The sequence below is a fragment of the Hyperolius riggenbachi genome, chromosome 10 (genome assembly GCF_040937935.1).
Source record: "Hyperolius riggenbachi isolate aHypRig1 chromosome 10, aHypRig1.pri, whole genome shotgun sequence".
Taxonomy (NCBI): domain Eukaryota; kingdom Metazoa; phylum Chordata; class Amphibia; order Anura; family Hyperoliidae; genus Hyperolius; species Hyperolius riggenbachi.
In genome coordinates, this window is record NC_090655.1 from 203,794,878 (window position 1) to 203,939,056 (window position 144,179).

The 144,179-nt window shown below is 45.8% G+C and overlaps 1 protein-coding gene across 3 annotated transcripts; it reads right to left on the minus strand.

Moving 5' to 3' along the window:
- Window positions 1-41,211: 41,211 nt before the first annotated feature.
- LOC137534254 (membrane-spanning 4-domains subfamily A member 15-like) lies at window positions 41,212-108,589 on the minus strand. 3 transcript variants are annotated; one of them, XM_068255664.1, is made up of 7 exons: window positions 108,454-108,589; window positions 99,739-100,227; window positions 82,486-82,605; window positions 80,213-80,269; window positions 76,751-76,888; window positions 52,902-53,023; window positions 41,212-44,378 (listed from the first exon to the last, which is right to left on the minus strand). In XM_068255664.1, exons 2-6 carry the CDS (start codon window positions 100,213-100,215, stop codon window positions 52,913-52,915), a joined length of 903 nt encoding a protein of 300 aa, XP_068111765.1. In that variant the 5' UTR covers window positions 100,216-100,227; window positions 108,454-108,589; the 3' UTR covers window positions 41,212-44,378; window positions 52,902-52,912. The 3 variants fall into 3 exon arrangements, with proteins under 3 accessions (XP_068111765.1, XP_068111766.1, XP_068111767.1); XM_068255665.1 differs by lacking the exon at window positions 108,454-108,589 and adding an exon at window positions 104,974-105,057; XM_068255666.1 differs by lacking the exon at window positions 76,751-76,888.
- Between the last annotated feature and the right edge of the window lie 35,590 nt (window positions 108,590-144,179).

Genomic DNA, 144,179 nt, shown 5'->3' on the forward strand with positions numbered 1-144,179 from the left:
CAGGCATGCACGCCCGCCCGCCCCGAGGTAGTGACCAAAAATAACAATACAGGAGGAGGACTTTCGAGGCCCTGCTGTGTATTTGAAATGAATGTACTTTAAATCCTTTAACGAGAACCAGTTATGGCGGGCAAAGATGACACCACATTCCTTTCACGAGAATCATATGGAGGCGGGCAAGTCTGTCATTTGTGACCCCGGGTAATGGCCAGGGAATGAGGGATGGAATCCGGTGTGGAGCCTGAGAAACGGCTACCACTACACATCCAAGGAGGGCAGCAGGTAGGCATGCACGCCCGCCCCGAGGTAGTGACCAAAAATACCAATACAGGAGGCGGACTTTCGAGGCCCTGCTGTGTATTTGAAATGAATGTACTTTAAATCCTTTAACGAGAACCAGTTATGGCGGGCAAAGATGACACCACATTCCTTTCACGAGAATCATATGGAGGCGGGCAAGTCTGTCATTTGTGACCTCGGGTAATGGCCGGGGAATGAGGGATGGAATCCGGTGTGGAGCCTGAGAAACGGCTACCACTACACATCCAAGGAGGGCAGCAGGTAGGCATGCACGCCCGCCCCGAGGTAGTGACCAAAAATAACAATACAGGAGGCGGACTTTCGAGGCCCTGCTGTGTATTTGAAATGAATTAACTTTAAATCCTTTAACGGGAATCCGTTATGGAGGGCAAGTCTGCCATTGTCACCGCGGGGAATGAAGGTTGGATTGCGGCCCTAAGTGGGAGCCTGCTGAGACCCATGCTGTAGCTGCCCTGACTGTGCTTTGCAGACCAGGCATCTGTGGTCAGATGGACCCTTGAGCCAGCAGAAGACAAACCAAGTCGAAAGCATTTGCCAAGAATGTTTTACGGAGGGCAAGTTTTTTTGCCCTTTTTTTAAATTTTTTGAAAATGATAGATGGTTGTATTTTTAAATTGTTTGAAAGTTTAGATGGTTGTATTTTTAAATTGTTTGAAAGTTTAGATGGTTGTATTTTTAAATTGTTTAAAAGTTTAGATGGTTGTATTTTTAAATTGTTTAAAAGTGTATCTATTCTTCCTCCCCCCAGCCACGAACAATACCATGGGAACGTGGAGCAGCAGAAGCCCCCTGTGACGGCTGCCACGGTTGTTCTCCGCTGCTTGTCTTTTGAGGGGTGCTTCTTTTCCTCAGGTGTTCTTGCCATAGCTGTTTGTGCCTTCTCTCCAGGTGCCTTCGTAAAGCACTTGTCCCTACGTGACAGTTGGCCTTTCCACGGCTTAATTTTTGCTGGCAGAGACAACAGATGGCTTTGCTCCGATCTGAGACACACACGTGAAAAAATTTCCAAACCGCTGAGCCCCCCTGGGCTGATGGCGCTACGGTGGCATCAGCAGCTGACGTTGAAGGGCATGTTGGCTGTCTGGCCATAGCTGGCGATACATGGCACCAGACACTGCCCCCAGCTGATTCTGAGGACGAGCTCCCTCTTGTATTGCGTTCCGGAGTTGGAGCCTGATCAACGTCTACCACCACACATCCAGGCAAGGAGGGAAGCAGGCAGGCATGCACGCCCGCCCCGAGGTAGTGACCAAAAATAACAATACAGGACTCAGGAGGACCTTTTGCAGCCCTAATTGAAATGAACTAACTTTAAATCCTTTAACGGGAATTCGCTATGGAGGGCAAGTCTGCCATTGTCACCGTGGGGAATGAAGGTTGGATTCCGGCCCGAAGTGGGAGCCTGCTGAGACCCATGCTGTAGCTGCCCTGACCGTGCTTTGCCGACCAGGCATCTGTGGTCAGATGGACCCTTGAGCCAGCGGAAGACAAACCAAGTCGAAAGCATTTGCCAAGAATGTTTTACAGAGGGCAAGTCTTTTTGCCCTTTTTTTAAATTTTTTGAAAATGATAGATGGTTGTATTTTTAAATTGTTTGAAAGTTTAGATGGTTGTATTTTTAAATTGTTTGAAAGTTTAGATGGTTGTATTTTTAAATTGTTTGAAAGTGTATCCATTCAAGTGCAAGTTATGCACTGACTGCCAGATATAATGTGCAGTCACAGATGCAGTAAAAGGTATGCAGTGACTGCAAACAGCCGTTTGTGTAGTGACGGCCATGCTGGACTGGTGCGCACCGTGACGAGAGTGCAGGTGATGGTGGCTTTTCAGCCCATATGCTTGCCCGGCTGATGTAGCTGAATGACAGAACAGTGACTTTCCAGCTGATCAAATTTGGTCTGACCACAATGAAGCAATGACCTTAATATCTTTTGTGTGCCACCCCCACCCGAGACACTCAAATAGCCGGCGGTCATTGCTTCATTGTGATGCGCAAGCCCCTTCACCGCGGCAAGGTAATGATCACGAAGGGGGATGGGCACATGTACACGCACCAGAAAAATTAGTGTAGCGGCCGCTGCTAGCAGCGGCCTTAAAAATTCAGGAATCCGCCTAGAGTCCTGGACCCTGTTGGTAGTGGCGGAGAAGGCAGTCAAGCGGCCTGCAGGCAGAGATGCTGTGTGTGGGGAGTGGACTGACTTAGTCTTCGGTCGTGCAGTAGCCCTCCGTGATCCATTCCTCATTCATTTTGATAAAGGTCAGGTACTGAATACTGTCGTGACTTAGGCGACTTCTCTTCTCAGTAACTATGCCTCCAGCTGCACTGAAGGTCCTTTCTGACAGGACGCTTGCGGCAGGGCAAGAGAGAAGTTGTATGGCAAATTAGGACAGCTCTGGCCACAGGTCAAGACTGTGCAACCAGTAGTCCAAGGGTTCATCGTCGCTTTTCGCAGAGTCTACATCCACACTCAAGGCCAGGTAGTCGGCTACCTGCCGGTCCAGGCATTGGTGGAGGGTGGATCCGGAAGGACTATGGCGAGGAGTTGGACTAAAGAACGTCCGCATGTCCGACATCACCCTGAGATCGCTGGAGCGTCCTGTTCTTGCCTGCGTGGACTTGGGAGGAGGAGGGTTACTGCCAGTGGTACCTTGATTGCATTGTGCAGCCACATCACCCTTAAACGCATTGTAAAGCATCATCGACAGCTTGTTCTGCAAGTGCTGCATCCTTTCCGCCTTTTGTTGAGTTGGTAAGAGGTCCGCCACTTTGTGCCTGTACCGAGGGTCTAGTAGCGTGGCCACCCAGTACAGGTCATTCGTCTTGAGTTTTTTGATACGGGGGTCCCTCAACAGGCTGGACAACATGAAAGAGAACATCTGCACAAAGCTGGATGCAGAGGTACTCTCCATCTCCTCTTGCTCTTCCTCAGTGACGGGACGCAACTCCTCTTCCTCCCCCCAGCCACGAACAATACCACGGGAACGTGGAGCAGCAGAAGCCCGATGGCTGCCGCGGTTGTTCTCCTTCCGCCGCCTCTTCCTCCTCCACAGAAACACCTTCCTCATCATCACCATCATCAGAGTCTGCCTCCTCTCCTTCCCCACACGACTCCTCTTCTTCCTCCTCCTCCCCCCTCTGTGCTGCCGCCGGTGTTGTGGAAACATCGGGTTCGTGTGTAAATGGCTCCAATGAATCCTGCTGCCCTAACTTTTCTTGTTCACGCTCCTCCACAGCTGTATCCACCACTCTACGCACGGCACGCTCCAGGAAGTAGGCGTAGGGGATCAAGTCGCTGATGGTGCCCTCATCACGACTCACCAGTTTGGTCACCTCCTCAAAGGGCTCCATGACCCTGCATGCATTTCGCATCAGTGTCCAGTTGTTGGGCCACAACATCCCCATCCTCCCAGATTGTGTCCTTGTACTGTAATGATACAGGTAGTGGGTGACGGCTTTCTCCTGGTCTAGCAGGCGAGAGAACATCAGCAGGGTGGCATTCCAGCGAGTCGGGCTATCGCAAATCAGGCGTCTCACCGGCAAGTTGTTTCTACGCTAAATCTCTGCAAAGCGTGCCATGGCCTTGTAAGAGCGCCTAAAATGCCCACACAACTTCCTGGCCTGCTTCAGGACATCCTCTAAGCCTGGGTACTTGGACACAAATCTTTGCACGACCAGATTAAGCACATGTGCCATGCAGGGTATGTGTGTCAGCTTTCCCAAATTCAACGCAGCAATGAGATTGCTGCCGTTGTCACACACCACGTTGCCGATCTCAAGCTTGTGCGGGGTCAGCCATTGCTCCACCTGTTTGTTAAGAGCAGCCAGGAGAGCTGCTCCAGTGTGACTCTCCGCTTTCAGGCAAGACATGTCTAACACTGCATGACACCGTCGCACCTGGCATGCAGCATAGGCCCTGGGGTGCTGGGGCTGTGTAGCTGGGGAGGAGATGGCAGCACCAGCCAAGGAGGAGGAGGAGGAGGATGACGACAGCGAAGCGGTGATAGCAGGTGGAGAGGAGGTGGCTGGAGGCCTGCCTGCAAGCCGTGGAGGTGTGACAAGTCGGTCCTCTGCGCAGCCACGTACTCCCTGCTTGCTGCCTCCGGTCACCAGGTTGACCCAATGGGCTGTGTATGTAATGTAGTGGCCCTGCCCGTGCTTGGCAGACCAGGCATCCGTGGTCAGGTGGACCCTTGACCCAACGCTGTGTGCCAGAGATGACACCACTTGCCTCTCAATTGCACGGTACAGTTTGGGTATGGCCTTTTGAGAAAAATAATTGCGGCCTGGTATCTTCCACTGCGGTGTACCAATGGCCACAAACTTACGGAAAGCCTCCGACTCCACCAGCTTGTATGGTAATAGCTGGCGAGCTAATAGTTCCGCCACGCCAGCTGTCAGACGCCGGGCAAGAGGGTGACTGGCAGACATTTGCTTCTTCCGCTCAAATACTTCCTTCACGGACAGCTGGGTACTGCTGTGGGCAGAGGAGAAGGAACCGCTCAAGGGAAGAGGCGGTGTGGAGGAGGGTGGCTGTGAAGGTGCAAGGGAGAAAGTGGATGAAGACGATGCACCTGAAGGAGGAAGAGGAGAAGGAGTTTGGCTTGTCTTTTGAGGAGTGCTGCTTTTACTCAGGTGTTCTTGCCATAGCTGTTTGTGCCTTCTCTCCAGGTGCCTTCGTAAGGCACTTGTCCCTACGTGAGAGTTGGCCTTTCCACGGCTCAATTTTTGCTGGCAGAGACAACAGATGGCTTTGCTCCGATCTGAGACACACACGTGAAAAAATTTCCAAACCGCTGAGCCCCCTTGGGGTGATGGCGCTACGGTGGCATCAGCAGCAGCTGACGTTGAAGGGCATGTGTGCTCCCTGGCCATAGCTGGCGATACATGGCACCGGACACTGCCCCCAGCTGTTTCTGAGGACGAGCTCCCTCTGCTTCTATCATGGAGTCGTCTCCTCCTACTCCTCTCTGACTCCTCCTCTGAACTGTCCCCCTGGTCATCTCCTCTACCGGGAACATATGTGGTATCCGTATAATCGTCATCATAATCCTCCTGGCCAGCTGCGCTTTCCTCAGACACCTCCTCAAGTGCACCAACTTCAGGTGGTCCACCATCATCCCCATCCACACACGTTACGTCCATACTATCGCCACCTAACTCAGACTTATGAGGTGGTGTACCTGCACCTTCTTGTTGTTGTTGCAGTAGTGGCTGGGAATCAGTGATTTCACCACCACCACCAAATAACTCCTGCGAAGTGTCAAATGCAGCGGATCTGGTGCTTGTTGTAGCGCTGGTGGCTGCGGGAGATGAGGTGTTCTGTGTTAAATACTCAATCACCTCCTCACGATTTTGGGAAGTGATGGCATGTGCCTTCTTCTGAGCACTGTATTTTGGGGCAGGTCCGCATGAAATCACAGCAACACCACCTCGCACAGCCACAGACCTGCCGGTGCCTGGTGGCCTTCCTCTGGGTCTGCCTCTACCTCTTCCTCTTCCTGGTTTGTCCATTTTGTCCATCTCGGGGGTATGCTAGCTATATGCAGTGAGGTGGGTTCTCACTCAACACAACAGGTAGTTAGATGCAGTGAGGTGGCCAGGTGGGTTCACACTCAACACAACAGGTAGTTAGATGCAGTGAGCTGGGTTCACTCAACAGTAAAGGTAATGAAGATGCAGTGAGGTGGGTTCTCACTCAACACAACAGGTAGTTAGATGCAGTGAGGTGGCCAGGTGGGTTCACACTCAACACAACAGGTAGTTAGATGCAGTGAGCTGGGTTCACTCAACAGTAAAGGTACTTAAGATGCAGTGAGGTGGGTTCTCACTCAACACAACAGGTAGTTAGATGCAGTGAGGTGGCCAGGTGGGTTCACACTCAACACAACAGGTAATTAGATGCAGTGAGCTGGGTTCACTCAACAGTAAAGGTACTTAAGATGCAGTGAGGTGGGTTCTCACTCAACACAACAGGTAGTTAGATGCAGTGAGGTGGCCAGGTGGGTGCACACTCAACACAACAGGTAATTAGATGCAGTGAGCTGGGTTCACTCAACACAAGGCTAGGTATATGCAGTGATGAGGTGGGTTAAGTAAACACAACAGGTACTGGGTAGTTAGATGCAGTGAGCTGGGTTCACTCAACAGTAAATGTACTTAAGAGGCAGTGAGGTGGGTTCTCACTCAACACAACAGGTAGTTAGATGCAGTGAGGTGGCCAGGTGGGTTCACACTCAACACAACAGGTAGTTAGATGCAGTGAGCTGGGTTCACTCAACAGTAAAGGTACTTAAGATGCAGTGAGGTGGGTTCTCACTCAACACAACAGGTAGTTAGATGCAGTGAGGTGGCCAGGTGCGTTCACACTCAACACAACAGGTAGTTAGATGCAGTGAGCTGGGTTCACTCAACACAAGGCTAGGTATATGCAGTGATGAGGTGGGTTAAGTAAACACAACAGGTACTGGGTAGTTAGATGCAGTGAGCTGGGTTCACTCAACAGTAAAGGTACTTAAGATGCAGTGAGGTGGGTTCTCACTCAACACAACAGGTAGTTAGATGCAGTGAGGTGGCCAGGTGGGTTCACACTCAACACAACAGGTAGTTAGATGCAGTGAGCTGGGTTCACTCAACACAAGGCTAGGTATATGCAGTGATGAGGTGGGTTAAGTAATCACAACAGGTACTGGGTAGTTAGATGCAGTGAGCTGGGTTCACTCAACAGTAAAGGTACTTAAGATGCAGTGAGGTGGGTTCTCACTCAACACAACAGGTAGTTAGATGCAGTGAGGTGGCCAGGTGGGTTCACACTCAACACAACAGGTAGTTAGATGCAGTGAGCTGGGTTCACTCAACACAAGGCTAGGTATATGCAGTGATGAGGTGGGTTAAGTAAACACAACAGGTACTGGGTAGTTAGATGCAGTGAGCTGGGTTCACTCAACAGTAAAGGTACTTAAGATGCAGTGAGGTGGGTTCTCACTCAACACAACAGGTAGTTAGATGCAGTGAGGTGGCCAGGTGGGTTCACACTCAACACAACAGGTAGTTAGATGCAGTGAGCTGGGTTCACTCAACAGTAAAGGTACTTAAGATGCAGTGAGGTGGGTTCTCACTCAACACAACAGGTAGTTAGATGCAGTGAGGTGGCCAGGTGGGTTCACACTCAACACAACAGGTAGTTAGATGCAGTGAGCTGGGTTCACTCAACAGTAAAGGTACTTAAGATGCAGTGAGGTGGGTTCTCACTCAACACAACAGGTAGTTAGATGCTGTGAGGTGGCCAGGTGGGTTCACACTCAACACAACAGGTAGTTAGATGCAGTGAGCTGGGTTCACTCAACACCACGCTAGGTATATGCAGTGATGATGTGGGTTAAGTAAACACAACAGGTACTGGGTAGTTAGATGCAGTGAGCTGGGTTCACTGAACAGTATACAGTAAAGGTACTTAAGATGCAGTGAGGTAGGTTCTCACTCAACACAACAGGTAGTTAGACTTAGATGCAGTGAGCTGGGTTCACTCAACACAACGCTAGGTATATGCAGTGATGAGGTGGGTTAAGTAAACACAACAGGAACTGGGTAGTTAGATGCAGTGAGCTGGGTTCACTCAACACAAAGCTAGGTATAAGCAGTGATGAGGTGGGTTAAGTAAACACAACAGGTACTGGGGTATATGCAGTACTGGGTAGTACAATGTGCAGCTCCCTGTCACACACACAGGCAGTCAGTCACTGAATGTGCTGGGCTGCTGGCAGTGGCACACACACTATCAATTAGCAAGGCTGTGCATGCAACAAAAGTGTCAGAAAAAAAAAATGTACAGGTTGAGCTCTAAAAAGAGCTGTTGCTGGGTGCTTTAAAAGCAATATTAATCAGTCAGGAACAAGCAAAGCAGCCTAGAACCTAACTAATCTGTCCCTAAGAGAAAAAGTCTGCAGCAGCTGTCCCTTTCCTCTCTCTAGCAGGCACACGAGTGACTGTAATGGCCGCCGGAGGCTGCCTTATATAAGGGGGGGTGGGGCTCCAGGGCTTACTGTAGCCTGAATGGCTACAATGTGCCTGCTGACTGTGATGCAGAGGGTCAAAGTTGACCCTCATAGTGCATTATGGGGCATATCAAACTTCCGGAAAAGTTCGCCTGGCGCAGGCGAACGCGAACCCCCAATGTTCGCCTGGAACCGTTCGCCGGCGAACCGTTCGGTACACCTCTACTGTATTGTTGTATCTATGGTCTGTTACCTGTATTGTTCTGTCAACCCTGTTATCATTGTCTGTAATCCTATTTATTGTACAGCGCTGCGTAATATGTTGGCGCTATATAAATCTAATAAATAATAATAATAATAACCCTTCCTGCTAACCTAAAGCTTACTTGTGGCTTACAACACATTGGCTTAAGACTTTACCAAATCCAATGCTCCAATATAGGGAAGTTCTCTATTTACTGTTTTTTTTTTTTTATTGTGATGTCACAGTTCACACATCTCTTCAACTACAAGAAAGGCCCAGGAGTAGTCTTAGCTAGAGAGAGAGAGGGTGATTTCTCTAAAAAAAAAAAAAAAAAAAAAAACACCCAAATTCGCGGACTTGAATTTAGTTACTGAACCCGAATCGAATTCGGTGGTTGCAATCGAATTTGAACCCGAATTTGCCCCGGACCCGAATTCAAATGTACTCGAATCGAATTTGGGTACATTCGAGCATCCGCACCGCTATAGCCAGTAATTTAATTAAGATCTTAGATGGCACCCAAAAAAACTATCACACTTCTGCATTTCTTTATCTACACATGACCATCGGCTGGCCATTTTGAAACAGGGGGTAACTTCAACAAAATAAGACTGCACCTCAGCATCCAATAAAATAGGAATACATCAGCATTGCAGCATATACTGTAGAGGTATACATATTTCAGGGCATGCATCGGGAATACATCAGGGAACCAGCATAGAACCATCGATAGAAATGAAACCTGAAATTTGAATTTCCACTTAGCGATTAATGTTGTTGTTTTTTTTTTTTGTTCATAAAATTAATTAATTGTAAAAAAAAAAACGGATTTTCGATTGGCAACTGCAATTAACTTCTTCTGCATTCTCTGATTGTCCCAATCCTTCTAAAGTCTATCTGAGCACTAGATGATGCTGTAATAACAGAAAAAACTGACTCAAAGGGAAGTGGAGAAATTATGTTTGACCTCATATGGCCCAAGCAGCTGTGTTTCATCTTTCCTTTCAGATCCCTTCAATTATGTAATTCACTATCCAGTAAATGTGAACTATTGTTTACTTGTTAACTGTAACCTAGCACTATCACAGATAAGCTGACCTGTTATAGCCTATTCTAAAACAGAGCAGGAAGAGCTGGAAAATAGAGTCCTTCTGGATGTTAGTACAAATAATATAGTAGATGTGAGGAACAGTCTGTGATGATAAGGAAGGCTTGTGGAAAGGACAAGAGAACATGACCTGTGTGTAAAGGAAAAAAACATTTTTGCCACCTATTCAGGAAGTGTTTTTTATCCGAGAGTGGTTAAAATGTGAAACATATTACCACAAGCAATAATTGTGGAAAACTCTATATCTGCACATAAAGGAGGCTTGGATGCTTGCCTTGCATTGAAGGACATCCATGGCTATAATTACTAGATGGTGCAGTTCCCGATAAAACTTGATTAGTGAAACCGGTCGAGCGTGGCGTTTACTGTTTGGTTGAACAGCGCCCTGTATATTGTGAAACGCTGTTAATACATCTGGGTCCCTGTCAAAAGGGCCCGCATGTGAGCACGTTTTAAATTTTTACATGCTGTATGGAGAAATAAATCTACTTTTTGAAGATAGATACGCTTAGATTTTTATATTTTATTTTCTACTCGCACACCCTTGGGGAATCTACTCTCTTGAGTGACGGTGGATACATTGTGATGGGAGGGAGGCCAGCAGGAAGAAGACCAGCTGCAGGCCCATATAAGCCATATATAGACCCTGTAATTAAGGTCTATGGACTTCTGGTAAGCGCATATTTGATATGAGTGGTGATGATGGAGGATCTCAAGAGTCAGCGCTGAAGTATTTTGATTGACATTTTTAGAAGGATTACTGGAGCAGTGCTGGGCCGAAATTACGCATTAGCGTAATTACGCATCGTAATTCACTACAAATGCACCGTAAGCGTTACGTGTAAGGTTACGGTATTACACGTAATTAATTACGCATAGACCGTAAGGTACGTTATTACGCGTAACAAATTACGCGTAAGACCGTAAACTCCTATTGAAATTACACAGTCTGCCGTAATCGCGTAATACTCCCGTATAATATAAAAAAGCTGCCGACTTTAAGGGTTAATAGCAAAGCCCCCTTAAATGCTAAGAGCCTCAAATTTGGAGAATATATTAAGGAGATCAGAAGGAATAAGAGGAAAAAAATTTTTTTTCAAAAAGACCTTATAGTTTTTCAGAAAATCAATTTTAAAGTTTCAAAGGAAAAATGTATACATTTAAAAACCCGCCGACTTTAACGGTTAATAGCAAAGCCTGCTTAAAATTTAGGAACACCAAATTCCCAGGGTATATTAAGGGGATCAGTGGGAATAAGAGGAAAACATTTTTTTCAAAAAGACCTTATAGTTTTTGAGAAAATCGATTTTTAAGTTTCAAGGGGAAAAATGTCTTTTAAATGCGGAAAATGTCAGTTTTTTTTGCGCAGGTAACAATAGTGTATTATTTTCATAGATTCCCCCAAGTGGGAAGAGTTTTACTTACTTCGTTCTGATTGTGGGAAATATTTAAAAAAAAACGATGTGGGGTCCCCCCTCTCAGACCTCTTTAACCCCTTGTCCCCCATGCAGGCTGGTATAGCCAGAATGCGGAGCACCGGCCGTGTGGGGCTCCGCACCCTGACTATACCAACCCGCATGGTCCATGGATTGGGGGGTCTCGGAAGGGGAGGGGCAGCCAAGCTTTCCCCTCCCCCCGAGCCCTTGTCCAATCCAAGGACAAGGGGCTCTTCTCCACCTCCGATGGGCGGTGGAGGTGGAGGCCGCGATTTCCTGGGGGGGGGTTCATGGTGGCATCTGGGAGTCCCCTTTAAAAAGGGGTCCCCCAGATGCCCACCCCCCCCTCCGAGGAGAAATGAGTATAGGGGTACTTGTACCCCTTACCCATTTCCTTTAAGAGTTAAAAGTAAATAAACACACAAACACTTAGAAAAAGTATTTTAATTGAACAAAAAACATAACCACGAAAAAAGTCCTTTAATATTCTTAATTAACCATTAATACTTACCTGTCCCTTTAAATAAATGATCCCTCGCAATAGCCTCGGAAATGTTCTATCAGTTACAATGTAACAAAGTTATTACAATGTAACAACTTTGTTACATTGTAACTACGCCGCACCCGACGTCACTCGCCGCTCAGCCGCCGCATACACTTACGCGTCACCATACCGTAACAACCCGCATTACGGTATTCTTACGCGTAAATGCGTAAGGACCATGCGTAATGCGTAATTACAGACATGAACCGTAAATAAATGTCTACGCCGTAACCGTAATTCCGTAATGCGTAATAGCGTAAAATTACGCGTAATGATCCCTAAGCGTAGTTTTTTCCATTACGCCCAGCACTGTACTGGAGTACTGGACTTTAGCAACTGCTTTTTATTTGAGTCTCAGCTTGTGTTGTAATGTTTGTTGGATTGCTGATATATTTTTAGATATTTTTTGACCCCATGAGAGGGGAGCAGCAGGTACACACAGCCGAGGGAAGGGCTCCCCCATCCCTCACCTTGGGTTCCCCTTCAGTGCTCCCCTTTTTAGAAATTTGAGCAGCGAGCAGGTAGTGGCTGGATAGTATAATGGTTAAGGGCTCCGCCTCTGACACAGGAGAACTGGGTTCAAATCTCGGCTCTGCCTGTTCAGTAAGACTGCACCTATTCAGTAAGGAGTTCTTTGGGCAAAACTCCTTAACACTTCTACTGCCTACTGAGTGCCTACTGTCTAGTGGCTGCCTCACAAGTGCTTTGAGTCTGACAAGAGAGAAGCGCTATACAAAAAAAAGGAAAAAAGGAATTAAAACATGACCTCACCTCTTCACGGCTCTGTGCAATGATAGAGCTTCATTTGTCATGAACAGAACAAATGACTGGTTCTCGACCTGGATTTATGCAATTATAGCTTAATTTATTAGTAGCATAGCCACTAGAGCTTCATTGGTCGCCAGTCTTCCCTATCTCCAATGCCGCTCACTCTTCTGCCGCTAATCAGGAAGTAGAGTGGTAATTCTCTCTGAATTATGTTGTGCTCCCAATGCTCTGAAACCAAAAACTGATTCTGTTTTTATCAAAATCATGGGAACATTAGCCGATTCCTATACGTTCGACCAATATTTTTCATCCTTCTCGATTGAATACATTTGTCAATTCAGGCCAATATCAGTCAATTTCCCTTGATCAAGCAGAATGGAATATAATTGATTTTCTGCCAATCTGATAAAATAATTGAATTGAACGGTTGATTGATCAGGAAAATCGAGTAAGGTATGGGTGCCTATGCAAATGACAGGTCACATTGGAGTTAAAACCAAACAAATAAGGTTCTTTTATATCTAGGACATTGTGGGCCACTCCCACACAACTTATTATCAAAGCCGCCGAGTTCACGAACACCACGGTCTTGACCTGCAGGAAGGAAGGATAAATGAATTAAATACAAATCAATAGAATCAGCATCTGGTGCCGTTACACAAATGGTTATTTATAGTTAGATTATAAAAGCAGATACCAGATAGATGCCATATGACTAAGCAAAAGTGATGGGAAGATAATAGCTGTTTGTTTTCATTTTCTTAAAGGTCTGGTGACGATTGTTTTTCTCTTAACCTTCCTGGTGGTAACCCCTGCTGGGCCGATTTGTGCAATTTTTTTTTTGCTGCAGGCAGCTAGCACTTTGCTAGCTGCGTGAGCACACCGATCGCCGCTGCCCCGCGCCAACTCGCCACTATCCGCTGCGCCGCAGAGCCCCCCCCCCCCTAGACCCCGTGCGCTGCCTGGCCTATCAGCGCCAGGCAGTGCTGAGGGGTGGATCGGGACTCCCTTAGACGTCACAACGTCCATGGCGTCGGTGACGTCATCCCGCCCCGTCGGCATGGCGACAGGGGAAGCCCTCCAGGAAATCCCGTTCTATGACCGGGATTTCCTGATCTCCGATCGCCGGAGGCGATCAAAGAGGGTAGGGGGATGCCGCTGCACAGCGGCTATCATGTAGCAAGCCCTAGGCTCGCTACATGATTTAAAAAAAAAAAACGGCTGCGCTGCCCCCTTGCGGTTTTTAATAGACCGCCAGGTGGGTTAAAGGGCCACTATCGCGAAAATTGGAAAATTTAAAATACACGTAAACTCATACACATAAGAACTACATTTCTTCCAGAGTGAAATGAGCTGTAAATAACTTTTCTTCTATGTTGCTGTCACTTACAGTAGGTAGCAGAATTCTGACAGAACCAACAGGTTTTGGACTAGCCCATCTCTTCATGGGAGATTCTCAGGGTTTTGTTTAGTTTCAAAAGCACTTAGTGAATGGCAGTTTCTCTGTCCAACTGCCCCAAAAAGTTTGCAGCAAGCAGGGAGGATGGCCAACATCACTGTATAAATCCTTTTCAGATAATATCTATATAAAGAAAAGCCTTGATGAGAATCCCCCATGAAGAGATGGACTAGTTCAGTTCTCTCAGATTTAGTGATAGCAACAATGGAGAAAAGTATTTTATGGCTCATTTTACTCTGGGAGAAACATGCTTCTTATTTGTATATATTTACATGTATTTTAAATTTTAAAATGTAAAATTTTTCGCGATAGTCGTCCTTTAAAGGAAAAACAATCATCGCCAAGCCAACTTTATATTTTATATAGTAAGATTTTAATAAACATTTTCTGAGATATTTCACTTGTTTTTGTGCACATGCCAGCAGAAATAATTGCAGTATCTTACCAAAGGGAAATTATATATCAGCATTTAAAGCGGTTTAAAACTCTGACAAAATATTCAACAAAAATGTGTTTTCCTACTTTTAATAACCCATACAATTATCATATTTGCTTTTGTGCACAAGTATTATAATTCATTTAGAAATTATAACTTCCCAAAGTTCAGTTTATTTACTTTGAAAGCTGCTGGTGCGTTTTATTCATAACTGTTGTAATTCTGTTGTAAATGCAGCCATCAGTGATTTCTGACCTGTGTTTCACTCCACGACTCATTAGCATAAGTTTCTGCACAGCCAAAGAATGTTTACTTAATTGTATCAAGTAAAGAATGTATACAGAAGATAAGCTAATCACCAGTTTGGATGCAGGCTGCCCCTGCAGGAGAAAAAGTCAGTCCTGTGATGTAACCTTTTAAATGCTGTTTTACAAAAAAAAAAAACCCAAAAAAACATTGTGTTAGTATATTATATGCTGTAAATAATATTTTAGAGCAAAGAAGAAATACTGGGTTATATTCCACTTTAACATTGGGCATCTTTTAGCTACATCAGATCCATGATCTGATTGCCACCCGCAAAGCTTTAGACTTACATAGGTCAACAACACCATATAAATCTGTAAATGTAATATATGAAATATCATATATGATACAGCGCAACAGGCCAATAAGGATACTGTATTGCCACTAGAGAAAGAACAGACCAATGGCCGCACCAGGATATTATATATAAATGAACATCCTCTATTAATCAAATAGGGACAGTTACAAACAAAAGAAAGAGGGGCGGGGTCACTCACAATGCAATCTGCATGATGTGTGTATAAGGGTTTCCAGTGCAATAATATATAACAATTTAACAATATTCATACCACAGAAAACAGTAATGACCAATTACATATTAATCTATAAAAATCTCTGTGTATGTGTAATATATCTCTATGCAATGGAAGAGTCAGGTCCAATTCTCACATGAAGCAAGGATAAACATTTGCATCAGGCCCAGAGATAACAGGGGTGGCAATTTGATCTGTGTTTACACTAACAGTATGCAGTCAGAGTAGAAGGAGAAGTGAGAGGAGAGCGAGGTGAAGAGTTCATCATTGGGGAAAATCAGCTTGTTGTGCTGTGTAAGGAGTCTGACAGTGAGTGAGGAGGGGGGGGGGGCAGGAGAGCAGCAGTGCTTCATTTGACTTGCACAGCAGAAGGGAGGAGGTGGTACTGCTGTCCTGACTGAGGACAAATGGAGTGGCTGAGGGTGAGCAGTTTGTTTGTCACAGACTCACTGCCAACCAGTGTGATGTTGTGTTGAACTGCAGCAGCAGGAACTTGAAATGTACATAAACAGTGTTGAGGTGCATGTACTGTTCAGCTGCCACTGCAGTAAACCATTGCATTCAGATGTATTACGCATGCAGAGATGTTTTTATAAATTCATATGTACCGTATTTTTCGGACTTTTCAGACTTTAAGACACATTTATTCTCCCCCAAAAGTGAGGATAAAAGTTTATATTTTATATTTCGTCTTGTAGTCCGAATGTGGCAGTCCTACCTACCTTGGTGCTTGTTTCTTCCGTGCAGTAAATGATGAAGTGAACAGTAGGGCGGCAGCAGCAGCGCGATCCACAGTGTTTCCAAGCGGCATAGGAGCAGCCACTGTAATGATCCGCAATGATCTGTAAAGATCTTCTTTTATCATGCCTGGCATCAGTGCGATCCTGGCTGACAAGTATTTCTTCAGCCGTTATAACGGCAGAGTCCTCAGAGGCTTCCATACTGCCTTGTATACTTGCATCATCCGCAGCATTGTGGATAATTACAGCTGCTGCTCCGATACCACTTGGAACCACTGTGGGTCATGCTGCTTCTGATGCCCTACTATGGACCACATTGAGACCATTTACAGCCTGGACACCCAGACTGGACACAGCTAGTTTCTGAAGAAGAAACTGCCACCCACACTGGCGAGATCTCCTGCAAAGTAATTGTAGTGGTTGAGGAGCAGGTGGGGGAGCAGGGTTTGTGTAGTGTAGCTGGGGGGAGCAGGGGTTTGTGTAATGTAATGTAGTGCAGTGTAGGTGTGGGTTGCTGGTCTTGCAACCTATTCTTGTGAGTATTGAGTGTCCCATACCCTCAACGTGCTACACTATTAGGGGCTCCTGGTGTCCCTGTCTCGTTTTTTGTCTCCTTTGGAAGGTCCTCGGACTCCATTCGTACCACACCTTCTCAGAGTCTGAAGAAGGCTTTTTGGCAAAAAGCTTAGTCTTTTTCTTTTAAGTTAGCCAATAAATTGTATCATCCTGATTCAAAACGTCTTGCTTTTACTAATTGCTAACACGGTACAATACTCCACTGCTTCCAAAAAACCATGACGTACCATTCTACATCACCAGAAAATACCAGGAGCCTAATGATTGATGATGCTTGGCAGCTATTATAAGAGAATTACTATTATTTATGGTACATAACCAGCTGTTCCACGTCAGCAGCCTACAGCACACTTTTTTTGTATATAATTTTTTTCCCTTATTTGACCCGCCGTGTTTATTTCCAGTGCAGGAAGTATGCGCTCTGACATAAACTTGCGTATTCCTCTGATCAGAGTCAGAGAAGCAATGCCAAAGACAGAAACATAGTAGGTTGACACAAGATAAAATTCCCAGTCATTTTCAAATGTCATGAACAAAAGTAGGAGTGCTTTGCTGCTAAATCAAAGATTTCTTCTTCTTAAGCACTGTAACTTTTAAAATACATGTAAAGAAACATATAAGAAGTAATTTTTTCTAAGAGTAATATGTGAATTTAGTTTTGTTTTGCTTTTCCTATGTTTCTTTTACTTACAGTCAGTAGTAACAGCTGACAGATCTGACAGGTTTTGGACCAGTCCATCTCCATATGGGAGATTCTCAGAATTTCCTTTATTCTTCTTCTTATTCTTCTTATTTAGTATTTCTATAGCTTCGGCATCTTTCACAGCACTGTACAGAGTATATTGTCTTGTCACTTAACTGTCCTTCAGAGGGACTCACAATCTAATCTTTACAAAAGCACTCTGTGGAAAGGATAGACTTTACATGAAAATGCCACCTAGCTTCCCTACTAGTTTGCACACTATTTTGGCTGTTGGACTGAGCAACTGCTGTTCAGTAAACATAAAGAAAACCCTCAATATCTCTTATTAGGAGATGGACTAGTCCAAAACCTGTCAGATCTGTCAGAGTTTTACTACCTACAGTAAGTGATCGTAACATAGGGAAAATAAATATTAATAGTTTATATGTTATAATGTTTATACTATGCGTACACCTGTATTTTACATTGTACGCTTTTGTTGTGGTAGTTGATCCTTTAATGAACGAGGAAAAGATGTCAATGGTCCAAAAGGGTCACACAATTGTATTGTGAGAAGCTGAGGAGAAATGGTAAAAAGTCTTAAGGACCTCTTATTTAATTGACAAGGTGTAGGTTCACTCTGGATCTTACTCTGGATCTGCACTAATAATAATAATAATATTAATAATAACAATAATACATATATTTAAATTTGTATTTTAAGGACTAGCCTACTTCACAGTAAGTAGATTTCATTCCTGCAAATAAGTGCTATTAAAATAACATATAGGATATTAGATGCAATAAATGTACCATATTCTTGGGAACATAAGGCACACTTTTTCTTCCCCAATAATGTATTTCTAAGGTGTTTTAAAACTCTGGCACTTGTCATGTAAAAGTTAGGAAGGGTGAAACATGAAATGGTATAGGTCAGTGATCTGCAAACTTGGCTCCCCAGCTGTTAAGGAACTACAAGTCCCACAATGCATTTATCTTTATGAATCATGACTGTGGCTGTCAGATTCCCACAATGCATTGTGGGACTTGTAATTCACTAACAACTGGAGAGCCAAGTTTGCAGATCGCTGGTATAGGTTATGAAAAGTTATTGCAATATCAAAAGCGACACAGCTGATATGCCAAAATTGTCAGGTACCTTAAGATGTAAAAACCCCGGAATCTGAAGTGGTTAAAAATAGAGAAACCAAACTAAAAAAAAACAAACAAAACCCTTGATTATATTGCACCTGCAAAATTATAAATAGTACAACAGTACTATCTAGCTTCTACACCACCATTGTTTAAAATTGTTGATAAGTGGGTCGCTGCATTAAATTTGACCTAAAACCACCTTTAAAGAGACTCTGAAGCGAGAATAAATCTCGCTTCAGAGCTCATAGTTAGCAAGGGCATGTGTGCCCCTACTAAACCACCGCTATTGCGCCGCTAAACGGGGGTCCCTTACCCCCCAAAATCCCCTCCGTGCAGCCGGGGATCTCTTCCTGATTGAGGCAGGGCTAACCGCCGCAGCCCTGCCCCACGCGCGTCTGTCAGCGCGTATCTCCGCCTCTCCCCCGCCCCTCTCAGTCTTCCTTCACTGAGAGGGGTGGGGGAGAGCCGGCGATGCGCCGCTGATAGACGCGCTGAGAGGCAGGGCTGCAGCCGTTAGCCCTGCCTCTAGGAGCAGCAAAATCTACGACCAATTTGGGGGGGGGTTGGGGGTGAAGGGACCCCCGTTTAGCCTTGGGATAGCGGCGTTTTAGCAGGGGCACACGTGCCCTTGCTAAGTATGAGCTCTGAAGCGAGAATTATTCTTGCTTCAGTGTCTCTTTAAAAATGCAAAACACACAAAGGGCTTGATTCACTAACCGGTGCTAAGCCGGTTAGTGTGCCTTATCTGAGGTTAGTGTGCCTTATCTGAGGTTAGTGTGCCTTATCTGAGTTAGTGTGCCTTATCTGAGGTTAGTGTGCCTTATCTGAGTTAGTGTGCCTTATCTGAGGTTAGTGTGCCTTATCTGAGGTTAGTGTGCCTTATCTGAGGTTAGTGTGCCTTATCTGAGTTAGTGTGCCTTACCTGAGGTAAGTGTGTCTTATCTGAGGTTAGTGTGCCTTATCTGAGTTAGTGTGCCTTATCTGAGTTAGTGTGCCTTACCTGAATTAGTGTGCCTTATCTGAGTTAGTGTGCCTTATCGTGCAGTGCGCGATGTAGCTTTGTGCATCTCTTAGTGTGCACAAAGCTACTTAAGGCACACTGACCTCAGATAAGGCACACTAACCTCACATAAGGCACACTAACCTCAGTTAAGGCACACTAACTCAGATAAGGCACACTAACCTCAGATAAGGCACACTAACCTCAGATAAGGCACATTAACCTCAGATAAGGTTAGAGCTGTAGTTTGTGCCCACTAAGTGATAAGGCACACTAACCGGCGTAGCACCGGTTAGTGAATCAAGGCCCATGTCCCTTACTCAACTTGCTCTTTAAAGAGGAACTCCAGGGAAAATAATGTCATAAAAAAAGTGCTTCATTTTTACAATAATTATGTATAAATGATTTAGTCAGTGTTTGCCAATTAAAAAAATCTTTCCTCTCCCTGATTTGCATTCTGACATTTATCACATGGTAACTTTTTTACTGCTGCCGGTGATGTCACTGGAAGGAGCTGCTGCTTGCATTTTTGGCAGTTTGAAACAGCTGTTATTTCCCACAATGCAACAAGGTTCCCACAGTGTGATGTCAGTACCTCAGTGCTGTGAGGCGCTGACATCACACTGTGGGAGGGGTTTCACCACAAAATCAGCCATAAAGAGCAACCTGATGATCCAATGAGAAAAGTAAAAGGTTTCTCATGGGAAAGGAGGTATCAGCTACTGATTGTGATGAAGTTCAATTCTTGGCTATGTTTTCTCTTTAAGCCACCAGCAAGCAACAAAATACTTAAAGAAATGTTGACAGTAACTCTTCACCTACTTTTTGGTACTTTTTATTTGCAGAATGCTGAAAAGTAATTTTTAACCAAAGATAAGAAAATATCTCCTAGTAAAAAACTTAGGAGAAAAGGTGAATTGAATAAGGGCCCATGGCTATGGACACAAAGCAAACTTTAATTCAAACGTTTTACCTCTTTTTATCACTAGTGTTTATTTACCAACATAATAATAATTTTTGTTTGTATATTACTCTTCAGGAAAACCAGCTGCATTCCACTTGCTGTTGGACTTTTTCATTTGCATTCAAAAAAACACTACTCTTTTAATTCTGTGAATCCAAAAATATAAAAAAGAGACACAGTCACAGTCATGCGCTAGATAGGCTTTAAGGGAGTCTGAAGCGAAAATTAAAAATAAAAGATATTTAAAGAGACTCTGAAGCGAGAATAAATCTCACTTCAGAGCTCATAGTTAGCAGGGGCATGTGTGCCACTGCTAAACCGCCGCTATCGCACCGCTAAATGGGGGTCCCTTCACCCCCAAACCCACCCCCGCAATAGTTGGTCGTAGACTTGGTCGTTCGTGGAGGCAGGGCTAACGGCTGCAGCCCTGCCTCCAGTCGCGTCTATCAGCGGCGCATCGCCGCCTCTCCCCGCCCCTCTCAGTGAAGGAAGACTGAGAGGGGCGGGGGAGAGGCGGAGATACGCGCTGACAGACGCGCGTTGGGCAGGGCTGCGGCGGTTAGCCCTGCCCCAACCAGGAAGCGCTCCCCCGCTGCACAGAGGGGATTTGGGGGTGAAGGGACCCCCGTTAAGCCGCGGGATAGCTGCGTTTTAGCAGGGACACACATGCCCCTGCTATCTATGAGGTCTGAAGCGAGATTTATTCTCGCTTCAGACTCTCTTTAACTAACAAAAGTGAAGGCTCTGGATTCTGTAGAGCCTTCCGGTTCCTCTCATGGTCCCCTTGTTCCTTGTTGTCCACTGACTCCTCCATTCGAATCTCCTGCTGTGGGAGGCTTCGGAAGTCTTCAGGCGCCCGAGTGCTCCCAAATACGGCAGCTCCTTATTGCGCATGCATGCAAGAGTGTGTTGTGCATGCGCAATATGGAGTTTCTTCGGGAGCACTCAGGCTCCCGAAGCCTTCCAAAGCCTACCGCACTTACAGAGAGCAGTCTCCGACCCATGAGTTGGGTATAGCCGCAGTATAGTATTTCCTACAGACAAGGGGCAATCACCTACAGGCACACAATCGCCTTCTGATCAATCTTCTCGAGTTCATTTTAACACACAATGTATTCATGTTTGCAGGCACACCAGCTCAGGGGCAGCACAATGGGTACGGCTTGTGCGCCCTACTATGGAAATCTGTTCTTGGGCTGGTGGGGAGACAAAATTGTGTTTGTCAATTGTTGGTTACTGCGTGACTGGGATTAATATTCAGGAAATTGGGTAGAACAGCCTATCAAAATTCACTTATTTATTTTCAAGTGGAATAGTTAAATTGCTGCCATTCTTACATTGTTAATGGCAAACCTGCTACAGTCGGTCATTCAGTGACTGGGGTCCAAATTCAGCCACAAACAGCCAATGGGATTTGTTTAATTGATTTCAATGGAAACATTTGAACTACTTCCATTCTCACAATATTGATGCCAAGGACCCTAAAGCTCTCAAACTAGTAATTGTGTGACTGTGTGTCAAGGTTACAAAAAGTAGGCGGAGCCAGCAACAACCAAATAAGTACCTGAGCAAGGCCGGGTTCTCAGCTAGTATATAATAAATGAATAATTGGTAGCATACAGACTAACTTTTATGTGCTATTTAAAACTTTTAAATTAGCTCCTAAACGCTCCGGCAGTCACCCAAGGGTTAAGATGTTGACAGTTTCCCTGTGACATGTTACCATATCAGGAGCTTCACATCATCAAAGTTTGCATTTGCTTCCATGATCTACAAGTACAGGTATTTTGGGGTACTGATGAGGCTTCAAGACGTCGCTGACACTTTATTCGAGATAAGACTGCTTAGAAGTTAGAAGACAGCTTTACACGTGTTTTTAATTTTCGGCCCCGATTTTGATCATCTGTTTAACCACTTGAGGACCCACCCTTTACCCCCCCTTAAGGACCAGCGTTATTTTTTGTGATCTGTGCTTGGTGGGCTCTGCAGCCCCCAGCACAGATCAGCTGGCACACAGAGCGATCAGATCGCCCCCCTTTTTTCCCCCCTATGGGGATGATGTGCAGGGGGGGTCTGATCGCTCCTCCTGTCTGGCATGTTGCGGGGGGGGGGTCTCAAAGCCCCCCTCCGCGGCGAAATTCCCACCTCCCTCTCCTATCTGCTCATCCCCGGTGATCGGGGCTGCACAGGACGCTATCCGTCCTGTGCAGCCAGTGACAGGCTGTCCCCTGTCTCATGGCGGCGATCCCCGGCCGCTAATTGGCCGGGGATCGCCGATCTGACTTATGGCGCTGCTGCGCAGCAGCGCCGTACAATGTAAACAAAGCGGATTATTTCCGCTTGTGTTTACATTTAGCCTGCGAGCCGCGATTCACGGAGCCCCCCGCTGTGAATTGACAGGAAGCAGCCGCTCGCGCGAGCGGCTGCTTCCTGATTAATCAGCCTGCAGCTGGCGACGCAATACTGCGTCGCTGGTCCTGCAGCTGCCACTTTGCCGACGCGCGGTATGAGTGCGCGGTCGGCAAGTGGTTAAGTGTCATTATTCAACTAGGTAACATAAGATAAAATAAGAGAATTTATAAGCAGATGGTGTGTACTAAATTAACATTAAATCAGGTATAAAAAGAGAGAGTCCTACTGGTGTGGTACATGTGGAAAGTGACGACCCTCCTCTCTTCTGGCTCAGACCAGCTTTGCTCTGCCGCTCAGCCACTGGAGTGTCGGCTGCTCCAGCCTGTCTCAACTTGCCAATCTTTATTCCACAATGGTGAGAAGCTTTCTGGACTATGACCTGCTGTTGAACTTCGAGGATTGGTAACCCTCTGACTTGGTTCTTGTCTGCTACAAAGTATTTGCTAACTTGCTTATGCTGTTTACGCTGCTTTGCTCCAACTGACTGTGGTTGGCGAACTCTGTTCAGCAAGCCGGACATTTTGCAATTGTGTTTAGCTGCTCATTGGCCTTGCTGTCACTGCTCAGGCTACTGCTTGCTTGACAGTCTGTTCTTTGAACCGCTGATGACAGGCTGGCTTGTGAATCAAGCAGCAAGCTGATTCTGTGATCTACTGAATGCATTGCTTATCTCTATTCCATAAGTGACTACCATACTGTGCCTCATTATGAATTGTCTTCTGGTCATCTTGGTCCCTCATACGAAATATATATTACATCAACCATACGTGCACGTCATCTGTGTGGCCATCTATTTGAACTATTGTTCTAGTTCGTTTAATATTGGAGCAATATTTTTAGCAGACATATCAAGTGCTTCTGGTCACATTCTGAGTCACATTATTTAATCATTCATGTTGCGTGGCTGTGTGTGTCCTGAGGATGCTGAGGAGGCAGAAGGTTTCAGGCGATGGGTTGTCCATTCTGTTTTTAGATGGGATAACTGTAAAGGATAGCGGAGATGCCGCCGCATGGGCAAGCGGCACGGTGGCCATATCCGCGTTCCAGCTGGCGGCTTCTGCCGCACAGCTACATGCTGCTGGTTCGCCTGGTCCTTCTAGTGCACACAGTTTAAGAGCTACGCGCGCGCGTGCCAGGCGACAGGACCTTTATGCAAGTAAAAGGGGAGTCAGCTGACCAAGCCGGTCAGCTGACTCCAGCTATGCTCCGGATTGGTGACTAAGGCGGCGCTGCGGAGTGCTCTGGTTATTTATAGGGCTTGCCTGTCAGTTGCGAGTTGTCTGCTGAATGCTTACGTGTGCGCACACAGACCCTAGTCAGATCTTACAGTGTGTTAGAACCAGCCGGAGCTGGGAATTCACACTTAGTCAGATTCCGTTGATAGCTTTAAGTACTATTGTATTGTAAGACTTGTGTACATCTGTTAGTCTAGTTCCCAGGTGTTGAAACCAAGGACTTCACACCTAGACTAGGATATTGCTATATTACTACTGTTTATCTGTTATGATCTCTCGCTTTCCTGACTACTCTCTTGCTTGCTGATTCGGTACTTCTGCCTATCTAATAACTGTTGCCGACACTGCCTGTACCTTGATACCGAATCAGTCTTCCGCCTCTGTACTGTATCTGTCCGTTCGTTGCTGACCTTGCTTGTCTGACCTTTCTGTCCTCACTAGTGGGTCTTGCCACTAGTGAGGGAAATCTTTAGCGCTGTCACCTAACCCTTAGGTGATCAGCCTTGCTGTACTAGGCGCAGGGCAGCTGCCGACATCACCTAGTGTTCCTGGCCCCGCTAGCGCTACCGGACTTCCGGATTCCCACGACTACTGGCCATAGAGTGGAGGCGATTCAGCAGGAGATACCATCCCTTGGGCACGGTGATATACACCTTGTGTGTTATAAGCTATATTGTCATTTTACATTGTGAGTTTTATATTTTTATCTTGCGAAAGAGGCATGATTAAAAAGGTTAATGCGCCAGAGAGCGCTCCTCCTCTCTTTTGTGTTTTTGTTTCCAATCAGCTTTAATACTTTGGTCCCAGAGTATTTTTGGAGCAGCACCTGGTGGACACCTTGTGTCGTTGTGTCATTCCACTTAATTGAGCGCAGCGGAAAGGTGTTTGTGAGCCTTGCTGTACTGACTGTGACACTTGTTCCTCAGGTGTCTGTTAGCTGCAAGCAGTGTCTGTTGATCACCTGCTCCTCAGGAGATCATCTTGCAGCACAGTCAGTGGTCCCTGCTCCTCAGGGGTCCACTGGCTGCAGTACAGTCTGATTCCCTGCTCCTCAGGGAATCCTTGGCTGTAGTACAGTCATATTTACTCATTCCACCTGTGACTACCCTTGCAGCACAGTCAGTGGTCCCTGCTCCTCAGGTGTCCACTGGCTGCTGTACTATCTGAATTCCCTGCTACTCAGGGAATTCTTGGCTGCAGTACATTCTGTATTCCCTACTCCTCAGGGGATCCTAGGCTATAGCTTAGTCTTGATCACCTACCCTTCAGGTGATCATACTCTCTAACACCGTCAGTAGTCCCTGCTTCTCAGGCGTCCACTGGCTGCAGTGCAGTCTGAATCCCCTACCCCTCAGGGGATCCTTGGCTGCAATACTGTCTGTATCTCCCGCTCCTCGGGAGATAATTTCTCTGATTACTGTTGCACCAAACACTACCACATTAGGTGTCCTGTATCTAGCTATACCAGTATTATTGGTGATTCTGCAGATCACCACATAATCAGGTATAGCATCTGTATTATTGGTGATACTGCAGATCACCAATAATCAGAAAAAATCTGTGTTGACACCAATCGTTACAATAACTGTTTTTTTATTTGGTTTATCATATTAATAGAGGTGCTTTGTACATTTTCACTCGATAGTGTTTGTGATCTGTTGGGACATCCGCCTCCTTTTTTATATCTCATCGTTTGTGATTTTATAAAAAGAGAGTACCGGTGCACAGGGGATGGAAGTATGACCATCCTCTAATATGGTAGAAATCCAAAAAATACTTAAAGTGGACCCAAATTAAAAATACAAGATTTCAGAAATAAAACCTATTTTCTAAATTATAATAATAAATAGCAGCCTTTTTTCAGCTGCATGATGACAAATATAAAATATTTTACATTTATTGGAGGAACCCCTCCCTTCTTTTCAAATTGCCAGGATTTTTCCAGCAAACTGGTGGAGTAGATGGTGTCCAGCAATGGAGGAATTGCTAATGGCTGCCTCCAGTATAACCCTAGATATAAAAAGAGAAGGGTGAAAAGCATGCACTGAAATTATCATAGGTTTGAAGGAGTGTTATTTATCTTTGTATGTGTCAGAGTGGTGCAACTAAATATTTTTAATAAAAAAAAATGTTTGGTTTGAGTCCACTTTAAATCCTCTCCATGTTACTTACAGCACTTCTTTGTTTGACCCAAGAACATATTGCAAACGTGATACTGAACACTATCTTCTATGTTACAATATCAAGGACAGTGGTTCTCAATTGCAAAACCGTGGTCTCCTAAAGTTGCTAGAATACTTTATGTCCAGTAAATTATGACCTATATTCAGCTACAGGTATAGTTTATGCAACTGGATAGGACATGTTGTGAACTAAAAATGGTAATATATGTCTACTAACGTAGAGGATGACATCTGTAAATTCTTGTTTAATTAGTTGACGTCGTTTCATGTGGAATACCTTGGCTGCCTTCCATTGTTTTATGACCTGCTTATGTTAAGACGTGTTAGGTGAGGACCGATTAATTACCATTGACCTCCATTGAGACATGCATCAAAGCAGTCATGGCTTCATCCATTACACGGAAACTTTTGCCCATTCGATGAAAAAAAAAACAGTCTCATCATGAATGTAAACTTTTACGTACTTTTGTATACGGTTATAATAACTCCAAGTCCAACCTTGTTCAACTATAAAAACAATCTGTTTTACCCATCCTAAAGTAATTGAATGCATTTTGCATATAATCCATAAAGTCCTCTATTTATATATTTTTATTATATATGTATGCAGTATATTTTGTATATACTGGAAGTGGGTGGTCCTATACTTCAGCTTTTTGTGTATAGGAGGAGAGAGCATAGTGAGGACTTCCTCGCTGTACTGTTATCATTCACAGGCCAATCAGCAATCTGAGATGAGGCTGTGCACTACCCGTGTTTCCCCGAAAATAGGACAGTGTTTTATACTATTTTTTGCTCCCAAAGATGTGTTAGTGCTTATTTTTAGGGAATGTATTATATTTCAGTAAAGTGTCTCTGAGCAGAACATTTCCTGTTCCTTTGTGCTGTGCTGTTCCTGTGCTGTGTCTTCCTGCCTTCCCCACTGTGCAACCTCTTCCTCTGCTGTATCTGGTGGTATGCTACTGTACTGATCATGTCCCTGCCCTGTCATCCCTGCACACAGCTGATAACTTTGCTGTGCTCTGGAATGACAGGCCTAGTGCATGGGCTGCACTGCACCGCTGTGTCCCTGCTTGCTTGCCACCTCTTCTTCCACTTTAACTACCTCTAGGGCTTATTTTTGGGGTACGGCTTATTTTTGGGGAAACTTGGTAAATTCAATCTAAGAATGTGTGTCCTGGTTATTGAATGTGCTGCTTGATTGGGCTGTCTGGAGTTTTCTGATTCATGTGGTTCGCTTTTATCAGCAAACAGAGCAGGCATACATGTAAATGGTGGATTGTATTTTTTAGAATAGGACAGTCAGTAATATAAAAAAAAAAAAAAAAAAAAAAAATCTTCCCTAACTCTATCTTAAAACATTTAGTCAATACAAGGCATCCAGAAATAAATAAATAGACAAAGGATACTAACATGACTGAAACCAGCTTAACAGGAAGCAAAACTGTAACTTTACCCTCCAGAAGATCACACTGATTTTGAACCAAAATTATTTTGTTTCTGCTGTAGCACTATCCAGGGCAGTTTTTAGCTCATAAAGCTCCCAGAGTGAGGGTGTATACATGTTAGACACCCCCCGCCCCCACCCCACAGATTTGGGTACACTATTATGATGCAGTAGCCAGAGGTGTTCCCAGTATTAGGTAGCTCCCAAAATAGCTAGCCAGAAGCCCTCAGTATTAGGTAGACACACATAATTATTGTAGTTCCTGCCAGTGTATCAGATCCCAGTCCCGACATCATATTTCAGGAGCAGTGGTGTAGCTAAGGAGCTATGGGCCTCATTGCAAGTTTTACATTGTCCCCCCCCCCCCCCCCCCCAAGCACTCTATACATAACAATTGATACGGCGCACCAACACCTGCCAAGGACAACCAAAGTGCCAGAAGTGCAAGAATGGGATGGGAAACAGCTTGTTAATGATTACTACCATTCAAAACATCTATAGAAGTGATTATTACTAGAGATGGCCCAAACGGTTCGACCGCAAACGTATTCACGCGAACATCACTGGTTCGCGTTCGCATCAAAACATGAACTTTATGGTGAGTTCGGCCAGTTCATTGCCCGCAGCCCCGCTCCAGCCTCCTTAGTCTTCCGGTGTTCCGACACCGGCAGGCGAGCAGGGCTATGGCGAGATGGCTGCCGAGAGACTATAAAATAATACCAGTTGCCTGAATCGCCTGCTGATCCTGTGTCTCTAATACTTTTAGCCACAGCCCCTGAACAAGCATGCAGATCAGGTGCTCTGACTGAAGTCAGACTGGATTAGCTGCATGCTTGTTTCAGGGTGTGATTCAGCCACTATTGCAGTCACAAAGATCAGCTGGACTGCCAGGCAACTGGTATTGTTTACAGGAAACATCCATATAACTCTCAGTTAAGGTTTCCTGTAAGCAAGCTGTTTCTATTGCATTGAGCATAAATGGTAATTTTTAGGCCAGCTTCAGTTGGTACAGTGGTTAGGGTGCATGCCCACCACACAGTGAGACCCAGGTTCAAATCCCAGCCAATGTGAGTTGGCTTTGATGCTACAAATCCTTAAAGGGAACCTAAACGGAGAAGGATATGGATTTTATCTTTTAAAATAATACCAGTTGCCTGAATCGCCTGCTGATCCTGCTGATCCTGTGTCTCTAATACTTTTAGCCACAGCCCCTGAACAAGCATGCAGATCAGGTGCTCTGACTGAAGTCAGACTGGATTAGCTGCATGCTTGTTTCAGGGTGTGATTCAGCCACTATTGCAGTCACAAAGATCAGCTGGACTGCCAGGCAACTGGTATTGTTTAGAGAAAACATCCATATCACTCTCAGTTAAGGTTCCCTGTAAGCAACCTGTTTCTATTGCATTGAGCATAAATGGTAATTTTTAGGCCAGCTTCACTTACTACTGTAGTGGTACAGTGGTTAGGGTGACTTGCCCACCACACAGTGAGAGCTGGGTTCGATTCCCAGCCATGGTATGATGTATACTGGTTTTTAAAATAGTATAATTCCCTGGCAGAAGAGACCCTCCTCCCTCCGGTAGGAGGGAGAAGGGGAGGAGGGAGGTGGAGACACACAAGAGTCTAATTAAAATCTCCCTAGCAGAGTGTGTAGCAGCTGTCCCATAACTAATTAGTGTAGGCACACAACTGATTCAAATGGTATAAAGGACCTTGCTTGGAGGAGGGAGAGAGGGTGGGCGGGTCCTCCTGCAGTGATGTGTATTTCACTCAATCAGGTGTGCCTCCAGGTATTAGAGCTCTTGAAACATGTTTTCTATCATTTTTCTAGCCAGTAGAATTTTTTTAAATTTTCAAAGTTCGCCTCCCCATTGAAGTCTATTGAGGTTCGTGAACTGAAAATCGGAGGTTCGCGACATCTCTAGTTGCCCACAATGTGTTTATTTTGTGCTGACATGTTGCCCATTGCATTTATTTTGTGCTGACATTTTTGCCCACATTGCGTTTATTTTGTGCTGACATGTTTGCCCATATTGCGTTTATTTTGTGCTGACGTGTTTGCCCACATTGCGTTTATTTTGTGCTGACATATTTGCCCACATTGTGTTTATTTTGTGCTGACATGTTTGCCCACATTGCGTTTATTTTGTACTGACGTGTGTAAGAGAACGCGGAAAAGCCGCCGTGTCTGCTATTGAGGAGGCGGCTGTTTCCGCGTCCAATGCGGCGGTTTGCACGCGGAAGCGTGCGTCTGGTGGCAGGGCAGAACGCGGAAAAGCCGCCGTATGTGACAACAGCAAGGAGGCTGGTTCCGCGTCCAGCACGGCGGTTTGCACACAGCAGCGTGGGTCTGGTGTGGCTGGGTCTGTTAGTGCACACAGGCTTAGGAATACACACGCGCGCGCTGAGAGGCAGAACTCTTATACTTATCACACCGATCAGCTGACACCAGAGCAAGATTCTATTGGTTGACCAATTAGGGGTGGTGCTGGAGAGCACTGCTCCATATATACTTGCTGCTGGTCAGTCTCAAGTTGTCTGCCGTTGCGATCACAATGTCAAAGCACTCAGACCTTAGTCAGATCCTACAGTGTGCTTGAACCAGGAGGACCTGGGAATTCACACTGAGCCAGAAATATTTGTATTATTGTTCTGTTTATGCTTAGACTAGTTCCAGGGTGTAGAGACCACGGACCTCACACCCAGATTAGGGAACTGTATTGTCGTCTGTGTTATACTCCAGACTAGTTCCAGGGTGCTGAGACCACGGACCTCGCACCCAAGACTAGGGAACTTGTGCAATCATTCTGTTATACTTCAGACTAGTTCCAGGGTGTAGAGACCAAGGACCTCACCTCACACCCAGACTAGGCATTGTTTGATATCTGTTATGATTTATTGCTTTTCTGACTACTCCTCTGTCCTCTGATTCGGTACCTCGCATATCTGATACTCTGTTGCCAAACCCTGCTAGCCTTGGATACCGAATCAGCCTTCTGTCTATGTACTTTATCTGACCGTGTGTTGCCGACCTGGCTTGCCCGACCTCGAGAGCTATCTCCCTCATTAAGAGATAGTCTCCAGATCAGATAGTGACATCCACCTTCAGGTGTTACTCTCCTTCTGGTCCTTCCTACCTCCAGCCTGACTCCACCCCTTGGAGAGTCTCAGGCTGCTGGAAGGTTTCCGTGTTCTTCAGAGCAGTATTCCCTTAGGGCCCTTTTCCATGCGCTGGCTGAATCGCAAAACCGCTAGCGATTTTACAATCGCTACGGTTTGCTTTTTAACATAGGAATCGCGGTAGGTCATTTCCACTACCGCGATTCGCTTTTGTCGGGAACGCGAACGCGCGGCGGAGCGATAATTGCCGCGATTTTGCTATGCAGTGCATAGCATAGCAAAATCGCGTCCGCAAACGTCGGGGGAATCGCCGGTTTTGCGATTCAGCAATCGCTAGCGTTCAGCATGAACGCTAGCGATTGCAGGTGGAAAAGGGCCCTTACTGCTTATGTTCATCTGCTCAGCAGGTGCATTACTCAAAGTACTACTGTTACACCAAACACTCACATACCTTAGGTGTCCAGAGGTTAGTAATATATCTGTATTATCCGTGATTCTGCAGATCATCAATAATCAGGTATATATCTGTATTCTTGGTGATACTGCAGATCACCAATAATCAGATTCTCTCTGTGTGCTGACACCAATCGTTACAACGTGTTGCCCACATTGCGTTTATTTTGTACTGACATGTTGCTCACATTGCAGTTTATCTTGTACTGACATGTTTGCCCACATTGCGTTTATTTTGTGCTGACGTGTTTGCCCACAATGCGTTTATTTTGTGCTGACGTGTTTGCCCACATTGCGTTTATTTTGTACTGACGTTGCTCACATTGCAGTTTATTTTGTGCTGACATGTATGCCCACATTGCGTTTATTTTGTGCTGACATGTTTGTCCACATTGCGTTTATTTTGTGCTGACATGTTTGCCCACATTGCGTTTATTTTGTGCTGACGTGTTTGCCCACATTGCGTTTATTTTGTGCTGACATGTTTGCCCACATTGCGTTTATTTTTTGCTGACATGTTTGCCCACATTGCGTTTATTTTGTACTGACATGTTGCCCACATTGCGTTTATTTTGTACTGACATGTTGCCCACATTGCGTTTATTTTGTGCTGACATTTTTGCCCACATTGCATTTATTTTGTGCTGACGTGTTTGCCCACATTGCGTTTATTTTGTGCTGACATGTTTGCCCAAATTGCATTTATTTTGTGCTGACGTGTTTGCCCACATTGCGTTTATTTTGTACTGACATGTTGCCCACATTGCGTTTATTTTGTACTGACATGTTGCCCACATTGCGTTTATTTTGTACTGACATGTTGCCCACAACGCCTTTATTTTGTGCTGACATGTTTGCCCACATTGCGTTTATTTTGTGCTGACATGTTTGCCCACATTGCTTTTATTTTGTGCTGACGTGTTTGCCCACATTGCGTTTATTTTGTGCCGACATGTTTGGCCACATTGCGTTTATTTTGTGCTGACGTGTGTAAGAGATCGCGGAAAAGCCGCCGCGTCTGCTATTGAGGAGGCGGCTTTTTCCGCGTCCAATGCGGCGGTTTGCACACGGAAGCGTGCGTCTGGTGGCAGGGCAGAACACGGAAAAGCCGCCACATGTGACAAAAGTAAGGAGGCTGGTTCCGCGTCCAGCGCGGAGGTTTGCACACAGCAGCGTGGGTCTGGTGTGGCTGGGTCTGTTAGTGCACACAGGCTTAGGAATACACGTGCGCGCGCTGAGAGGCAGAACTCTTATACTTATCACACCGATCAGCTGACACCAGAGCAAGATTCTATTGGTTGATCAATTAGGGGTGGTGCTGGAGAGCACTGCTCCATATATACTTGCTGCTGGTTAGTCTCAAGTTGTCTGCCGTTGCGATCACAACGTCGAAGCACTCAGACCTTAGTCAGATCCTACAGTGTGCTTGAACCAGGAGGACCTGGGAATTCACACTGAGCCAGAAATATTTGTATTATTGTTCTGTTTATGCTTAGACTAGTTCCAGGGTGTAGAGACCACGGACCTCACACCCAGATTAGGGAACTGTATTGTCATCTGTGTTATACTCCAGACTAGTTCCAGGGTGCTGAGACCACGGACCTCACACCCAAGACTAGGGAACTTGTGCAATCATTCTGTTATACTTCAGACTAGTTGCAGGGTGTAGAGACCAAGGACCTCACACCCAGACTAGGCATTGTTTGATATCTGTTATGACTTATTGCTTTTCTGACTACTCCTCTGTCCTCTGATTCGGTACCTCGCATATCTGATACTCTGTTGCCAAACCCTGCTAGCCTTGGATACCGAATCAGCCTTCTGTCTATGTACTTTATCTGACCGTGTGTTGCCGACCTGGCTTGCCCGACCTCGAGAGCTATCTCCCTCATTAAGAGATAGTCTCCAGATCAGATAGTGACATCCACCTTCAGGTGTTACTCTCCTTCTGGTCCTTCCTACCTCCAGCCTGACTCCACCCCTTAAAGAGTCTCAGGCTGCTGGAAGGTTTCCGTGTTCTTCAGAGCAGTATTCCCTTACTGCTTATGTTCATCTGCTCAGCAGGTGCATTACTCAAAGTACTACTGTTACACCAAACACTCACATACCTTAGGTGTCCAGAGGTTAGTAATATATCTGTATTATCCGTGATTCTGCAGATCATCAATAATCAGGTATATATCTGTATTCTTGGTGATACTGCAGATCACCAATAATCAGATTCTCTCTGCGTGCTGACACCAATCGTTACAACGTGTTGCCCACATTGCGTTTATTTTGTACTGACATGTTGCTCACATTGCAGTTTATTTTGTACTGACATGTTTGCCCACATTGCGTTTATTTTGTGCTGACGTGTTTGCCCACATTGCGTTTATTTTGTGCTGACGTGTTTGCCCTCATTGCGTTTATTTTGTACTGACGTTGCTCACATTGCAGTTTATTTTGTGCTGACATGTTTGCCCACATTGCGTTTATTTTGTGCTGACGTGTTTGCCCACATTGCGTTTATTTTGTGCTGACATGTTTGACAACATTGCGTTTATTTTTTGCTGACATGTTTGCCCACATTGCGTTTATTTTGTACTGACATGTTGCCCACATTGCGTTTATTTTGTACTGACATGTTGCCCACATTGCGTTTATTTTGTACTGACATGTTGCCCACAACGCCTTTATTTTGTGCTGACATGTTGCCCACATTGCGTTTATTTTGTTCTGACATGTTGCACACAATGCGTTTATTTTGTGCTGACGTCTTGCCCATTGTGTTTATTTTGTGCCGACATGTTGCCCACAATGTGTTTAGTTTGTGCTGACATGTGGCCCATTGCATTTATTTTGTGCTGACATCTTGCCCATTGCGTTTATTTTGTGCTGACATGTTGCCCATTGCGTTTATTTTGTGCTGACATGTTGCCCACAATGCGTTTATTTTGTGCTGACATGTTGCCCATTGCATTTATTTTGTGCTGACATGTTTGCCCACATTGCGTTTATTTTTGTGCTGACATGTTTGCCCACATTGTGTTTATTTTGTGCTGACTTGTTTGCCCACATTGCGTTTATTTTGTGCTGACATGTTTGCCCACATTGCGTTTATTTTCTGGTGTCTGGGGTAACTGTTGCTGCATTTATTGTTTAATGGTCATAGTTGGCTATGTTTGCTACTTTGGGGTTACGGTATACTATTAAATAGCATCACACAGTTTCTGCACACCCATGATGCAAAACCTCGTTTGACCACATCATGGCGTAAACACTGCTTTCTTATGCCTCGCTGTTACATCATTATGTTAGCTCCGCCCATACAATGTCATGGCCACGCCCGCATCCCACTTGCATATACAGCCCTGTCAGTCAGTCGCAGCTGGCCCTTGCTTAATTTCTATACTATGCAAGTTCCAGCACATTCAGTGTCTACCTTTTCACTGCATGTGTGTGACAGCTGCACATTTGTAATACCAGTCCGACTGTGTATACCTGTTCATGGTACCTGTGCGTGTGACAGGCAGCTGCACATTGTATTGATACCAGTCACTGCATACCTGTTCAGTGCACCTGCGTGACAGCACGCAGTGTTATATTATATAGCAGTCACTGCATACCTGTTCACGGTACCTGTGTGTGTGACTGTTGCACATTTGTAATACTAGTCACTGCATACCTGTTCACAGTACCTGTGTGACTGCACATTTTATTAGACAGGTCAGTGCATACCTTTCACTTCATCCCCCCCAATATGGGCAAAACAGGCAGAGGCAGAGGCAGGCCACCCGGCAGGTCTGTTCGAGGTCGTGCTGTTGTGATTTCGTGCGGCCCTGGACCAAAGTACAGTGTTCAGAAGGCACATGCCATCAACCCCCAAAATTGTCAGGACGTAGTTGACTATTTAACACAGAACACCTCATCTTCCTCAGCTTCTGCATGGAACCGTGACATATCTTCCTCCTCCTGCTCTGATTCTGGCACCCAACTTAACACTCAGTCGGCCGCCAACACCAAAGTGCCATCATCCCAGGGCTCAGCGGTGTGGACATGTTTTTGTGTGTCTGCCTCAGATGAAAACAATGCCATCTGTACTCTCTGCCACCGAAAATTGAGCCGTGGAAAGATCAAGACCCGCGTAGGGACAACCTCCTTACGAAGGCACATGATGACAAAACACAAACTGCAATGGGATGACCACCTGAGGAAAAGCAGCACACAAAAGCAAAGCCACACACCACGGTGGAAGATACCAGGCCGCAATTATTTCTCAAAAAAGGCGATACCCAAACTGTACCATGATGTTGAAAGGCAAGTGGTGTCATCTCTGGCACACAGCATTGGGTCAAGGGTCCATCTGACCACGTGGTCTGCAAAGCACGGTCAGGCCTGCCCGAAGACTAAGTCAGTCCCCACACACAGCATCTCTGCCTGCACGCCATTTTACTGCCTGCCCCAAGACTAAGTCCGTCCCCACACAGCATCTCTGCCTGCAGGCCGCTTGACTGCCTTCTTTGCCACCACCAACAGGTTCCAGGACTCCAGGTGGATTCCTGAATTTTTAAGGCTGCTGCTAGCAGCGGCTGCTATCATAATTTTTCTGGTGTGTGTACATGCCTGCCTAATTTTTCTGGCTGCACTGCGGCTGCAACAACAAAACAAAAGGCATGTACATGTGTCAATTCCCCTTTCTTGATCGTTACCTTGCCGTAGTGAAGGGGCTTGCGTATCACAATGAAGCAATGACCGCCGGCTATATTAGTTTGTCGGGGGGGGGGGGCACACCCAAGATAATAAGGTCGTTGCTTCATTGTGGACAGACCAAATTCAATCAGCTGGACAGTCACTGTTGTTCTATCATTGAGCTACCACAGCCCGGCGACCATATGGGCTTGAAAACTGACATGACCTGCACTCTCGCCATGGTGCACACCAGTCTAGCAAGGCTGTCACTACGCAAACAGCTGTTTGCAGTGCGTTACACAGTGAGTTTGGTGTGTCAGTGTGAAGCAGTACACTAATTACACTACCTGATTGATGTATACACATGCAAGATGTTTTAAAAGCTTTGGGCATGTATCCCACTCCGCCATGCCCCCCTCCAGGTGTTAGACCCCTTGAAACATCTTTTCCATCACTTGTGTGGCCAGCATAAATGTTTGTAGTTTTCAAAGTTCACCTTCCCATTGAAGTCTATTGCATTTGGCGAAGTTTGCGTTTGAGTTTCGCGAACCTAAAATCGGAGGTTTAAGCCATCTCTAATTATTTCCAGCACAGGGCCAATAGAGAGCTAATGCTGCAGTTGAGGGAGGGCCCTATGGGTCCCCTTTGGCCCAAGGGCCCCGATGTAGTCGAGACCTCTGCAACCTCTATTGCTACGCCCCTTCAGGGGGCCACTGGTTCCATTGCCTATTACTGGGATACATTTTGAGAGAATTGCTATGGAATTAGTTGTCTGTGGATTTAATTTTGAGACACTACCAGACATTTTTTCTGCTTAGTTGAATGATGTAGTCATACACAGTTCAGATTGGGAGCACCATTTTCAGAAAACTAGTTTTACTGCCAATCCAAAGGATTATAGTGCTAGAATAGATTATGCACCTCAATCAAGAAACAGGTCCATGCCTTTTTGGGCATAGAAGCTTGATGATGATGTATTCCTCATTCTCCTACAGTTGCGGCCTCTTTGACGGAGCTGAACAAAGGAAAATGAAAATCTGAGAAAGAACAATCATTCCACACACAAGATTGCTGTGCTCAGCCAGTGCGACTTCTCCAAGAGGTTTGTAATGAAGACTGATGCTTGAGATGTGGGTCTGAGTGAAGTATTCTCACAGTGCAGGTGCACAACGGGAAGGAGCACCCAGTAATGTACATTAGCTGCACACTAAGCAACTACACCAAATGTATGCTGTAGTTGAAAAAGAAGTGTTTGGCTATCAAGTGAGCTCTTGAGTTAAAGGACCATCCGAGGTGAAAATAAATAATAAGATAAACAATTGTATCTGTCCTCCTCCTTCTAAAAATGATGGTTTTTTTAGCCATTCCACAGTTTTATTTTATATTTAAATCTACTTTTTAAGGTTTTTGTTTTTTTTACTGTTTCATGGCCTTTTCTCAATGACACATTTGTTGAAGTATGCCAGAGCTAAAATCTATGAACTTTTTATCTCTTTCCTGCTCTCAGAAGCTATTTACTGCCAGGAAAGTGTTTATGGCTGCAATTCCTTATCAATAAGGGTCACGCTATAGTCTGACTTGGTCACAACCAAGACAGAAACTGTCCCTTGCATACCTGATTTTTAACACTTTCAGGCAAAGAAAGAAAAAAAGGAACCCAGCATAGTTATTTAAGTGCTTGGAACTGTACATACACATGTCTATCTCATCAGGTCATATGTCACCTTGGATGTCCTTTAAGGCATTACAGTAGTTGCTTAGTCTAAGTGACGACCTAGCAAGTACTGTAACTAAGTTGTCACTTAGACTAAGCAACTGACCACCAAGTAAATTAGATGATGGAGAATAAGGAGACCAGGTGATAGGCCAATAGGTGGTTCCTGACCCTGCAAAGGCCAGCTACTCAGTGCAGCATTGTCAATTGTAATATGCCTCTGCGAGAGAAAGATGTGAACTAGAATTGTTATGCCTCTTCTTAATGAAACATTTAGAACAAAAAAAAATCAATTTTTTGGAGCTGGTAGTAGATGGAAGAGGCTGGCTGATAACAGGTACAGATGATCGTAATCTGCTAATTACAAATTACAAGTTTGCATAACTTTTCACAATAATGGCCATACCCAATTACGACTTGAACATTCAACTGACTTGGTGTAATCCATTTGAAATTTCATGTAATTTTGTGCCGACTTTAGTGGTTAATAGCAAAACCCCTATACATGCTATCTGCCCCAAATTTCTGTGTATGTTAAGGGGAGTAGTGAAAACAAGTCAATATTTTTTTTTCAAAAAGACCTTGTAGTTTTTGAGAAATTGATTTTAGAAATTCAAAGAAAATATATCTTTTAAACTCAGAGAAATGACAGTTTAAAACCCATTTATCCTTTGCCATTTCAAATTGATTATCTAAAAACTACAAGGTCTTTTTGACTTGCTCCCGCTATTCCCCTCACACATGTAACAATTTTGGAAATGATAGCATGTATGGGGGCTTTGCTATTAACCTCTAAATTAGGCAGGAATTTATGCGAGTTTGCAAAATGTATGTTCCTGATTATGTTTACGTTCTAAATTAAGATTTTTCCTGAAATTTCACCTTATGATTTCACATTATAACTGCAAAATTATGATTGTGTTAATCATTCATCACTAATGACAGAACTACAGGGCTTTATCCATTCGCTGCACTGCAGTCCTGCCCTGGTGCGTATGCATCCTATCATTCTACCAGCTAGCATCTGCCTGTGCCTTTCTCCGCAAATTCATTTTTTTAACCTCCCTAGCGTTCAATTTCTGCAGGATTTCTGTGCAAAAAGTGGTTCAATTAATTTTCGTGAAATGTTTGCTTGCAACTTACTAAAATCCGTCAAGCAAGGGTCTAGTCTAGTAGTATCCATTTTGAGTATAATAAAAGTTTCAATACAAAATCATGTCGAAAAATTAAATGAAAATTTCTAAAATAAACTTTTTAATCACAAATAGAAAAATCCTCCTCAAATATGGATGAAGAAATAAATGTACAGATGCAGAAATAAATACTGTCCAGTGTTTACCTAAAACATCTCTCTTGTGTGGTACAACAACTAAGGGTTGTTCACACGCACCCTTGCACGTCATTTACCACCATTCAGTGGCGGAGCAATAGGGGGTGCAGAGGTTGCGACCACATCAGGCCCTTGGACCAAAAGGGGCCCAGAGGGGCCCTCCCTCAACCACAGTATTAGCTTTCTATTGGTCCTGTGCTGGTAATAATCACTTCTATGGATGTTCTATGTAGTGGTAATCATTATCAAACTCTTCCCCATCCCCTTCTTGCACCTCCGACACTGTGGTTGTCCTTGGCAGGTTTTGGTGCACCTTATCAATTGTTAGGTATAGAGTGCTTGGAGGCCCCAATGTAAAACTTGCACCGGGGCCCCTAGCTCCTTAGCTACGTCACTGCTGCCATTTATGCAAAAGCAGCATTTTGATCTTTATTTTTTCCACTGTCTGGAAGCAGCAGGGTCTGGTCGTTCTGGGGTCCATTAGTGCCGCACTCCTGTGTCCCCCTGCGGGGTGAAAAATGACGATCGCTGGGAATCCCCGCTTCAAGTCGACAAATGCTTTTCTGCACGTTTGCCGAAAAGCATTTGGACAAAACTCTAGGCAGGTGATTGAGACATCCGCCTGAACCAGCCCTAAAGGTTCATACACACGCTGGTCTGATTCTGAACTCTGAGTGGTGCACCATAATGACTGCCAAGTTGGAGGTGGTTATTTCAATCAGACCAGCGTGTCTACATAAGGCGCACAATGATTGCATGAACATCCAGCGTGTTAGATTTTAAGCAATGCCTGAGCACAGCACACTAGCATTGTTCTCGCTGCTCCCACCACCAGAAACCTTTCCATTACACGCGCTCATCGTTTCTCCACTCTCCCCTGCATAGCAAAAGATGCATAGTGTGCAAAGGCTGATGACACTTCTGTACAGTGTTGTTCGTGCACTGTTACCTTTGGCTGATGACGCCTCTGTTGCGATGCGCAGGGGTTGAAGGGACAACAAGGCCATCTGACTTAGCGGCTTCCAGCAGGTGGGGTGGTGCCAAGAGCAATGCAATTGGGTCATGCTTGGGCATAGATAAAGGTCCGAAATGCCAGATCTTTAGGGATAGTCACTGGGCCACTGTACACACTCTGGTCTGCTGCACAACTCTTAGCCATGAAGGTCAACTCATTATAGTCCGTCACGGCCGAGTTCAGACCAGTGTGGCAATAAGTGTCATTCTCTGTTCGTGGCAAGTTTTTTAACAACGAGTCAGCCTTGTCCTTACCACCAGGGAGGCTACAGCAATGCCTCTGTTTACCAATGAAGACCTGCTTTAATTGCTACATCTACTGGCCCCACACCCCAGCAGCAATTTAATGCTCCTCATCAGATGGTATACGTTGTATTAACTACTTCTGGACCTTGCTAATTGAAACCTACAATCTGTTTGAGACCTGTTATCTGTACCAAGGCACAGATTTCAATTAACCCACTGCCTGCCGCCCCTGATAATCATGCCGCTCTCCAGCTGCTTCAGCCCACTCGCTCTGCTGTCGGTATGACAGCAGAGCCCTGTGAATTGGAATAACAGCGCAGGAGATTTGGGCGCAGCAGGCGCCACCATAGACCTTAATTGGAATATATATAGTGGAGAACAGTGAGTAACTTCAGCACCGTCAGAAGACGAAGCTGAAGTTACTTTTAAAACACTGTAATTCGCCCTCTAGCAATAGCTGGAAGCCGAATTACATCTTTCCACGTGGACCTGGAGGGGGTATAGTAATTAACATCACTGGGACTTGAGCAGCAGCAGGATAAGCCATATATCGGCTGTATCCTGCGCCCAAGTCTTCCGGCGGTGATTTCATACATATGCCCTGACCCTGTGATCACTGTGATTGGCTGTGATTAGAGACCTCAGTGTCAGGAGCCGATGAAATCAGCTCCTGATTGGCTCATGGAGCTCTGCTGTCATACTGACTGATTGGTCTTCAGCATCAGGAGAGCAGAACCAACGGCAAAAGAGATGGATACGTACGGCGTGACGTTGGCGAGCCCTGTTTTGGACCAGCAGTCTCTGGTCCTTATGGGGCCAGAGACTGCTGGTCCAAAAGTGGTTAAAATAGCTAATGCTGGGTACACACAATCCAATGTTTTCCGCCCGATCGACGGGTGATTGGACGGGAAGTTGCATGTTGAGTACATGCCCAAAGTGCACCTGATCAATAAAGCAATCAATTTTCCAATAAAAAGTCTGCAAAATCTATCACTTTATCGATTGGAAGCCTATCGGACATATCAGAAATAATGGCTCAGTTTGGGCAGAAATTGCATCATGTGTATTAGGCATAAAGTCTCTTTTCTATTAATGAAACAATACATAAGAAAAAAAAGACAGTTTGGAAATAAAATAATTTATTTCAACATCACAAAAGAAATAACTATAAATAGGTTGCATTAAAAATCACTCTGCTTTAAAAACATATACATTTTTCTTATATTTCAAAAAATGATATTCATGTACACCCAACATTTTCAGTTATATGATCACAGTGATAACAGTTTTGTGTGTAATAATGGGAGAGAAATGTCTAAACTGAAAGGAACTTTTGCCAATTTTAGTGGATAAAAGTTCCTGCAAATAGTAGCCTTTCTTTTGTCTGATGAATGATGTGTTTCAGGCTGTGCCTGACCCGAAGTGTCTGATCTGTATTAGGGATACCAGCTAGAAACCGGGCCAGTTCTACAATGGTGCCCTGGAGCAAAAGTAACTTGGGAGGCCCCCCTGACCCCCTCCTTCCAACCAAATCACCCCCAGGGCCCATGTGCCAGCTACCAGCTCTGATCTAATCCTCCCATCACACAATACCATGAGTTGTGCATCACATGTCCCCTAAAAAGCATTTTTGGGGTTCCCATTATACACCTCCTTTTCCTATACAGAGTAAACACACCATCCCAGCTCTCATTGGTCACCGTAGCTGGAGGGGAGGAGGGGCACCTTGGGGGGGGCTCCCAGGCCAGGATTTACATCACGGTAACCTATAGGCACAGATGTCCTGGCACCCTAGACTTCGCCCTCCATGAACCTACAAACACCGCAAGCGTGTTGGATGGCCCAGCTGCCACTTCCTTACTTCCCTTGCCTGTCATAGGTAGCTACAGGAGCCCCTTAGTATTAGGTAGCCAGTAGTACGCTCAATATTAAGTAGCTAGAGGTGCCCCAGACTGAAGGGAGATCTGGTCAGTGGAATGCCAAGAGCAGAGTGAGTAACCTTTCATTTAGACTCTCATCGGGACTCTGCATAGGGAAGGAGGGAGGCACTTGGGGAGGGGAATTAGCCGCTTTTCCATCATCAGGCGCCTGTAGGCACGTGCCTACAGTGCCTTGTGGTAAATCCAGCCCTGGGGGCCCCCACAGGCCACTGCCTCCCTTCTCTGCTGCTTCAAGTTGCCCTATTGCTGAGAGACCATTGATAACAGAGTATATCTCTGAAATGCCGACGTCTGGGTAATATAGAGGGGGACAGCATCTCCCTGACTTTGGCTGTTTGCTGTATGTGACTTCACTGCCAGGTGGCTTTTTTCCCAAGGCTGGATTTGGAGGATGTTCCTCCATTGTATGGACACTGACCATTACATTTCACTGTGTGTTTATCCACTAATAGTATCAGAAGTTCCACTGCTATTGTATCTTGCTGCTATATTATACTATGTCTGAAGTGCTGAACCACAGTGAATCTCTGTTCATGTAAACACATTCCTCTGCAGCTCAGCTACCTCTGTATATATGTATTTACTGTTTTGTATATTTTTCACAGAATTGGCATTGATGTATCAGGCCAATATCTCTCTGTTTCTGTATCTGTATTTCTATGAGAATACAGTCTTACATGCATCCACATGCCTGGTGTGTGTCATCCCATATATATGCACCTTGGAGAGCGGGGGGGGGGGGGGGGGGGGTTATGTAAGTGGCTCCCTCAGTCCTGACCTGACAGGAAGTGACCACAGTGTGACCCTCACTGATAAGAAATTCCAACTATAAAACTCTTTCCTAGCAGGAAATAGCTTCTGAGAGCAGGAAAGAGATAAAGAGGGTCAATAGTTCCTAGATTTTAGCTCTGGCATACTTCAATTAATGGGTAATTGAGCAAAAACAATAAGACAGTTAAAACTTAAAAAGTAGATTTAAACATAAAATAAAACTGTGGAATATCTTAAAAAGTAATTTTTAGGAGAAGGACGATAGATACAATCATTTATGTCATTTGTTTAGTTTCGCTTCGGGTGTCCTTTAAGATAAAGAATAAAAATCACCTTGGCTAAGAATCTAGCATTCATCTAGAGTGTGCTGCCCAATGCACTAGAGCTTTAGTGATCTCCAACACCAAAGCCACCCCAATTGTATTGTTCTCTCCACTGTCCCCTCCCACCCCTAGCTGCTCCATTGTGTGCTGCATGTCGTGTCTCCACCCCCCTCTGTATCATTAGTTGTGTGATGTGTCTATACAGCATCAGGCCTCATGCTGTCATCTGAGGGATTATTATTATTATTATTATTGATTTATAAAGCGCCAACATATTCTGTGGTGCTGTACAAAGTAAGAAAGAGACATGGGGTACATATTAATACAGACAACGAATATGGACACTGGTACAAAATACAGAAATGGTGATTACAATGACAGATGTAACATAATGAATAAAATGTATAACGGAGTGCAAGCTATCTATGAAATGAATATCAAATTCCAAGGCACAAAAGGGTGAGAGAGCCGTGCCCTCGCGAGCTTATCGCTGCCAGTGTGTACACTACAAAGCTTAGCTTGAAGACAACGGCCCATATGCAATTACCTTTTTCTCCTGAGTTTACTCCTGGGAGATATTTTTTTCATCTTCAATTTAAATTAATTTTTTAGCAATTTGCAATGGAAAAATTACCAAAAAATGGTTGAAAAAGTACTGTCATAATTATTCTGAGTATCTGTCTGCTTGCTGGGGGTGCATTTTGTTTACAAGTTGTGAAAATATCACCGAGGAGAAAACTCAGGTGAAAAAGTGAATTGCATATGGACCACTACTATATTCAGGACTGGTGTGAGAGAGCTGTTTGTTATCATTCTGATGATCCAACTGGAAATGTTGGTTCTAGTAACAGCTTTATTTAAAATGTTTACAGTGGTTACAGTGGTATCACAGACAGTACTAAAGCATGATCTGTAAGTACTCCCACATCTGTAATTTCAGCTCTCAACTGTTTCAGCACAGAAATTCAGCAGTCCTCGGCGGACAAAGCTAATATGTAAACACAGGATGTTAAACCTTTGTATGCTTCCATGAAAGCTGGAAGCAGACATACTGCAGATGTATTGCAGGAGTTCTATGAGCTGTAGCAAAATAAATTCCACAGTCATGAGATTTCCAGTGGTACTATATTGTGCCACACTGTCCCCTGGTGTGTAAATAGCATGTTTATTCATCTGAGCAGTGACTGGATGACAGTAACATGGAAGGTTGTGGAGGATTGGCTGATGAGACACTCTTTCTCTTCAGCATAAATACCTGTAAAGGATACATGGACATAAAGTAAGAAAAAATCATAGTGCAACATTTTTAAAAACTCATAAAAGCATGAAGAGTATAAACAAATCATATTATAACAATTACTTCAAGTGTATGTAAGCTTCTAATTAATAGCGTCTTCCAGTGCTTCAAAGCAGTATATTAAGTTACTATTCATAAGATCAGAGCCGGATTTCAGCCAAGGCCATCTAGGCCGTGGCCTAGGGTGCCAGAGCTGTGGGCAGCAGGCTGGTAGTGGCATTAACTGCCCAAATAGCCAGAGTGCCCGACCGCGATATTTTCCCACCAGGAACGCAAGCGCAAATCACTACTGCGCATATGCAGAGCACTCCTGACTGTGGGAGCACGATCAGGGGGCATGCGCAGTAGCCACTGACTAGCGGTGACCGGCCAGCTTAGCCAGGATCACTGCTGCTGTGCTGGCCGGAGGGACTTGGAAAGGTGTTGTGGATTTTCTGTCTTAAGTGTCCCTTTAAGCCTCATTACCGATATTTCATTAGGTGCCTATGGCGGTGCCCGATAAATTATGTTTTTTTTTGTGGCAAGTGGGGCATGATTAGCAGGGGGGTCAAGGTTAGGCGTGGGGGGCTTCAGGGTCAGGCGCCAGGTAGGTAGTTTGTGAGGGGGTGTCGGGGCGTTTAGGGTCAGGTAGGACGTTTGTGCTGGGGAGCGTGGGGGGGAGTTTTCTCTGTGAGAGTAGGGTTAGGTTTAGCCATAGTAAAATATTGGTATTTAATACCAATATCTTACAACTATTGGTATTACATTTCTATATTTTACCATTGGGATTACTGAGCGCCCAAATTTCTATGCACCTTTTTCGATATATATCTGGAGGTGTGTTTAGCTCTCAGAGACAACAAAGGGACGGTTTACATATTAAGCTGTGATGCATTGTGGGACACCTCATACCTCACACCAACCTGAATAATACCTTCTGTTTTAAGAACACTGGAAGACTGTTGGCACTGCAGCAGCAGGCAGGGAGATTGAGGGTAGCAGTAGCTATACACCGCCAAACTGAATGACTGCCCCAGCGTGCTCAGACATTGAGAACAATGTAATATGCAATAAGGATGCAAAGAAACATCGGCATTGCTGAGTGGGCTTATTTATTGTGCAACCAGAAGTGACGAGCTTAATCAGCTAATTGTGATGACATGACATTTTGCATACATTTTCACAATTATGTCTATATGATTACAGATTGTTAGTTCAATGTTCGTGTAATTTCGTGATGACTTTGGCAGTGAATAACAAAGTCCCAGTACATGCTATTGTCACCAAGATTGCTACAAATGTTAGGAAGAATAGTTGGTACAAGCCACAATTTTCTTTTCAAAAATACCTTGTAGTTTTTGAGAAAATTGATTTTAAAAATGCAAAGAAAAATGGTTTTTAAACTCTGAAAAATGCCAGTTTGATTGCTAAATAGGGACAACAAGAGGATTTATGGGCACTTGCAGTGCTTGGGGTTTTTGGGTGGATATCAACACTAACTTGCACTAGATATATTCTAGGTGGTAGAGTGTAATTTGTGGAGTACAAATTATACAAGTAGAATATAATACAAGATTATTGATTTTAGGCTGCTTATACACCAAGACGTTACAGGCGCACGTTAGTGCGCCTGTAACGCTCCCCCAACGCACAGCAATGTAACACAAGTGGGCTGTTCACACAGCCCACGTTGCATTACATGTAATGCTGCACGTTCGGTGCAAAGTGCAGCATGCTACGGCGTTGGAGCGGCTATAGCCGCGTTAGACTGTTTGCACATGCGCAGTGGGGGGCGGAGAGGAGGCGGGGAGAGCCAGCTACAGTAGCCGCGCACATGGCTACTTAATATTCACTGCACTGGCGGCAGCTGATTGGCCGGCGGGACCACGTGATGCGGAGTGTCTCGCTCCGCATCACGTGGTCCCGCTGGCCAATCAGCGCCACTCTGGGAGACATTATAGAAATCGAGCCGCCGAACGCGGCTCACTCTACCGTCGGCTTTTGCAGCACCATACGTTGTGTTAGGTGCACGTTATGCGACCTTAACGTGGCACCTAACACAACGTCTTGGTGTGCAAGAAGCCTAACTGAAGGTGTGGAGCTAGTATGGGAATCATTTTGTGAGATGGGAGCACAATATAAGGTATTTAGGATAATAAGGGATTATTATATTGGAGCTTGATGTGTTCATGTGTTAAGAATAGAGACACTGTATAGCGACTGTGGTGGTCAAATATTATAGAGAGTTAGTCTATTTAGTATGTTCTGGTGGTTGTGAAAAAACTGGCTGTAATGCTTGGGGGCTATACTTTCTGAGTCAGCGTGTGTGCTCAAGACAATGTAGCTGGGTAATGGAAGAGGCTACACAGGTGGCCACAGGAGTAGTGAACAAGGGAGCAAGATTGCCAGAGCAATTGCAGTTCTTGGCTTCCGATACCACTTCCGATACCGCCTATCACGCTAGATGCTATGAGATACAAAACACAACTGACCTAGTCAGTAACAGGCTAGGGTCATACACGTTAGCTCAGATGGCAGTGGTACAGTGGGCTAGACAGAATCAGAGTAGGTAACAGGCCAAGGTCATACACGTTAGATCAGATGGCTGTGGTACAAAGGACTAGGTGAGAGAATGGTCAGTAAAGCTAAGGTCAGTCTGGCAGTCGCATTGTAATACATTAATCAAGTAATGAAAGTCGCATTAATACACAATGGCTGCTTAGTGAGATGCCACACTAAGCCTCAGACTGAGTAACAAGAGAAACAACAGACAGACAGATGGAATGCTTTGCCAATCTAGTCGCTGCCCCAGCGATGGCAAACATTCACACTGACATAGACAAGACAAACAGGTAGGAGCATAACCTGGCAACCACTGCGATAGTTACGCCCTGAGGAACAGACTAGCAGGAATACTACAAATCACCAATGTGGTGATGGCAGAATCCAAGCTATCAGGATCAGATAGACTTCACTGTATCCCCGTGGATACAGAAAACGTCCAAGCAAGAAACAAGGTTAAACAATGCAATATACAATTCACATGACTGACCCAGCAACAACTCAGGGAGCTGTACGCTATGTCGGGCAGAGCCTGAAATGGGAGGCAGACTTTTATGTCGACATCAGCCAATGGATGCAGGCATGCAAATTCCCACACAGCTGAATGGTAATTACTCAATCCTGAGCCAGCTTGATTACAAGCTGCTAGCTGAAGGACTCTCATAACAAATACATGCAATAATATGCAACAACATGAATGTAGGAAATCCATGGCTAAAAGCAATAGGAGGAGTCATGACAGCATCCTGAGCTGCTCTGAACTGCAGAGTGATTGCAAATGACAATGGCCTCAATTCATTAAGCTTATCTCCTGTCTTTAATAACGTTTCTAGAGTGATCACCATGGTGATAGGGCATGTAGTATTCAGGAAACATTTTACCTCAGGCAAACCTAAAGTTAACTCTTCTGTCTTTAAGTTAACTCTTCAATCCTTAAAATAACTCCAGAGTTAAAGACAGGCTGTTTGTTAACTGCGTGTGAAAATAACTACAGAGGAGGTAAATTAACTACAGAGGAGGTAAATTAACTACAGAGGAGGTAACTTAAGGAATGAAGAGATAAGATAACTCTCTTACTGTGTGGAGGTAAGTTTTCTCTTGCCTTATTATCTCCAGCATGATCTTAGTGAATTGAGGCCAATGGCCTCAATTCACTAAGATCATGCTGGAGATATTGGCCTCAAAGATCATGCTGGAGATAATAAGGCAAGATAAAACTTACCTCCACACAGTAAGAGAGTTATCTTATCTCTTCATTCCTTACATTACCTCTTCTGTAGTTAATTTACCTCCTCTGTAGTTAAGTTACCTCCTCTGTAGTTATTTTCACACGCAGTTAATGAACAGCCTGTCTTTAACTCTGGAGTTATTTTAAGGATTAAAGAGTTAACGTAAAGACAGAAGAGTTAACTTTAGGCTTGCCTGAGGTAAAATGTTTCCTGAATACTACATGCCTTATCACCATGGTAACAACTCTAGAAGAGTTATTAAAGACAGGAGATAAGCTTAGTGAATTGAGGCCAATATGTTTCCTGACCACTACATTCCTTATCACCATGGTGACAACTCTAGAAACGTTATTAAAGACAGGAGATAAGCTTAGTGATTTGAGGCCAATGAGACTTATCGCGAATGCGCAACCGAATGCAAGCAGATAAGTCAGAACTGCCCGGTTGCAACCGACAGAACATGCTACAGGAGAGATCCTGACACTGGCATGTTTTAATTTTATGGTAATGTTGGCACTATTATGAATTTTGAGTGAGCACGTAGTATAGTGTATACACTGTAGAATATAGGTATACTAGGTAGGGCATGTATATGAGCAGACTTGGAAAATTGGGTTAAAAAGGCATGGAATGACTATGTAGGTAAGTATGTATAGTGGGGAAATCTTGCTAGTTATTGTACAGTGGTAATCTAGATGAAAAAAGTGGGTGGAACGCATTGGAATGCATTATTCAAATGCAATATATCAGGTGGAACGCACTGGGGCTTCCTGTTATGTATGAGGTGGAACGCCTTGGGCTTTGTATGGGGGCAGGATGGAGAGGGCTGGGTTATTTTGCTCATTATAATATGGATGACCATAGGAGGGGAAGGTTGGATGCATAATAATAATCAACAATGAATGTGGTGGCTTTTAAACAGCGAGATCCCGTGAGAATGGGAGAATGCTGGCTGCGAGATCTCACGAAGGTCAGATTGTGCTGTCTCATAGAAGGGATTTGCAAGTGAGAATGGCCGAAGTATCGCGAGAGTTGGGAATAATGGAGACTCAGGTATTAGATTCTGGTGAGTGCGGAAGAAAAGTGCTATATTGGGACATATAGATGCTACACATAGCGGTTTACAAATGGCATAAAGAGGAGAGGCATGCAGGATAGGATTTTTACAACTATTACTATGATTTAATTTTTATTATGTAAATGAGATGGATGTATATATAAGTCTGCTGGGTTGCTTCATGACCTATGGCCCCTGATTAGAGATGTCGCGAACGGTTCGCCTGCGATTGGTTCCAGGCGAACTTTGGGGGTTCGCGTTCGCCTGCATCAGGCGAACTTTTACGGAAGTTCGATTCGCCCCATAATGCTCTATTGAGCAAAACTTTGAGCCTCCATATTACTGTCGGCAGACACATTATTGCCAAACACACTGGTCTCACTGCTGTAAGCCCACCCACCCTCCCTCCTCCAAGCAAGGTCCTTATACCATTTGACAAAGTTGTCTGCCTACACTAATTAGTTATGGGACAGCTGCTACAGAGATTTTAATTCTCCTCCCTCCACCCTCCTCCCTCCTCCCTCCACCCTCCACCCTCCTCCCACCTCCCACCTCCCTCCACTGTAGTGGTACAGTGGTTAGTATGCTTGCCCACCACACAGTGAGACCCAGGTTCAAATCCCAGCCAATGTGAGTTGGCTTTTATGCTACAAATCCTTAAAGGGAACCTAAATGGAGAAGGATATGGATTTTTCCAGTTAAAATAATACCAGTTGCCTGAATCGCCTGCTGATCCTGTGTCTCTAATACTTTTAGCCACAGCCCATGAACAAGCATGCAGATCAGGTGCTCTGACTGAAGTCAGACTGGATTAGCTGCATGCTTGTTTCAGGGTGGGATTCAGCCACTATTGCAGTCACAAAGATCAGCTGGACTGCCAGGCAACTGGTATTGTTTACAGGAAACATCCATATCACTCTCAGTTAAGGTTCCCTTTAAGCAACCTAATGTTTCTATTGCATTGAGCATAAATGGTAAATTTTAGGCCAGCTTCAGTTACTACTGTAGTGGTACCGTGGTTAGTGTGCTTGCCCACCACACAGTGAGATCTGGGTTTGATTCCCAGCCATGGTATGATGTATACTGTTTTTTGAAATAGGATAATTCCCTGGCAGATGAGACCCTCCTCCCTCCGGAAGGAGGGAGGAGGGAATAGGTAGAAGTGTAGGAGGGAGGTGGGAGGAGGGAGGTGACCCACAAGAGGCTAATTAAAATCTCCCTAGCAGAGTGTGTAGCAGCTGTCCCATAACTAGTTAGTGTAGGCAGACAACTGAGTCAAATGGTATAAGGACCTTGCTTGGAGGAGGGAGGGAGGGCGGGTCCTCCAGCAGTGATGTGTATTTCACTCAATCAGGTGTGCCTCCAGGTATTAGAGCTCTTGAAACATGTTTTATATCATTTTTCCAGCTGGTAGAATTTTTTAAAATCTTCTAAGTTCGCCTCCCTATTGAAGTCTATTGCGGTTCGCAAACTTTTTTGCGAACCGAACTTTTCGCGGAGGTTCGCGAACCTAAAATCGGAGGCTCGCGACATCTCTACCCCTGATGAGTCATGAGACAAAACAAGTAGGGCAGAGCTAAGGGCAGGAAGTGACCAGCAGCAACAGGAGGAGACATCCTCTGGTCCTTTTTTAACTTTGATATGTGCAATTTTATCACTCGTTTGTGAGTATAATTCTTTATTTTATCCAATAAACCAATGGTTTTACACTATTGAAGGTGTTTTAGCCCTTAGATATGTACCTGAGTCTGTCCAAGGATGTGCGCCGACACTGCGTAAATCCTCCACAAGCGTCTAAATAACAGAACCCAGCTTTGCTGCAATGCACTTGTAGAGGGGAATTCCCACCAGCAGATGGAGCTGTGGAATGCAGAGGAATAAACCCTCTGCACTGCCACAGATGCCAGATAGGAATTGTACGAGGGGAAGCAATACAGGGCGAGATAGCCCCTAGTGAGAGAGAATGAGCACAGAGACAGAATGTATGTATGTCCACCAATCTAGTCGCCACCCAGTGATGGTTGACATGCAACAGCGAAAACCAAAGTGAGAAAGCAATCGCCAGAATGGCAATTGCTAATAGAGACACAAGACTGAGTGAGACAGAGCGTGACTGAGTAGGAAAGGCACAGCAAAGAACCACAATCTGAACGTCAAAGAAAATAACAAACGAACTACCTAAACGTGGTCGCCGCACGAAAAGCGCAACAGCGACAAAACATGGTAATGGCGCGGTCTCCGCACAAGAAGCGCAATAGAGACAAAACACGCCAACCCTGACTAACAAATTAACCTAACAAAGACGACAGACAAATAACGCGAACGCTTGCTAATCGGTTGCCTCCCACCAGACAACAGCAAGCGTTCGTGCTGGACAAGACAGACTAAAGGAGTAACCAGTAGCAACCGCAGCTAGGTTGTACTAGCTAAGGTTATACTCCAAGACAGACAAAGGAGATCCACCGCCACTACCGCCAGGGCAAATGAGATCTAGGAACGACCAAACGATTTATTGCCAGCCGCCGCAGGCGACAGTACAATCGCAGGGACCAGACAAAAACAGCACAGGAATAATACAGTACAAATAATACAAAGCCTGACTGCACTATAGAGAATGCAAGATGCACTCCCCAATAATTAACTACACTAGAATCTTTGCCAACAATCAGCAGAGGGGCTGAAACTCCAGGAAAGTTAGCAGGAACAAACCTTCATGACCAGCAGGGAATTCTGGGAGGAAATGGTATTTATACTGCAAGCCATCAAAGGAAGCAGCTAAGCAATTCGCATGACAAGTGGATGCAAATTCCTCACCAGCAGAGCAACTCTGAAACTTGCAGAGTGAAGACAGGTCTCTTTTCCAGGGTTCTGCAGCACTCAGACCTAAAAAATGGTCAAAAAGCTGTCTGTCTGTGCAGACAGCAGAGCAGATCATTACAAGTGGGCAGCAGTTTTAAAGGGTGAGCAGGAAAATGTGTGTGTGATAGTGGAGTTGACCTAGCATTTGTGAGGTTTATCTGCACTATGATATTTCTGATTCCCTTTCTTTGAGATGCTGAATATATGAAGGAAGGTTACTGGAGGAGAGTCCAGTCCATACCATTAAGCGCAGTTGCTGTCTGTGAGGCAGGGTAGCCTTGCAGCCAGGTAAGCGTGCCATTTGTTGGTCACTACACAGGGTGATAGAGGTGAACCCGTAGCAGTGCCGTAGCAGTGCTATCCATCACTGGGCCCCCATAGGGTGGTGGTCTCCCCGTGGAAACAACATAGCAGACTGCACTATGATCTCTTTGTTTCTTTTTTATTTTCTGCCTAATGAGCACCTGGATGACTAGAGGCTCGCAGTGGTGAATATATCTGACAGTGTGCCAAGTGAATTGGACATGATTGAGGATCAGCGACTGAGAGCTTCAAGGAGCATCAGTGTTGACACGCATGTGAACTATATGGGGAGCGTACTCTGTGAGAAGTGAGACTTGTGTTGAACGTACATGTAGCATTGTAAGAGAGGTGCAGCAGGCCTAAATTGTGAGGGGGAGTGGGATAATAGAAGGATAGCGCAATTGATAATCCAAACAAGTGCTCTAGCATGACTACAGTCATCTCATTTAAAATCATTTAGAACACTGTATTTTGCAATAAAAAGGTACATACCTAGAGCTTTCCTATTGCCCATTGCTGAAAATGCTGCATCCAACACAAACGAAAACAAGAGACAAAAAGAGGATAAATCCATTTGTGGCTATGAGACCCCAATAAAGTGGACTTGCATGGAACTGTAAATAAATAAATGAGGGAGAAACAGGTTAGCAATCTTAAAACAGGAGAAAACATAAGCAAAAAAACAAAACAAAACAAAACAAAAAAAAAACAGTCCATTTAACTAAAATCAAAATTATACAGTGAATTCAATAGCAGAAATGGGCAGCATGGTGGTGTAGTGGTTAGCTCTCTTGCCTTGCAGCACTGGGTCCCTGGTTCAAATCTCAGCCAAGGCTATCTGCTTGGAGTTTGTATGTTCACCCTGTGTCTACGTGGGTTTCCTCCAGGCACTCTGGTTTCCTCCCACATCCCAAAAACTTACAGATAAGTTAATTGGCTTCCCTCTAAATTGGCCCTAGACTACGATACACTACACATTACATACATAGACACTACACGTTACATACATAGACATACTTAACTTTTTAACGCTAGAGGGGAGCGGAGGTTGGGGGACCCAGGTGAGGGGGGGGGGTCCGACCCCCTCCCCGCCACTTTGCCCAATACCCCCTTCCTGCCCGCTACCCCCTCCAGCTCTGCGGCCCCCCACGGCTCGGGTCCCCATAGACTTCAATAGGGTTCGGAGTTCGGCCGAATATGCCAAACATCTGGACGATGTTCGGCCGAGCCGACCCGAACCCAAACATCTAGGTGTTCGATCAACACTAATTAGGACACAGGACAGTTGGAACTGAGTCTCATGCTCCCTGCCACCTATTTTCATCCAAAAAGATGGCTGCCCCCATGAAATCACAAACATTTGCCTGTTCTTTTAAAACAGGGTGGGTAAGAGATTATATTACCTATCTATTTTAATAATATAACTAATGTAACTTAATGACAGTATTTTTTTCCCTCACTTTCAAGTTTATTGTCAGCAAAAAGTATCATTACATAATAAGCACAAGAAGAGTAAGCAAATTGCATCCAGTAAAACGGAGTATAGAAATGAAGCATATTATAATAATGCACAAAGTTAAAACAGCAAGTTGACAATATTAACATACAGACTATACAAAGTATGATGAATAACAGGCCCAGAGTCCAGAACACATATATATAGACAGAATGACTTATCGGGTCAAGAATCCAGAAGGCGCAGTGTCAAGTTACTTCACGACATCTTTAAACAGCACAAAAGTGGTATAACCATAGAAAAGAGACAGGAGTTAACCTCCAGGATTCTTACCAATTAAAGGAGCCATTTTTAAACACTTCATCATATTACATCACATCCCTATGTTCCTGGGAATCTTGAAAGTCGTACCATACTGCCCAAGTTTTAACATAAAGGTCCATCCTGTCCTGGGCTGCTAAGATGATCTCCTCCACAGTGATGCTCGGATACCCCTTTTTATTATTCGAGTTAGGTCGACTTAGAATAGTAAATTATTCGAGTTCGGTCGAATATTCGAGTCGAATATTTTTTACTATTCGATTCGACCTCGAAATTCGAGCTCACTATTCGAGTCGGTATTCGAGCTCATTATTCGAGCTGACTATTCGAATTGGCCTTAAATAGCTTCCAACACTTGTTTTGGGGGTGAATGATGCAAGAAACATCTTTTTTTCCAAGTAACAACAGCAAGTGATTATGTGGGGATGTTCCTTTAAAAAAAAAAAAAGGTGGAAAGAGAAGTTGTGTCCAAAATTCTGTTCAGTACTGTATACTTCTTCTTCTTCTTCTTCTATATCTTCTTCTTCTTCTTCTTCTATATCTTCTTCTTCTTCTTCTTCTATATCTTCTTCTTCTTCTTCTTCTTCTTCTATATCTTCTTCTTCTTCATCTTCATCTTCTTCTTCTTCTTCATCTTCTTCTTCATCTTCTTCATCTTCTTCTTCATCTTCTTCTTCTTCATCTTCTTTTTCTTCATCTGCATCTGCTTCTTCATCTTCTTTTTCTTCATCTTCTTCTTCATCTTCTTCTTCTTCATCTTCTTCTTCTTCATCTTCTTCTTCTTCATCTTCTTCTTCATTTTCTTCTTCTTCATCTTCTTCTTCTTCATCTTCTTCTTCTTCATCTTCTTCTTCATCTTCTTTTTCTATATCTTCTTTTTCTATATCTTCTTCTTATTATTATTTTTCTATTTCTTCTTCTTCTTTTTCTTCTTCTTCTTTTTCTATATCTTCTTCCTCTTCTCCTTCTTCTTCTTTTTCTATATCTTCTTCTTCTTCTATATCGTCTTCTTCTTCTTTACTTACTTCTCTTCTATTTTTTTTTTTTTAAAGAAATGCAGCTATTTTTGAGCGTAATAAATAGCTGGTGGCGCATGGTGGAAGCGCCATTGTATGTGCTCCCTGGCAGTGGAAACACACAGACAGCAGGAGGTAAATTCAGCAGCAGCAGCAGGAGGAGGATGATTGTGTGGCAGCAGGCAGTCAATGAGGCAGGCAGCGAGACATAATAGGCTGTGGTACCTAGCGGTGGTACCAGGCCGTAAATACACAGCATGAGGTTCCAGACAGCGGTCGTGAAGCCCACATCGTGTCCAATACACAACTGGGACAACACAGTTTTCAACCCGGACACCTCTAAAAATAATATCACAAAGTATTAAAAAGTATATATATTTTTTTCGTTTTTTTAAAGAAATGCAGCTATTTTTGAGAGTAATAAATAGCTGGTGGCGCATGGTGGAAGCACCATTGTATGTGCTCCCTGGCAGTGGAAACACACAGACAGCAGGAGGTAAATTCAGCAGCAGCAGCAGGAGGAGGATGATTGTGTGGCAGCAGGCAGTCAATGAGGCAGGCAGCGAGACATAATGGGCTGTGGTACCTAGCGGTTGCACCAGCCCATAAATACACAACAGGAGGTCCCAAACAGCGGTCGTGAAGCCCACATCGTGTCCAATACACAACTGGGACAACACAGTTTTCAACCCGGGCACCTCAGAAAAATTAAACCTTTTTTTTTTTTTTTTTTTAAAGAGAATCTGTATTGTTAAAATCGCACAAAAGTAAACATACCAGTGCGTTAGGGGACATCTCCTATTACCCTCTGACACAATTTCGCCGCTCCTTGCCGCATTAAAAGTGGTTAAAAACAGTTTTAAAAAGTTTGTTTATAAACAAACAAAATGGCCACCAAAACAGGAAGTAGGTTGATGTACAGTATGTCCACACATAGAAAATACATCCATACACAAGCAGGCTGTATACAGCCTTCCTTTTGAATCTCAAGAGATCATTTGTTTGTTTCTTTCCCCCTGTTCTCATGCACTGAAGTTTCAGGCTGCTTGTTTCTTCCTGCAAACAGCTTTGCCCTTGTCTGTAATTCTTCAGTATGTGAAAGCCCAGCCAGCTCAGAGGACAATTTATCCAGCTTGTAAAAGATAAGAGAGAAGAGAGAAGCTGCTCTAATCCTAAATAACACACAGGCAGTGTGCATAGAGGGGCATGGAAGGGTGAGTTCATAGCAAAACCACAACACTGAAGAACTTGGCAGCCTTCCAGACACAGGCTGACAAGTCTGACAAGAGAGAGATACATTGATTTATTACAGAGACTGTGATAGTATAAAGTGCTGCAGTAAGCCAGAACACATTAGAATAGCTTTTTGAACTTGTAGGATGATAAAAAACAGGATGCAATTTTTGTTACGGAGTCTCTTTAAGGCAAATTTAACAGATAGCTATTGTTGGACGTAATAGCTGGTGGCAGAGTGGCAGCAGAAGGTAAATCTGTGTACCCTGGCAGTGGGAAACACAGACAGACAGCAGCAGCAGCAGGAGGAATGGAGGAGTAGTGTGAGTGTGGCAGCAGGTAGGCAGCGTGACATAATAGCCCTGGTACCTAGCGGTGATACCAGGGCTCTAAATAAACACAACAGGAGGTCCCAGACAGCGGTCGTGCAGCCCACATCGTGTCCAATACACAACTGGGACAACACAGTTTTCAACCCGGGCACCTCAGAAAAATTAAACCTTTTTTTTTTAATGTTTTTTTTTTTTTTTTTTCTACAGCAAATTACACATATAGCTATTGTTGGACGTAATAGCTGGTGGCAGAGTGGCAGCAGAAGGTAAATCTGTGTACCCTGGCAGTGGGAAACACAGACAGACAGCAGAAGGGCAGTACACAGCAGCCCACTGTAGGTGTAAAATGTGTGGCTACAGGCGACGTAATAGTAAAACTGAACCAGGCTGGCTTAGTAGTGAGCAGGAGCCAGGAGGTGGTAAAGGGTGGTAAGGCATATTAACGATGGTTCCGAAAGCCAGTTCATGTCCCCCTCTCGCCGACAACAGGGGCCAGGAACTCGCCTTCCACCCACGCCTGGTTCATCTTGAGAAAACGTCAGTCTGTCCACAGACTTGTGAGACAGACGTGAGCGTTTCTCGGTGACCACGACACCAGCTGCACTGAAGCAGCACTCGGACAGCACGCTGGAAGGGGGACAGGACAGCACTTCCAGGGCGTACTGCGCCAGCTCGCTCCAGATCTCCAGGCGCTTGACCCAATACTCCATGGGATCAACAGGGGCATCGCTGTCAAGCCCGCTGTAGGCCCCCATGTAGTCAGCCACCATGCGGGTCAGGCGCTGGCTGTGACCGGAGGAGGATGCTGCTGCATGCACCTCCTCTCTAGTCACTGCTGGAGCCTCTACAGTCCTGTAGAGCTCATTGCTGAGAGACAGCAGGTCTGTGGGGCGCTTGCTGCTGGATGCAGGCACCTGCTGCTGCCTCTGTGCTGGCTGGACAGTGGGGGTGGAAGGCTGGGGGAAGGCTTCCTCCAAGCGCTCAACAAGGGCCTGCTGCAAGCTCCTTATTTGTTGCTCTGGGTCTCCTCCTGTAGGAGGCAGGAACTCGCTCAACTTCCCCTTGAGGTGCGGGTCCAACATCATGCTGATCCAGATGTCCTCCCTCTGCTTCATCTGGATCACCCTGGGGTCCCTGCGCAGGCACGTCAGCATGTGGGCTGCCATTGGGAAGAGGCGGGCCACATGTGCTGGCACATCGACGGCAGTGCTGTCCTCCTCATCCTCCTCCTCTGCCGCCTCATCCTCTCTCCACCCCCGCACCAACTCAGCTGCACTGTGCTGATCCCCCTCATCAGCAGCAAGGTCAGGGACCTCCACCAAGTCCTCCTCCTCCTCCTCCCCCTCAGAGGTGGACTGTGCAGCTGCATGCCGCTCCTGCTGGGCCAAGGCTGCTGCTCCCTGTTCCAGCAAAGCATCGAGGGCCCTGTTCAGCAGACAAACCAGGGGCACCCACTCGCACACCATAGCATGGTCCCTGCTCACCATGTTGGTGGCCTGCAGAAAGGGAGCCAGCACTAAGCACACCTGCTGCATGTGCCGCCAGTCGTCATCGGGGACGATGGACGGGATGTTGCTGGTCTTGTCCCTTTTCTGAGCGGCGGACACAGTGGCCAGGGCAAGGTACTGGTTGACAGCGTGCTTCTGTTCAACCAGACGCTCCAACATCGCCAGGGTGGAGTTCCAGCGAGTTGGAACGTCAAGGATCAGCCGATGGCGTGGCAGCTCCAGCTCCTTTTGCACGTCTTCAAGGCTCGCAGAGGCTGCAGGCGAGCGCCAGAAGTGACGCACAACATTCCTTGCCGTTTCCAGCAGTTCGCCCATCCCCTGGTAGGTGCGCAAGAACTTCTGCACCACCAGGTTCAGCACGTGGGAAGACAGGGGATGTGGGTCAGGTTTCCCCTGTCGATTGCGGCAACCAGATTGGCCCCATTGTCGGCCACCACCTCTCCGACTCTGAGGCCTCTGGGGGTCAGCCAAATCCTCTCCTGCTCCTGGAGTTTGGCCAACACATGGGTTGCCGTCAGTTTGGTCTTCCCAAGGCTGACCAACTGCAGCAGCGCTTGGCAGTGGCGTGGCTTCACGCTGCTGCTGAGGCGGGGGGTTTGGCCAGGTGTGCTGGAGGATGGCAGAGGATCGGAGGAACCTGCTGCAGTTCCCCTGACCCTGCGGGGTGGCACCACCCACTGTGTTGCTGCTGCTGCTGTGCCCGCTGCTGCTCTCCCATCCTCACCCCCTTCCACCAAACTGACCCAGTGGACAGTGAAGAACAGGTAGCGGCCTGTCCCGAAGCGGCTGCTCCAGGAGTTCATGGTGACGTGAACCCTTTCACCAACCGCGTGCTCCAGCCCTCGCTCCACATTGGCCATCACAAAGCGGTGCAGTGCAGGCATGACCTGGCGGGCGAAGAAGTGTCTGCTGGGGAGCTGCCAGTCTGGGGCTGCACAAGCAAGCAGCGCATGCATGTCGCTCCCCTCCTGCACGGGCGTGTACGGCAGGAGTTGGGAGCACATGGCCCGTGCCAGCAAGCCGTTCAGCTGCCGCACGCGACGGCTGCTGGGAGGCAGAGCCCCAACCACCACCTGGAAGGACTCGCTCAAGAGGCTCTGGCGTCGCTTTTTGCTAGCATGGGAATCAGCGGAGACAGCAGAGGAGGCCACTGAGGACTGGCTGCCAGAACAGGCCTCTGTGTCGGCGGCAGGAGTTGCAGAGGGGGGAGGAGCAGTGCGTTTCCGCACTCCTGCTGGTGGTGCTGGAGGAGCAGGAGGGCAGGTTGCTGCTGTTGCTGCTGCTGCTGCTGAAGGCTGTGCAGTGATGGGTGTGGTGCCACTGCCAGCACCAGATGCCTTCAGCCTCTGGAACTCCTTATGATGGTGGTAATGTTTAGCAGCAAGATGGTTGATAAGAGAGCTGGTGCTGAACTTTAAGGGGTCTGCACCTCTGCTCAACTTCCGCTGACAGTGGTTGCAAGTGGCGTACTTGCTGTAAACTGTGGGCATGGTGAAAAATTGCCAGATTGGTGACAAGAAACCCCCCTACAGCCTGGAGCCGCTGCTGCCTGTCTCCCTGTGGTTGTTGGGGGGGGGGGGGCTTGGGTGCAGCTGGTGGTGGAACTGGCAGATGCTGCTGCTGCTGCTGCTGCTGCTGAGCCTGAGACACCAGCAGGCTGTGGGACCTGCCTACTGCTGCCAATGCTTGCAATGATGTGCCTCCTTGCAAGGCCCACAAGCGCATCCTCCTCCTCCTCAGAGCTGCTGATGATGACATCCCCAGGTGCTGGTGGTGGCACCCAGTCTTTGTCTGTCACCCTGTCATCATCATCATCATCCTCCCCCTCCTAAAACATGTCCTGCTGGGATGATGACCCCCCAAACTCCTCTCCTGATGCATGGATGGGCTGCTTGACTGTCGCCACAGTCTTGCAGTCCAATCCCTCCTCCCCCAAAGTGCCCATCAGCATCTCCTCTTCAAAATTGCCAACAACAGCAGACAATTGACTCATGATGCCTGGGGTCAAAAGACTGCTGAATGACAGATCGCCAACTGACGGTGAACTGGCCTCCTCCCCAGGCCCTGCTGGGCGGCTGCTGCGAACAGGGGTGGTGGTGGTGGTGAGGGTGGAGGCCTCGGATGCAGAGCTGATGGCGGGCTGCTCATCCTCCGTCATCAGTTGCACCACAGTGGCTGCATCCTTTTCCTCAATGGGACGTTTCCAACCCGGTTGGAGGAAAATAGGAGCAGGTACTACACGCTGCTGCTGCTGTGTCTCTGCAGCGTGAGTTGCAGATGCTCCTGCTGGGCGGCGCCCAAGGTGTCCACGGCTAGTGGCTATAGGCGGAATGTTAGCCACTGACACAGCCGCTGCTGCTGCGGAACTGTGCATGGTGGCTTGCCACAATACTGCTCCCTCTCCTCCTGATTCCCTTGCTGCCCTTCCCCTTGCCCAAACCGCGCTGGCTGCCACTTCCAGACATCTTAGATGTTTTGGGGGTGAACAAAAACGTTTTTTAAAAGGGCGGGTGAAAAAGTGGGGTACTTTAATGGAGTGGGTTGGTGGGTGAGGTGACACTAATCACTAAGTGATTAGATCGCTAAGTGATTACTAGTACAGTACAAATACAAAATACAATAATCAGTAATTAGTAAGTGTGAACAGTGAACAGTGAGTGTGTCCCCTAGTACACTAACTAGAAAATACAATAATCAGTAGTAATCAGATTCAGTAGAAGGAAATAGAGTGTGTGTACACTACAGACAGTGCACGCACACACACACACGCAGGAGCTAGCCTATGAACAGTGACTGAGTGTCCCTAGTACAGTAAGTACAACTAGAAAATACAATAATCAGATTCAGTAGTAACTAATCAGATGATTCAGTAGAAGGGAATACTGTGTACTGTGTACACTACAGACAGTGCACGCACACACACACGCAGGAGCTATGAACAGTAACAGTGAGTGTCCCTAGTACAGTAGTATAACTACAAAATACAATAATCACTCAGTAAGTAAAGGACAAGACAGGGTAGAATACACAGCAGAAACACTGGTATAGATGAGAAATAAACTAACAGAGGACAGGAGGACAGCTGCCACACAGGCAAGGCCCTGAGGCCTAAAGCTGTGTAAGCTTGCCTGCAGCAGCAGCTGTCTCTATGTAACACACAAGCTACTAACTAAAATACAATCTCTATCTAGCTAACAACAATATAGGTGTATATAGCAGGTGTATGTGAGCAAAAACGCTAGGTGATTGACCACAATAGAGCACTTGCTAAGCCAAAGCACAAAGGAGCAGATCTCTCTCTGTACTAGTCAAGCAAGGACGGAAAAACCGAACATGGCGGCCGCTATTTATAGGGTAGGGGCTGGCCAGGGTCCCCCTCTGTGATTGGCTGCCGTCAGAGGGCCTGGGAGCCCTCTAATTGGCTCTAAGGACATCAATCTGGGCTATGACGCTATTCGAGCTCGGTATTCGAGCTCGAATAACGCTGTTTGCTCGAATAGCGCGAATAGTGAGTGGGCTATTCAAGTTCACTCGAATAGCCCATTCGAATAGCTGCAGCTATTTGAGCTCAGTATTCGACCTTGAATAGCTGAAAAAGAGCTTGAATATTCGAGCTACTCGAATATTCGAGCTCTGCTGAGCATCCCTGCTCCTCCATATCTGCAATCCCATTCACCCAGCTCCACCACATTGCCATAGTGGGTATAGTATCTGTTTTCCAGTACAGGGGGATCAAGGCTTTGGCTGCGTTTAATAAATGTATCAGAACACATCTCTTATATGATTTGGATGAAAAGGGAATAATATGTAACAAATACATTTCCGGGGTGAACGGAATTTGAATAGCGGAAATCTTCTAGGCCCAGAAGTATACATTTTCCCAAAAAGGTTGGATTTTATCACATCTCCAGGAGATATGAAAGAGAGACCCCCCCCCCCCCCCCCCCTTTTTAGAGCATCTCCAGCAATTATCATGTGGGATCAATATGCCTTAAAAAGCTTTTCAAGAGTATTGTACCAGTGCATCAGTATCTTACATCTCATTTCTTGAGTGGTAGTATTGAAAGAGCCTTTATGAATATTAATTAATGCTTTGTCCCAAGAATCAGAAGGGATCTGTTTGTCTAGGGCACGTTCCCATTTGTCTTGAAAAGAGAGAGAGGTTGGCAAATCAAAGCTAAGCAACATGCCATATAGTAGAGAAACTGTGTGTCTATGTTGCCCATCACTCATGCAGCATAGCTCGAAGTCTGTCAATGGCCTAACAACTTTATGCGACTGAAGTAAGGAAGAAACAAAGCTTCGTAGTTGTAAGTAAGCCCAAAAAGGGAACTTGTTATCTGTTATTAAGGACTTTAATGAGTCCAAGTGCATGCATTTACCTCTAAGTGTGACATCTTTTAATCTAAGATTACGATTTAGTAGGTTAGGCAAAAAAGTCGGTTCCATACCTGGTTTGAACCCGGGGTTAAACAAGATTGGGGTGAGTGGACCAGGGGTTTTGTGACCTCATGAAGTGTCTTCTACGAGGCAGCAACAAGAGGAATTGTTTTAATAAGATCAGACTCCAAAGAAGTGGGTATCCAAGGAAGGCCTGACAAAGGAATGTCAGTTAGCGTCTGCTCCGCCTGTCTCCAATGTTTTTTTTTTTTTAATCTACAGAGCACCATTCCAATATTCTACTTAGAATTGAGGCTTGGTGATATTTGTGGAAATTTGGTAGGCCCATACCACCATTGGATTTGTCAAGTGAAAAAATAGTCTGTCTTAGTCTGGCTGAACGCTTCCCCCACACAAATGAAGAGACCTGTAATTGCAAGCGTGAAAAATATAGCTTAGGGAGGTAGATAGGAATAGTTTGGCTAATATATAAAAAATGTGGTAGGATATCATTCTTTATGGAGGCTATCCTGCCAAACCAAGACAGAGTAGGTTTAGGACCCCACCTTTTAAGATCATCTGAGATTGCTTCTAGCAGAGCCTCTGAGAACTGTTTGGATGGAATAGTGTCACTCTCTATAGAATTGAATGCTGCAAGGAAATGAGGAGCAAGAGTACCAGCAAAGAGTTTATAGTATTGTGCCACTAGGCCATCTGTGCCAGGGCATTTATGTGGTTTTAAAGAGCTTGTTGCTGTCAAAAACTCATCTGTAGAAATAGGAGCATTTAGCTGTTTTCGTTCATTATCAGAAAGTTTGTCAAGACCATAGGACCCTAAAAAGTTGATCATCGCCTGGGATCTAGTCATTCTTTAATCTTTTCCCATAGGGGATGCTTTATATATAGATTGATAAAATAACTTAAATTCTTCAGCTATTTCAGGAATTTTAATCTTCTTAGTTTGGTTGGAGACGAGTCAATCAGTGAGTGTACATGGTTTTTAGATTTTTCTACCGGTAGGGCTTTAGCTAGGAGAGTACCGCTCTTGTTGCCATGTTCGTAAAAGACACCCCTTGATAGTAAGAATTTACGTTTAACTCTATAAGAGAGCATAGTGTGTAGTTGTTTGAGTTCTTGTAAGATCTGGGATGCCAAGGAAGCCTTATGTTTGGCTTTTAGTGGCCCATTCACACTTAGAAACTTGAAACGCCAGCAATTTTTGCCGGCATCTTGCATGAGTGATTTTTCAGCGGGAATATCACTGAACACTGCGATGATTTTTCCGCGATTGCGCTTAGCGATTCTATAGCACTGAAACACGATTGCCGGGAAATCGCCTGAAAATGGTGCAGGCGATGCATTTGCGTTTAGCATTTTTGGGCGATTTGCGGCGATTAGCGCAAATCACCCAAGTAAGAATGGGCCCATAGGGTTAAATTACACTAGCGCTTTCAAAAGCGCTAGTGTTTGAGCGTTTTGCCAAAATCCTCGGCAAAATGCTCAAGTGTGAATGGGCCCTAACTGACAAAATTTTGGCATGTAATGCATTGATACCAGCCTCTCTCTCTTTTTTTGCTTTTGCTCCCATAGCAATAAATGCACCTCTGATTACTGGTTTGTGGGCTTTCCATACTGAAAGTGCAGATGTTTCATCATTCTCAATATACATAGAGAGTCAATGCTTTACTCCAGCTATTGCTGACTTATCAGCCAGAAGGAAGGGATTAAGTCGGCAGGAGAAAGTTTTAGGTAGAGCTATTGGAAGTTTCATCACAAAGGATATAGGTGCTTGATCAGGACAGTATGTTTGTTTAGGCTGAAGTTCTCCTTTATGTGAACCCGAGAGGAGAGTGATATGGAGGCTGCCATATTTGTTTCCTTTTAAAGGAATACTGTAGGGGGGTCGGGGGAAAATGAGTTGAACTTACCCAGGGCTTCTAATGGTCCCCCCGCAGACATCCTGTCCCCGCGCAGCCACTCACCGATGCTCTGGCCCCGCCTCCGGTTCACTTCTGGAATTTCAGACTTTAAAGTCTGAAAATCACTGTGCCTGCGTTGCCGTGTCCTTGCTCCCGCTGTCACCAGGAGTGTACTGCGCAGGCCCAGTATGGTCTGTGCCTGCGCAATATACTCCTGGTGACATCAGCGGGAGTGAGGACACGGCCGCACAGGCGCAGTGGTTTTCAGACTTTAAAGTAAATGGCAACCCATTAAAAATAGAAATCCAGATACTTAAAGAGAACCTGTACTGAGTAAAAATATTTAAAATAAACACATGAGGTAACTTCAAATGAACATTACAGAGTTACCTTGCCATCAGTTCTTCTCAGAAGCTCAGTATTTTCTTCTGACAATAATCCCATCCAGTTCTGACAATATTTTGTCAGATCTGAAATATATCAGTTGCTGTCAGTAAAATATCAGTTGCTGTCAGTTATAGCTGAGAGGAAAACGGATGTACCAGGTAATGTTCATGTTTCCCTATGGCTCAAGTGGGCGATGTTACAGTTTAACTGTGTGCTGACCAGAAAGCTGCTATGGGGTAATGGCTATTTTCAAAATGGAGGACGGAAAATTCCCTTGATCATAGTGAACAAATAGGACGCGGGACAGGAGAAAGACACTGAGGAGTAGACTACACAGGAGGTAAGTATGACTTGTGTATGCTTATTTTGACTTTTATTTTCAGTACAGGTTTTCTTTAACTAAGGAGTGGGAAGGCTCAGGGTCATAAGGAGCCTTCTCTCTCCTCTCCCGGTGCCTGTTTCAGCGCTGGCTCCCTCGTAGCAGTATTTGACTAAATTGGTCAAATACTGTTATTTCTGCCATCGAAGGGAGGCTTCGGGAGTCTTCGGGAGCCCGAGTGCTCCCAAACATGGGCCGCTCCATACTGCACACTCGCTAGTGCCCTCTCTCATACTGTGTGCGCAGTATGGAGCCACTGCCACTCCCACTGTCTTTGGGAGGACACGGCTCCCGAAGACTTCCGAAGTCCCCCGTGACAAGTCATTTAAACGGGGGAGCCAGCGCTGCACCAAGGGCACCGGGAGAGAAGAGGAGAGGGAAGGCTCATTAGGATCCAGAGCCTTCCCCCTCCTTATCTGGCTTTCTTTTTTGTAGCAGATTCCCATTTACTTTAAAGTTGGAAATTCGAGAAGTGAACCGGAGGCAGGGCCAAGGCATCGGTGAGTGGCTGAGTGGGCACAGGATGTCTGTGGGGGACCATTAGAAGCCCCAGGTAGGTTCAACTCATTTTCCCCCAACCCCTACAGTATTCCTTTAAACAATATCAGTTGCCTAGCAGGTATGTGCGTTCTACACTAGCCATAAAAGTAGTATTAAGGTGGCCATACACTTATAGATTTGCAGCAGATTTGAGCAGTGTATGGGCCCCTTATACTCACACTTCATCTATAGTCTAAATCACACAGGATAAAATTACCAGCTAAAACCATCTCACTGGTTTTCAAGGTGCTGGAAGTGTTAAAATTTAAAGTGACACTGAAATGAATAGAAAACTTATGATATAATGAATTGTATGTGTAGTACGGAATTAACAGAACATAAATAGCAAAGAAAAGAGTCTCGTATTTTTTCCAGTTTTATATATAGCTTGTTTTATAACATTGCATCATTCTGTAATAGTTGCAGTTTACAAACCACACTCTGCATTTTAAACTATGAAACAGAGCAGAGCTAATAACCCTTTGAATATCTGTGCAGTAAAATCTTGTTTGAAGTTGTCTTTTATTGTTTCTTTGATGTATAAGTGCTTCAGAAAATAACATTGCTCTCTGACTAAATTAGTCGGAGAGCTCAGAGTAGCTCTTTTGCATAGATAAAAAGTGAAGTTTTTAAACACTTCCTGTACTGGAAACAACATGAAACTCATATCTGTGCTACTAATGCTCTATTTCTTAGCTGTACTGCACATACATTTCATTACATCACAAGTTTATTTTCACTTCAGTTTCCCTTTAAGCTTTTTCCTTTATTTAGCAGCTTATTGATAAGCTTGCCTTTGCCCAACAGCATTCTCAGACTGTTTTGGAAGTGTAATAAATTGTGTAAACAAGGTCCTGCTGTTTACTTCACTCATTACTTATTTAGGAGTCAATCTGATCGTTTGGCCTGCAGCCAGTAGTGTTGGGCGAACAGTGTTCGCCACTGTTCGGGTTCTGCAGAACATCACCCTGTTCGGGTGATGTTCGAGTTCGGCCGAACACCTGACGGTGCTCGGCCAAACCGTTCGGCCATATGGCCGAACTAAGAGCGCATGGCCGAACGTTCCCCGAACGTTCGGCTAGCGCTGTGATTGGCCGAACGGGTCACGTGGTTCGGACCCGAACGCGCTCTGATTGGCCGAACTGTCACGTGGTTCGGGTAAATAAATACCCGAACCACGTCATATCTCCGCCATTTGTCTGTGGGTTTAGCTTTGGGTAGGCAGGCAGGGTAGTTCGCGCTCCAGCCACGCTAGCCAGGGTCCCCCCCAGTCATTGTGTGTCGCTGCTGGGAACAGTAGTACACCGCTCGTTCAGCCACACTATATAGCATTCTGTGTACTGTTCTGTGTCTGCTGGGAACAGTAGTACACCGCTCGTTCAGCCACACTATATAGCATTCTGTGTACTGTTCTGTGTCTGCTGGGAACAGTAGTACACCGCTCGTTCAGCCACACTATATAGCATTCTGTGTACTGTTCTGTGTCTGCTGGGAACAGTAGTACACCGCTCGTTCAGCCACACTATATAGCATTCTGTGTACTGTTCTGTGTCTGCTGGGAACAGTAGTACACCGCTCGTTCAGCCACACTATATAGCATTCTGTGTACTGTTCTGTGTCTGCTGGGAACAGTAGTACACCGCTCGTTCAGCCACACTATATAGCATTCTGTGTACTGTTCTGTGTCTGCTGGGAACAGTAGTACACCGCTCGTTCAGCCACACTATATAGCATTCTGTGTACTGTTCTGTGTCTGCTGGGAACAGTAGTACACCGCTCGTTCAGCCACACTATATAGCATTCTGTGTACTGTTCTGTGTCTGCTGGGAACAGTAGTACACCGCTCGTTCAGCCACACTATATAGCATTCTGTGTACTGTTCTGTGTCTGCTGGGAACAGTAGTACACCGCTCATTCAGCCACACTATATAGCATTCTGTGTACTGTTCTGTGTCTGCTGGGAACAGTAGTACACCGCTCGTTCAGCCACACTATATAGCATTCTGTGTACTGTTCTGTGTCTGCTGGGAACAGTAGTACACCGCTCGTTCAGCCACACTATATAGCATTCTGTGTACTGTTCTGTGTCTGCTGGGAACAGTAGTACACCGCTCGTTCAGCCACACTATATAGCATTCTGTGTACTGTTCTGTGTCTGCTGGGAACAGTGGTACACCGCTCGTTCAGCCACACTATATAGCATTCTGTGTACTGTTCTGTGTCTGCTGGGAACAGTAGTACACCGCTCGTTCAGCCACACTATATAGCATTCTGTGTACTGTTCTGTGTCTGCTGGGAACAGTGGTACACCGCTCGTTCAGCCACACTATATAGCATTCTGTGTACTGTTCTGTGTCTGCTGGGAACAGTAGTACACCGCTCGTTCAGCCACACTATATAGCATTCTGTGTACTGTTCTGTGTCTGCTGGGAATAGTGGTACACCGCTCGTTCAGCCACACTATATAGCATTCTGTGTACTGTTCTGTGTCTGCTGGGAATAGTGGTACACCGCTCGTTCAGCCACACTATATAGCATTCTGTGTACTGTTCTGTGTCTGCTGGGAACAGTAGTACACCGCTCGTTCAGCCACACTATATAGCATTCTGTGTACTGTTCTGTGTCTGCTGGGAATAGTGGTACACCGCTCGTTCAGCCACACTATATAGCATTCTGTGTACTGTTCTGTGTCTGCTGGGAACAGTAGTACACCGCTCGTTCAGCCACACTATATAGCATTCTGTGTACTGTTCTGTGTCTGCTGGGAACAGTGGTACACCGCTCGTTCAGCCACACTATATAGCATTCTGTGTACTGTTCTGTGTCTGCTGGGAACAGTAGTACACCGCTCGTTCAGCCACACTATATAGCATTCTGTGTACTGTTCTGTGTCTGCTGGGAATAGTGGTACACCGCTCGTTCAGCCACACTATATAGCATTCTGTGTACTGTTCTGTGTCTGCTGGGAACAGTAGTACACCGCTCGTTCAGCCACACTATATAGCATTCTGTGTACTGTTCTGTGTCTGCTGGGAATAGTGGTACACCGCTCGTTCAGCCACACTATATAGCATTCTGTGTACTGTTCTGTGTCTGCTGGGAATAGTGGTACACCGCTCACCCGTCACTGTATAGCATTGTGCTCTGTGTCGCTGCTGGGAATAGTGGTACTGTATAGCATTTCTGTACTGCCACTGTACTGCTGCCAGTCAGCGTGTACTGTAAGGATAAGTGAAATGAGGAAGAAATCCGGTGAAAGAGGGAGGGGCAAGGGAAGAGGTGTTTCCCCTGTCGGTTCACGTACAGGCCACAGGGGAGCACCCAAGAAAACCCACTCAATACCGCCCATGTTGTCCAGGACAACAACCCTCACAAATCCAAAAGAACAGGACCAGATAATTACTTGGATGACCTCTCAAGCGTCCAGCAGTGGGTTAAGCAGCACCAGCACATCACGCACGAGGTCCGAGTCCTCAGCCAGTTACAAGGAGCCAGTGGGCACAAAGCTGACACAACCGGCAGCGACACCACGCACACAACTGCCAGATAACCAGTCCGATGAATTACCTCAGGACACAATGGGGTATTCGCAGGAGCTATTCCCAGCCCAACAAACTTCCACCTTTCAAAGGTCAATGGAGGAACAGCCAGAAATGTTGTGCCTGGATTCACAACCGTTAACTGTGGGAAATGCACCGCGCACTGAAATACAAGGCGAGTCCGAAGAGGACTCGGAAACCCAAATCCCAGAGCAATTTGGGCAGGAGGGGTTGCAATTGCAGGAGGTCGGCCGACAAGATCTGGAAGACGACGTTGGAGTGTGCTGCGCAGAGGTTGTTGTGGGGAGCTCTACTCCACGGCGGTGGCCCACAATGACATATGACGAGTTTGAGGAGATGGAAGAGGAGGGTATGGACAATGTGGACAGAGACCCAGATTTTGTTTGTGAACGAGAACATCGCCGTCGTAGCAGCAGCACAGATGAGTCTGTTGAAGAACACACTGCTGCACGAGTTCGCCTTGTGCCACAAGGTAGGCGGCGCGCAATTTCAGGCACCACAAGCGTGGAAGTTCAAGTGAGAGGCAAAAGAGGAGCAAACAGAAATCGCCAGCAAGGAGGCAGGTGCTCCAAAGTCTGGGCTTTCTTTGAAGACTGCACTGAGGATGTTACCATGGCGATTTGCAAGGTGTGCAAGACCCGCCTGAGCAGGGGGAAAAATATTAACAACCTCTCCACCACCAGCATGAGCCGTCACATGCTATCCAAACATCCCACTCTTTGGGCAAACGCGTCAGGACAGGGTACCAGAAACAACACTGCCTCCCTTGGGTTCACCAGACCCGCCTCAGCAGCAGCAGTAGCCCAGCCATTGCGTGGTTCACAACATTCACAAACATCAGACGACGCTGACACTGTCACTTTCCGGAGTAGTGCTCTTGAGGTCTCCCAGTGTTCATCAAACACAACAACCAACAGCCCTTCCGTGTGCAGCGCTACGGTTCAGTTGTCTGTGTCGGAGATGTTTGAGCGCAAGAGGAAATTGCCAGCAAATGACCCCCGGGCCGTGGCAGTAACAGCCAGCATAGCCAAGCTTCTGGCCTGCGAAATGCTGCCATATCGATTGGTGGAGACAAACAGCTTCAAGGGCATGATGTCAGTGGCCATCCCACGTTACGTGGTTCCCAGCCGCTACCACTTTGCACGCTCTGCAGTGCCTGAGTTGCATGAGCACGTGGTCAGCAAAATAACCCGAAGCTTGAAGAATGCCGTTGCCTGCAAGGTTCACCTCACCACTGACACCTGGACGAGTGCGTTCGGCCAGGGTCGATACATCTCCCTTACCGCGCACTGGGTGAACCTTGTGGAGCCTGGCAGCGATTCCTCACCTGCTACGGCACGGGTGTTGCCCACGCCACAAACAGCTGCACCGCCGTCCCTCCCACTGGATAACAGCAGCACCTACCTCTCTGACTCCTTCTCCTCCAACGCATCTCAAAGCTGTACCTCATCCGGAAACGCTAACCCAGCAGCAGTAGGATCGTGGAAGCAGTGCAGCACAGCTGTTGGCATGCGTCAGCAAGCGTTGCTGAAGCTAATCTGCCTTGGGGATAAGCAGCACACAGGGGAGGAAATTTGGAGGGGAATAAAGGAACAGACGGATTTGTGGCTGGCACCGCTGGACCTGAAACCGGGCATGGTTGTGTGTGATAATGGGAGTAATCTCATTCGCGCTTTAAGGTTGGCTAAGCTGACACACATCCCTTGCCTGGCGCACGTGATGAACCTAGTAGTTCAGCGGTTCCTGAGGACATACCCAGGCGTGCCCGATCTGCTGTTGAAGGTGCGTCGAGTGTCCAAACATTGTAGAAATTCCAGTACTGCTTCGGGGGCACTCGCCAAGATGCAGGAGCGCTTCAATCTCCCCCACCATCGCTTGCTGTGTGATGTCCCTACGCGCTGGAATTCTACGCTGCACATGCTAGCCCGCTTTTGCGAGCAGAAGAGTGCAGTGGTCCAGTACATGACGGCGCAGTACCGAGGCGCATCCGGCCAGCTGCCAAGCTTCTGTGGATCCGATTGGGCCAACATGTTGGACCTCTGCCAAGTCCTCCAAAATTTTGAGCAATCCACGTTGCTTGTGAGCAGTGACAACTCTTCAGTCAGCATTACCATACCACTGCTGTGTTTACTGAAGAGGTCGATGTTAAAAATCAAGGAAACAGCTGTCATGATGCAACTGGGGGAATCTGAAGGAGAAAACGATCAGCGTGATGGTACCAACATCAGGCCATCCGCCTCAGGGAACGCTGGCCCCAGCAGCTATGACGAAGAAGAGGAGGAGGAACAGCTGGAGTTGGAGCAGGAATTTCATGCCACCACTGACGAGGGCCAGAGCGGTGCACGTTGGACTTCCACAATTCAACGCGAATGGTCAGCAGAAGCAGACCAGGAGGAAGGTGACGACTATGATGCATCACAACAACTATCACAACGCTCACAAGAGGATGATGAGGATTCTGGTAGGACTCTGGCACACATGGCTCAATTCATGCTAGACTGCATTGAACGTGACCCACGCATTGTGCGCATTCTGGACAACACCAATTACTGGGTTTATACCCTTCTGGATCCACGGTACAAACACAATGTTCCAAAACTGCTTGAAGAAAGAGTCAGACAGGTCAAAATGGAAGAATACCAGCAGGCCCTTGTGGAGACTTTAGAGAGGAGATTGACATCCTCCCCCTCCTCTAGCCAGTTGTACGCAGACAGACTGACTTCCGCAAACCCAGGACGACCAGGAGGGCAGCAAACAACGCAAGCCGCAGCTAGTACCCAAAAGGGAATGGTATCGGCAGTGTCCTTGGAGTGGGAAAATTTTCTGACACCCATGCAGCCGCAGCCCACTGAACAGCAAGCGTGCAGATCCACCTCCAACACCGATCGCCTGGAGAAGATGGTCAAGGACTACATGTCAGATGGCGTAGCTGTGTCGAACCATCCATCTGCACCCTTCAACTATTGGGTATCGAAGCTAGACACCTGGCACGAACTGGCAATGTACGCAATAGAGGTGCTGGCTTGCCCGGCAGCCAGCGTTATGTCGGAACGCTGTTTCAGTGCTGCCGGAGGCATCGTCACAGATCGGCGTATCCGCCTCTCTACAGAAAATGCAGACCGTCTGACTCAAATTAAAATGAATCAATCCTGGATTGGAAATGACTACGCAACACTCCAGGACCCCAACCAAGTAACATGACCAATGAACATCTGGGATGGTGTTGCGTTTCCGGGCCCTGTTTATTGAACCTCTCATCTGTATTACATTTATGACTGCATGGCGGCAAAAAGCATTGCTGCTATATCCGCACGCTTTTTGTCCACATGCAAGGCCTGGGTTGTTGTGTCTCACAAAGCGTGGCCTTCTCCTCCTGCGCCTGCTCCTGTTCCATCACGTCTGCTGCTGCTGGGTTAGCGTTGCCGCGTGGTCCCTGTTTATTGAACCACTTATCTTTATTACATTTATGACTGCATGGCGGTACAAAGCATGCTATCCGCACGCTTCTTGCCCTCATGCAAGGCCTGGGTTGTTGTGTCTCACAAAGCGTGGCCTTCTCCTCCTGCGCCTCCTCCTGTTCCATCACGTCTGCTGCTGCTGGGTTAGCGTTGCCGCGTGGTCCCTGTTTATTGAACCACTTATCTTTATTACATTTATGACTGCATGGCGGTACAAAGCCTGCTATCCGCACGCTTCTTGCCCTCATGCAAGGCCTGGGTTGTTGTGTCTCACAAAGCGTGGCCTTCTCCTCCTGCGCCTGCTCCTGTTCCATCACGTCTGCTGCTGCTGGGTTAGCGTTGCCGCGTGGTCCCTGTTTATTGAACCACTTATCTTTATTACATTTATGACTGCATGGCGGTACAAAGCATGCTATCCGCACGCTTCTTGCCCTCATGCAAGGCCTGGGTTGTTGTGTCTCACAAAGCGTGGCCTTCTCCTCCTGCGCCTCCTCCTGTTCCATCACGTCTGCTGCTGCTGGGTTAGCGTTGCCGCGTGGTCCCTGTTTATTGAACCACTTATCTTTATTACATTTATGACTGCATGGCCGTACAAAGCCTGCTATCCGCACGCTTCTTGCCCTCATGCAAGGCCTGGGTTGTTGTGTCTCACAAAGCGTGGCCTTCTCCTCCTGCGCCTGCTCCTGTTCCATCACGTCTGCTGCTGCTGGGTTAGCGTTGCCGCGTGGTCCCTGTTTATTGAACCACTTATCTTTATTACATTTATGACTGCATGGCGGTACAAAGCCTGCTATCCGCACGCTTCTTGCCCTCATGCAAGGCCTGGGTTGTTGTGTCTCACAAAGCGTGGCCTTCTCCTCCTGCGCCTCCTCCTGTTCCATCACGTCTGCTGCTGCTGGGTTAGCGTTGCCGCGTGGTCCCTGTTTATTGAACCACTTATCTTTATTACATTTATGACTGCATGGCGGTACAAAGCATGCTATCCGCACGCTTCTTGCCCTCATGCAAGGCCTGGGTTGTTGTGTCTCACAAAGCGTGGCCTTCTCCTCCTGCGCCTGCTCCTGTTCCATCACGTCTGCTGCTGCTGGGTTAGCGTTGCCGCGTGGTCCCTGTTTATTGAACCACTTATCTTTATTACATTTATGACTGCATGGCGGTACAAAGCCTGCTATCCGCACGCTTCTTGCCCTCATGCAAGGCCGGGGTTGTTGTGTCTCACAAAGCGTGGCCTTCTTCTCCTCCTGCGCCACCCTCCTCCTGTTCCATCACGTGTGCTGCTGCTGGGTTAGCGTTACCGGTCCCTTTTCCTGGAACCTCTTATATGTATTACATTTATGACTGCATGCCGACAAAAAACATGTTACCTGTGCAAAGAAAACAGACATTTCCCGCATTTAAAAGACAGTTTTCCCTTTGAAACTTTAAAATCGATTTTCTCAAAAACTATAAGCTCTTTTTGCTAATTTTTTTTTCCTCTTGTACCCACTCCCAAGGTGCACATACCCTGCAAATTTGGGGTATGTAGCATGTAAGGAGGCTTTACAAACCACAAAAGTTCGGGTCCCCATTGACTTCCATTATGTTCGGAGTTCGGGTCGAACACCCGAACATCGCGGCCATGTTCGGCCTGTTCGGCCCGAACCCGAACATCTAGATGTTCGCCCAACACTAGCAGCCAGCGATGATATCAGTTAGCTTCAGTGAGGTGTAAATATGAATTCAAAATCAGAGCAGTCTTACAGTGTTTCATTTCATTTTTTGACTGTGTTTGATGCATCAGAGCAGTGATCTGCAAACTTGGCTCTCCAGATGTTAAAGGGAACCTTAAAGGAATACTATCGATTGAAACAACTTTTTTTTTTAATACTCTATATTAGTGTACACGTTACCACTAGTGCTAGGGGCACTTTATTTATTCACCCAGGTCGCTCTCTCGCTATCCCTGCTTAAAAATTCATTTCTCACACAGCTCATAGTAGTTTGGGTCACCCTGAGCTGCTTGGTTACTCTGTCACACAGCTCACAAATATATTTCACTGTGTCACTCACAGCATGCATGAGACATGAGGAGAAATAGGCTGATTTGAGGTGGTAACAGGTAACTAAATGAGCTGTAATATTGCTGGAAGATAACTAGCTATAACAATAGTCTTTGTTTACCCTCAGACTGGCTGCCTGCTTGAGGTGATTCACTCCAGGCTGCATCCACTTTACAAGCTGCTGAGAGGGGCAGACAACTGTCTACAATTAGCATTATTAGTATCTTTATCAGTAAAGAGAAGCAAAGATAATAAACACACATTGCTAGAATCTTTAACCCCTTACCACCATATCAACAAGATTCTTTCAGCAAGGTGATAATTAAACTATAAACTGAGGAGTTGATAGCAACTCCCCTTTGCAGAGACATGGTCTAGCCCTCTGGGAGCTCAGTATTAGATACATTTTGTATCCAACACTGACACCAAAACTGACAGAGGATTTTACAGCTGAGAGGAACAGCTGTGTGAGGAATCAAATTGCTCCTAGTACTTGCCCTAATGTGTGCTACAACATACAGCATTTAAAAATAAATGCATACATCGATAGTATTCCTTTAACTGAACGGGGGGTAAAGAGTTTCAATTACCTGGGGCTATTATCAGCCCCCTGCAGCAGTCCTGTGACCTCGGAGCCGCTCTGGAATCCTCCGGTCCCCCGCTGTCACTTAGTTTCGTTTTTGACGACTCACCAGTCGGCCGGCCGCCATGCGTATTATTGGACGCATACCCTACTGCAATTAGCGCTGTTGCAGACCGCAACACATACAAAAATACGCATTGCCGCATATCTACACGTGCGGAATGTGGCAACGCATATTTTTGTACGTGTTGCCACAACAGTGCTAATTGCAGTAGGGTATGCGTCCAATAATACGCATGGCGGCCGGCCGACTGGTGAGTTGTCAAAAACGAAACTAAGTGACAGCGGGGGACCGGAGGATTCCAGAGCGACTCCGAGGGCACAGGACTGCTGCAGGGGGCTGGTAATAGCCCCAGGTAAGTGAAACTCTTTACCCCCGTTCAGTTAAGGTTCCCTTTAAGGAACTACAAGTCCCACAATGCATTTGCCTTTATCAATCATGACTGTGGCTGTCAGACTCCTGCAATGCATTGTGGGACTTGTAGTTCCTTAACAGCTGGAGAGCCAAGTTTGCAGATCACTGCATCAGAGAAATAATTTAATTTTGAATGTGATCCCACTATAAGAATCCGTAGTGGTGCTCGTAATGGGTCAATTACGAATACGCAAAATTTCGCATAATGTTTTTGCAATTACTCATTGCATAGTTGTGATTACATTATGTACAGCATACTACGTCTGTCAATCGTAATTATGCCTGTAATTACGCAATTGCTCGTAATTCACGTTTAATGCAAACAAATATTCGTGTTTATTCGCCAGTGTTCTGCGCACGTGTGACTATGTAAATATTCAAAGTGAAAAATTAGTCTGTATGCTTAAAAACGTTCACGAAGGAAATTATGCATAAATTACGCTTTTATGCGATTACGTTTACATTCAAAAAATGTTATGCATAATCTGCAAATTTCTTATTACAATTACAATGCATCATTGCGTATTACGATGCCTAATTACGTATAGGAGTAATTTCTGCCCACCACTAAGAATCAGTTTGAAAGTATGAAATTTACTTTCAGTGTCCTTGTCCAGTCTTGTTCTCAGGAGAACCTCATTAGTTACAAGCACTGTGCAGCACTGGTAAGGCAGCAAAGAAGCATACTGTGCAGTTTATTTGCAGTAATTCAGTGTATGATTGCTTTAAAATGGTACAGTAAAATCAAAACTTACACAGACACGGGATGATCCCCAAAAGTTGCTAATATTCATGAAGCAGTCACCTGCATCGTTGAAATCCATTATGTTGAGTGCTAAATCAATGACACCTATAATCACTGTCCCTATAGTCAGGATGACTGCAGTGGAGATCTGCAGAGTTAAATAAATAATAGATAAATAAAAAGAAATAAAGATAGTCTGGTGTCATCGTTAAAAAGTAAAAAAAAAAACAACAACATTCAGTATAAATGGCAAACTCAGTAAACACAATTTGAAACTCAGTGAAGTGTACACATTTCTTAACCTGTGCTTTAATGTGTACAACAAAAAAGGATTTTTTTCCCTGAGTCAGTTGTGGGAGGCCTCATTCCTTTATACTGAGCACTTTTGTACAAAATTATGGAATTATGGACAAGGAACCCATCCTCGCTTCTGGTACGCAGGAGAAAGTGTGTGTGTGGACTAGATAAGGAGGGGCTTTTCATTAAGATCAAATAGGGCAGTGATGGCTAACCTTTGCACTCCAGCTGTGGTGGAACTACAAGTCCCATGAGGCATTGCAATACTGTGACAGCTCTAAGCATAACTTGGGGAGGCAGAGGCATGATGGGATTTGTAGTTTTGTCACAGCTGGAGTGCCTAGGTTAGCCATCACTGAAATAGGGATTCTGCCAGGAATTCATTAAAGGTTAATATTTATTATTTACTAGTTAAAAGACCTGCCCGTAAAAAAAAAAACGGGTGCTAGGCCTTAGCCGTGACCACCCTCCCCAGCTTTCAAGGGCATAAAGAGATGATTTGCGTATTTTGGAGTGATGCATCATGGGAAACCACAGTTGCTCGCTTATAGCTGAATTATTTCAGAAAAAAAAATCCTATTACATGTTACTGTGATAGCATATTTTGGTTTGAAGCTGCACATTTTGACAAATAAGATGTAAAAATGTTGTTGTTCACCCATGAATATTGTTAAAACCACCTTTCCAAAGGCAGCATCTGTGTGAGGGAGGTACAACCCTAATTGTCAAATGAACCCTCCCCCCACTTACACTAACCTTTCTCCTATATTTGCCTAACACTAACCCCCTTACCCTTACCTACTACTAACACTAACTGTACATGACTAACACGGTATATGTCTAACCCAATAACCCACTAAATTGAAATAACCTGGTGCCTCATGAAACCCCCGTGTCTGAATTACCACCTTGATGCTTAGCTATATGATAGCTAAGCACCTCTTTCCAGAGAGACCCCTGTCACGCTGCCAATAGCGGGAGTTTTGGCACCCAAATTACACACTGTGCACGGCTATAGCCGCTAATTACATAGCAGCCTATAGCGGCACCCAAAATACTGGCCATGCCTTTTGCCCTTTTTTACTTGTTTCGATCCTGACAACCTTCATCATATTAGTAATAGCAGTTGTTCAATATCTTCTATAAAGCATTGCAGAAAGTGTAAGCACTGTGTAAACATATAATAACAATTTCTTAGACAACCTGATGCAGTTGTCACATTTACACTTACACATATAAACACTACCGTATTATATACTCGACTATAAGTTGAGGAAATTTAGGTCTAACTCAAAGTAAAAAAAAGTAGGGGTCGCCTTATTCTCAAGTCAGTCCAAAATGTTTTCTGCTTTATAGAATGTATGCTTAAACACGACTAAACAGCCTTCTATGTTTTGCCACAGAGTGAAATTATAATAACTAACAACTTTGAATTCAACTGTTTGTCAATGGCAATTAAAGGGCCAGTGCTCCTAAGGTATGTGAAAACTCCAAACCATAACAGCAGAAAAAGTTTTGAAAGTTTTGAATGCAGGATTAGCATCTTTATCACTTAATACACCAAGACCAGTATCAGTTAAAATTTGATATTTATGGTGACAATCAATCCCAGTTTAGGCCTCTTGCACACTACATGGGATTTTGATTCCAATTTGAGATTTTACATGCAATTCCATGATGATGCGATTTTACATGCAATTCCGATTCGCTATTTTTGATCGGTACTGTATGCTAAATTTTTTCTGTGTTTTTTTTTTGTTTGTTTTGTTTTGATAGTATCCAGGGAAAATCGGAAATGCAAAGCGGAATTGCAAATCAGATCTGCAGTGTGCAGGGGGCCTTAATGTGGCCACAATAGCAGTAGTGTGCACAGCTATGGGTGTCAGTGGGCTGTGGAGCACTGGCGTAACAATAGGGGATGCGACCCCTGCCCCCCCCCCCCCCCCCCCGGGGCCCACTCGGGGCCGTTTTGGGGGCTGGAGGGGACGCAGCACGAGGGGAAAGCCTCGTTATACAGGAAGTCGCTTCAGAGACTAGAGTGAGGAACACACGCTGGACTGCACGGAAAAGGGAAGAAAGGTATGTATCAGCCGCTGCCCGCCGCTGCCCGCACATTTATTAAGCTGGAGGGGAGCGCAGAGGGGAGAACCCCGAGGTGAGGGAGGGGGGGACCTTCCCCCCTCCCCGCCGACTGTGGGCATGGCTTTCCCCTCGTGCAGCGACCCCTCCAGCCCCCCAAAACGGCCCGAGCATGCCCCGGGGGGGGGGGGGGAAGGCCCGCTCAGAATTTTTGCAGAGGGGCCCGATGGGGCCTAGTTACGCCCCTGCTGTGGAGTGTTACATTCAAAACAAAAAACAGGCTATTTGGGGTGCTTTCAGCAAGTAGTTAGTGAGGAACAAGAACACAAGCCTAGCTAATGCTTTCCCTACCTGTCTGCAGGAAGTCTGACCCTGCTCTCACTAACAGTCAGCAGCCAGAAGAGAATGAATCCAATATGGCCACAGCTGCTTTTTAATAGAGGGGTGGAGGGTGCTAGCTGATTGGCTGGTATGTGTCTGCTGATTGTGAGGTAAGGGGTCAAAGACAAGTTTCGCTCCATGATGATGTATAGGGGGTGGGTCGAACACACCAAATGTTCGCAGTTCACCGAGAACGAGTATAGCGGAAATTCGCAGGGAACTGTCCACCAGTGAACAGTTCAGGCCATCTTTACCCAGGCGGCTTTGTTCCCCCTCCCCCACCATCTCAAAAGCCTGACCGAGTCACGCGTCGTCACGTTTGTGTGGCCTTGCCAGGCATACTCCTCCGCCGTGCTCCTATCCCTATGCATTAGTACTGCACAGGCGCAGAACACTCCCAGGGATGGGAGCACAACAAGGGAGTGCATCTGGCTGGGCCATGCATGCACGATGAAGCGTAACTTGGACAGTCTTTGGGGCTGAATTGCTGGTGACAGGAGCCACCCGAAGTCGCCAAGTGACGAGCAGCCCTAAAGGAGCTTAAGGAAGCCCCACGCTTCTCATTTTAGAACAACAAAAACAAACAAAAAAACCACTTTACTAAATCACTGTGGGACAGAACATCAGCTATGTGCACATATTCCACATACCTAGCTGAAAACATTACTTGCATCTCCATCAAGTGTAATCAGTCCCGTTTGAATGGTTATCTTACCTTGCAGCGGGGAGGTGAAACATGAGCTGCAGCATTGACGGACCCTGTGATGATGTGCTTAATAAAAAAAATACAAATAAATTAGAAATAAATTGAGTATTGAAACTGATTTGTGCTATAGTGTATATGTTGCAAAGTAGGTTGTGTCTTTAACCTCCTGGGCGTCATGGATGAGCTAAGCTTGTCCAGTAACGCCGCAGGGCACTGCTCAGGCCCTGGTGGGCCGATTTGAATTTTATTTTTTTGAAACACGCTGCTAGCTGTGTGCTTCTCCGATAGCCGCTGCTCGCCTCCGATGCACCGCTACCCACCGTGTAACAGCCCCCCCCGAGACCCCGTGCGCAGCCTGACCAATCAGTGCCAGACAGCGCTGAGGGGTGGATCGGGACTCCCTCTGATGTCACGACGTCGATGACTTCAATGACGTCATTCCGTTCATCGCCATGGCGACGGGGGAAGCCCTGAAGGAAATCCCGTTCAGAATGGGATTTCCTGATGGGCATGATCAGCGACGGCGATCGGAAGTGTGGGAGGGAGGAAGCAGGGACGGGGGAATCATGTAGCTAGCACTAGGCTAGCTACATGATTAAAAAAAATTAGGTTAAAAAAACCACCCGCGTCCGTGCAGCCACGGGGATTCAGAACGCCAGACAGGTTAACTGATTCCAGACCTGTCTGATTGGCTCACAGTCATCACATGGTCTGCCCGGCATAACAGGGGCTCACAGAGCCAAGATACTGTAATCTATGCGTCGGCAGAGAAAGGAGGCTGCAAACAGGGTGTAGATTTCAATAGTGTGAGTGCAGAACCAGTAAAAACTTCATTTATATTGAACATTCATCTTTAATTGCAGTAAACAGTAATATAAGCATCAGCCACTAGGGAAAGGACATTAGAGGTACTAACTCTTGCCCACACAAGTATATTTCTGCAAACATGCATTTTTTTCTTTCATCAGAAACACAACCTGGCTGTGCATCAAATCATTAATGTAGCTAAATTTATGACTACTTGTAAGCAATGTTTGTGACACTGACGTGATCTGTGACAGAGTAACCCAGAGTTTTCTATAACATAGTACAGGACTTTTATCAGGGCTGGGCCGACACAGAGGCCCGAGAGGCTCTTGCCTCTGAGCACAGGTCAGCAGGTCAGGATGGGACGCTTTCAAAGGCATTTCAATCCACAGGCAGTCCAGGAAAAAAAAAAAAGTTTTTTCCCCCATATCCTGAGAGACAGACAACTAAGGGTGCGAAGAGAAAAAGTCCTCTGTACAGTTGTTCTAAAGACTGCGTCTGCTCTGCCTCTGATAAGAAGTGTAGACTAAGAATTGTAGACACAGTACCTAACTATTTAGGGCACACCAGTAAGGGTGCTCAGCTGGTCTGCAAGTTTGTTTGTTTTTTTAACTGTTCTTCACTGACTTCTGTCAGTGACATCATCCACCAGCTGCTGCACTCCCGGGATGGAGTAGTAATTCAGGAAGCCAGCCCAGTCAAGCATGGCTGGCCAATGGAGAATGGAATTCTAAGGGGAAGGGGAAAGGTGTGTGTGGTGTGTGTGTGAGAGACCCGCGCCTCCCTTCTGCATCCTGAACCTTTGCTCTGGAAGTGAGAGCAGGGAGACAGGGTGTACAGCCATTCAGCCTTCTGTACTTCTCCCTACCGCCCTTCCACTCCCAGTATTGATAAGGACCTGGACTTACAGGAATTACATTGCAGGGTCCTAATGACCATACATCTAGCGATGATAGGCAGATTCAACTGTAACCGCGCTCAGCACTCATCTCCTTCTACTGTATGTACGCTACTGTGCAGGCACAGAATGCTCCCAGACACGGGAGCATGACGGGGGTGCCCGCTCGGCTGAGCCACGCATGCACAGAAAAGCATGGCAGGCCAGATTGCTGAAGAAGATAGCTAGTGAACGGAGGAGCAGAGAGCATGGCGAGGGAGGCCACACGCCTCATGGGGCTATAGGAAGCTCCAGGTAAGTATAAATAAACACATTGGGGCCACCTCAGGTTCCCTATAATGATTTTACTGACGGGATTTGTTGTTGGATTTCAACAACACTCAACACTTGGTACAGGAAGCAAGAGGATAAATCAGTATTTCACAGACTGAATTAAGGTAGAAGTGAGTATTACACCTGTATTTACCTAAAAGGAACCTTAACCTAGTGACAAAGGTGCTTTACTCTAAATTAAATAATAATATTGGACATTTTAATTGGGAGAGTTATACAGTAAGATATGTTTTTTTACACTTACTAATATTGCTCCCCAGAAGGGAATGCCACAAGAAATAGTCCTAGATCCCCGGCCATGTTGATTACTTGCTACTCCAATTCCAAATCCAATGTGTACAATGGCACTCACAATCATAACCATCTGTAAGACAAGCCAAAATATTAATATATTTATGTGGTTGATTCACAAAGGTTACTTATTTTTCACTTTAAGTGTAAGGAGTGCTAATGCAGGAGATAAACAAATAAGGAGAGATAATTCATGAGATAAATAGATAAGAAGAGCTAAGCCATGAGTTATGTCAAATAAGGAGAGCTAAACCATGAGTTATGTCAAATAAGGAGAGCTAAACCATGAGTTATGTCAAATAAGAAAAGCTAAACCATGAGTTATGTCAAATAAGGAGAGCTAAATCATGAGTTATGTCAAATAAGGAGAGCTAAACCATAAGTTACTGTAAGTTAGAGAGGTAAATCACTAATTAAATCATTTAAGTAGAGATTAAGTGTGAGTTAACAAACAAGGTGAGATAATCTAACAGAAAATCTTTGTGACTCAGGTCCAATTACACTTACTGTAGATTCAATTCACATGCATATAGAATTTAATTTCTATTTGTATAAATGTTGCTACTGTTGTAATATGGACATCTATACAAACTAGCAAGCCCACTGATTGTTAGTTTACAGAACTCTAAACTCGCAGCTAGTATAAAGTAAACTTTGCATCTTTTTCTAATGCAAACCTGACAACCAACCGCTATTGTAAAGGAAGCCTATATGCTATACTAAGAGAAAAGTCACATGATCAGCTAGACATCTCATTATTTGATGTCATGTAACTTATTACCAGGATCTGTAAGTTGTTCTGGCAATTATTAACATTTAAACTATCCCTTCATCACTCCTGTGGTAGACGGACATTGACTCCCTCTTGCAAAGCTGAATGCACAAACTCCCACAGTGTTAGGAAATGATATGATTTTACCATGTGTGTTATATTACCATGGTAGTTTGTCTATTCAGCAGCATTTTATACAGAACCAGACAGAAATGGAAGCATGCAATCACTGGGTTATACGTATGTATCTGCAATTATGAGAATATTTAGCACATAATCCCTGTCAGTGACCCTGCCTGCACCACTCTGCTTTACCTCTGGATATGCTGTGCCAGTGACAGTATTTACATAGGACCAGAGCAGGATCGTCTCCCAGGCAACCTGCTTTTTGATTTCTCTCCACTTCAACTTACCAAAAAAAACCATCAGTTCATCAAAGCACCTGTGTGTCCACTACTGTTACCTTTCCAGTACTGTGCGTAAACAAAACATGAGAGGCAGCGGCAGGCTGCAGAGAGAGAGAAGAAGAAGAGTATGAAGCAGGGAGAGCTCGCAAGTAGTGTTGGGCGAACACCTGGATGTTCGGGTTCGGGAAAGTTCGCCGAACATGGCCGCGATTTTCGGCATGTTCGGGCCGAACTCCCCGAACATCCCGCTTTTGGGGGCCCTATGGGGTCGCAGGCATAAGGGGGGAGCATGCCCCGATCGCGGGGGGGGGTCAGAAATTCCCCCCACCCCCTCCGCTAGCGCTCCCCCCTCTGCCCGCTTCCCCATACAAAAGTTTCAGGAAGTAAAACAGTACCGGTGGTACTAGTGGGTGGCTGGCAGTGGGCGGCACTGTGAAGTGAGTGACTGAGGAGGAGGAGTCCGGAGAGTGATGCATTGAGGGAGGCCGGGCAGCGGGCGGTTCAGCAGTAGTACGGTACTACTGCTGAACCGCTCACTGCCCGGCCTCCCTCAACGCGTCACTCTCCGGACTCCTCCTCCTCAGTCACTCACTTCACAGTGCCGCCCACTGCCAGCCACCCACTAGTACCACCGGTACTGTTTTACTTCCTGAAACTTTTGTATGGGGAAGCGGGCAGAGGGGGGAGCGCTAGCGGAGGGGGTGGGGGGAATTTCCGACCCCCCCGCGATTGGGGCATGCTCCCCCCTTATGCCTGCGACCCCATAGGGGGGCAGTATTCGGCCGAACAGGGCCCTGTTCGGCCGAACAGGGGCCCTGTTCGGCCCTGTTCGGCTAGTCATTCCGCAGTTCGGGCGAACCCCGAACAGTTTGGGCGAACACCACCAGGTGTTCGGCCGAACTCGAACATCACCCGAACAGGGTGATGTTCTGCAGAACCCGAACAGTGGCGAACACTGTTCGCCCAACACTACTCGCAAGGAACTGGAGGCCGGCAAACAGCAGCATGCAACAGCATCCGCTGTCAGCCAGCCAATGCTATTGCTAACATCTATTTTTACCACAATGCCATCAGCTCATGGCTCAGCAGTATGGCATTTCTTTTGTGTGTCTGTCTCTGACAACAGAATTGCCTGTGCAACTTGTGCCATAAAAAATTTAGTCGTGGGAAGGCCAACACCAAATTGGGTACAACTGCTTTGCAAAGCCACATGACCTCGCATCACAAAGCACTATGTGAGCAATACCAGAAGAACACCAGAAGAAAAGCAGCACACAAAGTAAAAGTCACAATCCTCCTGGTCCAACTTCTTCATTGTCTAATCTATCTCTGCTCTCCTTGTCCCTTCTCTATCACCCTTCCGCCTTCTACCTTGACCAAAAAGTTTTTTGAAAAGCGCTGTCACAGGAGCCCTCAGTGGTCAGACCGCAAATGGCCTTCCAAACGGTGCCAGCGCACGGATCGTGCGAACTCTGGTCGCAGTCAATGTGCAGGAACCATTGGGAATTGGCCGCAGACCAACCAGAAGGGAGCCTGTGAGGTACGGTAATTACAACTTACACACGATTCCAGGGTATAACTGCCACCACCACTGATATGGGCCAGTGGACCCAACTGCCTGACTGATCCTGTGAATAAAAACGGTTAAAACACGCTGTATTCTGTCTAGCCAACAACAAACAATAGTAGCGTCTCTTCAGAGACCTGGGATCGGTTCTGTGTGTGCTGAATAATAGGGTAGCTAGAACAACAACTGACGATAGCGTCGGTTTATTGAAAGCAATATAAATAATTAATATATACAGACAACTATTAAAATCAACACTTATTAAAACAGTAATAGCCAGTATGAAAAATAAAAGAAGGGAGAAAAAATACTTAGTTCCTGGAAAGATGTCCTTTAGTGGGAAAACTTGTAGAGTTCCTTTTGTTCAGTTCAGCAAAGTTTAAAATCCAAGCAATATGGAAGATGTCCTTTGTTCAGTTTCAGCAAAGATGGCCGCTAGCCATGTGTCCTTTGTTTCAGCTTAGACAAGATGGCCGCCAACCATGTGTCCTCTGGCTGGCAATGTGCTCTCAGGAAGGTGGATTTTGGAGGACTCACTAGCCCGGGCAGCTCATGTACTTTTTTTTTTCATCATTGAATTGAATTTATTTGCATTCTGATTTAGGCGATGGGGAGTTATGTCCTTTGGTTTCGGAGTCCGTTTAGGTTGAGAGGGGGGGGGAGCTCATGTATTATGTTAATACGTCTCTCAGAGGTGCCACTCTGTTGGCATTTGGAAGTTAGAAGCTTCTAGGCCGAGTCTGTTTCTTGAGGCCTGTTCCATTTGGATGCTATTCTGGGTATAGCGAATAAGTTGGTATGGAGGGATTTCTTCCTGTGATTTCCAGTTAGCAGTTATTAGATATAGGGCGGTAAGTATTAGGTGATAGATAGGAGGTCTTATGGGGGGCGGAATATATTCCTCGCTTATTAGAAGAAGGGCAAATTTTGGGGAAAGTGTAAAGTTCCTTTTAAGGATTTTACGGATTAGTTTTTCCACTAGGGTCCACATATTTGAGATTATGGGACATTGCCAAAACATATGGAGGTAGGTGCCTAAGTGGAAGTTGCATTTCCAGCAAAGTGGAGAAGTCGATGAGGAGAAGGAAGATATTTGCCTGGGAGTTCTATACCATTTATATATAATTTTCCTGGATATTTCCCAGTGGGAGTTGTAGTGGGAAAATTTAGATAGCATTCTGTTAGCTGATATTAAGTTTTCCACTGATATGTTACTACTAAGGTCGACCGACCATACTTTGGCATATCTATTTAAAGGGGGTGAAGTTTCACAGCCCAGGTGTTTGTACCAAGTGGAAATGCCTCCTTTAAAGTGCCCTGTGAAGTTGAGCATGGTTAGAATGCTCGGAGGTAGGGAGGGGGTGGGCAGTTTAGTATTTATTATTAGATGGAATAATCTGTGGAAGGTGAATAATTCTTTTTGAGGAAGATTGTATTGCTTTTGTAGTTCCGAGAACGTTTTGAGGCGATTACCATTGAATAGGTCTTGGAGATATGTTATTCCAGAGCTCGACCATGATCTCAGGTCTAAGTTTTTGGTGAAGTGTTTGAGAACTGATAAAGGGGTAGGAAAGTGAGTTTTATCTGTGGAAGGCGGTGGGTTTTTGACAAAATATTCCCAGGATCTTAGGGATGCTTGGATGGTGGAATAAGGAGATTGGGGGGGGGGGGGGTTTGGCGCCCATCAGAATGCTAATTAGTACATTTTTTAGGTTGTGTCTCATAAGGGTGTTGTCTAAGTGTACCCATGGTTTTGGGGATGTGGGATTCCACCACTGTTTTACCATATCTAGGTTGGATGCATGATAATATTTTTCTATGTCCGGTAGGCCCATGCCACCTTGCAGTTTGGGTAGGGTCATAATTGAGTAAGATGTTCTAATCTTTTTTCCTTTCCATATAAATTCATTGATACATTTCTTAATTTCTGTAAACTATGATCTCGGTAATGGAATTTGAAGCGTCCGCAGGAGATACAAAATTTTAGGAAGTGTAAGCATTTTAAAGGCCGCTATTCGGCCTGCCCACGAAAGCCAGTGTTTGGACATATTGTTACATTCTTTTTTGACTTCTGCTAGAAGGGGCACGTGGTTCTGTTTAACCACTTCCCGACCGCCTAACGCACAGAGGCAGCCGGGAAGTGGAGCCCTGAAGGACCGGCTCACCCACAGAGGCGGCGGTCCTTCTAAGGGCATGGGCGGAGCGATCGCGTCATCCGTGACGCGATCCTCCGCCGGCGCCTGTCACCGCTCGCCCGCCGCAACATCCCGCCGGCTATACGGAAGCGCCGGCGGGATGTTAACCCCGCGATCGCCGCTTACAAAGTGTATAATACACTTTGTAATGTTTACAAAGTGTATTATACAGGCTGCCTCCTGCCCTGGTGGTCCCAGTGTCCGAGGGACCACCAGGGCAGGCTGCAGCCACCCTAGTCTGCACCCAAGCACACTGATTTCTCCCCCCCTGCCCCAGATCGCCCCCACAGCACCCATCAGACCCCCCCTGCCCACCCCCCAGACCCCTGTTTGCACCCAATAACCCCCCTAATCACCCATCAATCACTCCCTGTCACTATCTGTCAACGCTATTTTTTTTTATCCCCCCCCCTGCTCCCTGCCCCCTCCTGATCACCCCCCACCCCTCAGATTCTTCCCAGACCCCCCCCCCAGACCACCCCCCCTGTTTACTGTATGCATCTATCCCCCTGATCACCTGTCAATCACCTGTCAATCACCCGTCAATCACCCATCAATCACCCCCTGTCACTGCCACCCATCAATCAGCCCCTAACCTGCCCCTTGCGGGCAATCTGATCACCCCCCCACACCAATAGATCGCCCACAGATCCGACATCAGATCACCTCCCAAATCCATTGTTTACATCTATTCTCTCCTCTAAACACCCACTAATTACCCATCAATCACCCATCAATCACCCATCAATCACCCCCTATCACCACCTGTCACTTTTACCTATCAGATCAGACCCTAATCTGCCCCTTGCGGGCACCCAATCACCCGCCCACACTCTCAGATTGCCCTCTGACCCCCCCTTATCAATTCACCAGTGCATTAATTACATCTGTTCTTCCCTGTAATAACCCACTGATCACCTGTCAATCACCTGCCAATCACCTATCCCCCATCAATCACCCCCTGTCACCCCCTGTCACTGCCACCCATCAATCAGCCCCTAACCTGCCCCTTGCGGGCAATCTGATCACCCACCCACACCATTAGATCGCCCGCAAACCCGCCGTCAGATTACCTCCCAAATGTATCGTTTACATCTGTTATCTTCTCTAAACACCCACTAATTACCCATCAATCACCCATCAATCACCCCCTATCACCACCTGTCACTGTTACCTATCAGATCAGACCCTAATCTGCCCCTTGCGGGCACCCAATCACCCGCCCACACGCTCAGATTGCCCTCAGACCCCCCCCCCCCCCCTTATCAATTCGCCAGTGCATTAATTACATCTGTCCTTCCCTGTAATAACCCACTGATCACCTGTCAATCACCTGCCAATCACCTATCACCCATCAATCACCCCCTGTCACTGCCACCCAACAATCAGCCCCTAACCTGCCCCTTGCGGGCAATCTGATCACCCACCCACACCAATAGATCGCCCGCAGATCCGACATCAGATCACCACCCAAGCGCAGCGTTTACATCTATTCTCTCCTCTAAACACCCACTAATTACCCATCAATCACCCCCTATCACCACCTGTCACTGTTACCCATCAGATCAGACCCTAATCTGCCCCTTGCGGGCACCCAATCACCCGCCTACACGCTCAGATTGCCCTCAGACCCCCCCTTATCAATTCGCCAGTGCAATATTTACATCTGTCCTTCCCTGTAATAACCCACTGATCACCTGTCAATCACCTGCCAATCACCTATCACTCATCAATCACCCCCTGTCACTGCCACCCATCAATCACCCCCTGTCACTGCCACCCATCAATCACCCCCTGTCACTGCCACCCATCAATCAGCCCCTAACCTGCCCCTTGCGGGCAAACTGATCACCCACCCACACCAATATATCGCCCGCAGATCCGACATCAGATCACCACCCAAGCGCAGCGTTTCCATCTATTCTCTACCCTAAACACCCACTAATTACCCATCAATCACCCCCTGTCACTGCTACCTATCAGATTAGACCCGTATCTGCCCTTAGGGCACTCAATCACCCGCCCACACCCTCAGAATGCCCTCAGACCCCAGCCCTGATCACCTCGCCAGTGCATTGCTTGCATCTATTCCCCCCTCTAATCACACCTTGAGACACCCATCAATCACCTCCTGTCACCCCCTAGCACGCCTACCCATCAGATCAGGCCCCAATTTGCCCCGTGTGGGCTCCTGATCACTCGGCCAAACCCTCAGATCCCCCTCAGACCCCTTCCGATCACCTCCCCAGTGCATTGATTGCATCTATTTCCCCTCTAACCACCCCCTGAGACACCCATCAATCACCTCCTGTCACCCCCCTAGCACTCCTATCCATCAGATCAGGCCCAATACAACCTGTCATCTAAAAGGCCACCCTGCTTATGACCGGTTCCACAAAATTCGCCCCCTCATAGACCACCTGTCATCAAAATTTGCAGATGCTTATACCCCTGAACAGTCATTTTGAGACATTTGGTTTCCAGACTACTCACGGTTTTGGGCCTGTAAAATGCCAGGGCGGTATAGGAACCCCACAAGTGACCCCATTTTAGAAAAAAAGACACCACAAGGTATTCTGTTAGGTGTATGACGAGTTCATAGAAGATTTTATTTTTTGTCAAAAGTTAGCGGAAATTAATTTTTATTGGTTTTTTTTCACAAAGTGTCATTTTTCACTAACTTGTGACAAAAAATAAAATCTTCTATGAACTCGCCATACACCTAACGGAATACCTTGGGGTGTCTTCTTTCTAAAATGGGGTCACTTGTGGGGTTCCTATACTGCCCTGGCATTTTAGGGGCCCTAAACCGCGAGGAGTAGTCTAGAAAACAAATGCTTCAAAATGATCTGTGAATAGGACGTTGGGCCCCTTAGCGCACCTAAGCTGCAAAAAAGTGTCACATGCGGTACCGCCGTACTCAGGAAAAGTAGTATAATGTGTTTTGGGGTGTATTTTTACACATACCCATGCTGGGTGGGAGAAATTTCTATGTAAATGGACAATTGTGTGTAAAAAAATCAAACAATTGTCATTTACAGAGATATTTCTCCCACTTAGCATGGGTATGTGTAAAAATACACCCCAAAACGCATTATACTACTTCTCCTGAGTACGGCGGTACCACATGTGTGGCACTTTTTTACACCCTAAGTACGCTAAGGGGCCCAAAGTCCAATGAGTACCTTTAGGATTTCACAGGTCATTTTGCGACATTTGGTTTCAAGACTACTCCTCACGGTTTAGGGCCCCTAAAATGCCAGGGCAGTATAGGAACCCCACAAATGACCCCATTCTAGAAAGAAGACACCCAAAGGTATTCCGTACGGAGTATGGTGAGTTCATAGAAGATTTTATTTTTTGTCACAAGTTAGCGGAAAATGACACTTTGTGAAAAAAAACTATTAAAATCAATTTCCGCTAACTTGTGACAAAAAAATAAAAACTTCTATGAACTCACCATACTCCTAACGGAATACCTTGGGGTGTCTTCTTTTTAAAATGGGGTCATTAGTGGGGTTCCTATACTGCCCTGGCATTTTAGGGGCCCTAAACCGCGAAGAGTAGTCTTGAAACAAAAATGACCTGTGAAATCCTAAAGGTACTCATTGAACTTTGGGTCCCTTAGTGCAGTTAGGGTGCAAAAAAGTGCCACACATGTGGTATCGCCGTACTCTGGAGAAGTAGTATAATGTGTTTTGGGGTGTATTTTTACACATACCCATGCTGGGTGGGAGAAATACCTCTGTAAATGGACAATTGTGTGTAAAAAAATCAAGATTGTCATTTACAGAGGTATTTCTCCCACCCAGCATGGGTATGTGTAAAAATACACCACAAAACACATTGTACTACTTCTCCCGAGTATGGCGATACCACATGTGTGGCACTTTTTTGCACCCTAACTGCGCTAAAGGGCCCAAAGTCCAATGAGTACCTTTAGGATTTCACAGGTCATTTTGAGAAATTTCGTTTGAAGACTACTCCTCACGGTTTAGGGCCCCTAAAATGCCAGGGCAGTATAGGAACCCCACAAATGACCCCATTTTAGAAAGAAGACACCCCAAGGTATTCCGTTAGTAGTATGGCGAGTTCATAGAAGATTTTATTTTTTGTCACAAGTTAGCGGAAATTGATTTTAATTGTGTTTTTTCACAAAGTGTCATTTTCCGCTAACTTTTGACAAAAAATAAAATCTTCTATGAACTCACCATACTCCTAACGGAATACCTTGGGGTGTCTTCTTTCTAAAATGGGGTCATTTGTGGGGTTCCTATACTGCCCTGGCATTTTAGGGGCCCTAAACCGTGAGGAGTAGTCTTGAAACGAAATTTCTCAAAATGACCTGTGAAATCCTAAAGGTACTCATTGGACTTTGGGCCCTTTAGCGCAGTTAGGGTGCAAAAAAGTGCCACACATGTGGTATCGCCGTACTCAGGAGAAGTAGTATAATGTGTTTTGTGGTGTATTTTTACACATACCCATGCTGAGTGGGAGAAAGATCTCTGTAAATGGACAATTGTGTGTAAAAAAAATTAACAAATTGTCATTTACAGAGATATTTCTCCCACCCAGCATGGGTATGTGTAAAAATACACCCCAAAACACATTATACTACTTCTCCTGAGTACGGCAATACCACATGTGTGGCACTTTTTTGCATCCTAACTGCGCTAAGGGGTCCAAAGTCCAATGAGCACCTTTAGGCTTTACAGGGGTGCTTACAATTTAGCACCCCCCAAAATGTCAGGACAGTAAACACACCCCACAAATGACCCCATTTTGGAAAGTAGACCCTTCAAGGTATTCAGAGAGGGGCATGGTGAGTCCGTGGCAGATTTCATTTTTTTTTTGTCGCAAGTTAGAAGAAATGGAAACTTTTTTTTTTTTTTTTCTCACAAAGTGTCATTTTCCGCTTACTTGTGACAAAAAAAATAATATCTTCTATGAACTCACTATGTCTCTCAGTGAATACTTTGGGATGTCTTCTTTCCAAAATGGGGTCATTTGGGGGGTATTTATACTATCCTGGAATTCTAGCCCCTCATGAAACATGACAGGGGGTCAGAAAAGTCAGAGATGCTTGAAAATGGGAAAATTCACTTTTTGCACCATAGTTTGTAAACGCTATAACTTTTACCCAAACCAATAAATATACACTGAATGGTTTTTTTTTAATCAAAAACATGTTTGTCCACATTTTTCGCGCTGCATGTATACAGAAATTTTACTTTATTTGAAAACTGTCAGCACAGAAAGTTAAAAAAATCATTTTTTTGCCAAAATTCATGTCTTTTTTGATGAATATAATAAAAAGTAAAACTCGCAGGAGCAATCAAATAGCACCAAAAGAAAGCTTTATTAGAGACAAGAAAAGGAGCCAAAATTCATTTAGGTGGTAGGTTGTATGAGCGAGCAATAAACCGTGAAAGCTGCAGTGGTCTGAATGGAAAAAAAGTGGCCGGTCCTTAAGGGGTAGAAAGCCCTAGGTCCTCAAGTGGTTAAATAAATCTGATGTAACTTTTGTTAGGCGGATGCCCAAGTAGGTTACTGCACCCTCTGCCCAAGCGAACGCGAAGATCTTTTTAAGTTGGGATTTCATATCCGGTGGGATGTTTAATGGTAAAACAAAGGATTTGGTATGGTTAAGTTTATATAAAGAGACTGCGGAGAATTGCTCCAGTTCTTTCATAATTTGGGGAATTGATACTAATGGATTAGATATTAGCAGAGCTACGTCATCTGCAAACATGCTAATTAGATGGTTGGTGTCGTTAATATTTATGCCTGTTATGAAGGGATTGGACCTGATTTTCTGAGCTATGGTCTCCATAATTAGGACGAAAATAATAGGAGAGAGGGGGCAGCCTTGGCGGGTGCCATTGGTAATAGGGAAAGATTTTGATATAAACCCTGCTGCGTTCACCTGTGCAGACGGCGCAGAATAAAGGGCCATAATGGCCGAGAGAATTGGGCCTGAGAAACCAAATTTAGTCAGGGTGGCTTTGAGGAATTGCCAGTGCACTCTATCGAACGCCTTCTCCGCATCCAAAGTTAGGAGCAGAGAAGGCGTTCGACAGAGCCGCACATGTTCCATAGCTGTGACCATTCTTCTTGTGGCGTCAGAGGCCTGACGACCGTGGGTAAAGCCCACTTGGTCTTGGGCCAAAAGAAGGGGGGTGTACTTCATTAGTCTGTTTGCTAATAATTTAGCATACAGCTTTACGTCGGTGTTTATTAAAGAGATTGGTCTGTAGCTGGTAGTTAAAGATAGATCTTTTCCCGGTTTGGGGATGACTGTGATTATAGCCCTCAGGTACTCCTCTGGTATTGATCCAGAGGTGGCAAAATCATTGAATAGGTCTGTCAATAGAGGAGATAAGGTGTTATTGAATGTTATCAGGAATTCATTTCCATAACCGTCTGGGCCAGGTGCTTTGTTACGTGGGAGGGACTTAATTGTAGTAGATATTTCACCGGCTTGGAAGGGGGAGTTAAGGCTATCTAGTTGCGTGGGGGATAAGATTGGGAGATTAATGGATTTTAAGAAGTTTGCGATGGAGATTTCGTTAGGATGCGTAAGAGAATTGTCTGCTTGAAGATTATATAGGGAGGCGTAATAGTCGTGGAATGCGTCTGCAATTGACCTAGGGTTAGCAACTGATTCTTTGGTGGAGGGGTGTTTAATTGTATGAATTTTTGTTTTGGCTTGTCTTACTTTTATTAGTCTAGCAAGATGGGAGCTAGCTTTATTGCTATATATGTAGTTGTCTAGTTTTAGTTTTTGCATCAGATAATCAAATTTAGTTTGTAGAATGTTGTTTAACTCTTGTCTTAAATGAAAAAGTTCTTTTTCAGTGTTCGCTGAGGGGGACTGTTTGTGTAGTCTCTCTTGCGTTTGGATCTGTTCTAGTAATAAATTACATTTTTCGTTTCTTTTCTTTTTTAGAAAGGCACCTTGCCTTATTAGAATACCTCTTATGAATGCCTTTAGTGCGGACCAAATCACAGCCACCCCCATACCCGGGGTACGATTCTCTTGTATAAAACCTTGGATCTCTTCTTTCAGTTTTTCTTGGAATGTTATGTCAGTGATTAATGAAGTATTGAGTCTCCAGAAGGGGGGTCTTGAGTTGTTCAAATTAGGCTCTAGTGTAATGTGGATTGGTGCATGGTCAGACCAGGACTTAATGTCTATGCATGGGTCTGAAACCTTTTGTAAGAGTAGTTTATCCGTCAAGAATAGGTCAATTCTGGAATAGGTTTTGTGCACCTGGGAAAAGTGGGTATAATCTTTGGCTGAGGGGTTGAAGATGCGCCAGGGATCATATAGATCGTGCCACCGTAATTGTTTGTCTAGAGTAAATATATGTTTTCGGGCCTTGGAGGAGGAATCTATGATAGAGGGGCAGGCGTTAAAGTCACCACCTATCAGTAATTGACCTTTCTGAACCACTTTGACCTTTGCAAAAAGTTTCTGGTAGAAGGACCGATGTGCACTGTTGGGGCCATACACCGCCACCAATGTGAGAGTTTGGTCGTTTATTTGTCCAATGAAAATTATATACCTCCCACTGGTGTCGATCACGGTCTCAAACTTGCTCACTTTAAGATCCTTGTGGAAGGCCATCATAACTCCACGTTTTTTTTTTGAAAAGGTACTGTGGAAGATTATTGGGAATTGTTTGTTCTTGCACAGATAAGTATCTTTTTCCAACAAGTGTGTCTCTTGGGCGAGTATAATTTGGGAGTTGTGTTGTTTGGCTTCGTTCCATAATAGGTATCTTTTGTAGGGGGAATTTAATCCACGGACATTAATGGACGTGCATTTTATTGTCATAATGGAGATAAACTCACATTAGGTTTGACTAGTAGGTTTACTATATATAAAGCGTTATATATCAGATATTGAGGGAATGGGAATAGCCGCCTATGGAGATAGGTCTTGGGAGGTTTAATGTTATCAGTCGTCTCAGAGGGCTTTGGTAATGGAGAGTTAAGGTCATATTGCAGGATATAGACTCTAATTCTTATACCAGAAACTATATAACATATAAAACATATAAAACATGTCATCCCAACATAACATTTCTTAGGATCCAAATAACCTATAACCATAAAGGGGATACATATCACAGAAACATTACAGACATAATACTTGTTAGTATTTAGCAAGGTTAGTGTGTTCGCGGGACACGTAGGGCAAATTGTTCCTTGCTCTACACTATGGGGGGGAGCAGGAAGGAACCTGCATTGGTGCATAAAGATAACTAGGCACCAGTAGAAAAGTAACATTGTTTGGCCTGATGATGGTGAGCTCCGGCTCAGGTTGATGTAGAGCGCCAATCTTGATTTATTTTGGAAGAAGAGAGGCTCTTAGATTGAGGGTCGTCTTGGATGTGGATTTTCAGGCTTTTTAGTAGAATGCGACCTGCAGGGGTTGAAGAGATGATGTGTTGTTGCCCTTGAACAGAAAGTAAAATCTTAGTGGGAAAGCCCCATTTGTAAGGAATGCTTGCTGCTCTCAGCGCCGTGGTGATAGGTTGGAGTTCTTTCCTTCGTTGTAGGGTTTGTTGTGATAGGTCAGCGAACACTTTGATTTTATCGTATGGGCTGGGGAGCGAGCCATTTTTCCTTATGGCAAAAAGCAGGTTGTCTTTCACGTGATAGCATAGGTATCTGACAATGACGTCTCGAGGGATCTGCTCCGGTAGATGGGCTGGTTTTGGTAAGCGGTGCGCCCTGTCAATTATCAGCTCTGCCTCATTGGCATCAGGCAGGGCCGCTTTTGTGATTTGTTGTATGTGTACTCTTAAGTCATTAGTAGACACGTTCTCTGAGATCCCCCTAAACTTTAAGTTGTTTCTCCTTGATCTATCTTCTAGATCTGCTGATTTAGCTTTAAGCCATTTTATGTCCTTAGATTGCGTGTCTGACACATCCACCATGATGTTATGTTCGCTTACAATTTCAGTAATTTTGTGCTCAATATCATCTACTCTGTCTCCCAGGTCGTTTACCTCGTTATGCAGTGTGGAATTGATTACAGCAATGTCAGCCAGGAGAGAGGATCGGAAGGAGAAAAGGATCTCTTTGATAAAGGCCTGGGACGCAGGCTGGTCTGTGGCTGGGAAGTCAGCGAACATGGCTGGGGCTTGAGCGGAGGTAAGGGAATCAAGTACTCTTACCGGTTTGTTGTTTCTACTGTTCATCACCCGTGGTCTGGTTCTCGCCGGGCTGTTTGTTGGAGATAGGGCCGGTGATATCAAGGGCTGGATGCCTTCATGGCCGGATTTCTGGCAAGGCCACATAGGCCATGGCCTAGGGCACCAGAAAAACAAGGGGCGGCCTGCAGACAGTGGGCATTATTTGCAAGTGTCCAAACAAATGAAAGGGGCCAGGATAACTGCACTATTAGTACCAGCTGGCATCTGCCTGTGCTGTTCTACAGGCAGCTGCAGTCCATTAACCAAACAGTGTGTGACTAGCAAAAAGCCAGACCTTGTCCAATGACATAGCAGCAGCTGCAGGCAGTTACAGAAGGCCGGGTCTCACGCACTTGGCATGGGGGATGAAAGGACCGGGGGCAGCACCAGCAAATAGTACAGAATACAGAAGGCAGCCTCTCACAGTACCAATTTCTTAATTATTGATTGGCCAGCGCTGTTACCCTGGAGACAGCAGTGGGTACAGGACTTACTTTTATGTGTTGCTGACCCCACCCAATGTCCAATTGTGAGCCACTTTTGACTATGTATGTGTGGTAGATGGCTCCCACCACGCCCATCACCTGTAGATCGCTTGATTGACCGGTTCCCCCGTGTGACGTGATTGATTCACTTCACGTTGCCATGGAGACCTCAACACTAGCCGCAATAGTGGACACCAGCGGCCCAAAATTTTTTGTGTGTGTGTGTGGAGAGAGGTGGTAGGATACGGTTTCAGTTGGGGCGGCTGGTAATAGTCGGCCTTGGGCGGTAAGAAGTACAAATCCGGCCCTGGATGCCTTCCAGGTCTGGCTGCTTATCTGCGGAGTTCGGAGCGGGTGTGGCGTGGTTAAGACTGTCGGCGCCATCTTGGGATCTCCGAGAAGGCCTCTGCCCCTTTGATCCGAAATAGTCCGTAAGTTTGTGCGGCTTTAAAGTGCCGAACTTGCGTTTTTTGCTGGCTTCTGTCTCTGTCTCCATCTCCTCTAGTGAGGTTCGGTTGTCTGCGGAGCTTAGCGCCATGCTGTGTGCCGGTTTGTATTAGCCGGAGCGGGAGCTGATCTAGCAAGCGTCCGTCTTGCTTGCCGTCGCGGCCACGCCCCCGGCAGCTCATGTACTTTTAATGGAGCTGCTTTCAGAGGCGGGCTTCCAGAGTCGGCCCCCGGGCCGGACTATGGTAATCACATCTGGGCAGGGGCTTCCACAAGCTCCATAACCCTGACATTTCTCTAGACCGACCTACGCGGCCGGCACACAAATAATAATTACATATTCTCGATCCCCAGAACCTACCGATTAATATGATACCTTGGATGCGGGTGTTAGGGCGTATGGTTACCGAGGGGTCCATAACTCCTTAACCGAACGGGCCATCACAATGAATGTCATATCAGCACTATGGCCAGATTTTACAGAATAAGACGATATGAATTTTATAGCTGTGCGATATTCGGTTTTCGTATGCTGACAGCAAATAATACCACCTAGGCTTTCAGATTGGCCATTCATCGGTGCCAAGAAGTCTGGGGGGAACGTAGGTTTGGAGTAGTCCCCTGCTGGGGAGGGAAGCCTTCTGTGAATAGAGTCCCCAGCTGGTGACTAGAGAGGTAATGAAAGATAAACATTCTAAGATAATTAACACATCAAAAGACATCCTGCATCTACGTCCAGGGCAGAGGAGAAAAACTTGTACTTTTAAAAAACCAGGAATGTCAATTTCTGATTCCTGTAATCGCTGCACAAATTTGGCCAGAAAGCAATCAGAAATTGGGCTGCGCGGATTCTTACAATTCACCATCGTTTCTCACGGCTGTTCCGTGACAAGCGCATGTCCAGTTTTCAAGGCCTCTGCTACAGCGGCTGCAACAAAAAGTTTTTTTTTTTTTTTAAATATATATGCCAAAATCTTCTAACCTTTGCAACAGTGGATACAACAAAAAAACTTTTCAAAAAATGTAAGTGTATATGCCTAATTCTTCTGGCCTTACCTACTGCAGCAGCAACTAATACGTTGTTTTTTTTTTTTTTAATGTACAGTATATTGCAAATTCTTCTGGCTTCTGCTTCAGTGGATACAACAAAAATAACTTTTCAAAACTGTAAATGTATATGCCAAATTCTTTGGGTCTCTGCTACAGGGGCTGCAACAAAATATAATTTTTCAAACACGTATATGCCAAGGGCTGGAAGTCCGCGGCTGTGTGCACTACCACAAACGTGCGCATAAGGACTGTCGCCTCTACACAAATATTGACACCAAGAGGACTAACATTTACGTGCTGGAAGTGTCAACTGGTAAAAACAATTATTTGCTTACCTGACGTTATCACTATAGCTCTGTGTGGTTTGGTAAACATGGCGTTTCGCCTGTCATTGTGAACCGGGCCTAATCCTTACACCACCTGATCTACATGTACACGCCGGAAGTTTTAAAGCACTTTATTCCACAAATTTAGCAATGTAATGTGATTTCTGCCCTTTAGAGATTATAATATGCCTCTGCATAAAATACGTTTTTTTGTGTGTGCAAATTTTGCCATGTATCCCCATCTGGCATGCCGCTGTCCAGATGTTAGGACTCTTAAAACAGCTTTTATATTAATTTGTGGACAGAAATAGTCTCTATAAGTGTTAGAATTCATCGACCCATTGAAGTCTATAGCAGTACACCATGTCCACCGGTTTGCGAACGGTCGTGGAATTGTTCATCCATCACTATTGCGAACATAGCTCAACTTGAGTCATGTACACAACACATGCACTTGTCATATAACATGCATCGCACAAATAGCATAATGCACAGTATACAACCAATGTAAGTTCCGCTATGCATGCAACATGTTACATTGATGGGGCAAATAACACTAATGTTCTTTATTATCTTTGATCCAGGATGGTTTAAGGTTACTCAGTTATAAATTATGAAAAAACAGTACTGTCACAGGGGATGCTAATCCCATCTTCACTCATTTATTTCGGTTTGAACAACTTCAGACATATTGGTACGTTCCATAGACAAAAAACAAGCATTCTCTAAAATTTAAATACTGATCACTTACTCCGGGTAATGGAAAATTTCCCCCGCTCCGATTTCTCCCATATGTGTTTTGTGGCCAGAGAGCTGCAGGATTTTGAGCACTGGCAACCAATGGTTGACTTGTTGTTGGGGCGCTGTAAGGGATATTGTTGAAGGTGGTTGTTGGTTGTACATTCCACTGTGGAGCATTAGCTGGAACATGCACCTGGGCGCCATTGTGAGAAGTAGGCCATGCTGGTGCATTGGAGACATCATTCTCTGCAACTGGAGCACTAGGAGTGACATTCAGCTGGAAACCCACAGGATTAGCACACACTGTTGGCAAATTACTGATTGTTTCATAAGCTGGAGGAGGTTCTTGATATTGTTGAACAGGATATGGAGCTACAGGGACATTCTGTAATTGTAACACAGGTTGTTGAGGATATGCCGCGATTCCAGTGTTGTACTGAGGAGATCCATAGCACTCACCGTCTACGCCATTACCGGGTGTGGGCATCACCAATGTAAACTGTGGGGGGAAAAATGATTTATTCTGTAACTTAAGTAAAAATAGTCGTAAAAGTAACATTCAATAAGGGCAACAAGAAAAGAATATGACAGAACTGTATTGGAACTATGGCACAATGTATTGTTTACAAGGAAATACCAGTAACTATTTTCCTTCATGTCCCTCTCAGTTCAGGTGCTCTTTAAAGCCCAGTTCCCCGACCCTGTCCTCAAGGCCTACCAACAGTACGTTTTGCAGGAAACCACAAATATGCACAGGTGAGGTAATTATTAGTGTCTCAGCAGAGCTAATAAACTACCTCTGTGGATTTCCACAAAACATGCAAAAAAACATGTTTTGTCGCACGAACGGCGTTACACTTCACCCGCTAAGTGCGGAATGCCATTTAAAACTATGGCGCTTCGCACGATCAGAAGATAGAGTTTGGTCATGAAATCAGCAATGGTGCTTACATTAACATGTGCGTTAATGTAATACGGCACGTGCAGAGTTTAACGCGCATCGCTTTATGTACTGTATACAGTAATAATTCATCATCTACATTCCGTTCGCGTGATCTGCAACGACTTCATGTGATAATGATACTTAGCACGTGCAAAGCCTTTACATGCGCGTTTGCACGTGCAAAGCCGCCTTTACACGTGATAACTGAGTTATCACGCTTTAGTGAATCGAGCCCCTGATGTTTAAACCAGCGCATTATTTTTTGAATTTTTTTTAAAATCATGTAACTAGCCTAGCGCTAGCTACATGATGCCCCCCTCCCTGCGGCGTCCCTCCCACCCCTCCGATCGCCGCCGGCGCGAATGCCCATAAGGAAAATCCCGTTCTGAACGGGATTTCCTTTAGGGCTTCCCCCGTCGCTATGACGATGAACGGAATGATGTCATCAACGTCGTGACGTCACAGTGAGTCCTGATCCACCCCTCAGCGCTGCCTGGCACTGATTGGCCAGGCTGCGCACGGGGTCTCGGGGGGGGGGGGGGGGGGGCTGTAACGCGCGGGTAGCAACGCATCGGCGGCGAGCAGCGGTGATCGTCACCAACACGCGGCTAGAAAAGTGCTAGCTGCGTGTTTTTTTTAAAAAAAAAAGAAAATCAGCCCAGCAGGACCTGAGCGGTGCCCTCCGGCGGTTATGGATGAGCTGAGCTCGTCCATACCGCCAAGGAGGTTAACTCTTTCAGGCAGAGAAAGAAAAAAATAGGAACACAGCATAGTTGTTTGTGTGCAAGGCACTGTACATACCCATGTCTATCGCATCATGTCATATGTCACCTCGGGTATCCTTTAAAGCACACCCTACCAGAGGTCAAGTTATGTAAGATAAGCACAGAGCCACTGTATGTTCACAATGGATTCACATACCTCTGAGCATTGTCCACTCCTCATCTCTTTACACCAGGGGGCATATGCAATTCAGTTTTTCACCTGAGTTATCTCCTAGGTGAAATTTGTAAACTGCCTTTTAACCTGTCAGCAAGCTAGAAAATACTCAAAATAATTTTGATAGTACTTTTTAACCTACTTTTTGGTACTTTTTTAGTTGAAAAGTGCTGGAAACTTATTTTAAATTGAAGATGAAAACTTATCTCCTAGGAGAAAACTCAGGTGAAAAAGTGAATTGCATATGGGCCCAGGTTTCTATAATCACTCTTTGACAAGTCTGTTATTTTTGTATGGAAAAGCAGGGGGCGGATATACTTAATGCATTTTTTATCTCTTTATGCAAGTGAACTCAGTGGTGTGTATTAGCATAACCATGACAACATTGTGAAGTTATGGACATACATCAAATTTTAAGCTCAGCCATTCTGTTAATACTAAAAACAATCATTCTAAAATCTGGCATGAAGCCAGTGGACAACTGTCACTCAAAGGTGTACTGATATTTAAAGAGCGGTCCAACACCATCTTGCCTATATCTACAACCTGGCTTTTATATGCAGTCATTCATTCATCACTTCTGACAGGGTGTGGATTTGATCTTATAAAGAATCAGGTCCCACTTCCCTTGGTTACTGAGTGATAACACTGAACACACATTTTATAGGCCAAAACTTTCTCTTGATGACATTTAAATATCAAAGGACTCACAAAATGTGTTGAGTGCCCCAAGCTTGGATTTATCTTTATACTATTGTAATGGTTATTTTTGTATAAGGTAGTCAGGTTCTGAGAGGAAGGAATGGAGGGTGGCTGATCAGCTATAGTGTCTGACAGCTGGAGTTCTAAAGTACAGCTGGTATTCCTATGAATCTGTACTTATTCAAGAGTTCTGCTTCCAAAAACTCTGCCACATTGGCACTAATTACTAAAGCTTATATGTCCTGGGATATTTAGGACACAGCAGATGCAGGTAGCAGAGCAAGCTGTGACTGTCTCAATCATTGCACACCAGGAAGTAAGGAAGATGCATGGAGCTCTGGAACTCAGTCTGTTTGTACAGCAAAGCAGGGTGGCTTTGGAACAGCAGAGTTGATCTACTTTGACATGTGACCTCCAAGTCCTGCCACCCTTCTACCCTTCTGCTTTTTCAGCACCCATGACCATGGACTTTGTGGCCTTTCCAAAATTCCGTCCCTGTCTGTGTCTGCCAGGCAGCGTACTGTTACTGTTCCTGTCAGCATATTGTAAAGTCTGTGTCCTGTCTCTGCCAGCATAGTGTGGGTCCTCTGCTAAAGATGGCCCGAACTGTTCAACTATGTTTGCGCGAACATCGGTGGTTCGCGATCGTGGTGAACTGCAAACTTTATGCGAGTTCGACCCGCCCCCTATACTACATCATTAGGCTAAACTTTGACCCTCTACATCACAGTCAGCAGACACAGGACAGCCAATCAGGCTACACTCCCTCCTGGAGCCCCCCCCCCACCCAATAAAAAGCAGCAGCATTGGCCATTTCTTCACTCTGTGTGCTGCATAGGTAGTGAGAGAAGGGAGAGAGGTTGCTGCACAGATTAGGGAAAGCTTAGTTAGTGTAAGGCTTGGTGGTGTATTCTCCACAGTCAGCATGCAACGCATGAGCTGGCGTGGAGAAGGTACACACACCAGCACAAGGAAACAGGCTATCCCTAGTATAGTGGAGGGGAGGACTGACTCCAATAGGAGATTGTGGCGCACAGAGCCGGTGCAGATCTGACAGCCACAAACAATACTTTCGTTATAACGTCTCAGCGCAAAGTAGCGCTGAGCGCATAAACCAGAACTGAGGAGATCAGGACAGGTAAACAGAATGAACGCTTGCTTAACTAGCCACTACTTAGTGACAGCAAGCGTCCACAATAACACAGACTGGAATGAGGCAGCCAATGCGTTGCGGCGATGGCGTGCCTCACAAAGACAGGACAGGATAGTCAGGAAATAGCAGGATCAAGATAGATGAACGTAACACAGACAAATATACAATAAGTATGTATTCCTAGCGTATTACAATTACAGCTATCAATGAAACTATTTGTAACGTCTGACAACATATGTATATATCGGCAATGAACCGATATATGACATAAGCAGGAACGCTGACTAGGACTGGAGTAATACAGGGAACAGGACTCAGAAGGATTCGCTATCTCTTCGCAGAGATGAACGCAATCCACAAACGGTAACAGAACAGGATTCAGAAGGATTCGTTATCTCTTCGCAGAGATGAACGCAATCCACAAACAGTAACAGAACAGGATTCAGAATGATTCGTTATCTCTTCGCAGAGATGAACGCAATCCACAAACAGAACCAGGAGCAGGGTAACTACCTCAGCACTGGTGGTCACGGTACGCGCAACCTACCAAAACGTGCTGGAAAGCTGACTAACTGCACACAGGATATAAACAGTTCGTGTACGTATACATCAGCGACACTGATGTATCAACGTAACACGAATACAAGGAAAATAATAAACGTGCTGGTATGCATATATATTGGCAATGAACCAATATATGATGCAAAGACCAGCAAAGTATCTTTAGAACAAGAAACACGATCGGGGGCTGAAGCGACAGCAAGACTAGCTTAAACTGAAGCTATGAAAACCCAAGGAAACCCTGCAGGAAGCAGATCTTTATACTGAGGTCATCCAATGGGAGCAGACATGCAGATTCCTACACAGGTGAATGATAATCAGTCACAAGCTGACAGCAGGGAAAGGCAGACAAAGCTATGCAGCTTGCATGGAAAAAGATCAGAACTGCCTGAGCTGCAGCACTACTACTTCCAGCAACACCTGCTGCAGCAGCGATCATTACAGTTAGGCTGTTAGGTTGTTAGTTTGCGCCTTGCTGATACTTATTGCTAAGAAGCACCCCATAACAGCTCTTTTGAGAGCAAATGTTCTTTTGATGTGTTTTTTTGTTGTTGTTGTGGCCCACTGACACTTGCATGTACAGCCCTGTCAGTCACAGGCAGCTGGTCCTTGCTATTTGCTATACTGTGCTAGGCCCAGCACATTCAGTGACTCCCTTTAACTGCACCTGTGTGGGGCGGCTGCATATTTGTAATACCAGTCACTGCATACATGTTCATGTTTACTGCACCTGCGTGACAGCTGCATGCAGTGTTATATACCAGTCACTGCACCTGTTCGCTGTACCGGTGTGTGTGACAGCTGCCCATTTGTAATACCAGTCACTGCATACCTGTTTACGTTACCTGTGTGTGTGACAGCTGCACCTTGTATTGATACCAGTCACTGAATACCTTTCACTGCATCTGTGACTGCAAATTGTATTATACCTGGGAGTCAGTGCATACCTTTAACTTGAATGCATGGCAGACATAACAGATTCCCGTTAAAGGCAAGTGGTGTCATCTCTGGCACACAGCGTTGGGTGAAGGGTCCATCTGACCACAGATGCCTGGTCTGCAAAACACGGTCAGGCCAGGTACATTACGTATACAGCACATTGTGTCATTCCTTGGATGTGTGGTGGTAGCCGTTTATCAAGCTTCCACTCCGGACCAGAATCGAACCCTGATTCCCCGGCCATTATGGTGCAGAAAGTACCGAAGAGAGTTGACCACACACTTAAATGGATAGCAGACTTGCGCTCCATGACAGATTCCCGTTAAAGGATTTCAGGTGTACTCATCATTATACAGAGCCTCAAAAGAGTAATGTATTGTTATTTTTCATCACTACCTCCCCGAGTGCCTTCCTTGGATATGTGGCAGTAGCCGTTTCTCAGGCTCCCACTCCACACCTGAACCAAACCCCTATTCCCTAGCCGTACGCTTTCTTTAACAATGGTAGAGAAAGAACCATCGACAACAGTCTGAGCAGCGATGAACCCCTGGACTACTGGGTGCGCAGGCTTGACCTGTGGCCAGAGCTGTCACAATTTTCCATCCAACTTCTGGCTTGCCCTTCCTTAAGTGTCCTAGAAAGGACCTTCAGCGCAGCTGGAGGCATTGTCAGTGAGAAGAGAAGTCGCCTACGTCAAAAAAAGTGTTCAGTACCTCACCTTTATTAAAATGAATGATGCATGGATCCCGGAGGGCTACTGCCTACCCGAAGACTAAGACAGTCCCCACACACACAGCATCTCTGCCTGCACGCCATGTGACTGCCTGCCCGAAGACTATGTCAGTCCCCACACAGCATCTATGCCTGCAGGCTGCTTGACTGCCTTCTCCGCCACTACCAACAGGGTCCAGGACTCCAGGTGGATTCCTGAACAAAAGAAATAATAATTTTTCTGGTGCGTGTACATGCCTGCCTAATTTTTCTGGATGCATTGGGGCTGCAACAACAAAACAAAAGACATGTACATGTGTCAATTGGTTAAGGGGCTTGAGTATCACAATGAAGCAATGACTGCCGGATATATGAGTGTGTCGGAAGGGGGGGGGGGGGGGGCACACCCAAGGGAAAAAAGGTCCTTGCTTCATTGTGGACAGACCAAATTCAATCAGTCACTGTTGTTCTATCATTGAGCTACCACAGCCCGGCGACCATATGGGCTTGAAAACCTCCATGGCCTGCACTCTTGCCATGGTGCACACCAGTCCAGCAAGGCCGTCACTACACAAACAGCTTTTTGCGGTGCGTTACACAGTGGGTTTGGGGTGTCAGTGTAAAGTAGTACACTAATTATACTACCTGATTGATGTATACACATGCAAGATGTTTTAAAGTACTTTAGGCCTCCAATTTAGCATTGCAATGAGATTTCTGCCCTTAAAACGCTGCTGTGCGTCAAATCCTGATTTTCCCCTGTACTTTTGGCATGTATCCCACTCTGCCATGCCCCCCTCCAGGTGTTAGACCCCTTGAAACATCTTTTCCATCACTTTTGTGGCCAGCATAAATGTTTGTAGTTTTCAAAGTTCGCCTCCCCATTGAAGTCTATTGCAGTTTGCGAAGTTCGCGCAAATTCATCGTTCGAGGATCGCTAACCTAAAATTGGAGGTTCGAGCCATCTCTAGAGTGTGCCAGTGTAATGTCACAATTCCTGTTAGCATAATGTAAAGTTTATGTCATGTCTCTGTGCCAGTGTAGTGTGGTGCCTCAGTGTCTGCCAGTGTACTGTCACTATTCCTGTTAGCATAATGTAACTGTGTCCTGCTTCTGCCAGTGTAGTGTGGTGCCTTAGTGTCGGCAAGTGTACTGTCAATGTTCCTGTTAGCATAATGTAAAGTCTGTGTCCTGCCTCTGCCAATGTAGTGTGGTGCCTCTTCCTCTACCAGGATCCTGCCACCATTTCTGTCAGCTCAGTATAATGTCTGAGTCCTGTCTCTACCAGTGGAATGTATTTCCTCTGTGTCTTCCAGAGTATCATACCTCCCAACCTTTTGAGATGAGAAAGAGGGACACTTAAGCCACGCCCCTGTCACACCCCTGATCATGCCCCCAATCACACCCCTAGTCACGCATACCATAAAGATTTCACAAGAAAAATATGTTTTATAATTCAAACCACACTGGTCCTTTCTATCCTGGTTCATTTTCCTTCATATTAACATTAGAAAATAAGAAATATATCAATTTAAAAGATGGGAATAAAGTTTAGAGTCAATTAAACAAATTTTTTTCAGTAGATAAATACATTTATTAACATAGAATGAGGGACAAAGTCCTGAAAGAGGGCCAAATGAGGAGGAAATAGGGACAGAGTGACAGGGCTCTCAAAGAGGACAGAGCTCCAAAAGAGGGGCAGTTGGGAGCCATGAGAGTATTGTCACTGTTCCTGTCAGCGATTATGTCCTGTGTCCTGCCTCTGCCAGCGTAGTATGGTGCCTCTTTCTCTACCAAAGTCCTGCCACCATTTTTGTCAGCATAATGTCTGTGTCCTGTCTCTCCCAGCGGAATGTATTTCCTCTGTGTCTTCCAGAGTATTGTCACTGTTCCTGTCAGCATAATGAAGAGTCTGTGTGGGCCATGTCTCTGCCAGCATAGTTGCCTTGCCTTCTCCCTGCCAGTGTAGTGTCCATGTTCCTGTCAGCCACACCCTGTTTTTCAAATCTTTATTTCAGAGTTTTGCAACTGGCAACAGCAATGCAACTAAAAAAGGCATCATTATGCTAGGTACACACGATGCAATTTTCTGACAGATTAACTGTCCTATCAATTATTTCCATCATGTCCTTTCTGATTTCCGTTTGATTTTTCAAACGATTTTTTCATAGAAGTGAATGGAAAATCAACTGAAAAACCGATCGGAAATCAGATCAGACATGTTGGAAATAATCAATCTGAGAGTAAATCTGTCTGAAAATTGCACCGTGGGCACCTAGCATTAGGCATGATGAGGAAATATAGGATCAGGTTCATACGTTACATTAAGTTGCTCAAAATATTGAAAACAATCTTCGTACAAATCCACATGTGTTTTGTATAATGTAGCTCCAAACTGAGCAACATGGATGGGCAGCAGTCAGGCTAAATATATATATATTAGTTCTTGTCAGTTGCCACTATATGTTTATTATCCAACTGGCATCTTTAGCCCTTAAAATCTATACAATAATGTCGATGTTATTTTACATTTTCTTTATGATGATGTTGGTAATGAAATGATCAGATATACCGGTATTTTCCTGTGAAAGTCTCTGTTCTGCTAGGTTTGTTTTACGGTTTTTTTTTCTTGAAAGTGTGGTTTGAGTTAACATACATCCTTCCTTACATGAGTACCCCACTTGTGTATGTAAGGGATACTCAGCCACTAACTAGTATAAACACTGTTGAAATAGGTAAAACTTCTATATAAGTAAAAACAGTCTACTAGTACTTACTCAGAAGAGAAAGCTTGTCACTGTGGGTCTCGGTGCAGTGCGGGGCTGAATCTCCTTTTTGTAAGAATTTCTTTGGCTGCTGCTGCAGTTTTATGGTCTGTTTGGATTACAACGATTCATGTCTGCACCAGGCAATGTTCTGGAGGAAGTACAGGCAGTGAGTCATGCAAAATGGACTGCTGCCAAGAAATACAACGCAAGCAAACGAAATATAATGACTAGTGCAGATTGTACCATTCCGAAATAATGTGATCTCAGTAAAGATGCAGCATTAATACTTACCTCTCTTCCTTATCCGCTCTGTAATTCACTAATTATGTCTTTTCTCACATGCGTGCATAAAACGTTACTGCACTGCTCGTTATATGATCATTATTATCAATTTTTATCAATGTAGTGCTGACTAGGGATGAGCAAAATTGGCAATATTATTTTCACATACATTTCTGCAAAAATAATGTTAAATTTGATGTTTGACTGAAAATACCATCGAAAATACGTTTTATTACTTTTCACAGCAATTTTTTTTTAGTCGGTAAAATGTTGCTTTTCTATGTTTTTGTGCTTTTCGTGAATTATCAGGGTAAAATATTGATTTTTTACGAGTATACAAGCTATTTTTGTGAAAATTTACACAAAATCGAAAACAGCATTTTTGATGCGAAGTTGACTTTGGCAAAAAATTGCAAGCAACACTGGCTCTGACACCTTCCAGGGTGCTTTACAGATTACACATTCAATTTCCCAACTGTCACTTATAGGCAACTGCTGGCGGCCATACAAGCAGTCTACAGCTGGGATCCGCTACATCCCATATTGCGATGAATAGAAGTGTTCATCTCAATGCATTGACTGTCATTTGTGCAAGCATTGCAGTCTATCAAATTTTCCAAGACACTGCTTGTAGCATCTAGTGGTGGTTGCATTTTAAGGTTCAATGTCACCCTAGTTGCTTAAAATGCAAAGTGACTGGGAACATTGCTGCCTAATGCTTTTCTGTTTGGTTAGATCCTTACCAGGGATATAATGGACCTATCCAGGGCCAGTGATGCAACATTTTCAGGATAGTCAGCTCAAGTACTAAATCAGTACAATACACCATACAAAGAAGTGATATGTCCTCCCCCTGCCCAAACACCTCTCTTTTATAGCACTTTTCCATAGTAAAAGTTATAAAATACAAACCAAGCGTTTTAATTTTTAGATTACAGGAGTATTGTTTTGCAAACATTGCACAGGTACTGTAATATCCATGGTAAGCAGATATCAATGTTGTGCAGTAATATACACAATAGACATCAATAACATGAAAATATTACCAATTAATAGCAAATGAAACCAACAATGGGCAGATAGCATCAATTGCAGGACAGGTGCTCAAATGTGTAAAAAAAAAATTTAAGGTACTGTGGTAGGTTGCAGTTGTCACTTGATACATATACTCCATACATTTGTTGCCCAATACATGCCACTGACAGCAGGGTAAAAAAATTACAGTTACAGAAATTGTAATGTCCATAACAATAAGTCCTTCCGTAGATGTCCCCATTAGGACTGCGATAATTATCTTTTATATATTCTGCAAACATGTTCCCCAATATGTAGCTGGCATTCCATCATTCCCTATAATATTGTGTATAGTATCCGTCCCATATATATGCGCCCAATAAATGTGTTGCCCAATACATGCCGACAACTGCCCGAATAATTTCACTTGCCATTCTCATGTTCTTCATAACAATATGTCCTACCATAAAGGCCCCGTAACACATGCTGCCATGATTGCATTCCACATTTAGCAAGTGTTTCTACCAGGGCCCTGAAGATTCACCAAACCGTATTAACCGCTTGAGGACCGTAGGCTTACACCCCCCCAGTGACCAGGCTATTTTTTTTTTTACCAATTAGGCCACTGCAGCTTTAAGGGCTCACTGCAGGGCCTTACAACTCAGCACACAAGTGACTCACCCGCACCCCCTTTTCTGCCAACCAACACAGCTCCCTGTTGGTTGGCTCTGATCGCTGCTGGGGTGTTTGTTTATTTTTTAAAATGTGTTTTTTTTTAATAAAGTTACTTTTTTTTTTTTATTAATTTTCTCTCCCTCCCCCCTGCCAGCCAATCACACCAATCAGCTGACATAGGCATCAGCCTATGACAGCCAATTGATTTTGGGCATCCGCGTCGGTACCACAAATTAAGTATAGTTTTAACTATAACTTAATTTGTGGTACCGACGCGGATGCCCAGCTTCAACATGGAATTTTCTGGCACAGTTCGACCTGGGGATGATGTTTCCAATAGATAAATTATGAATTATGAATAAATAAAATTGGTTAGTCTCCGTGCTACGCTGTGCCAGATTGATTTAATGTATATATATATATTTGTATATTTTTTAATATATATATTGTTATACATGGAACCTTTATATTAGCAGAGCCACCCAATATGCAAATCTGTTTGACGGCATATTACAATGCCTAACAGATCTGCATAGAAAGGGAATCCTTTTCCACATTTCAGCACCATCTAGTGGTTATCCGGTCTTCATGCACTAACCAGGAACTGGTGTGCATGGAGCCGGAACCAACGTGGAACGCACCATCTTCCGGGAAGCCACCGTCAGGGGGCGTGGCTTTCACCGGAAATAGGGTAAGCGGTGAGGTCCAGCGAGCAATGTGTAATAGGACAATCTGTCCATTTAAATTAGCCGGAGTTTGGCATGTTGTTGCGTGCAGAAGCCTTTGAAGAAGCTCACAGAGTGAAACGGTCGTTAGGCGACCTAACTGCCCCCCACCTCACCCCACAGCCATCAGCAACAGGGTAGGTAAGATCGTCTTTTATGACAACTGCATGTTTTTTTATATATATATATCAGCCGGAGTGAATCAAGCTGTTTTATTGCTTTGGGACCTGCATGTGCCAGCCTGCTTTCTCTTCAATCGTGATTACTATCTGCATACTTCCTGGCTTGAGCACGCTGTATCTGATACGCAACCATCCTGCTTGCTGCCTCTGTACGTCTATTGTGTTACTACTGGCTAATATTGCTACATTACTGCAGTGCCTGTTCTGTTCTCTACTTTTTTTCTGTTTATATTGGAGCAAGCGGTAACAACTAGTATAATATTGATATATTTATATCACCGATATTATACTTACTTAAACATAAAGCTCTCTTAAAATGCCTCTTCTAATTCCTCCACTTACACTAAATCTCTTGCTACATTTAACACTAACTCTGCTATTACCACTAACCCTAACACTAACCTCACTGCTGCCAGGGCCGGCCTTAGGTTTCACAGCGCCCTGAGCGAAACCTGATTTTTGTGCCCCCCCCCTTCATCCTCTTCCCACGTACATATACACACACGCACGCATGTATACACACACAGGCCCATATGCAATTCCCCTTTTCTCCTGAGATATCTCCTAGAACAGCGGTTCCCAACCTTTTTGACGTTGTGACACATCATGCTAAATGCTCAGACCTCTGTGACACGTCACGTATGTATAATAGAGAAAATACTATTAATAACTACGAATGGATGGAACGAGTGCAATATCCTGAATACACTTAAAAATGAAGGCTAGAACCTTTCAGGAATATTAATAAAAACAATCAGTGGGACAGTTAGCCGCCTCCCCCCCCCATTTAGAATGATAGCACAGCACTGACAATTTGCACCACTCGTTATAGCCGCAGTGTGCGTCCATCCCCCAAACGCCCCCAGACTCAGTATAGGTAGGTAGCCAGGTATAGATGCCCCCAGTATAGGATCTCATGTGTAGGTGCCCTCAATATAGGTTGCCAAGCATAGGTGCCCCCAGTATAGGAAGTCAGTTGAAGGTCTTCATCCCCCCAATAGGTAGCCAGACGTAGGTGCCTCCAGTATAGGTAGCCAGGTGTTGGAGCCCTCAGTGAAGGTAGCCAGCTATAGGTGCCCTCAGTATAGGAAATCAGGTGTAGGTGCCCTCAGTATAGGCAACCAGCTATAGGCGCCCCCTTGGAAGCTGGCGCCCTGAGCGACTGCTCCGGTCGCTCATATCAAAGGCCGGCTATGACTGCTGCTACACCTATCACTAACCTGCCTTCCATCCACTACACCTGACACTATCCTCAATACTAGTACATTAACTGATGGATTGTTACCATTGCTTGCCAATTGTCTGCGCCATAGCACTGCCAATTGGCAAGTTGCACCAATTCTAAACACTCCTGGTGTACTACAGCCGCAATTAACACTACAGGCTTTAGTACTGCCAGGGTGCAACACAAACCACTGCATTGAAATGAAGTGCTTTAATAATAATAATAATCCTACCTAATAATAGGCAAGTGTCCCTGCGTCGGTCCGTGTGTCAGTGCTTTTTAGTGTTACGCATGTGCAGGGACAAGACGCAGAGACACTGCCGAGAGCCGGAGGAGGACGAGGCCAGAAGGTGCGGTCGTGTGTGCACACGCGTTGGGTGCGCGGGTCGGGCATGCGCGCACTAGGCGCGCCTCTACCATGCACAGGCAGCGTGCACGCGCACGCTAGATTACTGACAGACCTGGCCCATTTTTAAATGGGCTGCTAAGGTTACTAGTAATAATAATAATAATAATAATAATAATATGGTAGGGCATTTGACTATGACAATAGTAGGATTACATTGAGAACTCCTCTGAAGGACATGACTGGGGGCTCTAAAACTGTAAAGCACTGCAGATGTTACTGCTGTATCAATACATATTAGTAATTAAAGTAACGTCAAGCATAAGTTGTGGCCTTGATTGCAATCTTTGAGACTCTGTATGCCCTATTTCACACACTAGCTATTGACATGAATCTTATGCTTGCGCCATGGATTGTCCAAAATAAATTTGCTTAACCATGGCAGTGGCCATACAAGCATCTAGAGTCATCAAAGCTATTGACAACTTGGCTGTGTGCTGTTTGCAAACTGGCCATTTCTTAAGGTGTTGGATGCTATTGGTAACATGCAAGGAAATTTGTGAATCACGGGATTATAAAAAGTCCTATTGCTTCCAGTGGCTGAAAAAATATAATTGAGCAAAACATGGGACTTTAAAGGCACCCATGGCGTTTTGTCGGCCGTCATTTTGGCTTAAGGTTAGTGGGATTACGGCTCACCATGCTGCAGCTAGAATACCAGGAAGCGTTAATTGCTATTCCCCCTCTGAGTCGTAGCAACTTGAAAGTAGAAGTAATTTGGGGTCCGGTGATTGCTGACGATGACTGACATGGCAATAGACGTAATTACATGTCTATGGCAGTGCCCAGGTCAGGCTCAGTGCGGGGAAGAGCGAGCGCCGAAATGACCTGATGCGCATTAGCATAGATAATAAGTATATAGTGAATTGAATGCCTACGTTCTTTCAAATATTTGGGCCTAAATTATTGGATGTACATGATAATAAGGGCATTGTGTACACAGAGCAGGTGCTGCTCCTGGCAGCTTAGTTTTGATCATATTGGTCTAAGTTATGAAGGCCTGCTAGAAAAATAAGGTTTGAGTACAGAGATACATATGAGGTGACTTAGGAGAACTTTTTATATGCTCTTCAGGGCATATTTCAGTTTTATCATATTAATATTTAACCACATCAGTCTATCAGGACGATTGGGGAAGGGGAACAAGGGTTCCCTGAACCAATCTCACTGCATGCAATAAATGGACATGATCCTGAGCAGAGGCCATGTCCATTCATAATAGTGAAAGTAAAGGAAAGTTAAAAAAAAAACACTCCCAGGTTAAATAGTATTGGTTTCTAATGCCATCTAGTGGCAAAAAGTGTAATTACACCCACCACACATTTTTCATTTAAAAAAATAATACAATGAATTGCTTCCAAAGCCCCCTTCCCCCCAGTTACCAAACAAACACATGTAATAAAAAAAAGTTTAAAAAAAATCCATAAATAGTTGCCTTACAGACTCAGTAATATACCCTCATGACGCAAGGCTGTTATTTCAGTACATAAGGGCTTGCAATTGACCAGACACACACACAAAAAGAAACCCAAAACAGAAAAAATACATCTTTACTTCCAAATAATATTGCTGCCATATATTGTACTAGGAGCATAATTTAAATGTTGTGATATACAGGATTAATGGCCAAATCAAATGGGTGGGTTTTATTTATAGTAGCATTACCTATGGAATTGGAGAAAGTGTATTTTTTCATTTTTTTCCTTGTCTTTGCCTATAAAATGCATGGAAAATAATGTAATTACTGAAAACTAAGTATCGCCCACAAAAAGCCACATTTGTGGCAGGGATGCTCGGATGTGCCTCATCCACGAATTCGGAAATCCGCGTGGTTGCAAAAAAAAATCCGCATTCGGCCCCGCCGCATGCGGATTTTCGTCCGCGTCCACGCAACCACGCGGATTTTTTCCCGTGAATGGCGTAATCACGCGCGGATTCACGCCCGGAGGCGGATTTTCTTTTAACGTTAATAACAAAGCCCCCATACATGCTACAGTCCCCCAAATAGCATGGATTATCGAGGTGATAAGGGGCAACATAACTTCAACATAAAAAATTCCCCCCAAAAAATTTTTTCTAGAGAAAATGGATTTTAAAGTGAAATCAACACTTTAAATGGGGCTATTAATTGGTAATAAGTGGTTTTAAAAAGGGATATACGCGTTAAGCAGTCAAAGAGGTGAAGTTCCAATGGCACTTGGCGGCGAAGGTACCGCTGGAGGAGGATGAGTGGCTGACGGCAAAAAGGCTCCAGAGAGGTTTTTGTAATTTTTGTTTTTTTGCAGCAATTAGCAATGACATCGCAGCAGAGTTGTCAGTGGACACGGGCAGTGTGAACGCAGAGTGCAGTGGTGGTAGCGACTGAGTCAGGAGAAGGACTATGCGGGCGGTCAGTTCAGCAGCACAGAAGGACCACGGCAACATACTGGTGGTAGTAGTAGCAGCACAGCGTCATAGTGCTGGCCAAAAAATTAAATGCACCCGGTGACCCGGGCAGTGTGAACGCAGAGTGTAGTAGCGACTGAGTCAGGAGGACAAAGCGGGCGGTCAGTTCAGCAGCAGCAGCACAGTAGTAGTAGCACAGCGTAATAGTGCTGGCCAAAAAATTAAATGCACCCGGCGACCCGGGCAGTGTGAACGCTGAGTGTAGTAGCGAATGAGTCAGGAGGACAAAGCGGGCGGTCAGTTCAGCAGCAGCAGCACAGTAGTAGTAGCACAGCGTCATAGTGCTGGCCAAAAAATTAAATGCACCCGGTGACCCGGGCAGTGTGAACGCAGAGTGTAGTAGCGACTGAGTCAGGAGGACAAAGCGGGCGGTCAGTTCAGCAGCAGCAGCACAGTAGTAGTAGCACAGCGTAATAGTGCTGGCCAAAAAATTAAATGCACCCGGCGACCCGGGCAGTGTGAACGCTGAGTGTAGTAGCGAATGAGTCAGGAGGACAAAGCGGGCGGTCAGTTCAGCAGCAGCAGCACAGTAGTAGTAGCACAGCGTCATAGTGCTGGCCAAAAAATTAAATGCACCCGGTGACCCGGGCAGTGTGAACGCAGAGTGTAGTAGCGACTGAGTCAGGAGGACAAAGCGGGCGGTCAGTTCAGCAGCAGCAGCACAGTAGTAGTAGCACAGCGTCATAGTGCTGGCCAAAAAATTAAATGCACCCGGCGACCCGGGCAGTGTGAACGCAGAGTGTAGTAGCGACTGAGTCAGGAGGACAAAGCGGGTGGTCAGTTCAGCAGCAGCAGCACAGTAGTAGTAGCACAGCGTCATAGTGCTGGCCAAAAAATTAAATGCACCCGGCGACCCGGGCAGTGTGAACGCAGAGTGTAGTAGCGACTGAGTCAGGAGGACAAAGCGGGCGGTCAGTTCAGCAGCAGCAGCAGCACAGTAGTAGTAGCACAGCGTCATAGTGCTGGCCAAAAAATTAAATGCACCCGGCGACCCGGGCAGTGTGAACGCAGAGTGTAGTAGCGACTGAGTCAGGAGGACAAAGCGGGCGGTCAGTTCAGCAGCAGCAGCAGCACAGTAGTAGTAGCACAGCGTCATAGTGCTGGCCAAAAAATTAAATGCACCCGGCGACCCGGGCAGTGTGAATGCAGAGTGTAGTAGCGACTGAGTCAGGAGGACAAAGCGGGCGGTCAGTTCAGCAGCTCAGAAGGAGGACCATGGCAACTTACTGGTAGTAGTACCATAACACCAAAAAATTAACCAAGGTAGGCACTAGGCAGGTAGTAAATGTCTTTATAAAGGCAGGCATAGTTAACAACAGCACATGCAGCAGCCAGCCACTTCATGTCCCCCTGTGTCCGACAATAGGGGCCAGGAACTCACCTTCCACCCAAGCCTGGTTGATTTTCAGGAAGGTGAGTTTGTCCACAGAGGCGTGGGAGAGCCGAGAGCGCTTCTCTGTGACCACGCCACCGGCCGCACTAAAGCATCTCTCTGAGAGGACACTGGAAGGAGGGCAGGATAGGAGTTCCAGGGCGTACTGGGAAAGCTCGCTCCAGATGTCCAGTCTCTTGACCCAGTACTCCAAGGGGTCCACGGGGCTGTCGGTGTCATTGAGCCCGCTGGATGACCCCATATAGTCAGACACCATGGTGGTCAGTCGTTGCTTGTGCTGGTTGGTGGTGGATGCTGTGGCGGGCACCTCTGTTCTGGGCTGCTGCACTGCATACAGGCTCTTGCTTAGGCTCTTCAGGTCTCCAGGGCGCCAGTTGCTGCTGCTGCTGCTGGTGGTTGTTGTTGTGCTGCTAGTGGCAATGGCAGGCACCTCTTGCTGGCTTGGCAGAGCAGTTACAGTGGGGGTGGAAGGCTGGGGGAATGCTTCCAGTAGTCTGCGCACAAGGGCCTCCTTCAACTCCCTTGTGCGTTGCTCGGTGGTGGATGGCGTCATTAAGTCTCCCAGCTTCCCCTTCAGACGGGGATCAAGCATCAAGGTAATCCAGATGTCCTCCCTTGAACGCATCTGGATCACCCGGGGGTCCCTGCGAAGGCAGCGCAACATGTGCACAGCCATGGGAAACAAGTGGGCCCTGCCAGCAAGATCTTCCTCGTCCTCGCCATTGTCCCATAACGCATGCCTGTCCTCTTCCTGTGCCATGTCGTTGTCCTCCTCAAACCGCCATCCACGTACAACGCCTGCTGCACTCTGCTCCTCCTCCTCCTCCTCATTCAGGTTAGGGACCTCCAACTCTTCCACTACCTGCTGTGAGCCCTCCTCTGAGCTGGACTGTGCTGCCATCTGCTCCTGTTCTTCCAACTGCCTCAGGGCTTCATCCCCACGCTCAATTAAATTGTCCATTGCCTGCTCCAGTAGACAAACCAAGGGCACCCACTGGCACACAGAGGCCCGCTCCTCACTGACCATCTTGGTTGCCTCCAGGAAGGGACTCAGCACCAGGCATACTTGCTGCATCAGTGTCCACTGAGTGGCAGTAATCATGGGGACTTGCTGGTTGCTGGGGACACTTGGGTCTAGCATGTAGGCCCTAAGAGCCAGCCTGTGCTGACACAGCCGTTCCAACATGGCCAGAGTCGAATTCCAGCGAACTGGCATGTCGATGATCAGCCGGTGTTGTGGCCTTCCATACTGCTGCTGTAAGGTGGACAAGAGTGCAGAGGCAGTGGCTGACAGGCGGAAAAAGCGTACCACCGCCCGGGCATCCTGCAGCAGCTCGCTCATCCCCTGGTAGGTGCGCAAGAAGCGCTGCACCACAAGATTGAGCACGTGGGCCAAGCAGGGGATGTGCTGGAGGTTTCCTTGCTGCACTGCTGCCACCAGGTTGGCCCCGTTATCGGCTGCCACATACCCCACTTCCAGGCCTCTGGGGGTCAGCCACCTCCGCTCCTGCTTCCTGAGGGCGGCCAGGACGTTGGTGGCCGTAAGCCTCTCCTTCCCCAGGGTCACCAATTTTAAAAGGGCTTGGCAGTGCCGAGGCTTGGCGCTGCTGCTGCCGAGGCGGGCTTGCTTTCCGGGTGCTGAAGGAGTGTCGTGACAGGACCCTTCTGCATCCCCCCTGATCCCGCGTGGTGGCACCACTAGCTGGGCTGATGCGCTCTTGTCCTCCCTCCCTTCCATCAGTGTCACCCAGTGGGCCGTAAAGGACAGGTAGCGACCTGTCCCAAATCTGCTACTCCACGAGTCCATGGTCACGTGGACCCGCTTGCCCACAGAGTAGTCCAGGGAACGGGCCACGTTTTCCACCGCAAACTTGTGGAGTGCTGGGATCGCGCTCCTGCTGAAATAGTGGCGACTGGGGACTTGCCACTCGGGGATGCCAAATTGGAGCAGCGTCCGCATGGCGCTCCCCTCCTGCACCAGGGAGTAGGGAAGCAGCTGTGATGCCATGGCCCGGGCCAGCAAGCCATTTAGTTTGCGGATCCGCCTGTGGCTTGGAGGCAGAGGCTTGGTCAGACCCTGAAAGGTGTCGCTCAGCAGGGTCTGACGACGCTGGGATGCAGGGGAGACAGAGGAGAGAGACGAACACTGGCTGCCAGCCTCAATGTCTGTGTCCTGAGCAGCCGAGGTGGAAGAGCGCTTGCGTGCTACTACTGCTGCTGCTGCTGTGGGGGATTCACGACCCTGAGGGAGGGATGATGCTGCTGCGCTGGTGGGCCTTCTGCTCTCAGGAACCCCTGCCAGCAGTGCCTGCTTCCTCTTAAAGTCCGCATACTCGCGGCAGTGGCGGCTTCTCAGGTGGCCCTGGAGGGATGAGGTACCCATCTTGCTCAGACTTTTCCCACGGCTCAATCTTTTGCTGCATAACCTGCACACCGCATACCTTTTGTCATCAGTACATTCCTCAAAGCAATCCCACACTGGTGACTTTAATTTACTGCGGCCCCCACTAGCAGAGGGTGCAGCGGAGCAATGTGTGGTAGTAGTTGCCGGGGGTTGCATGGTGGTGGTGCCGGCTGAAGCAGTGTCCTGTCTACTTCCTCCACGCCCACTGCTGCCGATGCCCCTGCCCCTGCCTGACATATGGCGATATCCTTGCCTAGGCCGAGGTGACTCGTCATCCTGCTCTGACCATTCTTCCACGGACTCAGCAGGCTGCACATAGTTAGGGTCCACAACGTCATCATCAGCAGCATCATCATAATCCAGCTCTTCCTCTGACTCCCCCGCCTCCTCTTCTGTCCCTACATCCCCAGACACAGACCCCTCTTCTTCATCACCAGAACTCAACAACGCTTGTGATTGTGGCCCGATCTCAATCTCTGCCACATCAGTCCCCAGTAAGTCCTGTGCTTCTTGCATCAGCAGGTTCCCAGATGCCGGACTGAGGGACAGAACGCTGTCATCCTGGGAGGGCTGCTGACCAGTGGGTGCTGGGGTGGATGTCACAACAAGCGTGGGATGTTGGCTGCTGCTGCTACTGCTTGGAGTGGTGCTCACAGTAGAGGTCTGGGAGGAAGTCATGATGTCCATGAGTACGTCAGGTTCCATTTGCTCAACCACCACACGGGGACCAGAAACTTTAAAATATTTGGACAATGGCGTCCGCTGACTCGGCCCAGGCTTTGCTGCCCCCTTTTCTGCTGCATCACGACCACGTACAGCTGGGCGTCCTCTCCCTGGACGTGGAGCAGTCCCAGAAGTGGCTGAGGCAATTGAACTCCCTTTCCTCTCGCCCCGCGAAACCCTGCCAGACATGCTGCTAGTAATGAATCACTGGATGCAGTGGGCACAGTACAAGGTCACTGAAGGATGCAGTGGCCACAGTACAAGGTCACTGAAGGATGCAGTGGGCACAGCAGTGGGCACTGGATATACAACTAGGTCACTGAAGGATGCAGTGGGCACAGTACAAGGTCACTGAAGGATGCAGTGGGCACAGTACAAGGTCACTGAAGGATGCAGTGGCCACAGTACAAGGTCACTGAAGGATGCAGTGGGCACAGCAGTGGGCACTGGATATACAACTAGGTCACTGAAGGATGCAGTGGCCACAGTACAAGGTCACTGAAGGATGCAGTGGGCACAGCAGTGGGCACTGGATATACAACTAGGTCACTGAAGGATGCAGTGGCCACAGTACAAGGTCACTGAAGGATGCAGTGGGCACAGCAGTGGGCACTGGATATACAACTAGGTCACTGAAGGATGCAGTGGGCACAGTACAAGGTCACTGAAGGATGCAGTGGGCACAGTACAAGGTCACTGAAGGATGCAGTGGCCACAGTACAAGGTCACTGAAGGATGCAGTGGGCACAGCAGTGGGCACTGGATATACAACTAGGTCACTGAAGGATGCAGTGGCCACAGTACAAGGTCACTGAAGGATGCAGTGGGCACAGCAGTGGGCACTGGATATACAACTAGGTCACTGAAGGATGCAGTGGGCACACAAGGATGTCACACTGTGTAACGAGATGCTCATATGCCAGCGAGCGAGCGAGCAGTGGGCACTGGGCACGGCACAAGGTCACTGACAGAATGAATGAACAGCGCTGGCCAGGGGCGTCGCTAGCCCTGTTTTAGGGGGGCACGTGCCCCCAATCTTTCCTGGGGTGCCACGGATCTCCCGGCCGCCGCTGCCCCCTCTGTCAGCGGCTCCCTCCAGCCGCCGCCGCCGCGTCTCAGACCTCAGGATCAGGCGGCGAGCCGGCGACCAATCGTGCGGGCGCTAGGACCCAGCGCCCGCACTGATATGCGGAAGTGACATCACTTCCGCATATCGAGCGGGTGCGTCCAGCGCCCGCTCGTACATCTGGTCGGGTCGCCGCTGATCCTGAGGTCTGCTGAGAGGTAGGCGGGGGGGAGCGGCGGCGGCTAGAGAGGGGGCCTCCCTGTCACTCACTCACTCACTCACTCCCTAAAGGGGCTCCCTGGCACGCACTCACTCCCTAAAGGGGCTCCCTGGCACTCACTCACTCCCTAAAGGGGCTCCCTGGCACTCACTCACTCCCTAAAGGGGCTCCCTGGCACTCACTCACTCCCTAAAGGGGCTCCCTGGCACTCACTCACTCCCTAAAGGGGCTACCTGTCACTCACTCACTCCCTAAAGGGGCTACCTGTCACTCACTCACTCCCTAAAGGGGCTCCCTGTCACTCACTCACTCCCTAAAGGGGCTCCCCTGGCACTCACTCACTCCCTAAAGGGGCTCCCCTGGCACTCACTCACTCCCTAAAGGGGCTCCCCTGGCACGCACCCACTCCCTAAAGGGGCTCCCTGGCACGCACCCACTCCTTAAAGGGGCTCCCTGGCACGCACTCACTAAAGGGGCTCCCTGGCACGCACTCACTCACTAAAGGGGCTCCCTGGCACGCACTCACTCACTAAAGGGGCTCCCTGGCACGCTCTCACTCCCTAAAGGTGCTCCCTGTCACTCACTCACTCCCTAAAGGGGCTCCCTGGCACTCACTCACTCCCTAAAGGGGCTCCCCTGGCACTCACTCACTCCCTAAAGGGGCTCCCCTGGCACTCACTCACTCCCTAAAGGGGCTCCCCTGGCACTCACTCACTCCCTAAAGGGGCTCCCCTGGCACGCACCCACTCCCTAAAGGGGCTCCCTGGCACGCACTCACTAAAGTAGCTCCCTGGCACGCACTAACTCACTAAAGGGGCTCCCTGGCACGCACTCACTCACTAAAGGGGCTCCCTGGTACTCACTCACTCCCTAAAGGGCCTCCCTGTCACTCACTCACTCACTCCCTAAAGGGGCTCCCTGTCACTCACTGCCTAAAGGGGCTCCCTGTCACTCACTCACTGCCTAAAGGGGCTCCCTGTCACTCACTCACTGCCTAAAGGGGCTTCCTGTCACTCACTCACTGCCTAAAGGGGCTTCCTGTCACTCACTCACTGCCTAAAGGGGCTCCCTGGCACTCACTCACTGCCTAAAGGGGCTTCCTGGCACTCACTCACTGCCTAAAGGGGCTTCCTGGCACTCACTCACTGCCTAAAGGGGCTTCCTGGCACTCACTCACTGCCTAAAGGGGCTTCCTGGCACTCACTCACTGCCTAAAGGGGCTTCCTGGCACTCACTCACTGCCTAAAGGGGCTCCCTGGCACTCACTCACTACCTAAAGGTGCTCCCTGTCACTCACTATCGGGGTCCCTGTCACTCACTACCTAACTGGAGGCGCCTGTCACTCACTAGCTAACCTGGGGGTCCCTGTCACTCACTACCTAACTTGGGGGGGCTACCATATTAAGGGGGCATTCTGCCTATTTATGTGAAATGCTGTCTATTTATGTGCCTCATGACTGCTGAATGTGTCTTGTTGGGAGCCTTATGATTTGTTGGGGGCCTCATGATTGCTGAATTTGTCTTGTTGGGGGCCTCATGATTTGTTGGGGGCCTCATGATTGCTGAATTTGTCTTGTTGGGGGCCTCATGATTGCTGAATTTGTCTTGTTGGGGGCCTCATGATTTGTTGGAGGCCTCATGATTGCTGAATTTATCTTGTTGGGGGCCTCCTGATTTGTTGGGGGCCTCATGATTGCTGAATATGTCTTGTTGGGGGTCACATGATTGCTAACTGCGAGACTATGGGAAAAGCTGAATCCTTATCATATGAGACAATAGCATTAAACCTACTTTTTTAGCGTTTTAAAACAGAAAATAAAACTGGGAGGTTCTAAAAAATTGAATACATTTTTCAGGAGTAGGATGGATGAAATTGTTTATCTTCACAGTTTATTTTCAACTTGGATTTTCCATAATGTTCATGTATGAGTTAAAACGTTTGTACAGTATTTAGTTTAAATTGCTGTTGCCACTTTGCGATAGATACCGGTAAGTGACTTTTGGGTTGCAGTTTGGGCACTCGGCCTCCAAAAGGTTCGCCACCACTGTCCTAATCTGATGTCCCACCATTGCTAGGTTCATGTAAATTTGTCTCCACCCGTTACCACACCTATATTCTGGTCCATGGCCCACCCATTTTTTTGGTGCGGCGCGATAAGCACGCCACACAACGTGATCGTCATATTTTTGGCACGCTAGCTGCAGTGTGCTGAATTCTGCTGCCTACAGTATGTACAGTATACGCTGTTCTCTAGTGCTTGCACTGTGTGCTGATTTACCTCCAGTGTGTACAGTGTAAGGTGTTACTCTGTGCCTTTATTGATTGTAAACCAGCTGTATTGTATGCTGATCCCTGCCTGCTACTTTCAGTATGTACAGTATTAGCTGTAAAGCCTGGTACACACATACAATTTTGATTAGCCAATTTTAGCTCTGTTCATAAAATTCATTGTCTGTTGGCCCACTTACTGCACGGGGGTGGCAAATTGGGGGTCAGTGATTGACCAATCAAAATTGTATGTGAGTATACATCTTTGATCTATGCCTATACTGATTGTAAATGATCGAAATAAAGGACAGGGGGCTCCGTCCAATATTTCGATGGGCAGGCCCGTTATCCGTAGCTTACACCGCTGCTAAGTTCATGTACATTTGGCCCCACCCATGGCCACGCCCACTCACCGCATGGCCACGCCCATTTTTTGCCTCCCCTCCTGGTGCCCACAGGTGCCACTGATCTCCAGGGACCCTAGAAACGCCCCTGGCGCTGGCAGAGAGTGGCGGCGCCGGTGGTGTGACTGGCTGCCTGCAAATAGTACAAGTGTATAACTGTCACTGGAATATACAAGTGAACACTGCAGCTGCACTAACCTGCCTGCCTGCACTCTACACACAGATAATCCCCACTCCCACTACACTGCAGCACTGAACCTGCCTGCACAGCACTACACACAGTTAAATAATCACTAGACTCCCACACTCCCACTACACTACACTGACTACAACTAACTACAGCAATCACTCACTGACTAGCTAATTGTGTACAGTATAAGAACAGTGTTAGCAAAAAAAAACGCTTTGTTTTTAACACAATAAATGCACTTGCTCAAACAACAATGGCCTGGAGATAATCCTCTCAGCACCACAGTGTAACAAGGACAGAGCTTTTCCATCATGGCCGCCGCTTTATATTCAGGAGGGGAGGGCATAGCTCCCCTCCTGTGATTGGTTGCTAGGGCCTGGCTGGGGCACTCTGATTGGCCTGCAATGTGTCACTTCCGCATAGTTTGACGCATTTCCGCAAACCACGACTTCAGCCCCGGGTTTCACGAGCGTGAATGCGGATTTCTGTCCGCATTCACGCGAAGCCGAAGTAGATTTTCGTGGTTGACAATCTATTCACGGATTTTCGTGTCCGAGGCGGAATGCGTCAAAATGGTCGTGAATCCACGCGTAAGCGTGATCACGACCTGGCGGTGAGCACCGCTGATTTGTGGTGAAAAAAACAAGATATAGATCATTCATGTGTGAGAAGTTGTGATAAAGTTATGGCCAAATGAATGGGAGGAGTGCTGACAGGTGAAAATGGCTTTTGGCATTAAAGGAAAGGTCAAGGTTAAAAAATAAACAAAAATCAACTTACCTCGGGCTTCCTACAGCCCCTGGCAGCAGTCCTGTGCCATGCGTCCTGCTCCTCCGATGCAGATGCTAACCTTGCCAGGTTGGCATCTACTTGCGCTCCAGCGTGTGGCTCATGGAGTTGCACTGACATAATCCGGATTGTACTGTCCAGGAGCAGAACTACTGCACCTGGGCAGTACAGTCCAGATAACATCAGCGTGCCTACGTGAGATGCACGGTCGACTGCAACTAGGCCTCTGATAACGGAGGGAAGCTCGGGTCACCGGTGGCGAGCTGAGTCGCGGTGAGGGCACAGTACAGCTGCCAGGGGCTGGAGGAAGCCCGAGGTAAGTTTATTTTTTTTTTTTTTTTACCCTAGATGTGTCCTTTAAGGGTAAAATGGCCAGTAGGCTGAAGTAGTTAATTTTGCAATTAAACCTCTTAGGGACCACAGGCTTTACCCTCCTAGTGACCCGGCTAATTTTTGCAAATTAGGGCTCTGCAGCTTCAATGGCTTGCCGCAGAGCCACAAATCTGTGCACACAAATGAATCCCCCCCTCCTTTTTCTGCCCACCAACAGAGCTTTCTGGCAGTGTGTTTTTTTATTAATTGAATTACCTTTTTTTTTAAATAAAATGTACCATGTTTTATTTATTTGTTTACCCAGCCCTCCCTCCCCCCGCCAGCCAATGACAGCGATCGGCTGTCATAGGCATCAGCCTATGACAGCCGATCGTTCCTGAGCCACCAGAGGGGGCAGCCAAGTGACACAGCTGTCTCCAGTACAGTGCTGCCGTAGACCTCAGCGCTGTACAGTGTTAATCTATAAGTCTCCTAGCGGCGATCAGCGATCGTCATTCAAGCGGGGATGCGCGTGCATTAGCGCGCAATCCCCGGCAGAACACGTCCCAAGGACTTAACGCCAATTGCCTTTGCGCAATCCTGGGGAAGCTGCCGCGTTCACACCAATTAGCGTGACACGGTCATTAGGTAGTTAAAATCCACATTAGATTGAGTGTAAAGTTATGGATAGGTGAAAATGACCTGTTAGTAACTATATGGTCCAAGCTGTCTGCTTTCATAAGAATAGTTCTGTTCGATCTCCTGCTCTATTTAATATTTTACTGGTCACAGGCACAGCTATCCTGCACCACCACCAGCACGGCACCCAGTATTCCATTTGGTCTTACTTCAATTGGTTTTACCCAAAAAATTATTAATTTTATTAGTTACCCTGGTCAATGCAAGTTACTTCAGGCCTTTTTCTCATACAGAGGCTGACATTCAGATATTAATTTGGCAGGTAATTGCCCAATTTTTCAGGCCTTTAGTGTGGCTGCCACACAATGTTTTAGGCAGGTAATTAACACATTTTTTTCAGGCCTCTGTCACATAGAGGCTGAAATTAAAATATGTATTCTGCAGTTATTTGACAAATTATTCAAACCTCCAGTGTGGCTGCTAAAAAATGTTTTATGTATGTAATAATGGACACATTTTTTGGATCTCCAGCATGGCAGTACAAAAAACTTTTTACAGGGATTATTGACACACAGCTTATATCCACTGGAGATATATATACAATGTATTTATGTTTGCAGAACAATATATCTCCTTTTCATTTCCAGTGTATATAAGCTGTGTGCTCTACATGTTGTCAGTATACAGGAATCAGTCTGATGAAGACTTCATAGCCAAAAGCTTACTCCTTTTCTTCTATCATAGCCATAGCCATTGTGATTCAAAACTTCTTTCTTTTAAAGAGACACTGAAGCGAGTAAAAAACTCGTTTCTTCTCTTATATTCAGCAGGGGCATGTGTGCCCCTGCTAAACCGCCGCTATCCCGCTGCACAATGCGGGTCCCTTACCCCCCAATTCCCCCCCTGCAAAATCTACGACCAACTTGGTCGTAGATTTTGCTGCTCCTAGAGGCAGGGCTAACGGCTGCAGCCCTGCCTCACAGCGCGTCTATCAGCGGCGCATTGCCACCTCTCCCCCGCCCCTCTCAGTGAAGGAAGACTGAGAGGGTCGGGGGACAGACACGCTTGAGGCAGGGCTGCAGCTATTAGCCCTGCCTCAATGCGGAAAAGATCCCCGGGACTCCACGAGGGGATTTGGGGGGTAAGGGACCCCGTTGTGCAGCGCGATAGCAGCGTTTTAGCAGGGCCACACATGCCCCTGCTGAATATAAGAGAAGAAGCGCGTTTTATACTCGCTTCAGATTCTCTTTCATAACTCAGGACTGTACACAAATTCCAGAGCAATGCTGACATCTAGTGGTGTTTAACGTGTTTTGGTTTCTGGACGTAGAAACTACGTCCAGAAACCATGTGCGCTACCGCGCGCCCCCGCGGCCGATCGCGCGCGTGCACGCGCACTCCCGGCCGCGGATTCGGTAGTCAGGGAATCAATGTATCGGACTATGAAGTCCGATCACTGATTCCTCTCCCCCGCTGAAAAAGCGACAGCTTCTCTCGGAAGCTGCGCCTTTTCTGGCCATTCACTTCCTGATGCGCCACTCTAAGCGTGTGTTACGCTTAGAGTGACGTCATGTAAACAAACTCATGGCCGCCATCTTGTGGCCAAAAAGTAATACTACACCTGAAAATAAAAATGAATTAACCACTTGAGGACCCACCCTTTACCCCCCCTTAAGGACCAGCGCTGGTTTGAGTGATCTGTGCTGGGTGGGCTCTGCAGCCCCCAGCACAGATCAGGGTGCAGGCAGGGAGATCAGATTGCCCCCCTTTTTTCCCCCCTATGGGGATGATGTGCTGGGGGGGTCTGATCTCTCCTGCCTGCTGTGGGTGGCGGGGGGGCACCTCAAAGCCCCCCTCCGCGGCGAAATCCTCCCCCTCCCTCTCCTACCTGGCCCCCTCCTGGAGATCCGGCTGCACAGGACGCTATCCGTCCTGTGCAGCCAGTGACAGGCTGTCTCCTGTCACATGGCGGCGATCCCCGGCCGCTGATTGGCCGGGGATCGCCGATCTGCCTTACGGCGCTGCTGCGCAGCAGCGCCGTACAAATGTAAACAAAGCGGATTATTTCCGCTTGTGTTTACATCTAGCCTGCGAGCCGCCATCGGCGGCCCGCAGGCTATTCACGGAGCCCCCCGCCGTGATTTGACAGGAAGCAGCCGCTCGTACGAGCGGCTGCTTCCTGATTAATTAGGCTGCAGCTGGCGACGCAGTACTGCGTCGCTGGTCCTGCAGCTGCCACTTTGCCGACGCACGTTATGAGTGTGCGGTCGGCAAGTGGTTAAAATCAACACACATTTACATTATAAAGCTATTGTTTACCCCCCACCCTCCCAAAACTACCCAAATAAAATGTTTACTATAAATAAAAAAAACCATTACAATTAAAAAAAAAAAAAAACATGTAAATATTTACCTAAGGGTCTAAACTTTTTAAATATCAATGTAAAGATGAAATATTTCTATATTTTTTTTATTTTAAACTTGTTAATAGTGATGGATGCAAAATGGAAAAAATGCACCTTTATTTCCAAATAAAATATTGTCGCCATACATTGTGATAGGGACATAATTTTAATGGTGTAATAACCGGGACATGTGGGCATATACAATACGTGAGTTTTAATTATGGAGGCATGTATTATTTTAAAACTATAATGGCTGAAAACTGAGAAATAATGAATTTTTCCATTTTTTTCTTATTTTTCCTGTTAAAATGCGTTTACAGTAAAGTGGCTCTTAGCAAAATGTACCCCCCAAAGAAAGCCTAATTGGTGGCGGAAAAAACAAGATATAGATCAGTTCATTGTGATAAGTAGTGATAAAGTTATAGGCTAATGAATGGGAGGTGAACATTTCTCTCGTGAAAACCACGGAACCTGAATGGGTTAAAGAAATGTAAAATATAAGCATCGTAACAAAAATAATAATAAACAAGACAAAAGAATAATAAAAGGAGATACAAGCCACAACAACAAAAAGACAATGAAAAATATGATACAGATGTGACCTCCCTTCACCCTGTTTAGATAGCCAGATGTGCCCCCCTTAGATAGCCTTATTCTACTGCTGTTAATGCTTCTGCACTCCTCTGCAGAGGGAGGGAGAGAAGGAGGGGCACTTTGGGCAACCATTGAGCCGTCTCATGCATGTGGGGGTGCAATGGCCATGCTATGCATCCTCACAGTGCTGCGCCCTGGGACATCTGCCCCCCTTGCACACCTCTGCATGTCTGAACTCTCCACTTCCACCTCTCCATAGCTCCCACATCTTATGCAAACTGCACAGCATTAACCTCAAACAAGTTGTGTCTTTGGCGTCTAGTGAAAAATGGTGCCGTCAAAAAAATGGCGCCCCCTTCTGCCCGATATATGTTTAACCACTTCCCAACTGAGGGGTTTTACCCCTTCAGCATCCGAGCAATTTTCTCCTTTCAGCGCTCCTTACATTCATTCGCCTATAACTTTATCATTACTTATCGCAATGAAATTAACTATATCTTGTTTTTTTCGCCACCAATTAGGCTTTCTTTAGGTGGGACATTATGCCAAGAATAATTTTATTCTAAATCTGTTTTAATGGGAAAATAGGAAAACATATGGGAAAAAAAACATTATTTTTCAGTTTTCGGCCATTATAGTTTTTAAATAATGCATGCTACTGTAATTAAAACCCATGAAATGTATTTGCCCTTTTGTCCCGGTTATAAAACCATTTAAATTATGTCCCTATCACAATGTTTGGCGCCAATATTTTATTTGGAAATAAAGGTGCATTTTTTTCAGTTTTGCGTCCATCCCTAATTACAAGCCCATAGTTTATAAAGTAACAGTGTTGTACCCTCCTGATATAAATATTTAAAAAGTTCAGTCCCTAAGGTAACTATTTATGTATTTTTTTTAATTGTACATTTTTTATTTTTTTTTTAATTACAAAAAAAAAAAAAATGGGGAGTGTGGGAGGTAATGAGTTAATTTTTTTGTATAAGTAATGTATGTGTGTGTGAAAAATAGTTTAGGGTGTAGTTTACTATTTGGCCACAAGATGGCAACAGTTTAATGCGACCTCCAAGCTTCCTTCCGGAAGCTTGGAGGAAGTACAAAGAGGCTGGTATTTTTTTTTTTTTTTTTACAATGATCGAGCTGCTTAGCGAAAGCAGCAGATCATTGCGGGGGCAGAGATCAACGAACGGGAATGTATTTTCCCGTTCATTGATCTCCGGGCGAGCGGGCAGCGGCGTGCACGATCGCGGGAGTGCGAGCGGGAGAGCGGACATCGGCGGTAGCTCCGGGCGGGGAAGCGAAGTCCAAAGGAGCGTAGATATACTGTACGGCGGCGGGGAACCAGTTAAAACGATATTTATCGTTTTAAAGGTTAAAATAGTGCAGACCTTTTGAACAAAATTTATCGTTTTAAAACTTTTTTTTTTTTGTCCTGCCTGAACGATATTTATCGTTTTAACCCCTGCTTTGCTGCCATTTAGAAAATATCTGCCCGCCGGCTTTAATGCTTAATAGCAAAGCCCCCTTAAAAGCTAAAAACACCAAATTTGCAGAGAATGTTAAGAAGAAAATTGTGAACAAGAGGAAATTTTTTTTTTCAAAAAGACCTTATAGTTTTTGAGAAAATCGATTTTGAATATTCTTCTTCTGACCGTGGGAAAATTAAACGCCCGCCGACTTTAGCGGTTAATAGCAAAGCCCCTTTAAATGCCAGAAACACCAAATGGGTAGGGAATGTTAAGAAGAATAGTGGGAACACGAAGAAAAAAACATTGTTCAAAAAGACCTTATCGTTTTTGAGAAAATCGATTTTAAATCTTCAAAGAGGAAAATGTATCTATTTAAATCGCGTACTGACATTTCCGCGGTGGAAACAATTCCCGCCGACTTTAGCAGTTAATAGCAAAGTCCCCTTAAATTCTAGCAACACCAAATTTGCAGGATATGTTCAAAAGATACTGGGAAACAATATTTAAAAAAAAATTGAAAATTTTTTTTTTTTTTTTTTTAAATTAAAATGTTTGGGTTATGTTCAGAGTGTGGGAAATTTTTTGAAAAAAATGACGTGGGGTCCCCCCTCCCGAGCCTCTGTAACCCCTTGTCTCCCATGCAGGCTGGGATAGCCAGAATGCGGAGCCCCGGCCGACTGGGGCTTCGCACCCTGAGCTATACCAGCCCGCATGGTCCATGGTATGGGGGGCTTCAGGGGGAGGGGCGGCCAAGCCTTCCCCTCCCCCCCCCGAGCCCTTGTCTCCCATGCAGGCTGGGATAGCCAGAATGCGGAGCCCCGTCCGACTGGGGCTTCGCACCCTGAGCTATACCAGCCCGCATGGTCCATGGTATGGGGGGCTTCAGGGGGAGGGGCGGCCAAGCCTTCCCCTCCCCCCCGGAGCCCTTGTCCAATCCATGGACAAGGGGCTCTTCCCCACCTCCGGTGCCCTAGGAGGAGGTGGGGGCGACGACTCCCTGGGGGGGGGTTCATGGTGGCATCTGGGAGTCCCCTTTAAGAAGGGGAACCCAGATGCCTGCCCCCCTCCCAGGAGAAATGAGTATAGGGGTGCAATCAGGTCCCACGACAGTATCCTCTATCTTGCGATCTTCTGATACATCTTGATTGAAGATCTCCGCCGCCCCGACGCCACACACGCCGCCTCCGCCGCACTGCTCTCAGCTATACTAAGTATAGCTGAGAGTGCGTCTATACAGACGCATTAGCACTAGCTGCCGCTGCCCTCCCTGCCTCCCCCCACCTGTCACCCTCACCCATGCTGGCACCCAATGCACCCATGGGTGCCAGCATGGGTGAGGGTGAGGGTGACAGGTGTGAGAGAGGCAGGGAGGGCAGCGGCAGCTAGCGCTAATGCGTCTATATAGATGCACTCTCAGCTATACTTAGTATAGCTGAGAACAAAAAGCATCTTTACATTTTGGCTCCAAGGCTCCCCATTGGTTCCTTATCGACCAATGTTAAGGAACCAATGGGGACCATTGGAGCTAAAATTTAAAGATGCTTTTTGCTCTTAGCTATATTAAGTATAGCTAAGAGCAGTGCGGCGGAGACGGCGTGTGTGGCGTCGGGGCGGCGGAGATCTTCAATCAGGATGTATCAGAAGGTCGCAAGATAGAGGATACTGTCGTGGGACCTAATTGACGTGGGATTTTTTTCTTAAAGGTACAGGTAAGTATTTCTGAAGATAGCAAGACAGAGGATACTGTCGTCGTGGGACATAACAGATTATAGCGCGGGACCTTTTCCGAGGATAATGGCGTGGCAATTTTTTCTTAAAGGTACAGGTAAGTATTTCTGAAGATCGCAAGATGGAGGATACTGTCGTGGGACCTAATTGGCGTGGCAATTTTTTCTTAAAGGTACAGGTAAGTATTTCTGGTTAATTTAGAACATTAAAGGACTTTTCTCGTTGTTGTGTTTTTATTTCATTTAACCCTTTATGGAAATGGGTAAGGGGTACTTTGCACCTCTATACTCATTTCTCCTGGGAGGGGGGCAGGCATCTGGGTTCCCCTTCTTAAAGGGGACTCCCAGATGCCACCATGAACCCCCCCCAGGGAGTTGTCGCCCCCACCTCCTCCTGGGGCACCGGAGGTGGGGAAGAGCCCCTTGTCCATGGATTGGACAAGGGCTCCGGGGGTGGAGGGGAAGGTTTGGCCGCCCCTCCCAGCGGAGCCCCCCCATACCATGGACCATGCGGGCTGGTATAGCTCAGGGTGCGAAGCCCCAGTCGGCCGGGGCTCCGCATTCTGGCTATCCCAGCCTGCATGGGAGACAAGGGGTTACAGAGGCTCGGGAGGGGGGACCCCACGTCATTTTTTAAAAAAAAATTCCCACACTCTGAACATAACCCAAAAATTTTAATTAAAAAAAAAATAAAATTTTTCAATTTTTTTTTAAATAATGTTTCCCAGTATCTTTTGAACATATCCTGCAAATTTGGTGTTGCTAGGATTTAAGGGAACTTTGCTATTAACTGCTAAAGTCGGCGGGAATTGTTTCCGCCGCGGAAATGTCAGTACGCGATTTAAATAGATACATTTTCCTCTTTGAAGATTTAAAATCGATTTTCTCAAAAACTATAAGGTCTTTTTGAACAATTTTTTTTCTTCGTGTTCCTACTATTCTTCTTAACATTCCCTACACATTTGGTGTTTCTGGCATTTAAAGGGGCTTTGCTATTAACCGCTAAAGTTGGCAGGAGTTTAATTTTCCCACGGTCAGAAGAAGAATATTCAAAATCGATTTTCTCAAAAACTATAAGGTCTTTTTGAACAATTTTTTTTCTTCGTTTTCCTACTATTCTTCTTAACATTCCCTACACATTTGGTGTTTCTGGCATTTAAAGGGGCTTTGCTATTAACCGCTAAAGTTGGCAGGAGTTTAATTTTCCCACGGTCAGAAGAAGAATATTCAAAATCGATTTTCTCAAAAACTATAAGGTCTTTTTGAAAAAAAAAATTTCCTCTTGTTCACAATTTTCTTCTTAACATTCCCTGCAAATTTAGTGTTTTTAGCTTTTAAGGGGACTTTGCTATTAAACATTAAAGCCGGCGGGCAGATATTTTACAAAGGCAGCAAAGCAAGGGTTAAAACGAAAAATATCGTTTGGGAGCAATATAAATATAAATGATAAATATCGTTTTTAAAGCCGGCGCCATTTTTTAGCTGTCAAAAACGAAAAATAACTAGTGGGGCGCCGTTTTTTAACTATGATAACTGGCGCCATTTTTAACGGACCCCGTGTCTTTGGGTGTATGCACATTACCTGCTCTCTATTGATGTAAATGTCAGTTGTTGTTCCTTTTTAGCTGCTGAATGACCTACACTACACATGGAAGCCCCAGACAGAGGAGAGGTGCCTATGCAATACAGAAGTTTATTCTGGTTTCTGAGCCGTGTACATAAAATAGAGGCACAAGGAAATTTGGGAGCCTAAGATAGCCGCTATAATGATAAAATATCTGTAATGTAACTAACCTGACCCTATTCTCACCTGAACTCTTCCTCTATTAATGGCCTTGATTAGGATGTCTAGAGTTCTCTGATTCACGTGGTTCGCTTTTATCAGCAAACAGAGCAGGCATGCATGTGAATGGGGGATTTTATTGTTCAGAATAGGACAAACAGGTGTCGGGCCTAGGGCGACTCTCCTGACCTCTAACCTGGACATACTGCACCGCGCATGCGCACTATATCTGTTCTTCACCGCTTCTGCCGGTGCATCATTTTGGCAGACGCAAGTACACTCCCCTGGCTCCTCCTTCATAGCGTCTTGCGCTCTACGGAAGGATGAGCCAGGGGAGTGAACTTTCTTCTGCCAAAATTATGCGCTGGAAGAAGCAGTGAATAACAGACATACTGCGCATACGTGGCACAGTATGTCCAGGTTAGAGGTCGGGAGAGTCACCCGACACCGGCATCTATTGGAGAAGACCGGCGAGTGACAGCGGGAACAAGAGAGACAGTAAGTATCTAATTTCCCTTCCCTAGCCACCGCACCTTCCTTTTTGTCAGTTGTGGTATCCTTTAACTCTATCTTTACACATTTAGGCCTTGATTCACTCACCGGCGCTAAGCCGGTGAGTGTGCCTTATCTGAGGTTAGTGTGCCTTATCTGAGGTTAGTGTGCCTTATCTGAGGTTAGTGTGCCTTATCTGAGGTTAATGTGCCTTATCTGAGTTAGTGTGCCTTATCTGAGTTAGTGTGCCTTATCTGAGGTTGGTGTGCCTTATCTGAGTTAGTGTGCCTTATCTGAGGTTAGTGTGCCTTATCTGAGGATAGTGTGCCTTATCTGAGGATAGTGTGCCTTATCTGAGGTTAGTGTGCCTTATCTGAGGTTAGTGTGCCTTATCTGAGTTAGTGTGCCTTATCTGAGTGAGTGTGCCTTATCTGTGGTTAGTGTGCGTTATCTAAACTTAGTGCCCCTTAAGTAGCTTTGTTCACACTAAAAGATGCACAAAGCTACATCGCGCACTGCACGATAACATCGCACCCGCTATACTGTACATGATGCGACCTTAAGGTCGCATAGGATGCAACCTAAACGGCGCGTCAGTGCACCGTTATCGACGCATCCTATGTGACCTTATGGTCGCAGCATATACAGTATTGCAGGTGCGACGTCATTGTCGCACAGCGCGCAAAGATCGACGCATCACACTGTGTGCAGTGCAGTGCGCAATGTAGCTTTGTGCATCTTTTAGTGCGCACAAAGCTACTTAAGGGGCACTAAGTTCAGATAAGGCACACTAACCTCAGATAAGGCACACTAACCTCAGATAAGGCACACTAACCTCAGATAAGGCACACTAAATCAGATAAGGCACACTAAATCAGATAAGGCACACTAACCTCAGATAAGGCACACTAACCTCAGATAAGGCACACTAACCTCAAATAAGGTTAGCGCTGTAGTTTGTGCCCACTAATGCAACCAGTTCAACAGAAAGCAAAACTGTAACCTTACCCTCCAGAAGATCACAGTGATTTGTAACCACAGTTTATTTTACTGCTGTAGTACTATCCAGAGCAGTTTTTAGCCCATATAGCTCCCAGAGTGAGGGTGTATAAATTTTAGACCACCCCCCACTTCTCCCCAGATTTGGGTACACTATTACAATGCAGTAGCCAGAGGTGTCCCCATATTACGTAACTCCTAATATAGCTAGCCAGAAGCCCTCAGTATTAGCCAGACATAATTATTTCATTTCCTGCCAGTGTGTCAGATCCCAGTCCCGACATCATATTCCAGGAGCAGTGGTGTAGCTAAGGAGCTATGGGCCTCAGTGCAAGTATTTTTTTTTTTTTGTAACACTGCTTTTATTAAAGGCAATTTGTCTCTTACAAACATTTGAAAAGTCAATATATATATATATATATATATATATATATATATTGGCAGTTAGATACAAGTCATATTTGAGATACAGGCTAATTGGGTATCTTGACGATTGCTAGTCACATCCAGTTACATGTTTTATCCTTATCATGCATCAATGCCATTATTTACATTTTAATTAGTACAGTAAAAGAGAAAGAGTGAAAACTATACAACATTATAGGAACTTATATATTTGGTCTGTTCATCTAAGTGTAAAGAAGCATAATATGTATGGTTTAATCTGTGTCCCACAAAAAGAGAACAGCGAATATAGATGAAAATTAAAAATAGGTTTTCTAGGCAGGTTCACCCCCGTTATTAATTAAAGCCCTCCTTAAAAGGCAGTTCTGGTCCTATCTTGAGAAGTCAGGGAGGAGTGTAACTGAGAAAGTAAGTTTCCCATGGGTCCCATATTTGTTGAAATCTCTCCCCTGTGTCTCTTAACAAAGCAGTTAGATATTCCATAGTCTTGGTCCATTTAATTTTTTGCTATAACAGTAGAAATTGTAGGAGAGAGGGAATTGCGCCAATTAGATGCTATTGACGCTCTAGTGGCGGTTAGAATATGTGTAACCAGTCTCATAGTATGCTTCTTTAATTGTGGTATTGGTTTACCTAAGATCATATATAAATAGGATCGAAGGGAATCTCAGAGCCTATCACTTTGGAAATCAAGGATTGGACTTCAACCCACAGTGGTTGGATCATTGGACATGACCAAAAAATATGCTCAAGGGAGCCTGCATGACCACAATCCCTCCAGCACTCGCTGGGTACTTCTGGATATATTTTTGACAACACTTCAAGTGTTCTATACCATTGAAAAATCAGTTTATAAAAAATTTCCTTTATTTGTGTACATATGGACGTATGTTTAGCATTTTCCCATTTGAAACCCAATCTTCCAAATCTATAGGATGTCCAATAGCCTGTTAGGATGTCCATATAAGAGTGTTTAGGTTTAGTAGTACCTGAGTTATCTAGAAGCAACATAAATTGCTGATATAAGACCTTTTTGGTGACCTTTGGAGTCGCATAATCATTCAAATGGAGTGTGTGTGGGTAAGGGGTTCATTCCCTTAGTATAGTTTCTAAGAAAATGATTAATCTGATTATATTCCATGGTCAACTGCGGTGTAAATGTTATTTTTTCCACTAATTCATTTTTGGTAAGAATTTTTCTAGTTGAATCATTTGACCAGTTATGAAGGGTAGTGTATTTAAGGTTGTACCATCTGCCCATGAATCCCTCATTCATACCTGGAGTAAAAGTAGGATTTCCCAGTACAGGGTAAAGAGGGGAAGCCGAAGATCTAAGATTAGCTTTCAGAGCTGTTGAACGCCATATTTGAAGAGTGAACTTAACCGTCGGGAGGAGTTTAATTTGAGGTAGCTTTGGGGGAGATCAAGACCATATTAAGGATGCCAATGAGACTGGATATATGCTTAATGCTTCAATGAGACTCCATTTAGTATAAACTTTCAGGTCAGACCATTCGGGAAGCTGACATAAGTGGGCAGCCTGATAATAAAGTTTCAAATAGGGCAGGCCTAGTCCCCCATGATGTCTTGATGCTAATAGGACAGAGGAGTGAACTCTTGGTCTATAATTATTCCACACAAACTTTAGAAATGCTCGTTGTAAAACTTTAAATTGTAAGGAGGGTACCTGGATAGGTAATGTCTCAAATACAATAAACGCGGGAGTATATTCATTTTCAATGAATAAATCCTACCTATCCATGACATTTTATCAGCCGTCCACTTATGAAGGTCTTGTAGGGTAGACTGTCACTGTATTAGGGATGGAAAATTAGCTTTATATAGGGTATTGTATGTAAGTGTCAATTGGATACCCAAGTATTTAATAGAGTGTGTCCTCTATTTATAAGGAAAGGATTGTATTAGAGTTTGCAAGATATTTATTGGTATTTTGATGGGTAGTTGTAACGATTGGTGTCAGCACGCAGAGAGAATCTGATTATTGGTGATCTGCAGTATCACCAAGAATACAGATATATACCTGATTATTGATGATCTGTAGAATCACCGATAATACAGATATATTGCTAACCTCTGGACACCTGAAGCGTGTAAGTGTTTGGTGTAACAGTATGAATTGGACCACCGGGGTAGCAGGTGGTCCAATAAGTAGAGACAGACTCTACTGCAGTCAAGGGCTCCAGGAGGGAGAAAACCTTGACTGGTTTGCAGCAGTGCCCCCTCTGAGGAGCAGGGGACCCCTGCAGGAGGACTGAGCACCCAAGGGGTGGGTGACAGCCAGACAGGTCGGGCAGGCTGGGTCGGCAACACACAGACAGATAAAGTACAAAGACAGAAAGCTGATTCGGTATCCAAGGCAAGCAGGGTCTGCCAACGGAATATCAGAAATGCAAGGTACCGAATCAGAGATCAGAGGGGTAGTCAGGAAAGCAACAAGTCATAACAGATATCAAACAATGCCTAGTCTGGGTGTGAGGTCCGTGGTCTCTACACCCTGGAACTAGTCTGATGAATAACACAAGTTCCCTAGTCTGGGTGTGAGGTCCGTGGTCTCTACACCCTGGAACCTGTCTGATGTATAACAGAATGATAACACAAGTTCCCTAGTCTAGGTGTGAGGTCCGTGGTCTCTACACCCTGGAACTGGTCTAAGGAATAACACAGATGATACACAGTATTCCTAGTCTGGGGTGTGAGGTCTGTGGTCTCTACACCCTGGAACTGGTCTAAGGAATAACACAGATGATACACAATATTCCTAGTCTGGGGTGTGAGGTCTGTGGTCTCTACACACTGGAACTGGTCTAAGGAATAACACAGATGATACACAGTATTCCTAGTCTGGGGTGTGAGGTCCGTGGTCTCTACACCCTGGAACTGGTCTAAGAAATAACACAGATAATGCACAGTCAACTGGCTAAGTGTGGATTCCCAGGTCCACCTGGTTCCACCACACTGAAGGATCTGACTAAGGACTGAGTGCTAACACATAGGTATTCGCAACACCAGACAACCAGCAACTGAACAGCAAGAGATATATATAGTGAAGCGCTTCCCAGCGCCGCCCAGCTCCCATCAACCAATCATCTGCTGAGCTGGGATCAGCTGACCATCTCGATCAGCTGAACCTTCTCCTATTGGCATAAAGAGCCTGTCTTGCGGCGCGCGCACGCGTAGCTCTCCATCTGTGTGCACTACTATGTCCAGACAAACCAGATGCATGTTGCTGCGGGGAAACCGCTGCTCTGTGCGCGGATACCGCCGCCTCACTGTCATAACGCGCGGTGGCTTCTCCGCAATCCGTCACAGTAGTGCTTCGGACTTATCTTGATTTAGTTTAAATCCTGAGATAGATTCAAATTCTCCTAAAACTACATGTAGTACAGGGAGAGAGGTAAGCGGGTTGGATAATGTTAATAGGATATCATCCGCGAAAAGTGAGATCTTATATTCTTGAGATTTCTGTTTGATTCCCATAATGTCTTGATTCTGTCTTATGGCACAGGCCAGGGGTTTCGATGCTAATAGCAAATAACAATGGGGATAGGGGACATCCCTGGCGTGTGCCATTTTTTATGGGGAAAAAAGTTGTGGCAACAAAGGGGAGCTTGACCATTGTGGAAGGAGAAGAGTATAGGTAACAAACTAAGGTCAGGAAGGATCCGCAAAAACCTTGGCGTTCCATAACCTTAAACAGAAATGGCCATGATAGTCTATCAAAGGCCTTCTCTCCGTCCAAACTAAGAAGCAGAGAAGGCCTCCCTGATCTATTCATCAGCTCAATTAAATTGATAGCTTTCCTTGTATTGTCTCCGGCCTGTCAGCCTAGTATGAATCCTACTTGATCATTATTAACAAAGGAGATAAGAATTGGATTCAGTCGATTTGCTAAGACTTTTGTAATAATTTTTAAATTGGAATTAAGTAGAGAAATAGGTCTATAATTTTGTGGAAGTTGTGGATCCTTCCCTTCCTTAGGTATCATGGTAATTAAAGAGTTGAGGAATGTCTGAGGTGCTGAGTTCCCTGCCATAAGTTTATTAGCTAACTTAGTTAAACATGGGATAAGTATAGATTGGAATTTTTTATAGTAAGAGTACAGTAAACCGTCAGGGCCAGGTGCCTTCGTAGAAGGTAGATGTTTGATCACCTCTAAAATTTCTTCACTGGTTACTGGAGCATTAAGTGTTTTGATATTATTTTTCGTCAAGCAGGGCATAGACAGCTTGTCAAGAAACGTATCAATTTTAGATATATGTTCAGAAAGGCAGAACTTTTGTGGTAGATTGTATAGGGTTGTGTAATAATCTGTAAAAATTTGGGCCACTTTTCGCGGGTGGTATTGTACTGTTCCATGGGAATCCTTCATGGAATAGATATAGCTATGGGAGGATTTTGGGTTTAGTTTATGAGCGAGAATTGTGTGTGGCTTATTCCCTCTTTCATAAAAGAGTTGTCTGGTCCATCTTAGGCTTTTCTCTAATTGTGTACATTGGATTGTTTGAATTTCTTGCTTAAGGGACTGAATTGCAGAATGATTTACCTGATTTGGGTTGGATTTATATACATTTTGAGCTGGTACAAGGTCTAGATGTAGTTTTGATAGATTCAGGGAAGACTTTTTTTTATGTTTAGTACCTTCTGATATAAATAGCCCCCTAATGAAAGCTTTGTGTGCCTCCTAGACCATCCCAAAAGAAGAGACCGAGTCAGAATAAATTGTAAAATAGGATTGCAGTTCCTCCGCAAGTTTAGACAGAATCTCTTTGTCCTGTAATAGGGTTTCATTCAGTCTCCAAAAATTTAGCTTATGGACATGAGAATATAGATCAATATCTATGATAACAGCTTGATGGTCTGTCCAAGCAACTGGGAGTATTTCAGATTTTTTTAGTAGAGGTAGGAGCCTCAGTGCAAGTTTTACATCCCCCAAACAATCTATACATAACAATTGATACGGCACACAAGGACAACCACAGTGTCAGAAGTGCAAGAAGGGGATCGGGAACAGCTTGTTAATGATTACTACTATTTAAATCATCTATAGAAGTGATTATTACACGCATAGGACCAATAATGAGCTAATAGGAAGGGAAAGATGAGAACTAGAATTGTTATGCTCTTCTTAATGAAGCATTTAGAGAGAAAAAATCAGTGGAGCTGGTAGCAGATTGAAAATGCTAGCTGATAACAGGTACAGATGATCATAATCTGCTAATTACGATTACACAAAAGTTTGCGTAACTTTTCACAATAATGGACATACATGATTACGATTTGGACATTCAATTGATTTTGTTTAACCCATTTGTAATTTCATATAATTTTGTGCTGACTGTGGTTAACAGCAAAGCCCCCATGTGGCTGGATGGTGTACTGGTTAAGGGCTCTGCCTCTGACACAGGAGGCCTGGGTTCAAATCTTGGCTCTTCCTGTTCAGTAAGCCAGTAATTCAGTAAGGAGCTCTTTGGGCAAGACTCCCTAACACTGCTACTGCCTACTGAGTGCGCTCTAGTGGCTGCCTCGCAAGCGTTTTGAGTCCGACAGGAGAAAAGCGCTATACAAAAAAAGGTATTATTATTATTATACATGCTATCTGCCTTAAATGTCTATGCATGTTAAAGAGAACCTGAGGTGGGCAGATGGGGCAGATGGGACACAGAGGCACGTTCTCTGCCTCATAACATGCCTCTGTGTTCCCACACCGCTGCTCTCTGACCCGCCCCCCTTACCCCCCTAGATCTCGGAGGTAAACACTGGGAAAGGGATTCCCTGTTCAAAACGCTGCCAGGGGCAGTCCTGCTGGGTTTCCAGAGCTACCATTGGGCAGCTCTCTCTCCCTGACCATCCCCCCTGCCACTCCCCCACTTTCTTGCACGCTATGAGAGACACACAGCCTCGCTGTGCAGTGTCATGACCCAGAGGTCACGAAAGTGAAAGGCAGTGTCAGACTGGGAGCTGGAGAGGCTGAGAAAATCCATTTGCTGGCCAAGCAGCAGTAATCAGGTGTTGGTGCTCACAGTGAGGACTTGCTGCAGGTTTCTATTAGGAGTGATAACACAGGGTTTCTGCTGCTTGGCCAGCAGGTGGATTTCCTCACTTTTTCCACCTCCCAGTCCGACACTGGTGAAAGTGGGCCATTTCAGCCCACAGGAGCAGCAGGGAGCGGCGGCTACTTGATCTGCTCAGCCCCCGGATCAAGTAGCCTACTTTTTTTTTTTGTAATCAAAATTTGTATTAATACAATATGCTAGTACAACAACAAAAATGTCACCAATACACATATATACTAAAAATGTAAGTACAACAATACATCCACTCCCCCATTCCCCCCAAGCCATTACCAAGTAAATAGAAAATGAGCAGGACAGTCAAAATCAAAGGTCCCTCCACCCCCACTGACCCAGCCATCCCCCACTCCTAAAGAACATATTAACATAGAAGAGTGGTCCACTGCCGACCCATATAGAAAAGAAAAGAGAAAAAGAAAAAAGGAGAGAGGGGGAAAAAAAGAAAAAGGGGAGGAAAAGAAAGAAAAAAAAAGGAAAGGAAATGCGTATCAATATTATCGTCTCAAATAGATGTTTTAGCACCTAAAAAGGCCCCCCACATCTGCACCTATTCACCAATAGTGGTTACTGTTCCAAGACCCTCTCTAAATTCTAACCATATTGCCCATTGGCTGTGGAACTTAGCCATTTGACTCTGTGCCGACAGAACCAGTTCCTCCATCCTCATTGTATCATTGAGGGCTTCCACCAGATCTATAGCACCCAATTTGGCATCCATTTTTTTTTTTTAGCCTACCTCGGGCTCACTTTAAGGGGAGTAGTGAAAACAAGTCAAAAATAATTTTTCAAAAAGAGTTTGTAGTTTTTGAGAAAATCGATTTTAAAAATGCAAAAGAAATATGCTTTTTAAAGTCAGAAAAATGATCGTTTAAAAACATTTATCCTTTGCATTTTCAAATTGATTATCTAAAAAACTACAAGGACTTTTTGACTTATTCCCGCTATTCCCCTAACAAATGTAACAATTTTGGTGATCATAGCCTGTAGGGGGGCTTTGCTATGAACCGCTAAAGTTGGCACGAAATTATGCAAGTTTGCAAAATGTATGTTTCTGATTATGTTTACATTCTAAATTAAGATTTTTCCTAAAATTTCACCTTACGATTTCTCATTATAGTTTCGAATTATGATGCAAAATTATGATTATACGAAATTTGTGTTCTTCAGCAATGACAGGACTGCATGGGGTGTTTGCATTGGCTGCATTGTAGTCCTGCTCCCATTCACTCTCATTATGGTGCGTGAGCATCCTATCATTCTATCAGCTAGCATCTGCATATACCTGTCTCTGCAAACTGATTTTTTTAAAGCAATACCTCTGTTTAGCAGTTAAGACCTTCTTTAATTGCTAAAGCTTCTGTAGCCACACCCTAGCAGCAATTTCATGTTCCTTACCAGAGAGTACATCCAAAAGAGGCGCCGGGAAAAAATGAAACGGTAAACGCCGTTATCAAATTAAATTTATGAGCTCTTTTGGATTGTTTGTCAGTCAGCCTCACCTGCATGCTGCTGTCTGACTCCGAGACTCGCCTGATGGAGCGCCCAGCGCTGCCCGAAGAAGACTACACAGTCCTGGCTTTAGAGTATGAGACGGGGAGCTGCACCACACACATTTTTTCATGCTCCAGCTAATACACCCTGTTAACAATTTTCTTATGTGCACAGATAGTAGCTGAGACATTCTCTTGAGCATGAAAAAATGCATGTGGTGCAGCTCCCCATCTCATCTCCTGGGGCTGTGCGGTCTCTCCGGGCAGCACTGGTCGCTCTATCAGACGAGTCCCCAGACAGCAGCATGCGGGTGGGGCTGACTAACAAACTTCTGCAGCAGGTGCTGGGAGGCGGTGGCAATCAGTGATGAGATGCGGGGCTCGGGCAGATTGCTGTGAATGATGGTGGGAAGTATAATGCCAGCAGGTGTGTGCCATAATGTAATGCCTGAAAACGGTAAACATCGTTTACCATTGATTTGAATGGGGCGCCATAATGGTCCAGCTGAGCTGTGCTCCATTTTTTCCTGCTCGGTCACCAGATGGTAGACATGTTTTATTAACTACTTCCAGACCTTGCTAATTGAAATCTTTGACCTGCTTGGGACTTGTTATCTGAACAAGGGCATAGATTTGAATGAGCTCACTTCCCGCCGCCCCCACCTATCATGGCACTCTCCCGCCACTGCAGCCCACTTGCTCTGCTGTTGGTATGACAGTAGCGCTCTGTGAATTGGTCAGGAGCCAATTTTATTGGCTCCTGACCCTGTGATCACTGTGATTGGCTTATAGTGATCACAGGGTCAGGAGCCATTGAAATTGTCTCCTGACTGGATCACGGAGCTCTGCTGTCATACCGACTGAGTGGTCCTTAGCGACAGGAGAGCGGCACAAATGGCAAAAGAGATGGGTACGT

Bases quoted from the DNA above. Each gene is read 5' to 3' on its own strand.
- LOC137534254 (XM_068255664.1), bottom strand. From the start codon at position 100,215: ATGCCCACACCCGGTAATGGCGTAGACGGTGAGTGCTATGGATCTCCT. The intron at 80,270-82,485 runs GTAAGTGTAAAA...TTTTTTATTAAG, and splicing joins CCTTCTGGGGAGCAATATTA to CACATCATCACAGGGTCCGT. The intron at 76,889-80,212 runs GTAAGATAACCA...TTAACTCTGCAG, and splicing joins TTTCACCTCCCCGCTGCAAG to ATCTCCACTGCAGTCATCCT.